Genomic DNA, 144,179 nt, shown 5'->3' on the forward strand with positions numbered 1-144,179 from the left:
AAGATGAGGTGCTGTTCCTCGAGCTTAAGTTGAGCTTCATTGGAACAATGCAATAGCCCGAGGACGGAGAGATCTCAGTGGGAGTGAAGCGGTGAATTAAAGTGACAGGCGACTTATAGATTGGGCTAACTAAATTAGTAACAATACTGTGGAGGAGGAATTCCTGGAGTGTTTATGGGATGGTTTCCTGGACCAATATGTCAAGGAACCAACTAGAGATCAGGCCATCTTAGACTGGGTATTATGTAACGAGAAAGGATTAATTAGCAATCTTGTTGTACGAGGCCCCTTGGGTTGGAGCGATCATAATTTGATCGAATTCTTCAGTTAAATGGGGAATTAAGTAGTTGACTCAGAGACTAGGGTCCGAAATTTAAATAAAGGAAACTATGATGGTCTGAGGCGTGAGTTGGATAGGATTGATTGGGGAATGTCACTCAAAGGGTTGACGGTGGATAGGCAATGACAAACATTCAAAGACCGCATGGATGAACCACAGAATTTCTTCATCCCAGTTTGGCATAAAAATAAAACCAAAAAGGTGACTCAACCGTGGCTAACAAGGGAAATTAGGGATAGCATAAGATCCAAGGAGAGGACATATAAATTGGCCTGAAAAAGCAGTAATCCTGAGGATTGGGAGCAGTTTAGGATTCAACAAAGGAGGACAAAGGAATTAATTAAGAAGGGGAAAATAGAATATGAGAGTAAGCTTGCTGGGAACATAAAAACTGACTGTAAAAGCTTTTATAGATATGTGAAGAGAAAACGATTGGTGAAGTCAAGCATACGTCCCTTGCAGTCAGAATCAGGGGAATTTATAATGGGGAACAAAGAAATGGCTGACCAACTAAATACATATTTTGGTTCTGTCTTCACAAAGGAGGACACAAGTAACCTCCCAGAGATGCTAGGGAACATAGGGTCTGATGAAAGGGAGGAACTGAAAGAAATCAGTATTTGTAGGGAAATGGTGTTAGGGAAATTGATGGGATTGAAGGCCGATAAATCCCCAGGACCTGATAATCTACATCCTAGGGTACTTAAGGAAGTGGCCATAGAAATAGTAGATGCATTGCTGATCATCTTGCAACATTCGATGGAATCTGGAACAGTGCCCATGGATTGGAGGGTAGCTAATGTTACCCCACTATTCAAAAAAGGTGGTAGAGAGAAAATGGGAAATTACAGACCGGTAAGCTTGACATCGGTAGTGGGGAAAATGCTAGAGTCCATTATAAAAGATGCAATAGCAGAGCACTTGGAAAACAGTGACAGGATCGGACAAAGTCAACATGGATTCACAAAAGGTAAATCTACTGGAATTTTTTGAGGATGTAACTGGTAAAATAGATAAGGGAGAACCAGTGGATGTGGTGTATCTGGACTTTCAGAAGGCCTTCGATAAGGTCCCGCATAAGAGATTAGCGTGTAAAGTTAAGGCACATGGGATTGGGGGCAAGGTATTGACTTGGATAGAGAACTGGTTGGCAGACAGAAAGCAAAGAGTTAGAATAAACGGGTCTTTTTCCGAGTGGCAGGCAGTGACTAGTGGGGTACCGCAGGGATCAGTCCTTGGACCCCAGCTATTCACAATATATATTAATGATCTAGACAAGGGAACTAGATGTAATATCTCAAAATTTGCAGACGACACAAAGCTGGGTGAGCGTGTGTGCTGTGAGGAGGATGTCGAGAAACTCCAGGAAGATTTGGACATGTTGGGTGATTGGGCAGAAACATGGCAGATGCAATATAACGTGGATAAATGTGAGGTTATCCAGTTTGGTGGCCAAAACAGGAAGGCAGATTATTATCTAAATGGCAATAGATTGGGAGAAGGGGAAGTGCAACGAGACCTGGGTGTCCTTGTGCACCAGTCGCTGAAGGTAAGCATGCAGGTGCAGCAGGCAGTTAAGAAGGCAAATGGTATGTTGGCCTTCGTAGCAAGAGGGTTTGAGTACAAGGACATGGATGACTTGCTGCAGTTGTACAGGGCCTTGGTGAGACCACATCTTGAGTATTGTGTGCAGTTTTGGTCGCCTTATCTGAGGAAGGATGTTCTTGCCAAGGAAGGAGTTCAGCGAAGATTCACCAGGCTGATACCTGGGATGGCAGGAATGACGTATGAGGAGCGATTGGGTCGATTGAGCTTGTACTCGCTGGAGTTTAGAAGAATGAGAGGGGATCTCATTGAAACTTATAAAATTCTGACAGGACTGGACAGACTGGATGCAGGAAGGATGTTTCCGATGGTCGGGGAGTCCAGAACCAGGGGACACAGTCTAAGGATAAAGGGTAGGCCATTTAGGACAGAAATGAGGAGGAATTTCTTCACCCAGAGAGTGGTGAACCTGTGGAACTTTCTACCACAGAAGGCGGTGGAGGCCAATTCATTAAATATATTCCAGAAGGAGTTGGATATATTTCTTAAGGCTAAAGGGATCAAGGGGTATGGGGAGAAAGCAGGGACCGGGTACTGAATTTTGATGATAAGCCATGATCGCATTGAATGGTGGAGCAGGCTCGAGGGGCCGAATGGCCTACTCCTGCTCCTATCTTCTATGTTTCTATGTTCTCATTAACACCCAGGCTGCATGCCCATTTTGCTAATTCATTATTCACATGTATGTGCAATGCCAAAGGTTGCAGCAGCCATTTCAGTTCTTGAAGGGGTGCTCCGAAAATTCTGGCTGCACTCCTCCCCACGCTCCTCGTTCTTGGTCAACTGGTGTGCAGGGTTGGGGGGGTGGGGGGTGGTGGGAGCGGGGAGGTTGTTGGTTAAGCTGGTCAGAGGATCTCCTGGTGGGTCTGTTCCTCGGCTTAGTAAATGCCTCCATCCACAGGTCTAGAATGCACAGAATCGACAGGAGGGGATTCTATGGCTGCTTAATCCTCTTCCAAGTCCTTGGAGTGGGATTAAGTGTAGAATCATGGAATGGTTACAGCACGGAAGAAGGCTACTCAACCCGTTGAGCCCATGCCGGCTCTCTGCAAGAGCACCTCAGCTAGTCCCACTCCTCCGCCCTTTCCCTGTAGCCCTGCAAATTTTTTTCCTTCAGGTACTTATCCAAGTCTCTTTTCAAAGCCATGACTGAGTCTGCCTCCACCCTTTTAGGCAGTGCATTCCAGCTCATAACCACCAGCTGAGTAAAAAGTTTTTCCTCACGTCGTTTTTGGTTCTTCTGTCAATCACCTTAAATCTGTGTCCTCTAGTCGATCCTTCTGCCAATGGGAACATTTTATCTTTATCTACTCTGCCCAGACCCCTAATGACTTTGAACACCTCTATCAAATCTCTTCTCAACCTTCCCTGCTCTAAGGAGAACAACCCCAGCTTCTCCAGTCTATCCACGTAACTGAAGTTTCTCATTCCTGGAATCATTCTCGTTAATCTTTTTTACACCCTCTCTAAGGCCTTCACATCCTTTCCAAAGTGCGGTGCCCAAAATTGGGCACAATACTCCAGTTGAGGGGGAACCAGTGTTTTATACAGGTTCATCATAATTTCCACGCTTTTGTACTCTATACCTCTATTCATGAAGCCCAGGAACCCGTAAGGTTTTTTAACCACTTTCTCAACCTGCCTTGCCACCTTCAACGGTTTGTGCACATATAACCCTAGGCCTTTCTGTTCATGCACCCCTTTAGGATTGTACCCTTTAGTTTATATTTCCTCTATTCGTTCTGTCTATGAAAATGTATCACTTTGCACTTTTCTGCGTTTATTTCATTTGTCACGTGTCCACCCATTCCACCAGCCTGTCTATGTCTTCTTGAAGTCTATCACTATCCTCCTCACTGTTCACTATACTTCCAAGTTTTGTGTCATCTGCAAATTTTGAAACTGTGCCCTGTACACCCACATCCATGTAATTAATATATATCAAGAAAAGCAGTGGTCCTAGAATGAAACCCTGGGGAATACTACTGTATACCTTCCTCAAGTCTGAAAAACAACCGTTCATCACTACTCTCTGTTTCCTGTCACTTAGCCAATTCCGTATCCATGCTGCCACTGTCTCTTTTATTCCATGGGCTTCAACTTTGCTGGCAAGCCTATTATGTGGCACTTTGTCAAATGCCTTTTGGAAATCCATGTACACCACGTCAAGCGCATTGCCCTCATCAACCCTCCCTGTTAACTCATCAAAAAACTTGATCAAGTTGGTTAAACACAATTTGCCTTTAACAAATCCATGCTGGCTTTTTAAAATTAATCCACACTTGTCCAAGTGACTGTTAATTATGTCCCTGATTATTGTTTCTAAAAGCTTCCCCACTGCCGAGGTTAAACTGACTGGCCTGTAATTATTCGGTTTATCTTTACACCCTATTTTGCAACTCTCCAGTCCTCTGGCACCACCTCCGTATATAAGGAGGATTGAAAGATTATGGCCAGTACCTTCGAGATTTCTTCCTTCACTTCCCTCAGCATCCTAGGATGCATCCCATCTGGTCCTGGTGACTTATCTACTTTAAGTATAGCCAGCCTTTCTAGGACCTCCCCTTTTCAATTTTTATCCCATCCAGTATCTCCTCTACCTCCTCCTTCACTATGTCTATGGCAGCATCTTCTTACTTGGTGAAGACAGATGCAAAGTACTCGTTTAGTACCTCAGCCATATCCTCTGCCTCCATGTGTAGGTCTACTTTTTGGTCCCTAATTGGCCCCACCCCTCCTCTTACTACTGTAAGAAATAGCAGTTAGATTCAAAGATGGGTTTTAATTCTTAGAAAAGAGACTGACAACATGCAACTGGGAACAGATAGCATAAATGCCAGCAAGGTCGAATATCACACATCAAAAGACAAATAGAAGTGATAAGGGAATTATAAACTGCAAGAAGACAGGGAGGATAGCATCTGCTAGATAATAAGGAGCCACGAAGCCATAAAATGCCCTTGAAGAAACTTGACAAAATATTCCTCAGAAAGATAAGAGGGAGGCCTTGTCAGTCATGCAGAAAGGGACGGCGAGGGTTGCCTTCCTGCTTCACAATTAGACAATAGGATGGGGATTACCAGCCTATAGTAATCTGGGATGTAAGGTTTAAGTTATCCACCAGATGGAGCCAAAGAGTAAGGTTTCACATTCACCAGTATTTAAGGTAATGGGTCATGTACTCAATGTCCTGGTACACCAGTTATTAAGGTAATGTGGCATTGCATTATGGGTATGACTCAGAGGTGAATCCTCCATCTTGCCATCGTGCAGTAAGAAATTGGGTGTGCTTTGCTTGCAGCCTGTAAGAGATGTTTCTTTACTACACCGGGTAATTAAACAGTTGGGTTTTGTTCCAAATATCTCGCTTATCTCAGTTTCTGACTGTGGTGATTATTCCTTGTTTAGTAAAAGTATTGTGATTGGTTGTTTGTTAACTGCCTTGGGATATATGTTGTAATCTCATTGGTAGTTGATGTCACATGATGTGTGGTGGCCACCTTAAATTCAGTTCTTTTCCAGCTTTGGTTGGGACTGGATGTGGAAAGATGTGCTGCAGATTTTAAAGTTAATAAAGCCTAGCTTTGGAAGGCAAATCTATTCTTTATTTCAATTTATTAACTTTATGTTAGAATGGAGCAATATCTTCAACCAGAACGGTTCAAGGCTGACCCCAATTCTGCTGGAGTGGATGATAAATGGAAACATTGGTATTGTACATTTAAAAACTTTTTGGGCGTGTTGGATCAAGAGTCTCTAAATAAGCTGAATATGCTGATCAACTACATTGCTCCGGATGTATATAAATATATTTTGGACTGTAAAACTTATGAAGTGGCTATTTCTACATTGGAAAAGATTTTTGTTAAACCAAAGAATGAGGTATTTGCACGTCACCTTCTATCTGCCCGTAGGCAGCAGGTGGGAGAATCTTTGGATACTTATTTACAAGCACTTCGGTGCCTTAGTGTTAACTGTAATTATAAGGCCGTGACGGCTGAAGAATATAAGGAAGAATCGGTACGGGATGCTTTTATTAATGGATTACTGTCTAGATCAATTCGTCAGCGGTTGTTAGAAAATAAGACTTTGGATCTTAAAAGTGCTTGTAAGAGCCATAAAAGCTTAAGAAAATACTTTAAAATATTGGTTAAATAGCATAATACAGTTAATTTACCTGATTGACTTATTGTATTAAGAAACCCCCTATTTTCTTGCTCCAGTAGTATAGTCCGAGACACCCCCTTCATTCTTGCCACAATGGTATAGTCCCTAAGCCACACATGGTATGCAGCCATTTTACAGTTTAAACTCCACGTGGCTGAAGGAGGCAGAAGTTGTGAGGTTTGGAGCAATACAGTTTTTGACCGTGTTCGTTTATATGTGTTTGCTTTGTAATTCCGTTTGTGAAGTGTTATAGTAAACAGTTTAAAAGACAAAGCTACGTTTGGGAACGTTTTATTTCGACACGCGTCTACTTGTTGTTAACAGCCCCACAGCTCAGTGGCTGCCTGTTTGGAAACTAAGAAGCGCCACTACATTAGTCAAAAACTTGCTCCCTAAGAAGGAAAGGACGGAATCGTCGGCGAACGTATACATGAATGGTCACGGAGCCAGACGACAATATAAGAAAGCGAAGGTACAGTGACTGTTACTTGCTTTGTTCATTCTATTGAGAAGCTAAATAAGAGCTGCGGGTAAAATGGCCGAGGCCTTACGGAGCCAGGAGCTTCCCCCAGCCAGAAGGATTGCTGGCCAAAAGAGGGAAATAAAGCTCCCCCCAAAGGCAATGGAAGAGAAGTTACATAGAAGCATAGGTGCAAGGAAGGCTAAATTAGCTCAGATAACTGGAAAAATGAAGATAATTGATCGTCTCATGGAAGATAATACTAATATTAAGAAAGCTGAAGACATAATGTATTACGATTTCTCCAAGCTGCATGAAGAATTTAATTTACTCAATGAAGATGTATTAGCACTTCTGTCTGAAGAAGAGGGAAACGCTGATCAGCACAACTGGTTTGATCTTAAATCAACCAGCATTAAGGACTATATCAAGGCCACAGAACAGTGGATGTTAAAGATTCATCAAGATGCTGATACAGCAGAGAAAGATAAAGTTGACGATGAAGTCAGACCAGACGATAGCATTTCAGAGACTTCCGCCAGACCGAGCAAAAATCGAAAAGAAGGTAGCTCTGTTTCTGGACGCAGGTCAGTCGCTTCTACCACAAGCTCGTCGCGACGCATGAGAGAGGAGGTTGAACGGGCGGCGTTGATGGCGCGCGCAGCATCTTCAGCGGAGAAGCAAGCTCTTGAACGGGAAGAGGCCCAACTGCAGGTCCAAGAGGCCCAACTGCAGGCCCAAGTGCAGGCCCAACAGGCCCAACTGCAGGCCCAACAGGCCCAGGTGCAGGCAAAGAAAGAACAGCTGGAGATAAAAACAGCTATCGCGGTCTCAGGCACCAGGTTGAGTGCGTATGAAGATTATGAAGGCTCACGGGACGGCGGGAGCGAATACTGCCAGTCAATGTTGTCACATAGAGTTGGATCCAGGGCACCTTCAAGAGCTACAAGAGAGTCCAATGGCAATCCCCTGGCATTACAGCGTGGAAGAGTGGCCTCTCCACTAACAGGAGCACGTGATGCTACCCCAGACATCAGACGGTCTAGACTAGACCCTGCTGATGACCACCAGCGGCCTGAAGACACAGGGAGAAGCCTATACCGAGTGATGCAACATCAGAACGAAATTACAGAGATGCTTGTAAAACAACAGAATCTGTTTCGACTCCCTCAAAGAGACATACCAGTGTTCCAAGGCGACCCACTCAAGTATAAGCCCTTCATCAGATCCTTTGAACAAGCCATTGACTCCAAAACAGAGAGCAGCAGTGATAAGTTGTACTACCTGGGACAGTACACCAGTGGTAAACCACAAGACCTGGTCAGAAGCTGTGAACACATGAGACCGGACCGGGGATACATAGAAGCCAGGAAGTTGCTGCAGGAGCACTATGGTAATGAGCTGAAGATAGCCACTGCATATATTGAAAAGGCTACCAAGTGGCCACAGATCAGATCGGAGGACGGAGAGGCATTGAACGCATATGTTCTTTTCCTCATAGGATGTCGCAACACCATGGAGGACGTTGAATTCATGGAAGAGATGGACAATCCTACGACTATGAGAATCATCATCTCTAAGCTTCCTTACAGGATGAGAGAACAATGGAGAAGAACAGCCTTTGAGATAATGGAGAGACGGAAAAGTAGAGCCAGGTTTGCAGACTTAGTGAATTTCATAGACAAACAGGCTAAAATTGCTAGGGACCCATTGTTTGGAAACATCCAGGACACCAGCCCGACCACCGATGGAAGAGTGAAAGCCAAGCCTGTTGAATCAAAGACTCTCAGGAAAGGTGGTTCCAGGGGAAGCAGCTTTGCAACTATCGTCACTCAGGCCGAGGAAGAAAGGCCCCAGAACTCATCTCCCCAAAAGAGCAGCACAGTGACGCCTGCTAATGGCTTTCAGAAGCCATGCTTATTCTGCCAGAAGAATCATACATTGGATTTCTGCAGCGACATCAAAGCACAGCCACATAAGGACAGAATCGAATTCCTGAAGTACAACGGCCTATGTTTTGGATGTCTCTCTCAGGGGCACCTGAGTAGAAACTGTAAGCAAAGAACAACATACAGAGAGTGCACTTGGAAACATCCCAGTCTGCTGCATATCCATAAAGAAGAACAAGTCTCTAAGAAGAGTGAAGAAAACAATACCGACGAGAAGGTTGTTTCAAGTGCTCTGGTGTCGCTAGAACCAGAGACTTGTGGACTCACTGGGGCCGGTGACAGTGATTGTATTCTTGCCATCGTACCAGTAAAGATCAAGTCTAAGAGGAGCGAGAAGCTTGTGGAGACTTACGCCTTCATGGATCCAGGTAGTTCAGCAACATTCTGCACAGAATCACTCATGCGACAGCTGAACGTTAGAGGCAGAAGAACAGAAATCCTATTACGCACCATGGGTCATGAGAAGTCAATGCAAAGTTATATCCTGTCAGACTTAGAAGTGTGTGGACTTGAAGAGAAGGACTTCATAGACCTGCCTAATGTTTTCACACAGAGGGAGATTCCTGTTAGAATAGGGAACTTAGCCCTGCAGAAGGATGTGGATAGATGGCCTTACCTGGAAAAGGTGCGTCTCCCATACATTGAAGCAGAAATTGGCCTATTAATTGGAACCAATGCCTACAAAACTATGGAGCCATGGCAGGTGATAAACAGCAAGGATGACGGACCCTACGCCGTCAGGACAGCCCTTGGATGGGTAGTCAATGGACCGGTAAGGAGAGATGATGGCAACAAGTCGAACAAGGAGGAACGACAAAATGTCACAGTTAATCGCATCTCTATCGCAAGCATTGAAGAGCTGTTGATACAGCAGTTCAACGCAGACTTTTCAGAACGCAGCTGTGAGGAAAAGACAGAGATGTCACAAGAAGACCATCAGTTCATGGATTTGATGACAAGGTCTACACAGTTCATTGATGGCCACTATCACATTGGTTTGCCACTGAGAAGACAGACCGCGAAGATGCCGAACAATCGCTGCATAGCAGAGCAACGCGCCATCAGTCTAAAGAGAAAGCTGAACAAGAACCCTGACTTTCACGAAGACTACAAAGGCTTCATGAGAAACATCATAGCGAAAGGCTATGCTGTAAAAGTGCCCGAGGAACAGTTGAACAGAGACGATGGAAGGGTCTGGTACATTCCTCATCACGGTGTGTATCACCCAAAGAAGAAAAAGATCCGTGTAGTGTTTGACTGCGCCGCCTCATTCAGAGGAACTTCACTGAATGACCAGCTGCTTCAAGGTCCTGATCTTACTAATACCCTCATTGGCGTCTTGACTAGGTTTAGACAAGAGCTCGTTGCCATGATGGCAGACATAGAATCAATGTTCTACCAAGTCAGAATCCCTGATGAAGATGCTGATCTTCTGCATTTCCTTTGGTGGCCAGATGGCGACGTTAGTCAAGCGATGGTGGAATGTAGAATGGCCGTACACTTGTTCAGAGCCACATCATCTCCCAGCTGTGCAAGCTACACTCTCAGAAAAACTGCAGAAGATGGCAAAGGCAAAGCACCATCAGAGGCTGTGGAGACAATCTTCAGAAACTTTTATGTCGATGACTGTCTGAAGTCCGTGTCAACAGAAGACAATGCCACCGCACTGTCAAGAGACTTTAGAACTCTGTGTTCGAATGGAGGATTCCATCTGACTAAGTGGATAAGCAACAGCAGAGCAGTTCTAGCTTCTATCCCAGAAAAGGAAAGAGCCACTGAAGTCAAAGATCTGGACCTGAGCCACGATGTCCTTCCTATCGAGAGAGCTCTTGGTGTACAATGGTGCATTGAGTCAGACACGTTCAACTTCAGGATAATGGTGAACGAAAGACCATCCACAAGACGAGGGATTCTCTCTGTGGTCAGTTCCATCTACGACCCTCTTGGATTCCTGGCACCACTCATTCTGCCGGTGAAGCTGATGCTACGAGAGCTGTGTAGAGACAAGAGAGGATGGGATGAAGATATCCCAGAAGGTCAAGCTCAGAGATGGCACAGATGGTTGACAGATTTGCAACAACTTTCTAGCTTCAACGTCAGTAGATGCATCAAGCCCGTGAGTTTTGGAGTTACAAAGATGGCTCAACTACATCATTTCTCGGACTCCAGTGAGGACGGCTATGGCACGGCTACTTACCTCTTGCTGACAAATCAACAGGGCCAGAAACATTGTGCCTTCCTCATGGGGAAATCCAGGGTGGCTCCGCTGAAGCAGGTCACCATCCCGAGACTGGAGTTGACGGCAGCGGTTGTTGCAGTTAAAGTTGACCAGGCGATGCGGAAAGGGTTACAGCTCCCACTAGAAGAATCTGTCTTCTGGACGGATAGCACGACGGTGCTGAAGTATATAGAGAATGAGAAGATACGCTTCAAGACCTTCGTAGCAAACAGAATCTCATCCAATAGAGAAGCTACACAACCATCTCAATGGAGGTATGTAAACACCTCATTAAACCCAGCAGATCAAGCCTCACGGGGATTGAAGGCTGAAAACTTCATGAGGAGTGAAACTTGGATACAAGGCCCAAGTTATCTGCTGGAAACAGAGAGATCATGGCCAGAAAGACCAGATATGCCAAGTCAGATTGCTGAAGACGACGTCGAAGTCAAGAGATCAGTCACAGTAAATCTCATAACTACGAAAGAGAACTTTGACACAGTGAACAAGCTTGTTAACCATTTCTCAGGATGGCACCAGTTGAGGAAAGCAGTTGCATGGTTTCTAAGGTTGAAAGAGTTGCTGCTACACCTGAGCGGTAAGAGAAAAGAGTACCGAGCCACTATCAGTCAGTCTGAAAGTAACCCCGATAAGCAGAGAATGCTTCTACAGCAGTATATGCATCAGCACAAGACCACATTGGGTAAGAATTCATTGACCGTGGAGGATTTGGCCAAGGCTGAGATGGAGATAGTTCGCTTCAGTCAAAGACAAAGATACCCAGAAGAAATCGAAGCTTTACAGCGAAATACTCCAATCAAGAAAGGTAGTCATATCTACAAGCTGGCTTCTACACTGCAGGATGGAGTACTGAGGGTGGGAGGGAGACTAAACAAATCTGCTATGCCAGAGGAGGCCAAGCAGCCTGCTATCCTTTCTAAGGACCTCCGGGTTGCTACTCTCATTCTTCAGCATATACACCAGAGTATTGGACACAGTGGGAGGAATCACGTGCTTGCGAAGCTAAGACAAAGATACTGGATTCCAGGAGCTAATTCTGTAATAAGAAAAATACTCTCTGAATGCATTGTTTGCAGACGGTTACACGCTAGAGCTGGGGAGCAGAAAATGGCAGACCTGTCTGAAGACCATTTGTTACCAGACAAGCCCCCATTTACAAACGTAGGGGTGGACTATTTCGGGCCTTTCGAGGTAAAGCGAGGACAGAGCCTTGTCAAGAGATATGGTGTGCTTTTCACTTGTTTGACCATCAGAGCAGTTCATATTGAGGTGGCACACACGCTTGACACTGATTCCTGTATTAACGCCTTGCGGCGCTTTGTCTGTAGAAGAGGTCAGGTGTCCATTATGCGTTCTGATAATGGCACTAATTTCGTCGGAGCGGAGAGAGAACTACGGGAAGCTATTGAAGGTTGGAATCGGCTTAAAATACAGGAAGCCATGATGCAAACAGGAATTAAGTGGATCTTCAATCCTCCGGCTGCATCCCACCATGGAGGTGTCTGGGAAAGACAGATACGCACCGTAAGAAAACTACTCAGTTCTGTACTGAAGCAGCAAGCGCTCGACGACGAGGGACTCCAAACCGTTCTGTGCGAGGTCGAAGCCATCATTAATGACCGACCGATAACTAAGACATCAGATGATCCCAATGACCTCGAAGCCCTGACTCCGAACCACCTGTTGTTGTTGAAAACACAGCCAGCCATGCCCCCGGGAGTCTTCAAAAAGGAAGATCTGTATGCCCGTCGGAAGTGGAGGCAAGTTCAGTATATGTCAGACCTTTTCTGGACCAGATGGACAAGGGAATACTTACCTCTGCTACAGGAGCGTCAAAAATGGTCCAAAATAAAGAGGAACTTCATTGTCGGAGACATTGTCTTAATCGTGGATGATTCAGCCCCTAGAAATTCTTGGTTGATGGGAAAAATAATTAAGACCATGCCAGACTCCAGAGGTGTAATTCGTCGCGTTTGTTTGCAAACCAAGACCAGTACCCTGGAAAGACCGATCACAAAGCTCTGCCTGCTACAAGAAGCAGCGTGAAAAGTTCCTGAACGAAAAAAGTGGACACTTATATTGTAAATATGTTGAACTCATTAGTTTATGACTCTTAATGTTTGAGTAATTGATACGCTTCATGTGCCTAGTCAATTAGGGGCCGGAATGTAAGAGCCATAAAAGCTTAAGAAAATACTTTAAAATATTGGTTAAATAGCATAATACAGTTAATTTACCTGATTGACTTATTGTATTAAGAAACTGTGGTGTATGTGCCTTTAAGAGCAATTGTGGTGTATGTGCCTTTAAGAGCCCCAGGTATGCGTAATGCCGGTAATTGCCACTTGGGCTATATAAGCCTGTGTATTGTGTATATCCTTTAGAACCCCCCCCAGACTTGCTTAGTAAATACCTATGAACCAACTCCTGTCTTCAGTGTCTTTATCTACACACGGACACTACAGTGGCGACGAAGTGGAAACGGACTTACCTGCAATTCGGCAGCACCTCAAGGACATCGATTCCTCCAGCGTCCAGAAGACTCAAGGAAGTAATAGAAACTGTGGTTTCACCAGCTGGCCAAGCTGGTGGCAGGTACTGCGCTAATCCTTCCTGGGCGTCAGGCTGGGGCTCCAGCGGCGGGCTCTACAGCTGAGACAGGCAGCGAAATCGGAGGCAAGCAATAACGGACTGGGAGGGTGCACTCGGGAGACGGCCGGCGCGGCAAGCAGGTCAGCGTTTAGACCTCTGTCGGGAACGAGTCTCCAACAGTGAATAAACGGAAACCACAGTAAAACAGCGTTGTTATCGGTAGCAGCGGCGGGAAAGCGCAGGAAGCGCCATATCGTTGCTACAGAAAAAAAAAGCGCGGGAAGCGCCATATCTTTTTTGAAATGCCTAAGTCTGGCAATATTAATGCTTTTGATAACGAAACAGAGCCTAACTTTGGCAATATTGATGTTTTTGATAACAAGATACAGGATTGGACCACATATGTAGAAAGAGTGGAGGTGTTTTGCACCGCAAATGGAATAGAAGATGAAAAAAAAGCTTCAGTGCTTCTGGATCTAATGGGCGCAGAAACATACAAGCTGTAACGCAACTTAATCACTACAGCCGAACCGATGGACAAGAATTTTGAAGAGATTGTTGATACCCTACACTGCCAATTTGAGGCAGGACTGGCAGATTCTCTGCAAGACAAATTCATCTGCGATCCCCTAAGTGTAGAAACACAAAAAAAGGTATCTTCTGGAAAAGATTTAACACTGGACAAGGCTTTCAGTGCAATAGGAGCGGCAAAGATACAGCAAAGGCCACAGGACTTCGGCACCCATGAAATGACACGGGGTTTCGAGAGATGTTATCGCTGCGGCAGATCCAACCATGGCCAGAGGGATTGCTGGTTCAAAGAAAAAGCATGCAGGCGATGCGGAAAGATGGGACACATTCCACGTGTATGCCGATCTGAAAATAAAAAATCCACTAACGGGAAAAGAATCAATAAGGAAAAGCACAGAAAGGTACAAATGATGACGGACAGTAGCTCCAAAGACCAGAAGAGCGATAGCGACTCCGGGAACAAGAGACTAAGCTCTCTGAAATTACATAATGTAATTGCCAATGAAGATTACCAGACCATTTGGGTTACCCTCATAATAGCAGGGTCCCCAGTTAAAATGGAGCTAGATACAGGATCAGCTCTAACCGTAATAAATCGACGAGATTACGAGAGGCTATTTTCGCATATACCTCTAAAAGACACATCCATTATCTTAAAAACATATACGGGGCAGAAAGTATACCCCAAAGGAAAAATAAAGGTGCCTGTGGTATACAACGGCAAAGAAATACAAAAGTTGTATTTATACATTCTACAAGATGGTGGTCCACCGTTGTTGGGACGTGAATGGATAAGGAAGATACGTTTAGACTGGCACTCCATTCAGGCACTGACGGTGACCAGTAAGGAAAAAAACAATGATGACATCATACCTGAACGATTAAAAGACATCTTGGCCAACGCCAAAGAAGTGTTTCAAGAGAAACTAGGAACCTTGAAAGGCATCACCGCCTCAATAAAAGTGGAAGATGCAGCAATTCCAAAATTTTTTAAGGCAAGACCGGTGCCATACGCAATACGTCCGGCAGTCGAGGCAGAGCTGGAGAATTTGGAAAAGGCAGGCGTATTATCCAAAATAGATTGGGGCGAATGGGCAACACCCATCGTTCCAGTCATGAAAAAAGCATTGAAAAATAACTCTGAGGAACAGAGAAAAATTCGCATCTGTGGGGACTTTAAGGTGACTGTAAACCCGGTCCTTCACACGGTACAGTATCCTCTTCCGAGGATAGAAGATATTTTCGCCTCACTATCCGGAGGAAAACGTTTCACAAAAATTGACTTGGCACAGGCATATCTTCAGATGGAGGTTGAGGAGACCTCTAAAAAGTATCTCACAATAAACACACACAAAGGCCTGTACCAGTACAATCGACTGGTTTTTGGAGTAGCATCAGCTCCAGCTATCTGGCAAAGAGCTATGGAGCAAGTCCTGCAAGGGATTCCGGGGACTCAGTGTTACCTAGACGACATCCTTATAACAGGAGAAAACGACAACGAGCACCTTGCCAATTTGGAGCAGGTGCTCACTAGGCTGAAAGAACGGGGCCTACGAGCAAATCGCCCCAAGTGCGAATTTTTCCAAAATCAGATATCATATTGTGGCCACATAATTAATAAGGAAGGGTTGCATAAGTCACCTGAAAAAATTGAAGCAGTTATAAAAGCCCCAGCACCTGAAAATGTTTCACAATTGAGGTCATTCCTGGGATTAATAAATTACTATCATAAATTTTTACCAAACTTATCAACTATTCTACACCCTCTTAATGATCTTCTACACACAGGAGTGATTTGGAAATGGAACGAAGACTGTAAACGTGCCTTCCATAAATGTAAAGACTTAATCACATCCGAGAAAGTTTTGGCTCATTACAACCCATCACTACCAATCAGACTGGCGTGCGATGCATCCCCTTATGGCATAGGAGCGGTATTGTCCCATAGATTCCCTGATGGCTCGGAACGGCCGATAGCTTTTGCGTCACGCTCATTGAACTCAGCTGAGCGTAACTATTCCCAGATAGACAGGGAAGCACTCAGCCTGGTATGGGGAGTGAAGAAATTCAACCATTACCTACACGGACAAAAATTTACCTTGCTGACTGACCATCAACCCCTCATCTCCATATTCAACCCTAAGAAAGGTGTCCCCATTATGACGGCACAAAGACTACAGAGGTGGTCCCTTTTTCTAGGGGCACACCAATACAACATTGAATACAAAGGGTCAAAACAGCATGGGAATGCTGACGGTTTATCACGCCTGCCGTTGCCAACGATAGAAGAGGCACCTACAGTAGACCCAGTAGTGATATTCCACTCTACCATAGTGGAATGTCTACCGGTGACAAATTCTGCCATTGAAAGGGAGACCAGAAATTACCCTACTCTCTCACGGGTCTACGATTTAACAATGAAGGGATGGCCAGCACATGGCGAACCACTGTTGCCAGCATTCTCACAAAGAAGAGAACAGCTGTCAGTGTGCCGAGGAACCTTGATGTGTGGATCCAGAGTGGTGATTCCACCCAAACTCCAGGATAAAGTGCGAAAGGAGCTTCACGAGGGGCATCTGGGTGGAGTGAAAATGAAGAACCTAGCTAGGGCGTTTGTATGGTGGCCAGGTATCGATGGAGACATCGAAGACATGACCAAGAGCTGCCTAGGAAGGTCCAAAATGCTCCGCCACAGGCCCCTCTACATCCATGGGAGTGGCCCTCATCTCCCTGGCAAAGGGTGCACATCGACTTTGCTGGTCCATTTATGGACTCAATGTTCTTAATCGCAGTTGATGCACACTCCAAGTGGCCAGAGGTAATAAAGATGTCCTCCACCACCACGGAAAAAAACATCACAGTATTAAGGACCATATTTGCCAGGAATGGGCTGCCGGAACAGATATGTTCTGATAATGGACTGCAATTTGTGTCCGAAGAATTCAGAAAGTTCTTAAAGAACAATGGGGTAAAGCACTACACGTCCGCCCCATACCATCCCGCCACCAATGGATTGGTTGAAAGGTTTGTCCAGTCCTTTAAGAAGGCCATAAAGGCCATGGGTAATGAAGACATAAAACTTCAGCACAAGGTGGATAACTTCTTATTTGCATATAGGAATGCAACGCATATGGTTACAAACCAAACTCCCGCCATGATGTTCTACAATAGAAACCTAAGATGCCGGCTGGATTTGGTCAAGCCCAACATCCGAAGGGACGTGGAGAACCGGCAGTTTCAGGGCATGAATGAAAGGCCAACTAGGGCCTTCCAGATAGGCCAACCGGTTTTGGCCCGGGACTACCGTACCGAGAAATGGCAGCCTGGAACTATCTGCACACGGCTAGGACCACTGATGTATACCGTGGACATCGGAGAAAGCATAATAAGGCGCCATGCTGACCAAATCATCAAGTCATCCGAAAAGGGACAACCTACACCACAATGCTATACATCTAACGATGACGTAGAGATACCCAAATCTACCTCCGATCCGGTGATACTGGAACCCGATGAACCCGACACTGGCCTTCAAGCCGAATCAGCCTTGCCAGAAGAACCTACTACACCACCAGAAACTACTGCACCCCCGAGGCGTTATCCGGACCGAGTCAGGAAGCCTCCTGAGAGACTAACTTATAATTAATTAATACAGCAATGTATATTATTTTGCATATAACATGTAATTAATAATTACTTAAAATATGATGTACTAGTTAGCTAGAAGGGGAGGAATTGTGGTGTATGTGCCTTTAAGAGCAATTGTGGTGTATTTGCCTTTAAGAGCCCCAGGTGTGCGTAATGCCGGTAATTGCCACTTGGGCTATATAAGCCTGTGTATTGTGTATATCCTTTAGAACCCCCCCCAGACTTGCTTAGTAAATACCTATGAACCAACTCCTTCTTCAGTGTCTTTATCTACACACGGACACTACAGAAACCCCCTATTTTCTTGCTCCAGTAGTATAGTCCGAGACACCCCCTTCATTCTTGCCACAATGGTATAGCCCCTAAGCCACACATGGTATGCAGCCATTTTACAGTTTAAACTCCACGTGGCTGAAGGAGGCAGAAGTTGTGAGGTTTGGAGCAATACAGTTTTTGACCGTGTTCGTTTATACGTGTTTGCTTTGTAATTCCGTTTGTGAAGTGTTATAGTAAACAGTTTAAAAGACAAAGCTACGTTTGGGAACGTTTTATTTCGACACGCGTCTACTCGTTGTTAACAGCCCCACAGCTCAGTGGCTGCCTGTTTGGAAACTAAGAAGCACCACTACAGTGTTTTTGAGCAAGCTTCTACATTGGATGTGGCTCAGAGAAGTTCGGATTCTTATGCTCTTTTTAATCGGCCTGCGACTATGGTTTCGGCAGTTTCGGATGAAAAGGAATTATGTGGACTTAATGGGAGTGGTTTACTAGATTCTGAAACAGTTTCTACTTCGGCAGCTGTTGCCTCTAGGATTCAGAAGTGTTATTTTTGTGGGAATATCCGGCACCCTCGTCTGAAGTGTCCTGCTCTGGAGGCTGTGTGTAGTAAATGCGGCAAGAGAGGTCATTATGCACGCGTGTGCAAATCATCAGGTTCAATTACCTCCTCCTCTCCTGGTGTGGGAGGGCCCTCCTCTACCACCTCCTCCTCTGTGACTATTCAGCCTTTAGATAGGGCATTTATTGCATCAATTTCTGCTGCATTTGCTCATGGCCTAAACAAAGCTATAGTTACGGCTCAAGTTAATGGGTTGGAAGTGAAGGCCCTTATAGATACGGGCAGTACTGAGAGTTTTATAAGTCTTCAGTTTGTGAAGGAGAAGCATTTGAAAATTTCGCCTGTTACGTATCAGGTGTGTATGGCTCAGACGACCCTTACTTCACAAATAGCTGGTTGTTGCTTTGTGAAAATGATTCTTCTAGGTAATACGTATACTGATATACGCCTATCTGTTTTGCCTAATCTCTGTGCGGATATTTTGATTGGACATGATGTGCTTCAGTTACACGAGTCTCTTAGTCTTTCATTTGGAGGGACTAAGCCACCTTTATCTATTTGTGGATTAACCTCTTTATCCATTTCTCCATTATCACTTTTTTCCAATTTGATGCCGGATTGTAAGCCAATTGCTACCAAGTCAAGAAGATATAGTAGTCAGGATAGAGAATTTATTAATTCTGAAGTTCAACGTCTCTTATTGGAAAGAATCATTGAACCTAGTTGTTCGCCTTGGCGAGCACAGGTAGTTGTCACGACTAACGAGAGACACAAGAAATGAATGGTGATAGACTATTCCCAAACTATTAATAGGTATACTCAATTAGATGCGTACCCTTTGCCTAAGATTGATGAGCTTATCAATAAAGTATCTCAGTATAAGGTTTTTAGCACTATTGACTTAAAGAGTGCTTATCATCAGATTCCTATTGTTAAGAAGGATCAACCATATACGGCCTTTGAGGCTGGTGGAAAGCTGTATCAGTTTTGCCGAATACCATTTGGTGTTACTAATGGTGTTGCTTGTTTTCAACGGGCAATGGATGCTTTTATAAGTGATAACTCCCTCTCTGACACCTTTTCATACTTAGATGACATCACAGTGTGTGGTAAATCAAGGGTGGAGCATGATTCTAATTTAAAAAGATTCCTTCAAGCTGCGGAAAAAGTTGGTTTAACTTTTAATAAAGATAAATGAATCTTTTCGACTACTGAGGTAAATCTATTGGGGTATATTATCTCGGGAAACAAGATTAAACCAGATCCAGAACGTCTGCGACCATTGATTGATTTACCTTGTCCTACTAATTCTAAGGCTTTGCAATGAGTTGTTGGACTGTTTTCTTATTATTCTAATTGGATTGCAAATTTTTCACGGAAGATCCGGCCTCTTATTCGGGTTACGACATATCCTCTATCATGGGAGGCCAGGACATGTTTTGAGAATTTTAAAAAGGATATTTTAGGAGCAGTTGTGCATTCTATTGATGAGCAGGTTCCTTTTGTGATCGAGACGGATGCTTCAGATTTTGCAATTGGGGCTACTCTGAACCAAAATGGAAGACCTGTGGCCTTTTTCTCACGTACTTTGAACAATAGTGAAAAAATACATTCTTCAATAGAGAAAGAGGCATACGCAATAGTAGAAGCATTGCGTAAATGGAGACATTATTTATCGGGGTGACATTTCACGTTGGTAACTGATCAAAAATCTGTGTCCTTTATGTTTGATGTTAAACATTTTGGAAAGATCAAAAATGATAAAATAATGAGATGGAGGATTGAGTTGGCATGTTACCATTTTGACATAGTTTATCGTCCGGGGAAGGATAATGTTGCTGCTGATGCACTGTTGAGGGCTTATTGTTCTGTGATTCACGGAGATACGCTTATTAATCTTCACAATGCCTTATGTCATCCTGGGGTTACGAGGATGATACATTTCGTACGCAGTAAGAATTTGCCCTTTTCAGTTGAAGACATCAAGCAGATGACTTCATCATGTTCTATCTGCGCTCGGTGTAAACCGAATTTCTTTAAGCCTCAACGAGCTCATCTTATAAAGGCTACTTCTCCTTTTGAACGTTTGAGCGTCGATTTTAAGGGGCCTCTTCCTTCAACTACTCAAAACCGATATATTTTTACTGTTGTGGATGAGTTTTCAAGGTTCCCTTTTGCTTTTCCTTGTGCAGATGTATCAGCTGCTACAGTTATCAAATGTCTGACTCAACTTTTTGTCATCTTTGGGATGCCTGCGTATATCCATTCGGATCAGGGAAGTTCTTTTATGTCTTCCCAGTTGAAGGAATACCTTCAGAGTCGGGGAATTTCTACTAGTAGAACTACCCCGTATAATCCCCAGGGTAATGGGCAGTGCGAACGATACAATGGGGTGATCTGGAAGGCAGTTATTTTGGCTTTGACATCCCGGAACCTTAAGAATACACAGTGGAAAATGGTACTGCCTGATGCCCTGCATTCCATTAGATCATTGCTTTCAACGGCTACTAATGTGACCCCCCATGAAAGGCTCTTTAACTATCCGCGGAGATCTACTACGGGATATTCGGTACCTTCATGGCTTACTATGCAGGGACCTGTGCTGCTTCGACGCCATGTTAGATTGTCAAAATATGATCCTTTAGTGGAGGAGGTGGAGCTGTTGGAGGCAAATTCCCAATATGCTCATATTCAATTCCAAGATGGGAAAGAAAGTACCGTTTCAATTAAAGACTTGGCTCCTTGTGGTGGCCAGCCCTCTTCTGAGGATATTAACAATAGTCATGATTTAGATAATGTGGATGCTGTTACAGATACTACGAATGTCTCCAATCCGATTGCAGATAATTATACTTCTATTAGTCAGCCCTTGATGGATGTTTATGACCATCCCAGTTTACCTTCCGATGGGATTTCTAATCTGGAAACCGTTGAAAATTGGGATATGGATAGCCTTCCTGCTGAAGATACTTCTGTGCCTTCTGGTGTGGGAGGGCAAGGAATTTCACCAAGGTTAAGAAGGTCGACACGAACAAGATATCCAGTTGACCGATTGAAAATGGACTTTTAAATTGATAGTAATGTTTTAAAATTGTTGAAATATTATATTATATTGTTTTATTTGAGAGATACTTAATACTTATGTGCAATGTTATTATTTGTTGTTGTTCACTTAGTATTATGTCATGTAAACAGTTTTACTCTTGTTGTGCATAGTTTTAGTTGTAAATAATTAAATATAAATTGTAAAGGTTATTTAGGTTGGAGTATATTTTAAAAGGAGGGGTGAATGTGGTGATTATTCCTTGTTTAGTAAAAGTATTGTGATTGGTTGTTTGTTAACTGCCTTGGGATATATGTTGTAATCTCATTGGTAGTTGATGTCACATGATGTGTGGTGGCCACCTTAAATTCAGTTCTTTTCCAGCTTTGGTTGGGACTGGATGTGGAAAGATGTGCTGCAGATTTTAAAGTTAATAAAGCCTAGCTTTGGAAGGCAAATCTATTCTTTATTTCACTGACCTTACCACTCGGATATCACATATTGGCGACGAGGATCAACAGATCACATCATGTCGGAAAAAAATAAAAGAGCACTGAATAGAGGATCATGGCTGCTATGGTAGGAAAGATCTCTGCTTTTGATGTTCAGACGCAGACCTGGGATGAGTACTGCGAGTTGCTGATGTATTTCTTTGAAGCAAATGATATAGATGATGTCGGAAAAAGGAGAGCTATTTTGCTCACTTTCGTGGGAAGTCAGATGTATAGTTTAATGAGAAACTTATGCAGTCCTGAAAAGCCAGGAGACAGCACATTTGCTAACTTAGTGGCCTTGCTGAAGGACCATTTCAATCCCAGACTGAGTGAGATTGTACAGTGTTTCAAATTTAATTCACGGAACAGTAAACTGGGAGAGACTGTATTGGATTATGTAGCGGTGTTGCGAAAATTGGCATACAATTGCAATTACGGGAACAACCTGAAAGACATGCTGAGAGATAGGCTACTTTGTGGGATAATGGATGATCGAATGCAGAGGAGATTATTGTCCGAGACTGGGCTTACGTATGAAAAAGCGTTGGAACTTGCTCAAGCCATAGAGACAGCGAAGCGAGATGTAAAAGAGATTCAAGGTTCCGGCTGGGCTACTACAAAACACGTTGCAAGTCAGGTTGCTGTGCACAAGTTAAACATGCGTCAGAAACCACAACGTGAGCATGTAAAGGCATGTTATAGATGCAATGGCGATCACCTGGCGAGGGAATGCAGGTTTCTGGAGGAAACATGCCACAAGTGTGGGAAAAAAGGGCACATAAAACGTGCATGCAGGGCAAAAGCAACCGTGGAGGAATACAAACCAAAAAGGGGAGGAAAGCAAAACCTAGGAAGAGCAGTGAAAAAACAGGGAGCACATCACATCAGCGAAGAAGCTGAGAAAGAAGACGACATGTTCATAATGCATAGTAGAGAACATTCCAAAAGTGGATCCTATCACTTTGCAACTGACAATAAATGACTCTAAGGTCAACTTTGAAGTGGATACAGGATGCGGCGTAACTATAATGAACAGGGAGGAGTACACAAAATTGTGGAACCGTGCAAAAGTTCCAGAGTTAAAGTCTTGCTCTATGCAGCTTAAAACATATACCGGTGAACGAGTGGCGACATTGCGTACAGCTACTGTAACTGTGCAACACAGGGACACTGTGGAACAGCTACCTGTAGTTGTAGTATCGGGTAGTGGACCAAACTTGTTAGGTCGGGGCTGGATACAAGAACTTAAATTAGATTGGGGAGCAATAAATCAAATAGAGGGAGGCAAACAATTGTCTTTGCAAGAAGTGTTGATTGAACATGAGAACATGCTCAAGGAAGAACTTGGCACATTTAATGGCCCCCCAGCTAAGATTTATGTAGACAAGGAGGCACTGCCAAGGTTTTTAAACAACGACCTGTACCGTATGCCATGAAACCAAAGGTAGAGGCTGAGCTTGACCGTCTTTTGAGAGAGAACATTCTGGAACCCGTGAAATGTTCAGAATGGGCAGCTCCCATTGTACCTGTTTTAAAACCGGACAGTTCGGTAAGACTCTGTGGAGATTATAAATTGACAGTAAACAGGGTGTCTAAACTAGAACAGTATCCTATTCCCAAAACAGAGGATCTCTTTGCAAACCTGGCTGGAGGGAAGAAATTCACGAAGCTGGATATGAGTCATGCATACTTGCAGATTACACTGGATGAGGAATCCAAGAAGTATGTAACCATAAGTACACACAAGGGTTTGTTTACCTAAAACCACTTACCATTCAGTGTCTCATCTAGTCCAGCTATTTTCCAGAGGACTATCGAGGGTGTACTGCAAGGGATTCCACATGTTTCAATATATCTGGATGACATTCTGGTGACGGGAAGAACCGACCAGGAGCATCTGAGCACTCTGACAGAGGTACTACAAAGATTGGATAGGGCTGGGTTACGGCTCAAGAGGAGTAAGTGCACTTTCCTGGGGAATGAGGCTGTGTTCCTGGGACACAGAGTGGAAGCCACTGGGCTCCATCCAATCAAGGAGAAGGTACAAGCGCTGCAAGAGGCCCCAGCTCCTAACAATGTGGCTGAGTTAAAAGCTTACCTGGGACTGCCAAACTATTATAACAGGTTTTTACCAAACTTGTCAACAGTGTTAGCACCTCTTCACAAACTTCTGCGCAAGGAGACACAGTGGCAGTGGAAAGAGGAACAAAGGGTTTCATTTGAACAGTCCAAGAAACTGATGCTGTCCTCGGATGTGCTGGTTCACTACAATGCAGAGAAAGACATCATTCTCTCCTGTGATGCTTCACCTTACGGGGTGGGGGCGGTTCTTTCACACAGCTTGGAAGATGGAACAGAAAGACCAATAGGGTTTATGTCTCGAACTCTGACACCAGCGGAAAAAAACTATTCCCAGTTAGATAAAGAGGGGTTAGCAGTAATGTTTGGGTTACAGAGGTTTCACAAGTACATCTATGGCACGAAATTCACCATATGCACCGCTCATAAACCTCTTCTATCTCTTTTTAATTAAATGAAAGCAGTACCACAGATGGTGTCACCCCGGATCCAGAGGTGGGCAGTGACGTTGAGGGCATATGAGTATGTCATCGTTTACAAGGCAGGCAAGTACCATGGGAATGCAGATGCCTTGAGCTATCTTCCACTGCCAGGTACACCTATCCTTGCACCTCCAGAGGACAGAGTTTTGATGTTGGAGGACACGGACACGGCTATTGTGACCGCAGAACAAGTAAGGACATGGACCGGTAAAGATCCAGTACTGTCTAGAGTCCGAGAATATGTGATGGGGGTTGGCCACAGCATCCGGAAGGGACTGATTTCACACCTTACAGTGTCAGGAAGACAGAGCTGAGTGTGCAGGATGGTTGCGTGTTGTGGGGAGCACGAGTGATTATTCCACAGCCAGCACGACAGTCTATCCTAGGGCAACTACATCAGTGTCATCCTAGAGTTTCGCATATGAAAGCCTTGGCAAGGAGTTACTTGTGGTGGCCAAAGCTAGATGAGGAGATAGAAAATCTAGTCAAGACATGCAGCACTTGTCAAGTACACAGGAAGGCACCAGCAGCAGCTCCTCTCCACCCCTGGGAGTGGCCGGATAAACCATGGAGAAGATTACATGTAGATTATGCGGGTCCATTCATGGGAAAGATGTTCCTCATAATCATTGATGCACATTCCAAATGGATGGATGTGCATCCTGTAAATTCTGCTTCATCTACTGTTACTGTAGACTGCCTGCGTAGGAGTTTTAGTAATCAAGGGCTACCGGAGATCGTAGTAAGTGACAATGCCACGTGTTTTGTGAGTACAGAAACAAAGAGTTCATGAGAAACAATGGCATAGTGCACGTGACCTCCGCTCCATATCATCCATCTTCAAATGGACTTGCGGAGAGAGCCATACAAACATTTAAGGAGATGATGAAAAAAAGTGCGGAAGGGAGTTTGGCAACCAAGTTGTCACAAGTTCTGTTCAGCTACAGAAAGCACCTCAATCTACCACAGGACTCTCTCCTGCTGAGCTGTTGTTAGGACGTCGACTACGCTCCACTCTTGACCTGGTTCACCCAGATCTAAAAAGGAAGGTGGAAAACCGACAAATCAAACAAAAGGAGAACCATGACAGAAGGACAAAGAGCCGCAGTTTTGGAGGAGATGCGGTCCTTACCAGGAATTTCAGTTATGGTCCAAAATGGATTCATGGCGTCATAGACTCAATGACCGGTCCAGTATCATATACGGTCATGGTGGGCACTGGTCAGCTAGTACGCAGACATGTAGATCAGATACTGACCAGACAAGGGGAAATCGAACTGGAGGTTCCAGAGGAGATGTCGGAGGACAAGTTGGCCCCCAGTTATCCAAATGCATCGGTGGTACCACCACCACGAACAGAGCCAGTTCCACCTGGACCCTTTCATCAAGAGGAAACCATCGTAGCAGAGTCAGATACTCTGAGTGCTGCTCAGGAGCAGCAGGTGGCTCTACCACAACCAAGCAGGGACTTGACTGGAAGACGTTCACCAAGGGCTCACAAGCCACCAGAGAGATTGATAATGACCTGCTAGATTTGTTCAGTATGGACTATCCTTAAAGGAGTTTCCTTATGGGACTTTTTAAGAATGTTGTTAAGAAATTAAAGTTCAACTTAAGAGGGGAGGGATATAGTAATCTGGGATGTAATGTTTAAGTTATCTACCAGATGGAGCCAAAGAGTAAGGTTTCACATTCACCAGTATTTAAGGTAATGGGTCATGTACTCAATGTCCTAGTACACCAGTTATTAAGGTAATGTGGTATTGCATTATGGGTATGACTCAGAGGTGAATCCTCCATCTTGCCATCGTGCAGTAAGAAATTGGGTGTGCTTTGCTTGCAGCCTGTAAGAGATGTTTCTCTGCTACACCGGGTAATTAAACAGTTGGGTTTTGTTCCAAATATCTCGCTTATTTCAGTTTCTGACCTTACCCCTCGGATATCACACATCTGTCATACGAGCTCCACTGTACCCGAACTATTTCCTCTTTAAAGGCAACCCATTGTTCCATTACAGTTTTGGGTTGCCTTTAAAGAGGAAATAGCTCGGGTACAGTGGAGGTACATCCCCATGATGGGGGAAAGTAGGGCAACTAAAGTCAGAGCTCCCGAGATGAAGAAAGAGATAAAGAGTAAGATGAAGCAGAATAAGAGCTCGTATGACAGATGTCAGGATGAGAATATATCTGAGAATCAGGCTAAATACAGAAAATTCAAAGGAGAAGTGATAAAGAAAATAAGAGGGGCAAAGAGAGGGTATGAGAATAGAAAGACAGCTAACCAATTGCTCCCTGTCCTTTTCCATGGCTAATATAAACCTTATGATACTATGATCACTGTTCCCTAAATGTTCACCTACTGACACTTGCTCTACTTGACCTACCTCATTCCCCAAAACCAGATCCAGCAACGCCTCCTTCCTCGTTGGGCCAGAAACATACTGATCAAGAAAGTTCTCTGGAACACACTTCAGAAATTCTTACCCCTGTCTGCCCTTTAATGTCTGCCAGTTCTCTTGAGGCGTTTCGTAACTGGTGGTCACCACAAGACATATCGGGGTCACATTTCTGCTTGTTTACATTAGTTATATCAGTGCAATCCGGGTGGAATCGGCTGAACCAGCGCAAAAGATTGAGGGAATTGAAAACGTAGTTGAGTTACGCCCAAAACCACTCACGTTCATGTTTTCTGCGATCTTTTGCGTTGGTTCAAGATTCAATCCATTTGAATCAGGCCCCACCCACAGGACTGGCCACGCCCCCAGGTCGACATTGTGAGATTTCACCGATCGCACTGGTTCAAGCAGGCTCTTCAAATTGCGCTCAGTTTCTTAGGTGCACAGGCACTAGCAGGCGAGTTTTAAAAGTTTCTTCATAACAAAATGTCTTTAATTTCCTAAGAAACTGACTAGTGTACACCAACGAAACTAGTAAATGGTTCAGCATTGTTTTTTCGGTAATTTTCAGTGATTTTAAAACAGGTTACTCACAGGTGGAGGACGGAACACTCTTTTATTAAAAATGCTTATTTTTTGGTGATAACCCCATTTTAGCTGTTTGAATAAAACTGCACCAGGTTACCACACTTAAATACACCAGAGAATACTTTTTAATGGGAAAAAAAGAAATGATCATGTCCATTGCACTGGTTCATGGAGGATTTTACGTTTGTGACTTGGCAAATGAATTTTAGCGGAAACGTGAAGCCTAACCTAACCAACACAATTTCAAGTGCATTTTGAACACAATTTCCCGATTGCGCCCAAAGCTGCACCCCTACCAATCATGTATTATTAATTTTTTTAAAAGGGTCATGAAATTCGGCAACTTTGGCGCTGGCTGTTAAGATGGGTTTCAGCAAACAAATGGTGGCTGCCTCGCTTCTGCCCACTTCTGGTTAGTCCCGTGGCCGCCGCCATTTTGGGCATGTCGGCAGTGCGACAGTTGCCTGCGCTTGCTAAAAAAAATGGTAATGAGGCAGATCGTGACGTCAATCAGCGTGCAACACTGATTTGACGCACAACCTGATATTTTGGACATCGCCCTCTCCAAAGCACGCACGGATGAACATGCATTCAGCTGCATGACTGACCCCCCCCCCCCCCACCAGCGCTACTTAAAGGGACACATGTAACTTTGAGGTAAGTTTTGTTTTTTGCTTGTACTGGTTCCTGTACAGTTTATTTGAATAGTGGCTCGGTGTAAGACATTAAAAAAGTTGTTAAAGTGTGCAGGGTGTGCAGGCAGCGCTGCTGGACATTTGCAAGGCGTGCGTGCTGGACTCCTGGACTTTTGTCTCTTTTTATTTTCTAAAATGCTGTGGCCTAGGAAGAGTTTGAAGAGGGGGTGGGAAGGAATTAACAAAAGTCTGCTTCTTGAGGAAGACACCCACTTGTTAGTGTCTTATTTTGTCCTGTTGGCATTGGTCTCACGCCAACTTGTCTTCTATGCATCACCCAGTTAAACTCTCAACAAATCCCCATTTTAGAAGTTTTTACTCTCACTCCATGAGCACCTCACTCTGTTACCATCTCACTCTGTTACTATGTCACTCCGTTACTATCTCACTCCATTACTATCTCACTCCGTAACCACCTCACTCCGTTGTCACCTCACTCTGTTAACACCTCACTCTGTTATCACCTCACTCTGTTATCACCTCACTCCGTAACCATCTCACTCCGTTACCATAACACTCTGTTATCACCTCACTCAGTAACCACCTCACTCCGTTACCACCTCACTGTTGTCACCTCACTCTGTTATCACCTCACTCCGTAACCACCTCACTCCATTATCACCTCATTCCGTAACCATCACACTCCGTTGCCATCACACTCCATAACCACCTCACTCCGTAACCACCTCACTCCATTACCATCTCACTCTGTTACCATCTCACTCTGTTACCATCCCACTCGTTAACACCTCACTCTGTTATCACCTCACTCTGTTATCACCTCACTCTGTTATCACCTCACTCCGTTACTATCTCACTCCATTATCACCTCACTCTGTTATCACCTCACTCCATCATTACCTCACTCTGTTATCACCTCACTCTGTTATCTCCTCACTCTGTTATCACCTCACTCCATCATTACCTCACTCTGTTATCACCTCACGCTGTTATCACCTCACTCAGAGATGTGTTTTCAGCTCCAGCTTTACTACAGGCCTAAACCGTTGGTTCAGATCACTTCGATTGTCCTTCCAACATTTAATTATTTCGCATTAATGTCATGTGACTCTTTTTCCATGTATCAATCTTCAAATAAAATATTACGTTTCAATTTGTCATGATCCCAAATGTGTGTATGATGGAGAATGGTGCAGCTGAGCTACTGCCAGTAACTCCTCTTCTTAAACTAGTTGACACTATGGGTCAGAAAGATGATGAAGTTTGAGATGCAACCCTTGTCCATCTGATAGGCAACCCTCTTCTCAGCACTACGCTCTAATCTCACTCTCTCTTTTGCAACCTATGGCTTCAAAGTTGCTATAATATCTGATTCACACTATTATCTACAGTGGTCCTCTGAATGTTCCTCTCTTGTTCTACGTAAGCTGCAAATATGCCATTCTAAATCCACTTTCCTCTCACTACATACAGTGTTCAAATAAATTGCATTACATTGTGGGACTCAATGGGCTCGATTTTCATCGGGCCTTTGAGACGGGATTGGAGGCGTGTGGGGGGTTAAAATTGCAAAAAAAACGGCGGGCAGGCCCAACCCCGCCTCCATCCCGCCTCCAAGCAATTTTCATTAAATCGTGTCTATTGGCCCCGTCTCCGTCCTGCCTCCAAGAAGCGGGATAGGCCATTAAGGCCCTTAACAAGCACTAAATTGCCTCTATAATGCCATTTTGATAGGCCATTGTGATTTTAACCCTTTTCCCACTGAAGCCCGCCTGTTCTGACACACAACGGTGAAACCTGGTGGTAGCACAATTGGATTGCTGACTATCAGCTGCAGCGCAACCATTAAATAGGAGATTTGATCAGCCATCATTTGCAGGTGGCAGAACTTCATTGTCTCAGGTCTGGGGGAACTTTTAGAAGGCATAGCCACAGCTGTGGAAGTTTGGAGCCTGACACCCATCTCCAGTGTGACCTTCTGGGAAACCCCTCTCACCACCTTCACTGAGCGCTTCCTCAACTGAGGCATATACCAAGTAATCTTAAGCCCTCAATGTGGAAGTCACATTAGCGAAATGACACACGCCACAACTGCAGCAGTAGCCATCAGATTTTTTATTTACAGTAACCATGTGATGGCTTTTTAATATTAAACATCAAATTTCACCCAAGTGACTACCCTTGTGACTATTTGTGCAGTATCTTTCTCTAATGCGTGCTCCTACGTGGTGCTTCCCCTGTGGCTTAAGCAGATGTGGAGGCCCCTTGCTCACTTTCTTGCTGCTCCTGTCTCGACACCTTTGGCGGGCATCCTCTGGGGTTGCGAACCTGTGAGGGCTCGCCAACAGTCTGCTGCTCCTGCCGTTGAGACGCTGATCTCAGTTGGGTGTGGACTCTGGTGGGACTCTGACCGAGGGCTCTGCAGTGGCATGGAAGTGTGAGCGCTTGGAGAGGAGCCCCCACTTTCTTGATGTCTGCCACCAACTTCCTTCTCATGGGTCAGGTCCCCCTCAGCGCTTGCAAGTGGCTTGAGAGCACCTTTCTGCACACCAGGAGGGCTATGGGGACCCGTATCTGCACTGGCAGTCCTACTCAGAAGGACTTCCATGAAGGTCTGGTTTCTCTGTTCAATAGATGACCATCGCTCCTCCAGAGATGTCATTCTATTCAGAACACTCACCATGTTTTCTGCACTCTGACGACTTATCACCTCCATGGAGGTTGCCATCCTTTCCATGGTGATGCATTCATGCGCCAATGACTCCACAAAGGCTCTGCTCATGTTCGCAATGGACTCCTCCATTCGCTCCACACACGCAGCGACCCTGGAGACAAAACCTGCCAGAGACTCCTGCATCTATTCCTGGAGTTCCAGCACCGCTGATCTTGTGGATGGACCCAGAGGCAGAGGGTCGACATGCAGCTGAGCCGAGCTCGCAGAGTCCTGCGCCCTCCGACTAGGACTCTCCACTGCCGTCCCTGTCTCCACAATCTGCTGATGCTCACTTGTGAGCTGTGATATACCAGGTGACAACACTACTCTATCTCGCGAAGTTCCCACTGAGGTGTGAGTGTCTGCGCTGGTGCTGGGTGCGCTGAATTCTGCTGATGCTGCGCCCTCAGAGGTTGCAGCTTCCTCTGGTGTGTCTGGATGCTCAGGCTCTTCCTCCTGGCTAGTGGGGACGGGTGCTTGCGATGGTCCTGTGGGGGAGTAAAGGAAAGAGTCAGAGATGTGATGCCAAGGTTACATGCACATTGCATATTGCAGATGATCATAAGTCCATCTGTTAGAGCTTCAGAATCATTATCAGTGACTCATGCAATGTCAATGAGAGAGATGGAAAACTATTCTGTCACCAGCTTGCTGTGATGCACCCGTCTGTCCGTCCCCCACTTGCGCATCATCCTCCACTCCCATGATCTCCAGGACTGCATTCTTCCAGGGGGTGAGCTGGGCTACTGAGGGTGGCCCTCCTCCTGTCCTCGCTCTTTCCCTCTTATTGTGAGCTCTCTTTTCCTGCAATGAGGGAGACAAGTGGAGTTTGAGTGAGAATGAAGGAATGAGTGTAGAGAATCTATAGCATAGATGCTTAGAAGGAGACAAAGATGGAGTGAGGTGGCAAGACCAAGGGCCCTCCCTCCCTGTGTGTTGTAAGTTGTAATTGCATCAGAGTGATAGGGAGTGTGAGGGCTGTATAGTTGAATAGTTAGGTGAATGTGACCATAGAGAGAGAGGGAATGGGTAAGTGTGCATGGATGTCAGTGTCAAGTGGGATGTGGAGGAAGAGATTGCTAAAGCTGAGTGCTGGTGAGCAGAGGCAATGGGGATCAGATTGAGGGTGATGGGAAATTCATACTCACTTTTGCAGTGCGCAGAAGGTCATGAAACCTCTTCCTGCACTGAAGCCAGGTTCTGCGGGTTATCGACAAAGAGTTGACCTCCTCTGTCACCTGGATCCACACAGCCTTGGTTTGCTGGGGAGACTTCTTCCTCCCTGAAGGAGGGAAGAGCACCTGTTTATTTGCTCTTGCTCCCTCTACTAAAGCCCGCAGGGCAATGTCATCAAAGCGCGGTGCAGACCTAGATCTCTGGCTGGTTATTCTTCTTGCGGGTACCTCTAACATGCAAGGGCAAAAGCTTGGCAGTCTGTAGAAGAAGCAAGGCTTGTTGCAGACCTTAAATGCAGCAGCAATGATGACGTCATCGGAAGCGACTTTCAGACTGGAAAAAGTAATTGGCCATGGGTTCCCACACGTTGGAACTCAATTGGCCAATTAAGTTAAAATGGCATCATTCTCCCACAGCGATTTAGAATCGGGTGACTAACACGAAGTGTAGATTACACGACCCCAGCCCGCCCCAGTATCAAAAATCCAGCCCATTGCCTCTCTTTCTTTCCTGCCTTCTACAACCTACAAGCCTTTAAAAGCCACATTTTGATAGGTTCCTTCAAAAAAATACTCAGTGTTGCAAGTTGATTCTAACACTAGGCAGCCCTGATGCGGAGAAAGTTTATTTAGAAGTGTTAGTGCTAGGGTGAGCAGTTTGTGGAGACTAGGAGCTGAATTTTGTGAATGGAGGCGAGTTGGAGGCAGGACAGCTGCTTGTCGTGCCAATGTCCCACCTCCATCCTCGCCTGACCAACTAGAGGGATTTTCCCCTGATTGAGCTTGTTAAGCCCGCCCTGTGGGCTCAGCAGGCTAATTAGGGAGGAAGTCACTGACAGAGCATGTCAACGTCTGATGTGCTATCTGTAAAGCTGTCAAACACTGACATTCTCTTTAGTTTGATAAGGCCTTGTGTTCAGGACTCATCAAACCTTTCAAATTTGTAAATTTCACATGGCTGTTGGTACGGGGGTTCCATCAGCCAGCCTGTGAAATTGACAAGGAGGATGTCGGCTCTCCTGATCCACCGCGGCTGAAGGCTGTAGAAAGAAAACAAGGTAAGTGAACACTTTTTAAAACTTATTACTCATCTTGCATAATTACCACTCCACACTTGCACCCATCATTCACCTCTACATCTTACTTCCAGGTGCCTCCGACCGCCGCAGACTTCCTCCACGTCTCCTCCAACCCGGTGGGGTTCCCCGAGGTCGGGAAGCCTTTCCCGCCTCCTGGCAAAAGGGCACGGAGGTGGGATGGAGCGGCTTTGCCATCCACCCCACTTCCTCCGAATTTACCGGCTGGCCCGCCTCGGTCTTGGCCTTGGAAAATCCAGCCCTAGGATTCAGACAACAACAACAACTTACATTTATATAGCACCTTTAATGTAATAAAACGTCCCAAGGCGCTTCACAGAAGCGATATCAACACCAAAATTTGACACCGAAGTAGTTGTTAGGGCAGAAAGAGGTAGATTTTAAGGGGCATCTTAAAGGAGGAAAGAGAAGTAGAGAGGCGGTGAGCTTTAGGGAGGTTTAAATCAAGATCTCAGATAACCTCTATGTGCTGGCTATGTCTGTTAGCAACTGACACATTTTTATTTTCAGTGTGTGAACTGTCTCTTGCAAATTCTAACACAAAATTATCACTCACTTGCTGAATTGCGTTCTTATAACAGACTTTCGTTACCGAATCTCCAGTTCCTCCTGTGCTCTCAGATATCTGCCCTTGTTACAGGTGCACACTGCTGTTATTCCACCCAATATATAGGAAAGCAGAAAATGCACTCGGTCATTCAGTGTTATCAGTTGTCCATCCCAGAACTGTGTAGGACATGCTATTTTAAAATTCAAAGCATGTTTTAATTATGCAGGGTATTAATATAGATTAAAATCCAATCAACAGACAATTAGATTTTTTAATAATGAATCTTCCTAGTGCTGTGACTTGTAATTAGAGCCATTTCTAAATGAATGAAAACAAGCCACACTTGCCTGAATTTTTACCTGCTGATGCACTGACAGCAGGGAAGCCCTGAATCGCGTGGGGAACCCAGAGGTTTCAGTGGTGCATTTGGCAGTGGCTTTTTAACAAAGCCACTCCATTTGCATCCGACTTCCGGGGTTCCTGACCAATTAACGAGAGCGGGCGTGATGAGGTCCCGCATGGGTCCAATCCAGCTCAGGTATTTAAAGGAGCACTGCAAAGATGACAGTTGAAGGTTGGCGAAGGTTGGAGAGACATTGCTTTGCTGGGAGACCAAAAAATGCAGTCCCAATGTACGAAAGCTGCACCTGGCTTCAGTGATGCCTCCCTGGACCTCCTGCTGCAAGGAGGTATCATTCATTGCTGACAGGAGGCAGAAGCCAGCCTCAGAGGCCAAGAAGGCATGACTGGAGATTGCGGCAGAGGTGAGCAGCAGGAGTGTGGTGGCGAGGTCCTGGAGTCAATGCAGGCATAGATTTAATGACCTCATGAGGTCAGGAAAGGTGAGTACAATGCCACATTCAACAACATCCTGATGTGCCTGTCACCCCAACCCCCTCACTCTGCCTTCCCAAGCCTACTCCTGCACATCACTCTGCCCATCAACCTACTTTGTAGGTGCACCCATCCCTCTTTGCCTATGCACGTACTCAAATCCCCATCTGACCATCCACCACTAACAATCACCCTCCTCTTAATGCAATTTCACACCTCTCCCTCATAGTCAGCCTCTACAGATGTTGCCCATCCATCCACTCATTCCATGACTCTCACTCAAAGGCCTCTTGTTTCCCTCCTTGCAGGAGGAGATGAGAGCACAGAATACCTGAGAGAGGCAGAGAACCGGAGGTGGCCCTCCAGTCATCGCCACACTGACTGCTGCAGAGGAGGCGGCACTGGAGCAAAGTGGAATATCGGAGTTGATGGCGGTGGGAGATGGAGAGACGGGGAGCTCCCAGATACCCGGTGATAGAATTAAATATCACACAGCTACATGGCATACAGCATGTTGACTTGATGTCAGCAGCCAGTGAAATATGACCATGTGCATAATGTTCACTTAAAACATTCTTATCATGACAGTTCTAATTCATGTCTTTACTCTCCCACAGGCTCAACAGCCAGTGGAGCCAGAGGAGGAAGAAGACTCCTCAGAGGAGGTCACTAACTCAGAGGGTGCACCATCACAGGACGCATGCACACCATGCAACAGCACAGATACACACACGTTGGTGGGACCAGTAAGTCACTTTGTCGTGTTGTCACCTGGTGCCTCACACATTACAAGTGAGCAAGAGCAGATGGTGGAGACAGCGACAGCAGTGGGGAGTACCCGTCGGAGGGCACAGGAAGCTCCAAGCTCTGCTCAGTTGGATGCAGATGCTGAACCTCGGGAGCCATTGCCAAAGAGGATGATTCTGGAGGAGCAGCAGAAAATGTGAGGGGCTCTGGCAGGATTTCCAGTTGCGATGTGTTCGCTTGCAGAGAGAATGGAGGAGTCCATCTCAAGCATTACATCGCAGGCCATGGCTATGATGTGTTTGTCCATGGAAAGGGTGGCCACCTGCATCGAGCATCAAACACGGCATTCAAACGAGTGCATGCTTGCTTTCACCAACAGCTTGCACATTCTGAATGCCACCTTAACAAGGATGGATAATAACCTAGACTTGGCCCCACTGATATACAGCAAAGTGCTCTCCAGCACAATGGTAGCAGGGAAGTATGGGTGAGCCATGAGAGGGATGATGGCGAAAGGGTACATAGAAGTGGGGACTCTACTCAAAGTGCTTCCGTGTCACACCCATTGTCCCCCCCTCAGTCAGAGCCCCACATGCTGCCTTGTCTCCCGATGGCCAAGTCTGCCCCTGCACAAGTGCAGGAGGAGCAGTCTTTGCTGGGGCCCTCACGGGCTCTAAAACCCAGAGGACGTCGGCCAAGAGCATCTGAGCAGTCAGAGCAGGGAAGTGAGCAGCCTGCCTCTACCCCTGCTGAAACCACAGGGGTTGCACTACGTAGACGTGGTAGGAAGAGGAAGATGAAAGATTTCTAGTTGCACAAGGGTATGAACATGGGTGTGTTAGGCAATATTTCACTGTTAAGTTTACGTTATTTGGAGGCACATAAAATTATTTCTTTGCACCACTTTCCCATTTTGCCCATTTTTTGCCTGCTGTCGGGCAAGTGGCCTTGTCAGTTGTAATGAATGGTGAGACATGACTTAACTGTGAGCAATGGGTGTCTGTGAAAGGAATGGTTTGGTCATTGTAGGACTGCTTTGTGGTTGGGTGGGGGAGAGTGGGTTTAGCATCTGGGTGCCAGATGGATGCATTGGTGCAACCAAACTAAATCGTGCCATTATGAGACCATCCCGGGCAGCAATGTGCGGCACTGCTGGTGTCATGCCATAAAGTTCCTCCTCCTCCACCTCCTGTTCCTCCTACTCCTCAGCAGAGGCTTTGCGCTCTGTGCCTTGCTTATTCTGCAGCTCCAATCCTCACTGCTGTGCTATGTTGTCCAGAGAGCAGCATACCACGATCATTCTGGAAACCCTGGCTGGTGTGTATTGAAGGGCTCCACCAGATCTGCCCAGGCATCTGAAGCACATTTTCAGCATCCTAATTACTTGCTCTATTACACATCTCGTCGTCATTTGGCTTTGATTGTATTGTTTTTCGGGAGATACAGGACGAATGAAGCATGGCAGCTCCCTGGGAATCTAGCACACCTGCACGACGAGCTGCACATTGATGGAGTGGAATCTCTCATGGTTCATGAACACTCCTGGGTGATCGGGGGCGCCTTGATCGCCACATGTGTGCAGTCGATGAAGCCCTGCGCCGGTGGGAAACCAGCCAGAGCCGCAAACCCGAGCATCCGCTCATTCTGACTGGCGTCATCGGTGGCAAAGTGTACATAACTGCCTGTCCTGGCAAACAAGGCATCAGTCACCTGGGTGATTCAGTTAGGGGCGGCCAACTGTGAAATCCTGCAAATATCTCCTGCAGATCCTGAGGCGAAGAAGTCGAGGGTGGTAGTCACTTTGACAACCACTGGTAACGCATGTCCACCAGGTCCACTTGACAGTGGGTCTTTGTCCAGCAGGCCACAAATGTCTGCCACAACCTGACGCGATTCCCTAAGTCTCCTGAGGCACTGGTGTTCAGCCATGTCCAGGAAGCTGATCCTCTGCCAATATACCATGCGTTGGGGGTACTCCTATGAGTTGCACCCCTGTGCTCATCCCCTTTCTCCTGTGGAGCAGCAAGCTGGTGAGGAGAAGGCTGCTGCTACTCTTGCTGGTGCTGCTGGTGTTGTTGTTGGTGCTCATCTTGGTCCTCATCTGAGGTCCAAGGTGAACCACCATAAGCATCACTCATGCTGATCTGATATATGTCGGATGTAAAGTGGAGATCAGATGTGTAGTGTATGTACCTTTAAGGGGAGAACTACTTTTTACAGCTCCTGTATACTGTAGTACCGGCAGTGACCACACCTGTATATAAACCCTGAGTAGGGATCTGGACGTTTAGTTTTAGAGTAACCCTCATCCAGTAAACACCTGTTGATTGTTCCATGCAGTCTCTTGTCAAGTTATTGAAGGACACACAACATCAAGATACACGGATCTTACATTGGCGACGAGAAGATTCAAACCTACCTGCAACTCTGCATCACCTCCCAGGGATTCGCTCCTGGAGAACAGTGAAAGAAGAAGGCCGAGTCCAGAAGTACAGGCGTCGACCATCCAGCAGAGACTTGAGCATCGCAGGGGAGGCTGTTGAGAGCTGGGCTTGGTTCTCCAGTCGGTGGTCCAGCGAAATGGGCTGGCAACAGGTACGGCGCAGACCCTTCCCGGACAGCGGCGGCTAGAGCCAACCGACAGCACAGAAAAAGGCCGAGCAGCATCGACGGGAGAAGAGAGAGGGTAGAGCGCACAGGGCGCAGCCGGTGTTCAGGACCGAGCGGCGTCGACGGGAGAAGAGAGAGGGTAGAGCGCACAGGGCGCAGCCAGTGTTCAGGACCGAGCAGCGTCAACGAGAGAGAGAGGCGCGAAGGAAAACACGCAGAGCGCAGCCGGTGTTCAAGGGGCGAGCAGCGTCAATGAGAGAGAGAGGCGCACAGGAAAACACGCAGAATGCAGCCGGTGTTCAAGGGACGAGCAGCATCAGCGGGGAAGAAAGGAAAATGCGCAGAGCACAGCCGGTGTTCAAGGGCCGAGCAGCGTCAGCGGGGAAGAAAGGAAAGCACGGGAGACGCCATTTTGAGGCGCAGCGGAGAAGAAGAAAGAGCGCGGGAAACGCCATTTTTAGCCACAGCGGAGAAGAAGGGAGAGCGCAGGAAAACGCCATTTTGAGCCGCAGCGGAGAAGAAGGGAGAGCGCGGGAAAATGCCATTTTGAGCCAGTCTAACCACACCCAGGGATGCCGAAAAGTGGCAGTGTCACAGCGTTCGACAATGAAGTCGAAGATTGTGCGACATATGTCGAACGCATAGAAGTGTACTGCAAGGCGAATGAAGTGCCAGATGACAGGAAAGCGCTGGTATTGTTGAATTCAATGGGTGCAAAAACATATGGCTTACTGAGAAACCTAGTAACCCCAGAGAAGCCAGTGGAAAAGGATTTTGGAAACATAGTGTCAATCCTACAGGACCACTTAAACCCCACACCGCTGCTGATAGCAGAAAGATTTAAGTTTCACAAACGGTACCAGCATAAAGATGAAAGTAATGCTGAGTATTTAACAGAACTGTGCAAGCTATCGAAACACTGCCAGTTTGGAACGGGACTAGCAGATAATTTAAGGGACAAGTTTGTGTGTGGGCTTCAAAGTGAAGGAACCCAGAAACGGCTTCTATCAGAAAAGGATCTTACGCTGGACAAGGCTTTCAGCATGGCAGTATCACACGAAGCAGCCGCACGGGGCGCTGCAGAGATACAACAGAGACCGCAAGAATATGGCACAAATGAAATGTCATACGGAACAGTGAAGTGCTATCGCTGCGGCAGAACAACACACGACCATAATGATTGCTGGTTCAAGAACAAAGTGTGCAGACAGTGTGTAAAAGTAGCACAAATAGCAAGAGTCTGCAGGTCAGGAAAGAAAACCAGCAGCAAGAAATCTCCACAGGAGAAGTACAAGAAGGTACATAAGGTGACGGAGAGTAGTTCAGACGAACAGAAAAGTGATACAGACTCCGGAAGCAAGGAGCTGGGTTGTCTGAAACTGCATAATGTGATCAAAACGGAGGATCACCAAACTATCTGGGTCATGCTCGAGATAGCCGGAGTCCAAGTGAAAATGGAATTGGACACAGGATCAGCCCTAACAGTCATAAACCGAAGGGACTACAAGCGGCTATTCTCGCATATACCCTTGAGAGATACAGAGATTGTCTTGAAGACGTACACGGGGCAAAAAGTCTACCCTAAAGGAAAAATAAGGGTGAACGTTATATATAATGGCAAGGAAACACCAAAAATGGACCTATATGTATTGCCAGATGGAGGACCACCACTACTAGGATGTGAATGGATCCAGAAGATACAGCTAGATTGGCATTCCATACAAGCACTGACTGTCGATGCCAAAAAGGATGACGATGTCACACCTGGACTGTTGTGTATGTACCTTTAAGAGAAGAACTGATTCTATACTGCAGTACCAGCAGTGACCACCCCTGTATATAAAGCCATAGCAGGCTTCTGTACTTCAGTCTTGAATTACTCTCTGTTCAGTAAATACCTGTTTTATTGTTCTCCTGCAGTCTGAGTATTATTGATCCTCGGACACTACACTGGCAATGGGCAGGTTTGAACTCACCTGCAGTACTGCATCACCTCATGGGGATCTTTTCCCTGAAGAGAAGCTTCTTGGAGGTCGAAGTCAGAACGGCGGGCGTCGACCACAGGCAACCGCCCAGGGATCCATTGGAGAGTTGCAGGGGAGGCTGTGGAGAGCTGGGCCTGGCTCCCCAGTCGAGGTGTTCCAGCAAGTCGTGCTGGAAGCAGGTAGTGCGCTGACCCTTCCGGAATGCGGTAGGCTCAGGCTCGATCCAGCGGCTCTGCAAAGGGGCCGTGCAGCGTAGTCGGGAGGCAGCGAGAGAGAGAGGGTGGAGCGCACAGTGCGCGGTCGGTGCTCAAGAGCAGGGCAGCGTGGAGAGGATAGAATGCGGGGAAGGAAAAGTGAGATGAGCCGAAGCCGCGGGTCGCCGCCATTACCCTGTAGAACACTAGGAGCAGTGTGGCAGCAAGGGGAAGAAGGAAAAGCGCGGGAGGCGCCATTTTATTACATTGGGGCAGAAGAAAAAGCGCGGGAGGCGCCATTTTAAATCACCCAAGATGCCGAAGAGTGGCAGTATCACTGCTTTCGACAACGAGGTAGAAGACTGGACCACGTATGTGGAAAGAATTGAAGTGTACTGCAATGCCAATGAGGTGGCCAATGGAAAGAAAGCGTCGGTATTATTAAATTTGATGGGCGCGAGAATGTACGGCCTATTGCGGAATTTAATTACCCCAGCTAAACCAATGGAGAAAAGTTTTGAAGAGATTGTTAATATCTTACAGGAACACCTAAACCCTACACCGCTGCTGATAGCAGAAAGATTCAAGTTCCATAAAAGAAACCAGCAGAAAGATGAGAACAATGCTGACTATCTTACGGAACTACGCAAGTTATCGAAGCACTGCCAGTTCGGAGCAGGATTGGCAGACACCTTATGGGATAAGTTTGTCTGAGGGCTCCAGAGTGAAGGAACCCACAAACGACTACTTTCGGAAAAGGACCTGATGCTAGAACAGGCTTTCAGCATGGCAGTATCCTACGAAGCAGCAGCACGGGGAGCTGCGGAAATACAACAGAAACCACAAGAATACAGCGCTAACGAAATGGCGTATGGAGCAGAAAAGTGCTATCGCTGTGGCAGAACAACCCATGATCAGAAGGACTGCTGGTTTAAGGACAAAGTATGCAGGCAATGCGGGAAAATGGGACATATAGCAAGAGTCTGCAGGTCGGGAAAGAAAACCAATACGACAAGAACTATTGAGGAAAAGTACAAGAAAGTAAAAAAAAATGACAGACAGTAGTTCGGAAGATCAGGAGAGTGATAATGACTCCGGGAGCAGGAGACTAAGTTGTCTAAAGTTACACAACGTGATCGCAAAGGAGGATCACTGAACAATTTGGGTCACCCTCATGATAGCAGGGTCCCAAGTAAAGATGGAATTGGATACAGGATCAGCCCTAACTGTCATGAATCGACGAGACTATGAGCGGCTATTCTCACACATACCCTTGAAGGACACGTCCATTGTATTGAAGACATACACAGGGCAAAAAGTCTACCCCAGAGGAAAAATAAGGGTGCCAGTTGAATACAACGGCAAGGAAACACAGAAACTGTATCTATATATACCACCGGATGGAGGACCACCGCTATTGGGACGTGAATGGATCCGAAAAATACAATTGGATTGGCATTCCATTCAGGCGCTAACTGTGACTGATAAAAAGGATGATGACGTCACATCTGGATGACTGTCAAAAATTCTAACTGACGCGAAAGAGGTGTTCCAACAAGGACTTGGGACTCTAAAAGGAGTAACGGCAATGATAAAAATTGAAGATAACGCAAACCCAAAATTTTTTAAGGCCAGACCGATACCTTACGCGATCCGCCCAGCCGTTGAAGCAGAGTTGGAGAGTCTGGAGCATTCGGGTGTGCTGTCCAAGGTGGACTGGAGCGAGTGGGCCACACCCATCATTCCTGTAATGAAGAAATCATTGAGCAGCATGCCTGGGGAACCGAAGAAGGTTCGCATCTGTGGGGACTTCAAGGTAACTGTGAACCCAGTCCTGCACACAGTACAATATCCACTTCCACGGATAGAAGATATTTTTGCCTCACTATACGGAGGGAAAAGCTTTACAAAGATTGATCTGGCTCAAGCGTATCTACAAATGGAGGTGGAAGAAGCATCTAGGAAATACCTCACGATAAACACTCACAAAGGCCTTTACCAGTACAATCGACTGGTATTCGGGGTAGCATCAGCCTCGGCTATTTGGCAGAGGGCGATGGAACAAGTCCTGCAAGGGATCCCGGGGACCCAGTGTTATTTGGACGACATCCTGGTTACGGGCGAAAATGACAGTGAACACCTTGCCAACCTGGAGCAGGTGCTCACGAGATTACAGGAATATGGGCTACGAGCCAACCACCCCAAATGTGAGTTCTTCAGGAGACAAACCTCGTATTGTGGCCACATGATTGATGAGGAAGGGTTGCATAAGTCGCCGGACAAGATTGAAGCTGTAGTCAAGGCTCCAGCACTGGAAAATGTGTCGCAACTGAGGTCGTTCCGTGGGTTGGTGAACTACTACCATAAGTTCTTGCCGAATTTATCTACAATTCTGCACCCACTGAACGCCCTACTGCAAACTGGAGTAACATGGAAATGGAGTGATGAGTGTAAGCGCGCCTTTCAGAAATGTAAATGCCTAATCACTTCAAAAGAAGTATTGGCCCACTACAATCCAACACTACCGATTCGGTTAGCATGTGATGCATCACCCTACGGCATCGGAGCGGTGCTGTCACACAAATTCCTTGACGGTTCAGAGAGGCCAATAGCCTTTGCGTCACGCTCGTTAACCCCAGCCGAGCGTAATTCCGCCCAGATTGACAGGGAGGCCCTCAGCCTGGTGTGGGGGGTGAAGAAGTTCAATCACTATCTGCACGGGCAGAAATTCACCCGACTGACTGATCATCAGCCTCTGGTCTCCATTTTTAACCCAAAGAAGGGCGTTCCGGTGATGACGGCGCAATGGCTGCAAAGATGGTCACTTTTTCTAGGGGCACATCAGTACGACATAGAGTTCAAGGGTACGAAACAGCATAGAAACTCTGATGGGCTGGCGTGCCTACCGTTGCCTATGGTAGAGGAAGCACCTGCAGTGGACCCTGTTGAGATATTCCATGCGACCATAGTCGAATGTCTACCTGTTACAAACTCAAGTATGGAGAAGGAAACCCAAAATGACCCGACACTCTCTCGGGTCTATGATTTGACGGTGAATGGATGGCCAGCACATGGCAACTCACTGTTGTCAGCATTCTCGCCAAGGAGAGAACATCTGCCAGTGTGCCGGGGGACCTTGATGTGTGGATCCCGAGTGGTAATTCCACCCAAGTTGAGAGATCGAGTGCTCAATGAGCTTCATGAGGGTCATCTGGGAGGGTTTAAAATGAAGAGCCTAGCCAGGGCGTTTGTGTGGTGGCCGGGAATCGATAAAGAAATCGAGGATATGACCAAGAGATGCAAAGGATGCCAGAAGGTCCAAAACGCTCCACCACAGGCCCCGCTACATCCATGGGAGTGGCCCTCATCTCCATGGCAACGGAGATTTTGCTGGTCCATTTATTGACTCAATGTTCCTAATCGCTGTGGACACCCATTCAAAATGGCCAGAGGTCATCAAAATGTCCTCCACCACCACGGAGAAAACTATTGAAGTCCTACGGACCATCTTCACCAGGAATGGCTGGCCAGAACAGATTTGCTCCGACAATGGGCCACAGTTTGTGTCCGAGGATTTCTGGAGGTTTCTGAGGAATAATGGGGTGAAACATTACACATCTGCCCCATATCATTGTAGGATTCGCAAAATTGGATTTCATATTAATAAGGATCAATGGGCAGAAGAGGCCATGATTTTAAAGACTGTTTTAAAGAAGCCCAGAAAAGGGGGGCATACAAAATGGCCGCCGTATCATGTGACCAGCTTATTGGGACACTTTAAAATGGTTCCTGCACAACCTCAGACAACTATGTGGATTGAACCCATAGCAAGTTCTGGAAGCTGTTTTCTGAGAGGGAAAAAAAAAGCCAGACCCACAGGCATGCATATGGATTCGATGCTTGGAGACAGAGGCCAGCTAAATGTTGACCCAGACGAAAGAGACAATAACATATTGATGAGGACAACACCAAGGGCTCGGTAACAGGATCAGCACAAAATTAACAACAATGAAAGCCATTTCAAACCAGAGATGGGCCTGTTACCAGCCGCTTAAAATGATTTTAAATATAATAACTGCCCCGCTGTGCTCAAGGCCCACCTAAAGTTAAAACAAAGACTCACCTGATTTTGGGCGGGAAGTTAAGCCTCAGGAAGAAAGGTATAACTGAAGAGACTTTTCAGCAGTTGAGACAAGCAGAAGCACCGGGCTGGAAGCGACACTCGAGGCAAGCTGAACAAGCAGCTTGGAGGACACGGCAGTGGGACACGACTCGACAGGGGCAACGACCCCAGGGACAGCTTGGACGAGTTGAGACACAGGACCAGGACGCAGCACCCCGGAACGCAGCTTGAGGAGGAAGACACAGCTTGGGAGAAGACGTTGGAGGAAGCTTGAATCAACAAGCTCGGACAGTCACAAAGAGAGCGGAGAAAAGGGACAGTTTAAAATCGGACAGTCGTTGCAGCCCCAGCAGCCTCGTTTTCAAAACCTTGCACTTCCTAGTGGGATTGGTGAGCATGTTTCTGGCCCTTCACAATCAGATCTAGTTAGGTTTAATAAGGGGGTGGATTTAAGGGTACAATTAACATGAGTTGTTGTCCCTCGATGTTCCATGTGTTTCTTTATTTCATGATGATCTTTGTAGAGTATAAGATGCCTATATTTGCCTTAGTTAGTATAATGTCGTTATGATTTGTTTGTATTTGTTTTTCCCTCCCATGTACCGTACTCTTGTCTTTGTTGCATTTGATTTGATATTTTTCCATTTGCAATAAAATTTCATTTTTATTCATCAAACTTGGTCTACAAGAGTCTTCTCTGCATTGCAGTTCCTGCACCTAAGTCCAGATTATAGAATCTAAGGGGTGACTGGGTCGAACCACTCAAAGCTTTACTGTGCAAGAGAGAGAGGCCTCTAGAGAGAGAAACCTCAGGGAAACCTTGCGAGGAAAACCCCTCACATCATCCAGCCACAAATGGATTGGCTGAGAGGTTTGTTCAGACCTTTAAAAAGGCAATAAAGGCAATGCATAATGACGACATACCACTACAACACAAGGTGGATAATTTCTTTTTTGCTTACCGGAATGCAACACATGCAGTCACCAACCAAACTCCAGCCATAATGTTCTTCAACCGAAGGCTCAGATGTCGCCTGGATTTGCTCAAACCAAACATAAGACGAGATGTTGAGGATAAGCAATTCCAGCACATAAATGAGAAGCCAACCAGGAGCTTCAAGATAGGGCAACCAGTCTTGGCCCATGACTACCGAACAGAAAAATGGCAGCCAGGAACGATATGCACACAGCAGGGACCACTAATGTACACAGTGGACGTTGGAGAGAGCATCGTGAGATGCCATGCTGACCAGATTCTACAGTCACAGGAACAAGCCAAACCCATACCACGAGCAGGTGCACCTGGTAATCAACCCAAAGTACAGATTGCGTCTACCTCAGAAGCAGTGCTATTGGAAGCTGACGAACCAACCAATGACAATAAGCCAGAATCAACACCGCCGCAAGAACAGGATACTCGAGAAAGGCGTTATCCAGTCAGGATCAGGAAGCCTCCTCAAAGACTGAACTTATAAATGATTATTTCAGTTGATGTATATAGTACAGAGAAAATTGTAATTGTAATTAGTTATTATTTAGTTGTTAAATGAATGTTATGTACTGTTTATCTAAAAGGGGAGGAATTGTTGTGTATGTACCTTTAAGAGAAGAACTGATTCTATACTGCAGCACTGGCAGTGACCACCCCTGTATATAAAGCCATAGCAGGCTTCTATACTTCAGTCTTGAATTACTCTCTGTTCAGTAAATACCTGTTTTACTGTTCTCCTGCAGTCTGAGTATTATTAATCCTCGGACACTACATGGACGACTGTCAAAAATGCTATCTGACGCACAAGAAGTGTTCCAGGAGGGACTCGGAACACTAAAAGGCATAACAGCGATGACCAAAATGGAGGAAAATGCATGGCCAAAATTTTTTAAGGCCTTAAGCGATCCGCCCAGCCGTCGAAGCAGAGCTGGAAGGTTTGGAACGTTCAGGAGTACTGTCCAAAGTGGACTGGAGCGAGTGGGCTACACCCATCATTCCTGTAATGAAGAGGTCGTTGAGTAATACGCCTGGGGAACCAAAGAAGGTTTGCATCTGTGGGGACTTTAAGGTGACAGTGAACCCAATCCTTCACACGGTTCAATATCCACTTCCGCGGATTGAAGATGTTTTCGCCTCGCTATCTGGAGGGAAATGCTTCACTAAGATTGATCTGGCCCAGGCGTACCTGCAAATGGAGGTAGAAGAAGCCTCGAAACAGTACCTCACGATCAACACTCATAAAGGTCTCTACCAATACAACCGGCTGGTGTTCGGGGTAGCATCAGCTCCGGCTATTTGGCAAAGCGCAATGGATCAAGTCCTGCAAGGGATTCCAGGGACCCAGTGTTATTTGGACAACATCCTGGTCACGGGCGGAAATGACAGTGATCACCTTGCCAACCTGGAGCAGGTGCTCACTAGATTGAAGGAATATGGGCTCCGAGCAAATCGCCACAAATGCGAGTTTTTCCAGAAGCAGATCTCGTATTGTGGCCATGTTATTGATGAAGAGGGGTTACATAAGTCCCCTGAAAAGATTGAGGCAGTAGCCAAGGCTCCAGCGCCGGAAAATGTGTCACAACTGAGGTCGTTCCTCGGGCTGGTGAACTACTACCATAAGTTCTTGCCGAATTTGTCTACAGTACTACACCCACTGAACACCCTACTGCAAACGGGGGTACCATGGAAGTGGAATGACGAATGTAAACAAGCTTTCCAGAAGTGCAAAGAATTGATCACATCAAAAGAGGTGTTGGCTCATTTCAACCCAGCACTACCAATTCGGTTGGCGTGTGATGCATCACCCTATGGCATTGGAGCGTTGCTGTCGCACAAGTTCCCGGACGGCTCGGAGAGGCCGGTAGCATTTGCGTCTCGGTCACTGACCTCAGCCAAGCGTAACTACGCCCAGATTGACAGGGAGGCCCTCAGCCTAGTGTGGGGAGTGAAAAAGTTCAACCACTATCTGCACGGGCAGAAGTTCACCTTGCTGACTGACCACCAACCACTTGTCTCCATCTTTAATCCGTGCCGGTAATGACTGCGCAACGGCTACAAAGATGGTACCTTTTTCTAGGGACGAACCTATATGAAGTCGAGTATAAGGGCATGAAACAGCATGGAAACGCTGATGGGCTATCACGCCTGCCACTGCCTACTGCGGAGGAAGCACCAGCAGTGGACCCTGTCGAAATATTTTATTCGACTGTAACTGAACGCTTGCCAGTAACTAACGCTGTTATAGAGAAGGAGACCCGAAATGACCCGACACTGTCTCGGGTATATGACTTGACGGTGAAGGGATGGCCAACACATGGCGACTCACTGTTGCCAGCATTCTCATCCAGAAGAGAACAGCTGTCAGTATGCCAGGGGACCTTGATGTGTGGATCCCGAGTGGTAATTCCACCCAAGTTAAGGAAGAGAGTGCTAAATGAGCTTCACGAAGACCATCTGGGAGGGGTGAAAATGAAATGCCTTGCTAGGGCTTATGTGTGATGGCCGGGGATCGATCAGCAAATCGAGGACCTGACAAAGAGCTGCTCAGGATGCCAGGAGGTCCAAAATGCACCACCACATGCCCCTCTACACCCATGGGAGTGGCCCTCATCTCCATGGCAACGGGTGCATATTGATTTTGCTGGTCCATTCATGGACTCAATGTTTTTAATAGCCGTGGATGCGCACTCGAAATGGCCTGAGGTGATCAAAATGTCGTCCACCACCACGGAGAATACTTGCAGTCCTACAGACCATATTTGCCAGGAACGGCTTGCCAGAGCAGATTTGCTCTGATAACGGACCACAGTTTGTGTCCGAAGAGTTTCAAAGATTCATGAAAAGGAATGGGGTAAGGCATTACACATCCGCCCCGTATCATCCAGCCACAAATGGATTGGCTGAGAGGTTCGTACAAACCTTTAAGAAAGCAGTAAGGGCCATGTGCGATGACGACATTCCACTGCAGCATAAGGTGGACAATTTCCTGTTAGCCTACAGAAATGCAACACATGCAGTCACCAACCAGACCCCGGCCATGATGTTCTTCAACTGAAGGTTGAGATCTCGTCTGGATTTGCTGAGACCAAATCACAGAAATCACAGAAATCACAGAAACCCCACAGTGCAGATAGAGGCCATTTCGGCCCATCGAGCCTGCACCGACACATATCCCACCCAATCCCCGTAGCCCCTACACCAACACATATCCCACCCTATCCCCGTAACCCCACGTATTTAATCCCCCTAACATTAAGGGTCAATTTTTCATAGCCAATCAACCTAACCCGCACATCTTTGAGATGTTGTGAATAAGCAATTCCAGCACATCAATGAGAAGCCGACAAGGAGCTTCAATGTAGGGCAACCAGTCTTGGCCCGCGACTACCGAACAGAGAAATGGCAACCAGGAACGATATGCACACGGCAGGGGCCACTAATGTATACAGTGGATGTTGGGGAGAACATTGTGAGACGCCATGTCGACCAGATCCTAGAGTCACAGGAATGAGTCAACCCCATGTCTCGCGTACCTGGTGATGAACCCGACATACAGGTAGCATCTACCCCAGAAACAGTAGCATCAGAAGCTGATGAACCAACTGATGACAGGGGGCCTCCGCACCAAGAGCAAGACACTCAGGAAAGGTGCTATCCAGAAAGGATCAGGAAGCCGCCCCAAAGACTGAATTTATAAATGGACTATTTTCAGTTAATGTGCATGTTAAAAGTGTTAATTGTTAAATGAATGTTATGGTACTGTTAATCTAAAAAGGGAGGAATTGTAGTGTATGTACCTTTAAGGGGAGAACTACCTTTTACAGCTCCTGTATACTGTAGTACCGGCAGTGACCACACCTGTATATAAACCCTGAGCAGGGATCTGTACGTTTAGTTTTAGAGTAACCCTCATCCAGTAAACACCTGTTGATTGTTCCCTGCAGTCTCTTGTCAAGTTATTGAAGGACACAAACATCAAGATACACGGATCTAACAAGATGCTCAATCACTCAATGTAGTGAGAGTGACTTCCAATGTACTGAGAGTGACCTCCAATGTAGTGAGAGTGACCTCCAAAGTTGTAGAAATCACCTGCAAAATACTGAAAGCAAAGTCTCAGAACAAGCGCTGTGACTTGATTCCCATTGACTTCAGTTTTGCTAGGGCTCCTTGATGCCACACTCGATCAAATGCTGCCTTGATGTCAAGGGCAGTCACTCTCACCTCACCTCTTGAGTTCAGCTCTTTTGTCCATGTTTGGACCAAGGCTGTAATGAGGTCAGGAGCTGAGTGGCCCTGGCGGAACCCAAAAGTATTGACACCAATGCCCCTTTACACGTTGCCTAACTGAATTGATCATGAATTAATTTTTTATGAGCCATTGTACCGTAACATTTTCAAAACTCCATCAAACTTTATATCTATATTAAATGATAGCCAAAGATAATGAAAGTCTGGTGTGTAATCGTCCACTTCACTACATCAATTATTCTTCCTTTCATGTCATCCTTCTAATTAAATGAAGCAGCCGACAATTCAAAGCTTACAGCACCAACAATTTAGATTGACTTGGTGTCGGCAAAATTTGGCTCCGTAGTACCCGTTGTTTGGGCGATACGGGTGCCATTTTGGTTCCAAGATGGCGTCCGTGGTGCGCACATGCACTTCTGTTGTGGGCTGCACCAGATGCCATCTTAGGTAGGGCGTTAGCATGGGTGCAAGGAGCATGCGCCGGAAGTATGCAGATTAGGCAGATCTTGACGTCAGTCAGCATGCAACACTGATCTAACGCCAGCAGTACCATTTTGGAGTTGAATGCTCCAGCTAATGCCCTCTCTTAAGCGTGCACAGTTGAACACGTGTTCAACAGCAGGAATGGCCCCCTACCTGTGCTATTTAAAGGGATCATCAACTACTTGCAGATTAGTTGTTGATTGATTTCTACTGGCTATTGCTGAGTTTGTAGAAGTGTTTGGTGGTTTGTACAGTTATTTCAAGTTGCTAAAGTCTACAGGGAATGGTGTGGCAGGTGCTGAAGGACTTTGTCCCGACTTCAATGATTCTGCACAGACCACTTGCTCCCAGACATAGGTGCACTGGTAGGCATTCCACAGCATTACAGAGAGGATGAGCAGAGGCGACACAGAGCAGGACAAGCTGCGGGAAGAAGGAGGAGGAGGAGCGGGAGAAGGTATCTCAGCAGGAGGCCATATCCACCCAGGGTATTCAGTGAGCAATACACCTAACTGAACCTCAGCGAGGAACAGTGTGTCAGACCTCTGTGCTTCACCAAGGACATCCTCATTGAAATCTGCCATCTGCTGCAGCAACAACTGCAGCCTCAGAGCAGTACAAGGACCACTTTGCCAGGGCTGTGAAGGTGACCATGGCCATGAACTTTTATGTGTCGGGCTCCTTCCAGGCTGGAGCACGAGATATTTGCAACACCTCCCAGTTTGCCGTCCACTGTTGCATAAGGGAGGTAACTGAGTCTCTGTATTCCAAGAGAGCTGAGTACATTTCCTTTTCTCTGGCCAGAGAGCAGCAGACGAAGCGAGCACATGGCTTCACGAGGATTACAAGCTTCCCCATGGTGCAGGGTGCCATTGATTGCATTCATGTCGCTTTGTGGGCGCCGCTTGTAAATTCTGAGATGTGCCGCAACCGAAAGGAATTCCACTCAGTCACTGTCCAGCTGGTGTGCGACCATACGCTCAGTATCGTGGCAGCAGTCATAATGCTTTCACTCTGTGACAGTCTGCTGTTTGAGCCATCACAACAAACCAGAGGGTGGCTACTGAGCAACAAGGGTTATCCATTAACAACTTGACTCATGACTCCAGTGCCCAACCCACGCACACGTGGCCAGCATTAATACAACATAAACCATGCTGCCACACAAAATATCATCGAACAGACCATCGGCGCACTGAAGCAACGTTTCCGCTGCCTGGACCGCTCTGGCGGAGCCCTGCATACCCGGCAGAGCAGATGTCGAGACTCGTGGTGGTCTGCTGCATGCTCCACAACCATCATGAGGGCACAGCCCTTGCCACCAGCTATACGGCGAGCAGCTGAGGAGCAGGAGGAGGAAGAGCAGGAGGAGGAGGAAGAGGAGGAGGAAGAAGAAGCGGAAGGGAGGAGGCAACTGAGACAGCCCCTTTATGGCCGGGCTGTCTGTAACCAATTTATTTTGCTGTGATACCAGTAAACGCAACCCCAATTCCACATTCCCCAAAAGTACCACACCTTACCTTCCCTCTGTCTCTGCCCATCAATGCAAAAAAAAGGCAACACAAAATAAACATTCCAAACCAAATTTATAAATGAAATCAAGACATAATGCATACAAAAATAAACTAATCACCCTTGTGCATTCCCTTAGTGCTTGTCTTCAATTTGCCTTTGCCTGTCCTAGTGCTCCTACGCAGTACTACCCCAGTGGCTGCAGCATGGCTGGTGGAAGGCTGCTGACTTTCAGCGGGGGAGACTGCAGATGGACTTCGAGGACAACCTTAAGCAGCTCTGGGCCTAGAATGCCCGGCTTCAGACTGCACCATCGCAGTCTGGGCTGTCTGGCTGACAAGCAAGGGCAGTGGCGGAGTGGCTTGGGTGGGAAGAAAAATACTGTCAGCCTGAGAGATACAGCAGGTTTGTGCTCCACACAGGGACTGACACTCTCCTGGGGTGGCGCCTCAGCAATTCTAGTCATCTGTTGGAGGACAGATTGCCGAACTGCTGAGACACCCTGCCAGCCCCTTTGAACATTGGTAAGCGGATTCACGATGGCAGCAGTCTGAGCTTGCGTGGCAGTAAGCTGAGCTTACATGACTTCAGTCTGAGCTTCCACTTCAGCACTCAGACGTCGGGTGGCTTCTGCTTGTGCTGCAATGGAAGCTGAGACATCAGCCTCCAGATGCTGCATCCTGGTTGGGTCTGTAAGTGAGCTAATTGAGTTGGCCATCACTTCAATTCTAGAAAGGATGGGCTCCAAGCTCTGCACAAAGCCCTGTGCCAAGTTGGTGCTCGACTCCTCCATGCTCCTTGACATTGCACGCAGGCTTTCTGGTAGGCCTGCCAATGCACCAAGCATTTCATTGTGCACACCCATCAGCCTTCTTCTGTAGACTGCCCCATCGAAGTGCTCATCTGCGTCTTCTGCAGCAGAACTCGTGTGCGACCTCACCCTCCGGGGAGCTGGCACCTGTGCTATCCTTGCCCCCTGCCCTGGATATAGGCCACTCATGCCCAGTGTCTCACCACCCGCGGAGACCTGGGGGTATTTGTGCACAAATCGTTGAAGGTGGCAGGGCAGGTTGAGAAAGTGGTTAAAAAAAATATGGATTCCTGGGCTTTATAACTAGAGGCATAGGGTACAAAAGCATGGAAATTATGGTGAACCTGTATAAAACACTGGTTCGGCCTCAACTGAAGTATTGTGTCCAATTCTGGGCACCGCACTTTAGGAAGGATGTGAAGGCCTTAGAGAAGGTGCAGAAAAGATTTACAAGAATGGTTCCAGGAATGAGGGACTTCAGTTACGTGGATAGACTGGAGAAGCTGGGGTTGTTCTCCTTAGAGCAGAGAAGGTTAAGAGGAGATTTGATAGAGGTGTTCAAAATCATGAGGGGTCTAGACAGGGTAGATAGAGAGAAACTGTTCCCATTGGCAGAAGGGTCGAGAACCAGAGGACACAGATTTAAGGTGATTGACAAAAGAACCAAAGGCGACGCAAGAAAAACATTTTTACCCAGCGAGTGGGTATGATCTGGAATGCACTGCCTGAAAGTGTGGTGGAGGCAAATTCAATCGTGGCTTTCAAAAGGGAGTTGGATAAGTACCTGAAGAAAAACATTTTGCAGAGCTACGGGGAAAGAGCGGGGGAGTGGAACTAGCTGAAATGCTCTGGCAGAGAGCCGGCATGGGCTCGATGGGCTGAATGGTCTCCCTCAGATGCCAGTCTTCAGCCCATTCAATTCACTCCACATGATGTCAAGAAATGGCTGAAGACATTGGATACTGCAAAGGCTGTGGGCCCTGACAACATTCCGGCAATAGTACTGAAGACTTGTGCTCCAGAACTAGCTGCGCCCCTAGCCAAGCTGTTCCAGTACAGCTACAACACTGGCATCTACCCGGCAATGTGGAAAATTGCCCAAGTATGTCCTGTCTACAAAAAGCAGGACAAATCCGACCCGGCCAATTACCGTCCCATCAGTCTACTCTCAATCATCAGCAAAGTGATGGAAGGTGTCGTCGACAGTGCTATCAAGCGGCACTTACTCAGCAATAACCTGCTAACTGACGCCCAGTTTGGGTTCCACCAGGGCCACTCAGCTCCTGACCTCATTACAGCCTTGGTCCAAACATGGACAAAAGAGCTGAATTCAAGAGCTGAGGTGAGAGTGACTGCCCTTGACATCAAGGCAGCATTTGATCGAGTGTGGCATCAAGGAGCCCTAGCAAAACTGAAGTCAATGGGAATCAAGGGGAAAACTCTCCATTGGTTGGAATCATACCTAGCACAAAGGAAGTTGGTTGTGGTTGTTGGAGGTCATTCATCTCAATCACATGACATCACTGCAGGAGTTCCTCAGGGCAGTGTCCTAGGCCCAACCATCTTCAGCTGTTTCATCAATGACCTTCCCTCCATCATAAGGTCAGAAGTGGGGATGTTCGCTGATGATTGCACACTGTTCAGCACCATTTGAGACTCGTCAGATACTGATGCAGTCCGTGTCCATATGCAGCAAGACCTGGACAACATTCAGACTTGGGCTGACAAGTGGCAAGTAACATTCGCACCACACAAGTGCCAGGCAATGACCATCTCCAACAAGCGAGACTCTAACCATCTCCCCTTGACATTCAATGGCATTACCATCGCTGAATCCCCCACTATCAACATCCTGGGGGTTACCATTGATCAGAAACTGAACTGGACCAGCCATATAAATACTGTGGCTACAAGAGCAGGCCAGAGGCTGGGAATTCTGCGGCGAGTGTCTCACCTCCTGACTCCCCAAAGCCCTTCCACCATCTACAAGGCACAACTCAGGAGTGTGATGGAATACTCTCTACTCGCCTGGATGAGTGCAGCTCCAACAACACTCAAGAAGCTCGACACCATTCAGGATAAAGCAGCCCGCTTGACTGGCACTCCATCCACCACCTTCAACATTCACTCCCTCCACCACCGGCGCACTGTGGCTGCAGTGTGTACCATCTACAAGATTCACTGCAGCAACTCGCCAAAGCTCCTTCAACAGCACCTTCCAAACCCGCGACCTCTACCACTTAGAAGGACAAGGGCAGCAGACGCATGGGAACATCACCACCTACAAGTTCCCCTCCAAGCCACACACCATCCTGACTTGGACCTGTATCGCCGTTCCTTCACTGTCGCTGGGCCAAAATCCTGGAACTCCCTTCCTACCTACACCATATGGACTGCAGCGGTTCAAGAAGGCGGCTCACCACCATCTTCTCAAGGGCAATTAGGGATGGGCACTAAATGCAGGCCTAGCCAACGACGCCCACATCCCATCAAGGAATAATTTTTTTTTTTTTTTAAACTTTATGAGGTTCTTAATTCTGGACAGCTTTGTGTAATGATATGCAGTAACATGTCATTCTAGAATGGTACACTAGGTGTAGCTGTATGTTTTAGTAGTGGTCTACATTTTTTTGGGTTGTCTTGTTTAACACGAGGCACTGGTCGAGAGAGTCAACATGGCTACTGTACACAAGTCAACATGGCTGAATAAATGACTAACACAAGCTAGCTGTTCATAATAAAAACGTCTATTTATTTATGAACATAACATGGTACCAGGAGTGGTAATGTGCTTTGTGCTTTGAGTGCTGTTGGAGTTTTGCAAAGTGGGAGAAAAATCATTTAAGTGTATTTTGTGAATTTTAGTGTGTTAAGAAGTCAATTATTTGAAGTAAGTTTAATTTTTTAAGGGTTTTTTAAACTCTTGGGCAGTTTAAACAGGAAGTAGAATTTGGGTATAAAAGGGGAGGGGCTAGTGCGGTGCACGGAGTGCTTTGTGCATTGAGTGCTGTTGGAGTTTTGCTAAGTGGGAGAAAAATCATTTAAGTGTATTTTGTGAATTTTAGTGTGTTAAGAAGTCAATTATTTGAAGTAAGTTTAATTTTTTAAGGGTTTTTTAAACTCTTGGGCAGTTTAAACAGGAAGTAGAATTTGGGTATAAAAGGGGAGGGGCTAGTGCGGTGCACGGAATGCTTTGTGCATTGAGTGCTGTTGGAGTTTTGCTAAGTGGGAGAAAAATCATTTAAGTGTATTTTGTGAATTTTAGTGTGTTAAGAAGTCAATTATTTGAAGTAAGTTTAATTTTTTAAGGGTTTTTTAAACTCTTGGGCAGTTTAAACAGGAAGTAGAATTTGGGTATAAAAGGGGAGGGGCTAGTGCGGTGCACGGAGTGCTTTGTGCATTGAGTGCTGTTGGAGTTTTGCTAAGTGGGAGAGTTCGGATAAGTGGGAGGTGAGGGTGTGTTTTTTGCTCTGTTTTATTCCCCACTCCCAGGCTCAGACAGCACTGCGGAGGTGGAGCAGCGAGACGAGTCAACCAAACAGGCTCCACAGACAGTATTCAAGGAGGAGGTTGGTGATCAGCTGGTTGGTTGGTTTTCTTCCTTCTCTTCTCTTTCATACCTTTAAGTTGGTAAGTCCTATTGAATAGTGGTGTGATATTATCATATATATCTGGGCAGGGTCTTCATAACTAATAATAAGAAATTAAATTAATTATATAGAATGGAGCAGGTGATGTGTTACTGTTGCGAGATGTGGGAGCTGGTGAACCCCATTGAGGCTCACGGTGATTACATCTGCGACAAGTGTTTGCTGCTAGAGGAACTCAAGTTCCATGTTATGGAGCTTGAGACTGAGCTTCGAACACTGCGACACATCAGGGAGGGGGAGAAGTTCCTGGAAACTATGTTTCAGGAGATGGTCACACCTATGAAGTTAATTACTGCAGATGTAGTCCGTGGTCAGGGACAGGACGGTGTGACTACGAGTGAGGAAGGTACAGGGATCCAGGATGTAGTGTTGAAGGAGACGCAGCCCTTGTTCTTGTCCAGCAGGATCGAGGTTCTTACTCCCTGTGAGGGCAGGAGCGGGGACTGCAGGGAGGATGAGCAACCTGGCCACAGCACCGTGGTACAGGGGGCCATTCAAGTGGAGGGAGTAAAACGAAATGTTGTAGTGGTAGGGGATAGTATCATTAGGGGGATAGATAGGGTTCTCTGCAGTCAAGAGCGGGAGTCCCGAAGGCTGTGTTGCCTGCCTGGTGCCAGGGTTAAGGACATCTCTTCTGGGCTGGAAAGAAACTTGGAGTGGGAGGGGGAGGATCCAGTTGTCGTGGTCCATGTTGGTACAAACGACGTAGATAGGACAAGGAAGACGGTTCTGTTAAAGGAGTATGAGCAGCTAGGGGTCAAATTAAAAAACAGAACCTCAAGGGTAATAATCTCTGGGTTATTACCTGAGCCATGAGCGAATTTGGCTAGGATAAATAAAATTAAAGAGTTAAATGCGTGGCTCAAAGACTGGTGTGGGAGAAATGGGTTTTGCTTCTTGGGACACTGGCACCAGTACTGGGACAGGAGGGAGCTGTTCTGTTGGGACGGACTCCACTTGGCCAGTGCTGGGACTAGAGTCCTGGCGAATCATATAACTAGGGCTGTAGAGAGGGCTTTAAACTAATTAGTGGGGGGGAGGTTTCTAGAGAGCAAATAATAGAAATGACAACAGAGAAGGTCATAGACTTAGGTAGCAGTGGGGGAATTGAAAAACAGAATGTGTCAGGGAGGGACAGAAGGTATGGAGTAAAAAGTAAAGTACTAAAAAGGGAAAAAACAGGAACTAAGTGTAACAAAACATATTTGAAAGTTCTTTATCTGAATGCACGTAGCATTCGTAACAAAATGAATGAGTTAATGGCACAAATAATGACATATGGGTATGATCTTGTGGCCATTACAGAAACATGGCTGCAGGGTGACCATGACTGGGAATTAAACATACCAGGTTATTTAACAATCAGGAAGGACAGGCAGGAAGGGAGAGGAGGTGGGGTGGCTATGTTAATAAAGGAAGGAATCACTATAATACAGAGAAATGATATTGGGTCAAAGGAGCAGGATAGTGAAACAGTTTGGGTGGAGATAAGGAATAATAAGGGGAAAAAAACACTAGTGGGTGTAGTCTATAGGCCTCCGAACAGTTGCAACTCTGTTGGACGGAGTATTAATCAGGAAATAGTTGAGGCTTGTAATAAGGGAACAGCTATAATTATGGGGGATTTTAATTATCATATTAACTGGAGAAATCAAATTGGGCGGAGCAGCCTTGAGGAAGAGTTCATTGAGTGTATTAGGGATGGGTTTCTTGAGCAGTATGTAACTGAACCGACCAGGGGGCAAGCAACCTTAGATTTGGTCCTGTGTAATGAGACAGGATTAATTAAAAATGTCCTAGTAAAGGATCCCCTTGGAATGAGTGACCATAACATGGTTGAGTTCCATATTCAATTAGAGGGTGAGAAGGTTGGATCTCAAACAAGCGTGCTGAGCTTGAATAAAGGAGACTATGAAGGTATGAGAGCGGAATTAATTAGAGTGGATTGGGAAAATAGATTAAAGGGTCAGACGGTACATGACCAGTGGTGTACATTTAAGGAGTTATTTTACAACTTCCAAAAAAAATATATTCCACTGAGGAAAAAAGGGTGTAAAAGAAAAGATAGCCATCCATGGCTAAGTAAAGTAATTAAGGATAGTATCCGACTAAAAACAAGGGCATATAAGGTAGCCAAATCTAGTGGGAGGATGGAAGATTGGGAAGTCTTTAAAAGACAGCAAAAAATAACAAAAAGATTGATTAAGAAAGGGAAGATAGATTATGAAAGTAAATTAGCAAAAAATATAAAAACAGACAGTAAAAGTTTCTATATTTATATAAAAAGAAAAAGGGTGGCTAAAGTAAATGTTGGTCCCTTAGAGGATGAGACCGGGAAATTAATGGTGGGAAACATGGAGATGGCAAAAACACTGAACAATTATTTTGTATCAGTCTTTACAGTAGAGGACACTAAGAATATCCCAACACTGGACAAACAGGGGGCTCTGGGGGGGAGGAACTAAATACAATTAAAATCACTAAGGAAGTGGTACTTGGTAAAATAATGGGACTCAAGGCGGATAAATCCCCTGGACCTGATGGCTTGCATCCTAGGGTCTTGAGGGAAGTAGCGGTAGGGATTGTGGATGCATTGGTAATAATTTTCCAAAACTCACTGGACTCAGCAAAGGTCCCGGCAGATTGGAAAACTGCTAATGTAACACCCTTATTTAAAAAGGGTAGTAGGCAGAAGGCTGGAAACTATAGACCTGTTAGCCTAACATCTGTGGTTGGTAAAATGTTAGAGTCCATTATTAAGGAGACAGTAACGGGACATTTGGATAAACATAATTTAATAGGACAAACTCAGCATGGTTTCATGAAGGGGAAGTCATGTTTAACAAATTTGCTTGAGTTTTTTGAGGAAGTAACATACAGGGTGGATAAAGGGGAACCAGTGGACGTAGTGTATTTAGACTTCCAAAAGGCATTTGACAAGGTGCCACACAAAATATTATTGCTCAAGATAAAAAATCACGGGATTGGGGGTAATATTCTGGCGTGGGTGGAGGATTGGCTCTCTAACAGAAAGCAGAGAGTTGGGGTAAATGGTTCGTTCTCAGATTGGCAACCAGTAACTAGTGGTGTTCCGCAGGGGTCAGTGCTGGGTCCCCAACTCTTTACAATCTATATTAACGATTTGGAGGAGGGGACCGAGTGTAACATATCAAAGTTTGCAGATGATACAAAGATGGGACGGAAAGTAGTGAGTGAGGAGGACATAAAAAACCTGCAAAGGGACATAGACAGGCTAAGTAAGTGGGCAGAGATTTGGCAGATGGAATACAATACTGGAAAGTGTGAGGTTATGCACTTTGGCAGGAAAAATCATAGAGCAAGTTATTATCTTAATGGCAAGAAACTGGAAAGTACTGTAGTACAAAGGGATCTGGGGGTCCTGGTGCACGAAACTCAAAAAGTTAGTATGCAGGTGCAGCAAGTGATTAAGAAGGCCAATGGAATGTTGGCTTTTATTGCTAGGGGGTTGGAATATAAAAACAGGGAGGCATTGCTGCAGTTGTACAAGGTATTGGTGAGACCGCACCTGGAATACTGCATACAGTTTTGGTGTCCATACTTAAGAAAAGACATACTTGCTCTCGAGTCAGTACAAAGAAGGTTCACTCGGTTAATCCCGGGGATGAGGGGGTGGTCATATGAGGAGAGGTTGAGTAGATTGGGACTCTACTCATTGGAGTTCAGAAGAATGAGAGGCGATCTTATTGAAACATATAAGATTGTGAAGGGGCTTGATCGGGTGGATGCGGTGAGGATGTTCCCAATGATGGGTGAAACTAGAACTAGGGGGCATAATCTTAAAATAAGGGGCTGCTCATTCAAAACTGAGATGAGGAGAAACTTCTTCACTCAGAGGGTGGTAGGTTTGTGGAATTTGCTGCCCCACAAAGCTGTGGAAGCTACATCATTAAATAAATTTAAAACAGAAATAGATAGTTTCCTAGAAGTAAAGGGAATTAAGGGTTACGGGGAGCGGGCAGGAAATTGGACATGAGTCTAGGTTCGGAATGGTCATGGCCCTGTGGGTAGTGGAGTGGGCCCAGGGGCCGTGTAGCCTTGTTCTGCTCCTACTGTTTTCTAATTCTGTTAGATTTCAGGAGATGGTTTTATTCCTGTTCCTGGCTGGGGTGGAGATCGCCTTTACAGAAGGTAAGTGCTGTAGAAAATATAGGGACAGAGTGATCTCCTGGAAGAATTTCGATCGCCTAGATGGGTCGGAGAGGAATTTCCCAGATTTTTTTCTCCCAAATTGGCCATTGGGTCTTTATCTGGTTTTTTGCCTCTCCCGGGAGATCACATGGGTTAGGTTGGATGCAGAGTGATAGAAGATTTGAGGTTAGGATCAGATCAGCCATGATCTTATTGAATGGTGGAGCAGGCTCGAGGGGCCGATTGGCCTACTCCTGCTCCTATTTCTTATGTTCTTATGTTCTTATGTAATATCTGCTGAATATTGCGAAACATGACATGGAGAATTTGAAGCCTCCGGAGGGTTTGAAACTCACGGGGAATGTCGACTGCAATTGGCGGACTTTCAAACAACAATTCGAACTCGACATTGCTGCCATCGGGTTCGGTACGAAGCCAGACGCAAGGAAAATAGCGTTGCTGCTCACGGTTGCAGGCCTGCAGGTGATAGAGGTATTTAATACGTTTGTATTTGATCAAGAGGAGGACAGAGAAAGAATGGACGATGTGCTAAAGAAGTTTGATACACATTGTTCTCCCAAAAAGAACGAGACCTATGAGAGGTATTTGTTCCGTTCACGGACACAGCAGCAAAATGAGACTTTTCATAGCTTTGTGACCGATCTGAAACTGAAAGCACAGACATGTAATTTCTCTGAACTGAAATCATCCATGATTCGTGACCAGATTATGTTTGGTATTCATGATAAAAAGGCCAGGGAACGTCTGTTGAGAGAAACCGAACTAACATTGGAGGATGTTGTGAAAATATGCCATGCCAGTGAGCTAGCTCAGCAGCACGCAACGACTTTCAGTGAAATTAATAATGGTGCGACTGTAGTGCGTGACAGTGCAGCTGTCGGTGCTGTGTCCTACAAGGGGAAGAAACGTGGGCAGAACACAGGAATGCAAAGCAATCGGAGGATGGAACTTTCAATTGTAAATGCTTTGGTTACCAGCACAAGTCAAGACAATGCCCAGCGTTTGGGAAAATGTGCACAAAATGTAATGGAAAGAATCACTTTGCCAAACAATGTTTTTCAAAAGTAAAAACAAAGAAAGAACATAAAGTTAATGCAGTAAAAGAGGACACTGAATTAAGTGAGACATTTTTTGTAGGAATGGTGTCATGTGACAATATAGAAAAGGATATAGAAAATGTGCAGGCCTGAGGAATGGACAATGCTGAACATAAAGTTAATGCAGTAAAAGAGGACAAATGGATGATGCCACTGCAGGTAAATGGAGCATTAGTTACATTGAAACTAGACACTGGGGCAAAAGCAAACGTAATCAGTATGAGTGACATTAAAAATATGAAAGAAAAGCCCAAAATACAGAAAAAGTCAGTACTACTGAAGAACTATAATGGACAGAAAATAGATAGCTTAGGCGTATGCAGACTTAAAGTGACAGTCAAAGACAAAGTGCATCATCTCATGTTTTCTGCTGTGGCTGAAGGACTTGATTCACTACTAGGTGACAAAGCTTGTGAGGACTTAGAATTGCTCAAGAGAGTCTACCGTATAAACTGTGCCATAAGCAGACCAGATGAGTCAGTGGATTCTGCAGTGAGTAATTTCCAGGATGTGTTCAAAGGATTTGGAGTTTGACCATTCACTTACAAGATCCAGCTAAAGTACGATGCTCAGCCAGTGGTACATGCTCCACGGAGAGTTCCAGCACCCCTGCGTGACCGGCTCAAGAAAGAACTGGACAGAATGACCACACTAGGAGTCATCAGGAAAGTCGAAGAGCCAACAGACTGGGTTAACTCCATGGTATGTGTAAAGAAAAAGAACAATGATCTAAGAGTATGCATGGATCCAAAGGACTTAAATGCAAACATAAAACGTGAACACTACCAGATTCCCAAGCGAGAAGAAATCACCAGTGAAATGTCAGGTGCCAGATACTTCACAAAGCTCGATGCTTCACAAGGATTTTGGCAACTAAAACTGGATGAAGAGAGCACCAAATACTGTACCTTCAACACACCATTTGGCAGGTATTGTTTCCTCAGAATGCCTTTCGGGATAATATCTGCATATGAAATCTTTCATAGAGTGATGGAACACATAATTGAAGGTCTGGAAGGAGTTTGGGTCTATGTTGATGACATCATCATCTGGGGCTCCACACAGAAAGAACACAATGAGAGACTGACTAAAGTGCTACAGAGCATACGCCAGAATGGACTGAAGCTCAACAAAGCCAAGTGTCAATTTGGCATCCAGGAAGTCACTTTCCTAGGAGATAATCTATCTGGTAAAGGAATAAAGCCAGATATGGAAAAAAGTAAATGCCATACTCAACATGCCCCGACCCACTGACAGAAAAGGAGTGCTACGCATCATGGGGATGATAAACTTCATTGGAAAGTTCATTCGTAAGACAGCCTGTCTGCGAGACCTGCTACATAAAACAAATGAGTTCGCATGGACAGAAAGACATGAACAAGAGTGGATGAACCTCAAAACAGTGCTGACAACCACACCTGCACTCACCTTCTTTGACCCAACAAAGAGAATCAAAGTGTCAACGGATGCATCAAAAGATGGCCTAGGCGCGGTCTTGCTACAAGCAGAGGGTGAAGATTGGAAGCCTGTTGCCTATGCCTCCAGGTCTATGACTGATTCTGAGTGTCGATACACCCAGATTGAAAAGGAATGTCTAGGCTTGGTAGTTGGACTAGAAAAGTTCCATGGCTACATATATGGACTTCCCACCTTCACAGTTGAGACAGACCACTGCCCACTGGTTGCCGTCGTAAAAAAAACCTGAATGAGATGTCTCCAAGGATTCAATGACTCGTGATGAAGCTGCAAAGATATGACTTTGAACTGATCTACACACCAAGCAAACACATAGTGTTAGCAGATGCACTATCCCGAGCACCCACAATGAGTCATGTGAGCTCTACTGAGGAAGACGTGGATGTTCATGTGAGTATGGTCACTGCTGCACTGCCTGTGTCAGACACAAAATCAAAGCAAATAGCAGAAGAAACAGTAAAAGATACAGTGTTACAAACAGTAATAGAGAACATGCATCATGGTTGGCCAAAAGGTTCCTGTCCAAAGTACGACCACATCAGGTCAGAGTTGAGTGTCACAAGTGGACTATTACTAAGACAGAACAGAATAGTCATTCCACAGGCTCTACATCGAGACATGCTCAAAAGGATTCATGAGGGACACCTCGGAATTGAAAAATGCAAAAGGAGAGCAAGAGACACTGTTTATTGGCCTGGCATAAATAAGGACATTGAGAACATGATAGGCAAATGTGAGACATGTCAGAAACACCAAAACAAACAAGCAAAGGAACCAATGATAGTAGCTGACTTACCAACAGCACCATGGCAAAAGGTTGGTATGGACCTTTTTCATTTGAATGGTAAAGACTATCTATTAGTGATTGACTACTATTCTAACTATCCTGAGATGGCGCTGCTCTCAAGCACATCAGCAAGCAGTGTCATAATGCATGTTAAATCCATCTTCGCCAGACATGGGATTCCCAGGATTGCCGTTAGCGACAATGGTCCGTGCTTCAACTGTAAGTAGTGGCAACAGTTTGCAGCACATTATGACTTTCAGCACATCACATCCAGTCCTCTGTATGCTCAGTTGAATGGTAAGGCAGAGAAAGGTGTTCAAGTTCTCAAACAGCTACTGAAGAAAGCAACAGAAAGCAAGTCTGATCCTTATCTCGCCCTGCTGAGCTACCGAGCCTCCCCTTTAGACTGTGATTCTTCACCTGTTGAACTCCTAATGGGTCGCAAGTTGTGCACCACGCTACCTTGCTGTGCAAAAGAAAAGCAGAGTAAGGAACTGAGACAGAGACTTCAACTGTTAAAGCTGAAACAGAAACCACACTATGACAAGTCATCCAAAACTATGAAACCATTGACAAGGGCTGATGTTGTCAGGATTGAGGATCCAAATGCATGGAACAGGAAAGCTACAGTTCTTGAGGAAGTAGGACCAAGGTCATACACTGTTAGAACTGAGGAAGGACAGATTCTCAGGAGGAACCGCCGTTCCCTCCTGAAAACACAAGAAACTATCCAAGAGCAAATCGATGACAATGCCGCAACTGAATCTTGTCACTCACCACCAGAACAATCTAACACAAACACACATACAGGCTCTCATGCAAACACATCAGACTTACCTGTGCTGAGAAGATCCACACGTGAAGTAAAAAAGCCTGATAGACTTAATCTTTGAGTACAAAGAAAACTATAATAAAAGAATGAAAAGCTTAGAGTTCATAAAGTAAAGCTTTGAAGATGTGTTGACTGTTGTGAAGATGTTAAAAAAAACTGTTTGTGTCATTATGTAAAAAAAAAACAAGTTCATTCAAAGGTTTATAGAGCACTAACAAAAGTGTTACTGATATCATCTTTATCGTTTTTCTTGAAAGTTGATTGATATTGATTTTGTTTAACCTCAAAGGAAGGGGGATGTAATGATATGCAGTAACATGTCATTCTAGAACGGTACACTAGGTGTAGCTGTATGTTTTAGTAGTGGGCTACATCTATATGGGTTGTCTTGGTTAACACGAGGCACTGGTCGAGAGAGTCAACATGGCTACTGTATACAAGTCAACATGGCTGAATAAATGACTAGCACAAGCTAGCTGTTCATAATAAAAACGTCTATTTATTTATGAACATAACACTTTGTGCCAGGTACTGAGTATCAGGCAAAGGATCATTAGTATTAGGCACACTGTAATGCACATTCATAGTTATTTGCATATACTTTACTGATGAATTTGCGTTATATCTAATTAACTTCCATGATTGTCCTTTAAGTCTGTGCTTTTAGTGGTGCTAATTGTGAGCAGCAATTAACTCAAGCATAATGTTTTAGTTTATATAAGCTATCCTACAACAAAATTATACCCAAATACAAGCACAATGTCGAGTTATTCAGTCCTTCCTGGATGCTTTGAAATGAAAAATCCAATTGACAAATTGGTTGACTGCATTATAAATAAAAATAACTGTTGGTTCATCTTCAGATTTATTTGTCTCATTTATACTTGTGTAAATCCAAAGCCTTCATAATGCATAGATTAAAATAGAGGAGAGTTTTTCATGGAGAATTTAGTCACCTGACAAATTTATGATCAAAAAGGCAATGGATCCAATTTTCCATCTCCCAGTCTCGTAAAACTGGATTATGGGAGCAAGATTATGAGCATATCATTTTGTTTTGTTCGTAGTGTAAATGCCATTCTTCTCCCTTCAAAATGCAGGTGACACAACAATATTTACATTTTCTGAAGTTGCGTTATTGCATCCAAATATAGCAGATCACTTCCTTCCTGCACAGAGGGGCAGGCATCACGGACCATCTTTCCAGAGCATGACATGCACTTACACTATTGGAAGAAATCAGCTCATTTTCTGTCTCATTGGTTCTTTTGCAGAAAGAAAATCACTCCATGCTTTTGGATAGGATAAACGCCAATTTTGTTTACCCCAAGTTCTTAGACAGCGTTGGGCCCACAACCAAATTACAGCACAGAATGATGTATGAGGCAGCTGCTTATTATAACTGGGAGAGGCAGGCACAAGAAACCTGAGAGTTATCTGCCCAGTGCTCACAAGACTTTTTTTTCCTGTAAATTACTGCATTGAAAATCAAAGCAAGATTGATTTTTTTGATATGCTGCTATGTTATTTCATTCCCCAACTGAAGTTTTTCTCCTGTGCCACACACTTCACCTGGCTAGAGATATATTTTTGCGACTTCGCTGAAACATTCTATTGCTGTCTAGAAGGAGGTGAATGGCAGAAACCCAAAATCAATGACTATATGATTCCCCACTCCCCTCCCCCCTCAACCACACTCAGGCAGTGCCTGACCAAAGCTCACCCACTCTCTCTCGATCCAGGGATTTAGCATGCAAATACCTGCAGGTGTCAGCCCCATCTTCCCCATTCATTCTATAGTGTATTGAAGAGCTCGTGCACACATGATTCAAGTAAAGCCACAGCTCCCAGTTCTTCAGCTGCCCATTTGATAGTTTATATTGATGACTATTTTATATTGGCCCGTATTTTCCGATTGCAGGCCTCCCGCGGGCAGAGGCCTGCGAACTGGAAAAATCTGCGCCCTTACCGGAGGGCTCCAGGAAGGCGCACAGTTCCGATGCTGGGCCTCTCCAAACTGCCAGTGCGCAGGGCCCACGTATCCCAGGGGCGCAGGTAGTTGGCAGCGTCCCTGGAATCACATGGGCCATGGGGAGCCAATCAAAGAAGGGAATCTCCCTTCATACACTTGACAGGAAGACCTGTCAAATATATGAATGGAAATCAATGAAAAAACATAATAAAACTTTAAAAAAATAAAAAAAATAAAATCACATTTTTAAAATGTCCTGAAATTACAATAAAGTATTTTAAACAAAAATTTAATTTTGTGAAAAAAATAATTAGTTTTTTACAGGGCTAAAAATAAACTTACCTTTTTTAAAGTATTTTTAAATGATTAAATCAGTAAAAAAAAAAATTATTCTTATCCTGGTAAAAGCAAGCCTTACACCCACTTTTATCAGGCATAAGAATTGTAAGGGTTTTCTGTGGGCAGAGGGTCTCCAAAAAGCAGAACTATCCGCCCGCATCCAGGGCAGGCATCCGATATGTCAAGAGCATTCTTGACAGATCGGAAATGCCGGTTTCCAGCGCATGCGCTGTGCATGCCTGAAACCGGCATTTCTGATATCCCTACGGGTGGGTACACAGGGATCGGAATATCCGGCCCATTATTTATTATTGAGCAGGCCTTACTTATTTAACTTGGGGTGGGTGGTAATGTACAATTCTCTTCAGCCAAAATTCTTCCTGGGTAAACCATCCAATAAATCATGTAATGATCACTGTTGGAATTTATATTTATTGCTGTTTCACACCCACGTAGCATGGCATTAATAGCGCTTATTATGTTAGTTTCAAGAATTCACTTTCGCCACTTGCTGTCAGCAGATAGGTTGAATTATTTATGGCAGCTACCAGCTTTTTGTGTGTGTGTGTGTATATCTGTGTGTGTGTGTGTTGATTTTTGTCCCTGCACAGCTAGAATATAATTAAGTAGTGCATTAGGCTGAAAATGTGTAGACTATTGTGGAATTCAGCTGCATTTGATTCTGTTTAGTGGAGATTTAAAATGAATTAAAGAAAAGCCTCTAGGGTTGAAAGTGACTTAAAAAAAAATGTTGATCTGTATTTACAGCCCAAACTTAATGACTGGGGTGACTAATTAAGGAAATAACTGAACTACTTGTCTGTTTTTAGATTTGCTGCTGGGATGTGACTGAGGGTGGCAATGCTGCTTTAATTGCCCTTTTTATTGCACTGAGAAAATGGTTGGGCCACATCAGAGTCAATCAAATAATGTGGAACTGTAGTCATGTGTAGGCCAGACTGGGTAGGAATGGTAGGTCCTCTTCCCTGGGGGACATTAATGAATTTGTTGGGTTTTTCATGATGATTTCTCTTGTGGTAGCCCACAAATTATACATTATACTTCATATATCGGCCCATATATTGCGGCCAGCAGCAAATGAATGGTGCTCGCCATTCATTATGCTTACAGCTGCCCACAGATTTTTTGTGGGCTTTTGAGCTGCAACTAACGGTCATCAGGAGTCTGAAACAGCACGGCGCCCTCTACAGGGCATCTGGGACCTATGTGAACAGGGTAAGCAACAGCATGCATCTTCAACCAATCAGATTGAGGAATCCTTACTGAGACATACAGGGGATTATTTTGGTGAAAGGGTGGAAACAGGCGGTAAATGGGTGCTGTGCTAATAAGACATGCCCATTGGGAAGTCTGGATTAAGCACGCAATTTTTGTCCTAATTGCTGATTACCATAATTTGAACTTGCCTGGAGGTGCTAAAACAGATACCTGCAGGTTTAGCAGTTAAGCGCTGATTAGAAGCAATTTTCGTGGAGCGGTCAATGTGGGCTCCTCACACCCACTTCTGCTGAAGGTGTGGCGTGCGCTGGATGAAAAATAGCAGCAGGTTTCAGGATGGCTCGTGGACTGATGGAGAGCACGCGCAGGTTCTCGGGTGTAACACTGTCCCTCTTCCCTGCAGTAGCTGGTGCTGCTCTGTCTGGCCTCATGTCCTCCTACCATTCCTCCTGCAGACCAAGGGGGACCCCTAACAAGATGCCCATGTACAAGCACTGTCTTTCTCCTGGTGACTCTTATCAGGTGGAGTAGCAGAGAACTTATTCCTTTCAGGGGGAGCCCTCAGAGAATGTCTGGAATAAACGTTGATAGATTGTTGGTGATGATAGATCCGTGTATTTTGATGTTGGGTGTCCTTCAATAACTAGACACGAGACTGCAGGGAACAATCAACAGGTATTTACTGGATGAGGGTTACTCTAAAACTAAACGTACAGATCCCTACTCAAGGTTTATATACAGGTGTGGTCACTGCTGGTACTACAGTATACAGGAGCTGTAAAAAGTAGTTCTCCCCTTAAAGGTACATACACTACAGGTGAAGTCTTGGCAAAGTGTCCCAGAAAGTCTCCCGATGTGTTTCAAAAGTCCTCTTCAAACCTTCAGCAGCAACTGAACAGTGAAAGGTGAGTGTGTCTTTAAGTAGCACTCAAAATCCTCAGCAATTACTTTTTTACACCTAATCACCTGGTCGCTGTTAGGAGAGGGAGTTTGGTCAAGCGCTCTCCACCAAAATGCAGTGCAACCTCGTTAATCAGCGCTAGCAGGCATTTTAAGTGGCAATCAGCCCCTTAACGATCCTCTGGGCGGCCATTCTTAGCGCAAGCTTCAACTCCTTTACCAAGATGCCGTTTTGCACTAAACGCGACTAAACCGATGTTTCAGCTCAAGACCCCATCTTGGCTCTTTAGCGCCTAAAGGAACTGTTGAAAAAAGCCCCTACAGAATCTAAGCCAGGAAGTGTCAGTTACAACATTTAATTTAATGTAAAAGCACATACAGAAAGCGAAATAAAGAGAGGGAAAGTAAGATTAGATTAAGAGAGAGAGATAAAAGAGACAGAAAGAAAAAGAAAATTTAAAAAATAAATTAGTTTTTTATTTAAAAAACATCTCTAACAATAATTAAAATCTGAAGAAATGAGACTCCACACTTGTAAAAGTAAATTTTCAGTACCAGAGAATTTTTTTGGTAATATTAAAGGCTTATCACGCTGTTAAAAATTCACGTAGCCCTGAATGGACAAGCTCTAACTTTTTCTGTTGTGCTCAGTGGTTATCTAGTGGGTAAGTACCTAAAATTCACACCCTTCATGTGTTTGAATGTCAAATATCTGGTGGGGGTTCTGTTTTAGTGATGTTTCTGGAGGAGCAGGGCAGCAACTTCCTGATTTCTGGGTTTTACTGCACATGTGTGGTCACCGGAAGTCGCTGTCCAATTTAATCTATAATAACGGTGAGCGCTGATAGCCTCACTGTTATTCTTACTGAAAATTCCAGGCCAGTATATATCATATATTATATATACCATCCTGGAGAGGTGCTATGCTTAAGCAGGGGGAAATTGGACAGGAGATTTGATCGCTTTCATGCACCTTCAATGAATGAGCTATAGAATTACTTTGGTGGATCGCAAGCAGCTATTGAACTTGCATTCACCACCACCCTGCACCAATTATTAAACATTCTCTCCTCCTCATCTGAAGGTGTTCAGGCATGATGGGATACACTTCCATAGTGCTGCCCAAATCTTACCCACAAGGACATTTGTTCCACGTGTTGACCCCAGGCAGTGAGAGTCAGCAAGCTATCCAACTGCAGGGCATCATCTGCACTTTTCTGTAAAAATCATTGGAAAATTATCATCAGCAGCCAGATTTAACTCTCTAGCCCAGGGCACTGAGGCCAATTGTTGCACCCTTACTGTGGGCTCAGCTGAGATTACCTATCTAAGTCCAAACCAGGCATTGAACATGGGACCTTCCTGGCCTGAATGGCTGTTTCACACTGGCCAACCAAATTATTAGGGAACATTTGAAAATTGCATTAAAATCAATTGAAGAACTAACTATACACATCCCTTGTCTAAAAATTGTTAACTCAAAAAATACATAGAACTTTGTGGTAAATTATTGGCTTCCCTATATGTCAAAATGTTCCTCACTGTGTTAAAGCCCACAGTGAGCATGAAAGGATAATTACTAGTCCTACCCCCTATAGGGCTACCCTGGACCAGATGTATTCCTCAGACGTTCACTTTCAACTAAAGTTTGATGTAGCCGAATCCTAAAGATGCTTAATTGGGTCTAAAGGTCCGGACTATCTCTCCCTAAAGGAAAAGAACAACCTGAAAATGTTATCATCCTCCAGATAGCACTTTTAATAAGTTTAGCTAGACTGTAACATTCTGGATATTATGAGGGTCTGTAACACTCCCCCAGAATTCTGAAACTCCTCACCAAAGAGCATGCAGAGATTGAGATCACGAGTTTGATACCGAAGTATTATGTGAGACAATTCTAAAAATATATAGATTTATTAAAGAACCAACATATAATTTACAGTTGGTGAGTCAATTGCAACATTAACAGTTCCAAAAAGAGAAAGCTTTACAATTCTATTAGCAGAGAACCTATTCTCAAATCTTAACTTTGCTACAGCTTTACAGTTCTTAAAGTTTATTCAGGATATCCACCAAAATCAAATACAACACCTTGATCCCCGAGGTGCAAAGAGTTGTAGACTTACAGAGCTAGCTCCGAATCCGAGAATCGCTTTGTCCCTTTAAGCGAGTCTATTATGCCATTTGAGAGTTCAATATTTATACCTTTTTACAGTGGTATTTCCTTTAAGGTTTTCTGCTGATGTAAGCTAATTATCTCTAGTCATTTTTCTGCTGACCCCTGCAGTTCTTAGTCACCTCAGCTGGTAGCACTACAGAACCATGTCTCCTCTCTAGGTGTGCTAAGCTTATTATAAAAAATTGTGCAACAGCCAGTATCATCTTTATAAAGGCAGATGTTTGTTACTTTTACGTGCTCCTTTATGAGGTGTAAATTAGAACACCTTGTATCGGGTAACTATTGTCTTGTTCCCAATGATTCAGACTTCAGGAGCCTTTAACCTTCTGTCTCAGTAATGTTATTGCTTCAATGTCAACAACTTATCTTATCTTAATAGCCAGAATGCTATTGTGAGGGAATACGCCATATTTCAAAAAGATACACCATAATATGAAGAGAATACTGATACTATTAATACATGATATACTGGTTTAAAAATCTAAAGCCTCAGAGACACAGTCTGCAAACAGAAATACAGGCTTCTGAGATAAAGATCAGTTGTTTAACAAGTTGTAAAAACCAAACAAGCTTTGAAATGGGAATTAGTTAAATATACTAAAACAATTACCTCATTGAAATGGCAGTTTGGCACTTCCGAAAGGTCTAGAGTTTGGAGGGAACACAATGAAAATGCCCAGATTAAGGTGTTACCAGCTAACACATTGAACAGAAACAGAAACATTAAAAGAGGCATGTGCCTTTGAAAAGATGACAACAAGTAAAAGAAACACCTGCTGATCAAATAGTTTTTATGTTAAACTTGGTAGACAGGAAACACGATTAAATATGCAACCAATTGAGATAGCTAGAAATGCATGAACCACCCCAGTTGAAGTGTCTTTAATATATACATAGTAAATATGATACCAACAAGAACACTTTGAAGATATGACTTCAATCGATACACCAAGCAATTACATTGTGTTTGTATTGAACTTGGAGCAGCTATGAGACTTGACGTCTGCTAAAACCAGTAAAGCCAATATTAAGAATTGAATGAAAGCATTTTGTAATAATGGCATCAAACAGAAACCATAGCTGTCATATAGCTTTTATGATGGTTTTTGAAACACCTAAAGGTAGAGACATAATTATGCATGCAATAGTTGAATTGACAGTAAGATAGAAAGCATTCAACAGAGGTATCAATAAAGACAATTACCTGACATCAGCAGAGAACTTCAAAGAATAAACCACTGCAAAAAGGGTATAAAAATAAGGGGCTAGATTTTCAGTCGCTTGCGCCAGCAGTTAGCGCCTTAAGAGAAGTGATTTTCGGGCGCTATGCGTGTAGCGCCCGTGCGCAGCGCAGTTTGCGCCCCGCCCCAAATTAAGTTGCCCGTTAGCGCCGGCGCAAAGTTTAGCGCCCGCCCGGATGCGCGCGCAGAAAATGACGTCACATCCTCGTGCAACGCGCTTTGTGCGCCCCGATTCCAAACTTCAGTCGGACCGCCCCATTGTGCGGCTGGCGGCCGGAGCGTTTGGAAAAAGGAACGCAACACAACCAGCGCGGGCCCCGGGGGGCGCAAATTAAAGGGGACGTACTCTCCAGTATAAAGGCCAGCCTTTTTTCAGAAAACACTCTTGTGCAACGCATTTCTGGAGACACAACAAGGAGGATAGCTAACTGGTTTCAAGCAGCAAGAGCCAGGTATTTTTGGACTCAGGCCAGAGCGCTGCAAGTGGCCTTTTGGAAATTAGAGTGTTTGCCAGGATTTGATGGGGGTTGCATGGGGTGCCAACGCGGAGCTGCAGCTCTATGTCCATAGGGCTCGCAGATGCATTGTGAGAGGGGCAGCCCTGGCTAGAGGCAGAGGGGGCTACAGGCGTCGGCCACGTAGGCCTTACCCAGTCAGGCTATACCGCCAGCAGCGCTCCTACCTAAACATGAGTGCCGCGCGATGTGTTAAAAGGCTCCGATTCCGAAAGGAGGTGATTGCAGAGATCTGCCACCTGCTTCGCCGAGATCTGCGGCCAAAGCTCAGGTGCAGGATGTCTCTGTCGGTGGAAGTGAAGGTGACGGTGGCATTGAACTTCTATGCCACCGGCTCCTTCCAATACGCTGCTGGGGACATAGCAAACATCTCCCAGTACGGCGCGCATCGCTGCATCCGCCAGGTGACCGAAGCACTGTTCAGAAGGAGAAGCCAATTCATCTCCTTCCCCATGGCCCTGGAGAGCCAGCATCAGCGCGCATTGGGATTTTCCAGACTCGGGGAATTCCCCTTGGTGCAGGGCGCCATTGACTGTACGCATGTGGCTTTGCGGGCCCCTCTGGAGCATGGCGAGCAGTATCGCAACAGGAAGGGCTACCATTCTCTGAATGTGCAGCTGGTCTGTGACCACAAGCAGCGTATCATGGCAGTCAATGCCAGCTTCCCAGGCAGCAGCCACGATGCCTTTATCCTGCGGCAGAGTACTGTGCATGACATGTTCCAGGCACAGCCTCCCCCAAGAGGATGGCTACTCGGGGCAAAGGCTATCCTTTGTGCACCTGGCTCATGACCCCGCTCCGCGCGCCCAGGACCGCTGCTGAAGAGGCCTACAACGAGAGCCATCAAACCACCCGCAACATCATCGAGCTAACTATTGGGGTCCTCAAGCAGCGGTTCCGCTGCCTTGATCGCTCCGGAGGAGCTCTCCAGTATTCGCCGGACCGGGTCTCCCAATTTGTGGTGGTTTGCTGCATGCTACACAACCTGGCTATCCGCAGGACTCAGGCACTGCCACCTGACGTTGGACCAGCACCTCAGGAGGAGGAGCAGGAGGAGCATGAGGAGGAGGAGGAGGAGGAGCAGGAGTACGTTCCCAGGAGGGAGCGACCAGGGCCAAGGGCCGCACGACACCACCTTATTACACGGTACTTCTAAGCCCCCTGTCAGGGAATGGCCAGGGGCCATGAGGGAAGATGAATGCAGCCGCTCCGCAAGCCCTCAGCCGGCGAAGCCAACAAACACTAAGAAGAACAACCATGGAGACTGCATGAATAAAGATAATTTTTTATTACACAAAAATGAAAAGCCCTTCCCACATGAATCCCCAAAAACAATAAACGGGCCCCACAAAAAGCCCAACAAACGACTCACTCCCACAAACTGGGGAGGAGTCACTCCACCTTTCTTCAAACCGGGCCTCAACGTCGGCCTAACGCAAAAAATAAGCCCTCCAACAACACAACCATGGGCAAAATAAAGATGGCCACCGCCATATAAAAGGAAAGCTGCCCACACCCTCTACTGAGTGGCCCGCGAGGGCGAGACCTTGGCCAGCCTTTTGCCTCCCCTGCCCGGCCTGCTGCTCCTTCGCAAGCTCTGCCCAGTGGCTGCTGCGAGGCTGGGGGAAGGTGCCTGAGGCTCAGATGCCCTTCCGCCAGATGCCGCTGGGGGGCGGCCTACACGGCGTTTGGGCCTCGAGGGGCTGTCTGCTGAGTGGCGCACCTGAGCCTGGCCACCATCAGCTGCAGCCGCTTGCCCTTGACGCCCCAGTGGGGGAATGGCGGCGACGGATGGCGCAATGTGGGCCAGCTGGCATCTGGGATGCGCTGGCTGGTGCTGTGGCGCGGTGGTACTCGGCCAGGCCCGCACTGCAGGATCCGCAACAATCAGCCGAGGGGCGGCTTGCTGGGATGGTGCAGCGCGGCGGCTGCCCTGGCGATGCCTGCCTGAGACAGCGCGTGTGGCAGCAGTGAGTGCCCCTGTGGTCCTGGTGTGCGCGCGCATCACAGCCGCCAGGGTCTTGACGGCATCAGTCAGCATGCGGCCACTCGCGGCAGTTGCTGCCCCGAACTCGCGCACACTGGTCGCCAGCGACTCGATGGCCTCAGGCATGCGCCCCACCACGCTCATGAGCTCCGTGTGGCGCCGGTCCGAATCCTCGGCCATCTTATCCAGCTTCCGCACCTCCTCCGAGGTGAAGGTGTCCGGACTGGAGTCGCGACTCTCCCGCTGGGGAGGAGGGGGCTGAACTAGGGGACCCTTGCCGCGTTGGTGGCGGCGAGTGTGCCGATCAGCAGCACTCCCCTCTGATCCTTCCCCCCTTTGGGGGGAAGGCCGCGGGCCACGCGCACGGCTCCTGGGTGGCTGGACGCCACTGGTCCCAGAAGCTGCATTGCCCTGCGACAGTTCCTCCAGGCACTCGTCCAGTGAGGAGGTGTCAAGCATTTCCTCCTCTCCTGCGGGACGTGACTGTTCCCCCGAAGGTCCGGCTTGCTCCTCCTCCTCCTCCTGGTCGGAGGTGCTGTCACTGGCAGCTTCAGGGTCCTGGTTGTCACCAGCTGAAAGCAGGAATGCACAAGAGTAGCTTCAGAGTGAGGAGACGGCGTCAGTGAGGGAGTTAGGACTGGTGGCATTCAGCGCATTGGTGGGTCAGTGGCAAAGGAGGTAGCTCGGATGGGCCAGTGCGACGCGAGAGGGCCAAAAGGCGGGGTCCTTACCATTGCCGGGCAGTGGAGGGTCGGATACTCCGCACGCTGTGGGGACAATCACACGGGCTCCCATGAGCACACACATGCGCTCCTCCAGCCGAGTGAGCTTCTGCAGCTTGGCGCGGCCACCCCTGGCACGCGCCTGGTGATTAAACGCTACTTTAGCCTGCAAGAGAAAGGACGGGCTGTAAGTGCGCAGTGAAGCCCTGATGTAGTGTGCACTGCCTCCCATGGTGGAATAGCTTGGACAGAGTGAAGCCCTGATGTAGTGTGCACTGCCTCTCATGGTGGAATAGCGTGGACAGAGTGAAGCCCTGATGTAGTGTGCACTGCCTCCCATGGTGGAATAGCTTGGACAAAGTGTAGAGTGCCGAATGGCCATGTGATGCTCATGACTGTCCCAATGCTGCTGGCTGAGGGCTGGCCAATAGGACTTTCAGCTCCCTTTGCCCATCATGTCAGGTGTACATGCAAGAATGAGGAGGAGACTGGAAAGGCTACTCACCTTCACAATCCTGGTCAGATCGTTGTATTTTTTACGACATTGTTTGTGGGTCCTGGGGGCATCGCCGGTGAACGTCACCCTCTGGGCGATCTGCTTCCAGGCTTTGGTGTAGTCATGGTGGGTTGGTTTCCTCCCACTCTCTGGGAACAAGATCTTGCGCCTCACCTCCAGAGCTGTGACCATGATGTCCAGATCACCCTCTGAGAAGCGCAGGGCACGCTGACGGGCCTTCTCTGGTGTTGCCATGACTCCCTGGGGCTGAGCAGCAGTGTTGAGGCCTCTTTGCAAGGCTGCAGTGTGCAGGGCGTGGCAGCAGACCAATTCGTCCCTTCCCCCTTTAAGAGCTGGTCGGCGCCACGGGGTCTGCTGTCAGTCCAAAAATATCCGCACCCGCGCTGCGCCCCGCCTGGGCGCTATCCCTCTGGACCGCCGGCTTAGCGCCTAAAGATAGGAGTGGAATGCCTCTTTTAGCGCTCCACCAATCTCTTAGGGCGAAGCCACTGAATTTCCGGCAACGGGGCGCTACTTTGGGGTGGGCGCTAACTTCGGGCGGGCGCTAAGGTTAGCGCCCCAAAACTGTCTATAGTGAAAATCTAGCCCAAGAGCTTTTCAAACAGAAAGTCAGAACTCGCTGAACAGGCCAAGCATTTCTCAACTTCACAGGCATGCTCTGTAAGTTTTTAACCATGAGTATCGGGTAATCAAAGTAGTTGATTTTGGTGGATAATCTGGATTTAGAAATAAGTAAGAAATGTAGAAATGTAACAAAGTAAAGATTTGAGAATAAGGATCTCTGAGAAATAAGAAATGTAAGCTATCTGTATTTTGAATTGTTAATGTTGTGACAGAATCAACAGCTGTTAAATGAATGTCGGCTCTAAATTAAAACTATATATTTTTAGAATTGTCTCAAAGAGTAATTCTGTATAAACTCGCAAACCCAATTTCTGTACACTCTTTTGTAAGGAGTTGCAGAATTCTGGGGGGGTATTCCGGACCCTCCTAATATCCAGAAGGTTACAGTCTAGTTAAACTTATTAAAAATGCTATCGGGAGGATGGTAACATCTTCAGTTATTCCTTTCCTTTAGAGAAAGATAGCCTGAACCTTTAGACCCATTTAAGCGTCTTATGGAATTCGGCTATCTCTAACTTAAGTTGAAGGTGAATGTCTGGGGAATACACCTGATCTGGGGTAGGACAAAAGGGCTAGGACTGTAATTATCCCTTCACTATCACAGATTTTCATCGTTCGGTTTCCAGATTTCCAGACCCAGTTTGTCATGTTTTAATAAGGCTAGAATTTGTTCATAGAATGGTGTCTTGTTCTGAAGAGGTTTTATGGCTCATTCCTTCAAAAGCACATATTTTTATTATTGCCTAATCATACCACTCTCATTTTTTTTCCTCAGCTGGAAACAGGCCGAATATTTGAGATAATAACGTATTGCTATGGTTGCGCAGAGGATGCCTCTCATTGTGAAAGACCTCAGGGACTATCTAATCCAGAAGGTGTTCAGAACCATCAGCCACACACGTAGAAAATGGGGAGCTCTCCTACACTGTTGTTCTCACAGCAGGTTCATTTCAATTATATTGAGAGGTATTTTTTTACTTCTGATGAAACATGTTAGCAGCGTATAACTTAATGATAGGAGTAATGGAACTCTATGTGAAAAAGATCTGAGGATGCCGAGACAGTATCATCTGTGTTCAGTACAGAATGTGATGACCTGGATAATGTATTCAACACCTAAACACTAAGCATTCTAATTATGCCAAACATGTGATGTCAAATGATCTTAAAATACATGGGGCTAAAAAATTCAATTGCATAGCACCTGTTATTTGAGCGCTACGGGTACCATTTTGGGTCAAAAATGGCATCCGAGCTGCGGAAGCACAATTCTGGTGCATGCCGTGCTGGACGCCATCTTGGGCATTAGCATCAGCGCTGGGAACACGTGCCTGAAGTATGCAGAGTAGGCAGATCGTGATGTCAATCAGCGTGCAATGCTGATTTAACGCCAGTGCTGCCATTTTTGTCCTCAACACTGGAAGTAATGCCCTGTGTTAACCTCACACAGCTGAACATGTGTTCAGAAGCTGCAAGGACCCCCTACCAACGCTTTTAAAAGGGATCAGCCACCACTCTCAGGTGAGTTGCTGATTAATTTCTACTGGTTCTGTGCAAGTTTGTGGACGTGTTTGATGCTTTCCAGAGTTGTTTAAAGTTGGTGAGGTGACAGGGAGTGGTGCTGCGAGTGGAGAAGGCCTTGGTTCTGACTTCAAGGGTTCCAGTCAGACTACTTGCTCCCAGTCATGGGTGCTCGAGTTGTCATCCCACTTGGCCTGCAGCATGACAGGGGGATGGAGCAGAAGCAATGAAGAAGATGACACGCTGTTTACAGAGGGGGGAGGATGAGGGGGAGAAGGGGGTCTCAGCAGGAGGCTTTACCCACCTAGGATCTTCCGAGAACAATTATCTTGCCTCAACCTGAACCAGGAGTAGCGTCTAAGGCATCTGCGCTTTACGTAAGAGGTACTCAGAGAACTGTGCCACCTCTTGCAACCAGACCTGCAGCCTTGCCCTCCTGTCCCTCCTGTCCCTCTCCCCTGCAGCAGCTGGTGCTGCTCTGCCTGGGCTCATGTCCTCCTACCTTCCCTCCTCTAGACCAAAGGGGACCCCTAGCAAGATGCCGATGAGCAAGCACTCCCTTTCTGCTGGTGACTCTTATAAGGTGGAGTAGCAGAGAACATACTCCTTTCAGGGGAAGTCCTCAGAGAATGTCTGGAATAAACGTTGTTAGATTGTTGGTGAAGTCTTGGCAAAGTGTCCCAGAAAGTCCCCCGATGTGTTTCAAAAGTCCTCGTGAAACCTTCAGCAGCAACTGAACAGTGAAAGGTGAGTTGCGCTCAGTGGTTATCTAGTGGATAAGTACCTAAAATTCACACCCTTCATGTGTTTGAATGCCAAATATCTGGCTGGGGTTCTGTTTTAGTGAAGCTTCTAGAGGAGCAGGGCAGCAACTTCCTGATAGCCGGGTTTAACTGCACATGTGTGGTCACCGGAAGTCGCTGTCCAATTTCCTCTTTAATGGTCCAGATATTCCGATCCCTACGGGTGTGTTTGCGCTGTGTACAAGCTTGACAGATCAGACTCCTTCCCGAGAGAAGGGCCGCTTCGGGCGGATTGTTTCGCTTTCTGGAGACCCTCCTCCCGCAGAAAATGTTTAGAATTCTTACGCCTGGTAAAAGCAGGTGTACCAGGATAAGAGTTGAAAAAAGTTTTTTTAAAAATTCTGTCATTTTTCATTTAAAAATACTTTAAAAAAGGATAAGTTTATTTTAGCCCTGTAAAAAACTTTAATCATATTTTTCAAAAAATTTAATTGTTGTTTAATATATGTAATGTATTATAATTTCAACGAATTAAAAAAATGTAATGTTTCTTTAAAAATGTATTTACTGTTTTACAGTGTTTTTGGGGTGATCTCTATTCATATATTTGACAGGTCTATCTGTCAAGTGTGTGAATGGAGATTTCGTTCTTTGATTGGCTCCCCATGGCCCACGTGATCCCAGGAATGCCTGCGAACTGCCTGCGCCCCTGGGATACGTGGGCCCTGCACACTTGGAGGTGGAGAGGCCCAGCATCAGAACTATATGCACCTCGGGAGCCCTCAGGTAAGTGCTTAGATTTTTTCCAGATCAGAGGCTTCCGCACGCGGGAAGTGTCCTATCGGAAAATACGGCCCAATAACAGTGAGCGCTGATAGCCTCACCATTATTCCCACTGAAAATTCTGGGCCAGTATATATTATATATTATGGAGAGGTGCTAGACTTAGGCAGGGGGAAATTGGACAGGAGATTTGATCGCTTCCATGCATCTTCAATGGACGAGCAATAGAATTACATTGGTGAATCACAAGCAGCTATTGAACTTGCATTCACCACCACCCTGCACCAATTATTATACATTCTCTACTCCTCATCTGAAGGTGTTCAGGCATGATGGCATACAATCTTGCCCACATGAACATTTGTTCCACGTGTTGACCCCGGGCAGTGAGAGTCAGCAAGCTATCCAACTGCAGGGCATCATCTGCACTTTTCTGTAAAAATCATTGGAAAATAATCATCAGCAGCCAGATTTAACTTCTCTAGCCCAGGGCACTGAGGGCAATTGTTGCACCCTTACTGTGGGCTCAGCTGAGATTACCTATCTAAGTCCAAACCAGGCATTGAATATGGGACCTTCCTGGCCTGAATGGCTGTTTCACACTTGCCAACCAAACTATTAGGGTGTAAGGCTCGCAAAATTATACAAATTCCCCCATAGTAAGAAAGAAGAGATATTGGACTGTTTGAATTAATATTGGGCCAAAGGGGCTTAAAATCAAAACCCCAGGAAGGTTTGACTAGTTTAAAAGGCATGTTCAGGCCTGCGAAAAACTGTGACAAAGGGGAGGTGGGATGGGCCCCCGAAACACAGACAGTTTGAGTATTGGGCCGTCTGAGAATGTTCTGGGCCACCCCAACCTTTACATAGAGACAATAAAAACTGTTCCCGCCGAAACTCACAGAGCCACCAAGAACATGAATAAAACATTACATGCCAACAGTCAACAAAAGAAAACATGGCCCCAGCAGGAAAAGACAATCAAACGGCAGTTTAAAACCAATCAGAAAGATTTCCAAAATGCTTTACACATTTTAAACTAGTTTCAAGGCAATCCCGAAACCAGTTAAAAGCCAATTAAAAATAGATGGACCATCCCCAAAGCACGTTAAAGATTTAAAACATATTAAGAATAACGAGCCCGCCAAATTTAACAAAGGAACCAGAGAGTTGGTGGTCAGATAAGCCAGGCCTCAAACCAATATAATTGAGGCCTGCTTGTTCAGTGAAACAGTTCAGTTCAGTTCAGCAGAGATCAGAACACACAGTCAGCACGTCAATTTCAGTACAGGAGAGAAAGTATGGTTCAGAAAAAGATATCATCATTACCGTACTTAGTCGGAGAATCGGAGACTTGAAGAAAGAAGAATGAAACAGAAGGAAAAGGAAATCGCAGCAACCAAAGACCTTAAGAAACCAACAACTACCAATATTACCACCAACCAGATAATAGTGGGCCACCGTGACCAACAAGAAACCGACCACCGAGAATTCAAAAATCACGAACTTGTTTCCACTCTACAGGCTAGTCTGACTTACCCCTGGGTAAGATTTGACAAAAAGAACCTAAAAACTTTACCTGACCAAAGAAAATTGGGTACATACCCGATAAATCCAATTACGCAGCTAACCGCATCAGCGAACAAACTAAGACTGAAGACCCAACGCAGGTGCAGTCTTCTACCACGTAGGGGTACAGCAGGCCCCAACCGCCACAACTAAAGAGAACCCCGAAATCGCGAACCTCTACAATCTTTCAAGAAAGTCGTTTGGTGAGCATTTCCTGGTTCTCTGGATTTCAACCTAGTTAGTTTAGTGGGGTTGAGAGGGTAAGGGATTTTTGTCTGTTGTAATTCTCCCTCGCATATTCTGAGTGTTCCCCCTTTTTAGAGTATAAGATTTATTGTATTGTATATTTTCCTGTCTCCAAATAAAAATCTCAATTCGTTTGACCAACTCAGGTGTCTGTTGCAATTTCATTACAACCCCCAAATAAGTCCAAAGTCTAGAACCAAAGGAGTGGGAGCGATTCAAACCACTCAGGAAGTCAGAGGTAAAGCTGACCACACACACACCACCCCTTACAAGGGAACATTTGAAAATTGCATTAAAATCAATTGAAGAGCTGACTATACACATCCCTTGTCGAAAAACAATTGTTAACTCAAAAATACATAGAACTTTGTGGTACATTATTGGCTTCACTATATGTCAAAATGTTCCTCACTATGTTAAAGCCCACTGTGAGCACATATTTTTATTATTGCCTAATCATACCACTCTCATTTTTTTTCCTCAGCTGGGAACAGGCCGAATGTTTGAGATGATATCGTATTGCTATGGTTGCGCAGGGGATGCCTCTCATTGTCAAAGACCTCAGGGACTATCTAATCCATTAGGTGTTCAGAACAATCAGCCACGCACATAGCAAATGGGGAGCTCTCCTACACTGTTGTTCTCACAGCAGGTTCATTTCAATTATATTGAGAGGTATTTTTTACTTCGGATGAAACATGTTGGCAGCGTATAAGTTAGTGGTAGGAGTAATGGAAATCAATGTGAAAAAGATCTGAAGATGCCGAGAAAGTATCATTTGTGTTCAGTACAGAATGTGATGACCTGGATAATGTATTCAACACCTAAACACTAAGCATTCTAATTGTGCCAAACATGTGATATCAAATGATCTTAAAATACATGGGGCTAAAAAATTCAATTGCATAGCACCTGTTATTTGAGCGCTACGGGTACCATTTTGGGTCAAAAATGGCATCCGAGATACAGGCGCACAATTCTGGTGCATGCCGCACCAGACGCCATCTTGGTGAGGGCATTATCGTCAGCGCTGGCAGCACGCTCCAGAAGCATGTAGAGTAGGCAGATCGTGACGTCAATCAGCGTGCAATGCTGATTTGATGCCAGTGCTGCCATTTTTGACCTCAACACTGGAAGTAACGCCCCGTGTTAACCTCACACAGCTGAGCATGCGTTCAGTAGCTGCAAGGGCCCCCTACCAGCGATATTTAAAGGGATCAGCAACCACTCTCAGGTAAGTTGCTGAATAATTTCTACTGGCTCTGTGTAAGTTTGTAGAAGTGTTTGGTGCTTTCCAGAGTTGTTTAAAGTTGGTGAGGTGACAGGGAGTGGTGCTGCAAGTGGAGAAGGCCTTGGTTCTTACTTCAAGGGTTCTGGTCAGATTACTTGCTCCCAATCATGAGTGCTCGAGTTGACATCCTACTTGGCTTGTAACATGACATGGAGATGGAGCACAGGCAAGGAACAAGATGGCAAGCTGCTTGCAGAGGGAGGAGGAGGAGGGGGAGAAAGGCTCTCAGCAGGAGGCTTTACCAACTAGGGTCTTCCGAGAGCAATTATCTTGCCTCAAACTGAACCAGGAGTAGTGTCTAATGCATTTGCGCTTTACGAAGGAGGTACTCAGAGAACTGTGCCAACTCTTGCAACCAGACCTGCAGCCTTGCCCTCCTGTCCCTCCTGCCCCTCTCCCCTGCAGTAGCTGGTGTTGCTCTGCCTAGCCTCATGTCCTCCTACCATTCCTCCTCCAGTCTAAAGGGGACCCCTAGCATGATGCTGATGACCAAGCACTCCCTTTCTCTTGGTGACTCTTATAAGGTGGAGTAGCAGAGAACTTACTCCTTTCAGGGGAAGTCCTCAGAGAATGTCTGGAATAAACGTTCATAGATTATTGGTGAAGTCTTGGCAAAGTGTCCCAGAAAGTCTCCCGATGTGTTTCAAAAGTCCTCTTCAAACATTCAGCAGCAACTGAACAGTGAAAGGTGAGTATGTCTTTAAGTAGCACTCGAAATCCTCAGCAATGACTTCTTTACACCCAATCACCCGGTCGCTGTTAGGAGAGGGCGTTCGGTCAAGCGCTATCCACCAAAATGCCGTGCAACCTCGTTAATCAGCGCTAGCAGGCAATTTAAGTGGCAATCAGCCACTTAACTTTCCTCTGGGCGGCCATTCTTAGCACAAGCTTCAACTCCTTTACCAAGATGCCGTTTTGCACTAAACGCGGCTAAACCGATGTTTCAGCTCAAGACCCCATCTTGGCTCTTTAGCGCCCAAAGGAACTGTTGAAAAAAGCCCCCACAGAATCTAAGCCAGGAAGTGTCAGTTACAACATTTAATTCAATGTAAAATCACATACAGAAAGCGAAATAAAGAAAGGGAAAGTAAGGTGAGATTAAGAGAGAGAGATAAAAGAGACAGAAAGAAAAAGAAAATTTTAAAAATAAATTAATTTTTTATTTAAAAAACATCTCTAACAACAATTAAAATCTGAAGAAATGAGACTCCACACTTGTAAAAGTAAATTTTCAGTGCCAGAGAATGTTTTTGTTAATATTAAAGGCTTATCACGCTGTTAAAAATTCACTTAGCCCTGAATGGACAAGCTCTAACTTTTTCCTGTTGTGCCCAGTGGTTTTCTAGTGGGTAAGTACCTAAAATTCACACCCTTCATGTGTTTGAATGTCAAATATCTGGCTGGGGTTCTGTTTTAGCGAAGTTTCTGGAGCAGCAGGGCAGCAACTTCCTGACTTCCGGGCTTAACTGCACATGTGTGGTCACCGTAAGTCGCTGTCCAATTTACTCTTTAATGGCCTGGATATTCCGATCCATCCTTCTTCTTTTAGGCTGTTCCTCGGAACCAAGGATGACTTGCTTCCACATTAAAAATGAGTTCGCAGGTGACTGATGAGTCCAATGCGGGACGCACAGACTCTGTCACAGCTGAGCCAGACGGTGTTTGAAGGGACGGGTGGGTGCAGTGATTGGGTTGACGTGCGCTCCTTGCGCTGCCTGCGCTTGGCTTCCACTTGCTCCCAGCGAAGAGACTCGAGGTGTTCGGCACCTTCCTGGATGCTTCTCCTCCACTTTGTGCGGCCTTGGGCCAGGGATTCCCAGGTGTCGATGGGGGATGTTACACTTTTTCAAGGCGGCTTTGCGGGTGTCCTTGAAGCGTTTCCTCTGCCCTCCTGTGGCTCTCTTGCCGTGCCAGAGCTCCGATTAGAGCATTTGTTTTGGGAGCCTCATATCGGGCATGCAGACAATGTGACCCGTCCATCGGAGCTGATTGAGCGTGGTCAAAGTTTCGTTGCTGGGGATGTTGGCTTGAGCAAGAACACTGATGTTGGTGCGCCTATCTTGCCAATGGATTTGCAGGATCTTGCGAAGGCAGCATTTGTGGTAGCTTTACAGTGCTTTGAGTTGCCTGCTGTAGATGGTCCATGTCTCTGAGGCATACAGCACGGCAGGTATCACTGCTGCTCTGTAGACCATGAGCTTAGTGCCGGGTTTGAGGTCCTGGTCTTCAAACACTCTCTTCCTCAGGCGAACGAAGGCTGCACTGGCACACTGAAGGCGGTGTTGGACTTCGTCGTCGACATCTGCCCTTGTTGACAGTAGGCTCCTGAGGTATGGAAAGTGGTCCACGTTGTCCAAGGCCCTGTCGTGGAATTTGATAATCAAGGGGCAGTACTGTGTGGCGGGGGCAGGTTGTTAGAGGACCTTTGTCTTACGGATGTATAGTGTAAGGCCCATGCTCTCGTACGCTTCGGTGAAGGTGTTGACGAAGGTTTGGAGTTCGATCTCCGAGTGAGCATAGATGCAAGCGTCGTCTGCATACTGTAATTCGACGACAGAGGATGGTACGACCTTGGATCTGGACTGGAGGCGATGGAGGTTGAACAGTTTCCTGTTTGTTCTGTAAATTAGCTCCACTCCAGTGGGGAGCTTACTGAGGGTGAGATGGAGCATTGCAGCAAGGAAGATCGAGAAGAGCGTTGGTGCAATGACACAGACTTGTTTGACCCCGGTTCGTACGTGAATTGGGTCTGTGGTGGAACCGTTGGTCAGGATCACGGCTTGCATGTCGTCATGAAGCAGGCAGAGGATGGTGACAAACTTTTGAGGGCAGCCGAATTTGAGGAGGACATTCCATAATCCCTCACGGTTGACAGTGTCGATGGCCTTTGTGAGATCAAAGAAGGCCATGTACAGCGGTTGGCGCTGTTCCCTGCATTTCTCTTGTAATTGCCGTGCAATGAAGATCATGTCCATTGTGCCCCTTAGTGGGCGGAATCCGCATTGCAACTCTGGGAGGAGCTCTTCAGCCACTGGGAGAAGGCGATTGAGGAGGATTTTTGCGATTACTTTCCCTGTGGCAGACAGCAGGGAAACTCCTTTGTAATTACTGCAATCAGACTTGTCATCTTTCTTGAAGATGGTCACAATTACGGCATTTCTAAGATCCCCTGGCATGCTCTCCTCATTCCAGATAAGAGAAATGAGTTCATGAATTCACGCCAGAAGTGCTTCTCCACCATGCTTTTGTGCCGCGGCGGGTAACATAGAAGATAGGAGCAGGAGTAGGCCATTCGGCCCTTCGAGCCTGCTCCGCCATTCAATGAGATCATGGCTGATCATCCAAATTCAGTACCCTGTCCCTGCCTTCTCCCCATATCCCTTGATCCCTTTAGCCTCAAGAAATATATCCAACTCTTTCTTGAATATATTTAATGAACTGGCCTCCACCGCCCTCTGTGGCAGAGAATTCCACAGGTTCACCACTCTCTGGGTGAAGAAATTCCTCCTCATTTCAGTCCTAAATGGCTTACCCCTTATCCTTAGACTATGACCCCTGGTTCTGGACTCCCCAGCCATCAGAAACATCCTTTCTGCATCTAGTCTGTCCAGACCTGACAGAATTTTATACGTTTCGATGAGATCCCCTCTCAATCTTCTAAACTCCAGTGAGTATAAGCCCAATTGACACAATCTCTCCTCGTACGTCATTCCTGCCATCCCAGCTATCAGCCTGGTGAATCTTCGCTGCACTCCCTCCATGGCAAGAATGTCCTTCCCCAGGTAAGGTGACCAAAACTGCACACAATACTCAAGGTGCGGTCTCACCAAGGCCCTGTACAACTGCAGCAAGACATCCTTGTTCTTGTACTCGAACCCTCTTGCTACGAAGGCCAACATACCATTTGCCTTCTTAACCGCCTGCTGCACCTGCATGCTTACCTTCAGCGACTGGTGCACAAGAACACCCAGGTCTCTTTGCACTTCCCCTTCTCCCAATCTATTGCCATTCAAATAATAATCTGCCTTCCTGTTTTTGCCACCAAAGTGGATAACCTCACATTTGTCCACATTATAGTGCATTTGCCATGTTTCTGCCCAATCATCCAACCTGTCCAAATCGTACTGGAGTTTCATGACATTCTCCTCACAGCATACCCTCCCACCCAGCTTTGTGTCATCTGCAAATATGGAGATATTGATGCGCTATCAATTACTCATAAAAGACTGAGAGTTAAGAGAGTAACTAAAGGCTTTTATTAACAAAAGAATGAAGGTCTGCCTCGAGTGGTCGACCAGTCCAGAATACAAAGGGGCTGGGGAGCAGTCACCTTTATACTAGGACTTGTGGGAGGAGTCAGCCGAGGCATGTCCAGGCATGTACACAGTGGAATACAAACAGTGGTTTACCACATTCACCCCTTGTTTAAAATTGAGTCCGGCGGGGTGAATTGTATTAAAAGTTAGTGTATTGGAGTCTCTCCGGAGGTCTTGTCTGCCGCTGTGATCGGCGTGGCGACGGCAGGGGTAGTGGAGCTTCCGGCGTCGAGTCCCGCATAGGCTGTGGCACAGGCGTGTCATCCTCGTAGATGTCGAGCAGGTCGCTGGGCCCAGGCCTGCCGTCTGCTGGGGCTGGATATCGGATCGTGGGGGGTGGTGGTAGTGAGTAGTGGGTTACTGTGGCCCCCGAGGGTGCAAGGTCTCTTATGGAGACTGTGTCCTCCCGCCCGTCCGGGTATGCAATGTAAGCATACTGGGGGTTGGCGTGGAGGAGGTCGACCCCCTCGACCAGGGGGTCCGTTTTATGGGTCCTCACGTGCCTTCTCAGTAGGACCGGCCCTGGGGACGTCAGCCATGGCGGTAGCAATGTCCCCAATGTGGACTTCCTTGGGAAGACAAACATTTTCTCATGAGGGGTGGCGTTAGTGGCAGTGCAGAGCAGTGACCGAATAGTGTGGAGCGCATCGGGGAGCACATCCTGCCAGCGGGAGGTTGGAAGGCCCCTAGACTTTAAGGCTAGCAGGGCGGCCTTCCAAACTGTCGCATTTTCTCTTTCCACCTGTCCGTTCCCCCGGGGGTTGTAACTGGTGGTCCTGCTTGTGGCAATACCCCTAGTTAGCAGGTACTGATGGAGTTCATCGCTCATAAACGATGAGCCCCGGTCGCTATGGATATAGCTGGGGAAACCGAACAGGGTGAAGAGGTCGTTCAGACATTTAATGACCGTGGCACTGGTCATGTCCGGGCAGGGGATGGCGAACGGGAAACGGGAGTACTCATCAATAATATTGAGGAAGTACACATTGCGGTCGGAGGAGGGGAGAGGCCCTTTAAAATCAACGCTCAGGCGCTCGAAGGGGCGAGTGGCTTTTATCAGGTGGGCCCTGTCTGGTCTATAAAAGTGCGGTTTGCACTCAGCGCAGACTTGGCAGTTCCTGGTCATGGTCCTGACCTCCTCAATAGAGTAAGGCAGGTTGCGGGCCTTGATGAAGTGGAAGAACCTGGTGACCCCCGGGTGGCAGAGGTCATTGTGGAGGGCCCGCAGTCTATCGATCTGCGCGCTGGCGCAGGTGCCACGCGATAGCGCATCCGGGGGTTCATTGAGCTTCCCAGGCCGGTACAAGATCTCGTAATTGTAGGTGGAAAGTTCAATTCTCCACCTCAAGATCTTGTCATTTTTGATTTTGCCCCTCTGCTTGTTGTTAAACATGAAAGCAACTGAACGTTGGTCAGTGAGCAGGGTAAATCGTTTTCCGGCCAGGTAGTGCCTCCAATGACGCACAGCCTCCACAATCGCCTGGGCCTCCTTCTCAACAGCGGAGTGTCTGGTCTCCGGGCCTTGGAGGGTTCGTGAAAAGAAGGCCACGGGTCTCCCCGCCTGATTGAGGGTAGCGGCCAGGGCAAAGTCGGACGCATCGCTTTCCACCTGGAAGGGGATGGATTCGTCCACTGCGTGCATGGTGGCTTTGGCAATGTCTTCCTTGATACGGTGGAAGGCTAAGCGGGCCTCTGCCGTCAAGGGAAAAGAGGTGGACTTGATCAGCGGATGGGCCTTGTCCGCATAGTAGGGGACCCACTGGGCATAATAGGAGAAAAACCCTAGGCACCTCTTCAGGGCCTTGAGGCAGTGGGGCAGTGGGAGTTCCATAAGGGGACGCATCCGGTCGGGGTCGGGGCCGATGACTCCGTGTTCCACAACACAGCCAAGGATGGCGAGGCGGTTTGTGCGGAATATGCAATTCTCCTTGTTATATGCCAGGTTCAGGAGTTGGGCGGTGCGGAGGAATTTTTCGAGGTTTGCGTCATGGTCCTGCAAGTCACGGCCGCAGATGGTCACATTGTCCAGATATGGGAAAGTGGCCTGCAACGCATTTTGATCTACCATCCGGTCCATCTCCCTTTGGAAGACGGAGACCCCGTTGGTGACGCCAAAGAGAACCCTAACGAAGTGATAGAGGCGGCCGTTTGCCTCAAAGGCAGTATACTGGCGGTCCTCAGGGTGGATAGGAAGCTGGTGGTACGCTGATTTCAGGTCAATGGTCGAGAAGATGCGGTACTGCGCGATCTGGTTGACCATATCAGCTATGCGGGGGAGTGGGTAGGCGTCCAGCAGGGTGTAGCGATTTATTGTCTGGCTGTAGTCGATGACCAGGCGCTGCTTCTCGCCGGTCTTAACGACCACAACCTGGGCTCGCCAGGGGCTGGTGCTGCCCTCAATAATCCCTTCCTTCAGGAGCCGCTCCACTTCGGTTTTAATGAAAACCCTGTCCCCGGCACTGTATCGCCTGCTCTTTGTGGCGATGGGCTTACAGTCGGGGGTGAGGTTAGCAAACAGTGGGGGGGGGTGACTCTGAGTGTGGAGAGGTTGCACCTGGTGCGCGGCGGGCAATTTGGGAGCTGCTGGCTGCGGACTGTGAGTGGGGCTAGGGGTCCACCGTACGCCATCGTAACACTTTTAAGGTGGCACTGAAAATCTAACCCCAGCAGGACGGCAGCGCAGAGGTCGGGCAGGACCAGAAGTTTAAAATGATCGTACACGGTCCCGTCTACTACGAGTGTCACTACGCAGTAGCCGCCGATGTCCGCCGACTGGGACTCGGAGGCCATAGAAATCCGCTGGTGCGCAGGCAGGACTGGGAGAGAGCAACGCCGCACCGTGTCGGGGTGGATGAAGCTCTCCGTGCTCCCAGAGTCAAAAAGGCAGATTGTATCGTGGCCATTTACTTTAATGTCCATTGTGGAACTGGCCAGCTGGTGCGGTCTCGCTTGGTCCAGTGTAATGGACGCCAGCGTAGGGGTCGGTGTGTCGCTGCGGGTATCAGATGAGGCAGTTTTGGGGGCCTGCTGCATTCCTGCTGTCGTCCAAGATGGCGGCGTCCATGATCCCCATGTGACTGGAGGCGTCCAAAGTGGCTGCTGTACCGGTGGTTCACACATGGCCGGGGAGGCCCAAGATGGCGGCCCGCATGGCCCACACGCGGCGCTGCTGGGGTTCGGGGTGGCTTTGGCCCTGCAGACGTTAGCGTAGTGTCCCTTCTTCCCGCAGCCCGAGCAGATCGCGTTTTTCGCCGGGCAGCGCGCTCTGGGGTGTTTTGCCTGGCCACAGAAGTAGCATTTCTGGCCTTGGGGCACTATGTCTGGCCTTGGGACACTGCTGCGGTAGTTGGGCCGTTGCTGGGGTGTGGCTGGGGTGGCACGGCGCTATGAGGCGGTCCTACCGTGTCCCAGGCTGTCATTCCCCGCGGCGTCCACGGTGCAGAGGAGTAGGCATCCATGCCCCGGTAGGCTGCATCCAATGATAGTGCGAGTTCAGAGGCCTTGTTGAGGTCGAGGTCACTCTGCTCCAACAGTCGCTGTCGGGTGTAATTGGATCTGTGGCCCGCTACAAAAGCGTCCCGGATAAGTTCCTCTGTGTACACGGCGGCCTTTACATCCTTACAACCACAGGCCCGGCCAAGCACAGACAGTGCCTGAAGGTATTCCACGGTCGATTCCCCAGGTTGTTGTTTACGACTCCCCAGAAGGTGCCTGGCGTACACTTCGTTCACTGGGCGTGTGTACTGGTCCTTGAGGAGCTTGATAGCGTCCGCGTACGAGGTCGCGCCTTGGATGACCGAGTACACTCGGTGGTTCACTTTGGAGGTCAGGACATCCAGTTTGTCCTCGTCCGATTTGATTGCTGCGGAGGCGGTCAGGAATTTTTCGAAACACTTAAGCCAGTGAGTAAACTTGGTGGATGAGTCCGCCTCCCGATGATCTAAGTCCAGGCATGCTGGTGTGAGGATCTTCTCCATTATAAAAATTTTGTTAATAAAATTGATGCGCTATCAATTACTCATAAAAGACTGAGAGTTAAGAGAGTAACTAAAGGCTTTTATTAACAAAAGAATGAAGGTCTGCCTCGAGTGGTCGACCGGTCCAGAATACAAAGGGGCTGGGGAGCAGTCACCTTTATACTAGGACTTGTGGGAGGAGTCAGCCGAGGCATGTCCAGGCATGTACACAGTGGAATACAAACAGTGGTTTACCACAGATATTACACCCAATTCCCTCGTCCAGATCATTAATATATATTGTGAACAGCTGGGGTCCTAGGACCGATCCTTGCGGTACCCCACTAGTCACTGCCTGCCACTCGGAAAATGACCCGTTTATTCCAACTCTTTGCTTTCTGTCCACCAACCAGTTCTCTATCCAAGTCAATACCTTGCCCCCAATCCCATGTGCATTAATTTTGCACGCTAACCTCTTATGCGGGACCTTATCGAAAGCCTTCTGAAAGTCCAAATACACCACATCCACTGGTTCTCCCTTATCTATTTTACCAGTTGCATCCTCAAAAAATTCCAGTAGATTAGTCAAGCATGATTTACCTTTTGTAAATCCATGTTGACTTTGTCCGATCCTGTCACTGCTTTCCAAGTGCTCTGCTATTACATCTTTTATAATGGACTCTAGCATTTTCCCCACTACCGATGTCAGGCTATAATTCCCCGCTTTTTCTCTGCCACCTTTTTTGAATAGTGGTGTAACATTAGCTACCCTCCAGTCCATGGTTACTGTTCCAGAGTCTATCGAGTTCTGGAAGATGACCAGCAATGCATCTACTATTTCCAGGGCCACTTCCTTAAGTACCCTGGGATGTAGATTATCAGGCCCTGGGGATTTATCGGCCTTCAGTCCCATCAATTTTCCTAACACCATTTCCATACAAATACTGATTTCTTTCAGCTCCACCCTTTCATCAGACCCTATGTTCCGCGGTATTTCTGGGAGGTTATTTGTGTCCTCCTTTTTGAAGACAGAACCAAAATATGTATTTCGTTGGTCTGCCATTTCTTTGCTCCCCATTATAAATTCCCCCGATTCTGACTGCAAGGGACCTATGCTTGACTTCACCAATCTTTTTCTCTTTACATATCTATAAAAGCTTTTACAGTCAGTTTTTATGTTCCCTGAAAGCTTACTCTCATATTCTATTTTCCCTTTCTTAATTAATCCCTTTGTCCCCCTTTGTTGAATCCTAAACTGCTCCCAATCCTCAGGATTATTGCTTTTTCTGGCCAATTTGTATGTGCTCTTATTGGATCTTATGCTATCCCTAATTTTCCTTGTTAGCCATGGTTGAGTCACCTTTTTTGTTTTATTTTTATGCCAACCTGGGATGAACAACTTCTGTAGTTCATCCATGTGGTCTTTGAATGTTTGCCATTGCCTATCCACCGTCAACCCTTTGAGTGCCATTCCCCAATCAATCCTACCCAACTCGCTCCTCAGACCATCATAGTTTCCTTTATTTAAATTGAGGACCCTAGTTTCTGAGTCAACTACTTCATTCTCCATCTTAATGAAGTACTCGATCACAGTATTCCACCTGCTCCTGAGGCCTTGTTGTTCTTCAGTTGTCGGATGGCTTTTCAACCTCATGCCGGGCTGGGGTTGTGCTGAGATGGCGGCGGGTAGCATGCTGTGAGATGGAGTTGAGGACACTCGCGTCAAAGACAGAGTCGCGGTTATGGAGATATTCGAATTGCTCCTTCCAGCGGGCGCTGACTGCCTCTCTGTCCTTCATGAGTACCTCTCCATTCTTGGCCCACAGTGAGGTAGGACCTTGGGTGCTTGGGCCGTAGATGGTCTTGACTGCGCTAAACAATCCACGCACGTCGTGGTTGTCGGCTAGCTGCTGGATCTCCTGCGCTTTCTCCACCCACCATTTGTTCTTTAGGTCTTGTGTTTTTTGTTGTACCTCGGCCTTCAGGCTTCTGTAGAGCTGCTTTCTTGCTCTCGAGTTTTGTTGCTAATTCCAGAACAGGAATGCCTTGCACTTGTGGCTTATTAGCTCCTGGGTCTCCTGGTCGTTCTCGTCGAACCAGTCTTGGTGTTTCCTGGTCGAGTGACCGAGCGTCTCTTCACAGGTGCTGATTATGGAGGCTTTGAGTGCAGACCAGACGCTGTGGGCACTCTGTGTCTCTGCATCACCGGGAGTTGTCAGGTTGTTTGTGAGGTGCAGGCTGAATAGGGCTTTCTTAACGGGGTCTTTGAGTGCTCCAGCGTTAATTTTCCTGCGGCATTGTTTCTGTTGCTGCCGCTGTTTTGGGGCTACATTGATGCAGATGACCGAGTGGATTAGGCGGTGGTCTATCCAGCAGTCATCAGCTCCTGACATGGCGTGGGTGATGCGGATGCCCTTGTGGTCCCTCGATTGGATGATGACGTTGTCCAGCAGATGCTAGTGCTTGGAGCAAGGGTGTTGCCATGAAGCCTTGTACTTGTCTCTCTGACGGAACAAGGTGTTGGTTATGATAAGTGTTGAATCCGTGATTCTTAAAGTGTGATGTTTTCCAATAACTAGACGGAGGCTGTAAATTAACAATCAACAGGTGTTTACTGGAGGAGGGTAGTCTAAAGACTAACAGTACAGAGGCATGCTCAAGGCTTATATGCAGGTGTGGTCACTGCTGGTACTACAGTATACAGGAGTTGTAAAAGTAGTTCTCTCTTAAAGGTACATACACTACAATTCCTCCCCTTTTAGATTAACAGTACCCATAACATTCAAATAACAGTTAACACTTTAACATGCACATTAAACTGAAATAGTCCATTTATAGATTCAGTCTTTGGGGCGGCTTCCTGATCCTTTCTGGATAGCGCCTTTCCTGAGGTTCTTGTTCTTGGTGCGGAGGCAATTCTGGCCCCCTTTCATCGGTTAGTTCATCAGTTTCTGCTGCTACTGTTTCTGGGGTAGATGCTACCGGTATGTCAGGTTCATCCCCAGGTACACGAGACATGGGGTTGACTCGTTCCTGTGACGCTAGGATCTGGTCGACGTGGCGTCTCACAATGTTCTCCCCGACATCCACTGTGTACATTAGTGGCCCCTGCCGTGTGCATATTGTTCCGGGTTGCCATTTCTCTGTTCGGTAGTCGCGGGCCAAGACTGGTTGTCCTACATTGAAGCTCCTTGTCGGCTTCTCATTGATGTGCTGGAATTGCTTATCCTCAACATTTCTTCGCACATTTGGTCTTAGCAAATCCAGACGAGATCTCAACCTTCGGTTAAAGAACATCATGGCCGGGGTCTGGTTGGTAACTGCATGTGGCGCATTTCTGTAGGCTAACAGGAAATTGTCCATCTTATGCTGCAGTAGAATTTTATCATCGCACATGGCCCTTATCACCTTTTTAAAGGTTTGTACGAACCTCTCAGCCAATCCATTTGTGGCTGGATGATACGGGGCGGATGTGTAATGCTTTACCCCATTCATTCTCATAAATTTCCGAAACTCTTCGGACGCAAACTGCGGTCCGTTATCAGAGCAAATCTGCTCTGGCAAGCCGTTCCTGGTAAATATGGTCCGTAGGACTGCAATCGTTTTCTCTGCAGTGGTGGAGGACATTTTGATCATTTCAGGCGATTTCGAGTGCGCATCCACTGCTATTAAGAACATTGAGTCCATGAATGGACCAGCAAAATCAATATGCACCCGTTGCCATGGAGAGGAGGGCCACTCCCATGGGTGTAGAGGGGCATGTGGTGGTGCATTTTGGACCTCCTGGCATCCTGAGCAGCTCTTTGTTAGGTCCTCGATTTGTTGATCAATCCCCGGCCACCACACATAAGCCCTAGCAAGGCTTTTCATTTTCACCCCTCCTAGATGGCCTTCGTGAAGCTCATTGAGCACTCTCTCCCTTAACTTGGGTGGAATTACCACTCGGGATCCACACATCACTGTACCCTGGCATACTGACAGCTGTTCTCTTCTGGATGAGAATGCTGGCAACAGTGAGTCACCATGTGTTGGCCATCCCTTCACGGTCAAATCATATACCCGAGACAGTGTCGGATCATTGCGGGTCTCCTTCTCTATATCCACGTTAGTTGCTGGCAATCGTTCAATTATCGACGAATAAAATATTTCGATAGGGTCCACTGCTGGTGCTTCCTCCACAGTAGGCAGTGGCAGGCGTGATAGCCCATCAGCGTTTCCATGCTGTTTCGTGCCCTTTTACTCGATTTCATATTGGTTCGCCCCTAGTAAAAGGGACCATCTTTGTAGCCGTTGTGCAGTCATCACCGGAATGCCCTCCTTTGGATTAAAGATGCAGACAAGTGGTTGGTGGTCAGTTAGCAAGGTGAACTTCTGCCCATGCAGATAGTGGTTGAATTTTTTTACTCCCCATACTAGGCTGAGGGCCTCCCTGTCAATCTGGGCGTAGTTGCGCTCGGCTGAGGTTAGTGACCGAGACGCAAAAGCTACTGGCCTCTCCAACCCGTCTGGGAATTTGTGCAACAGCACCGCTCCAATACCATAGGGTGTTGCATCACACGCCAACCGAATTGGTAGTGCTGGGTTGAAATGGGCCAACACCTCTTTTGATGTGATCAATTCTTTGCACTTCTGGAAAGCTCGTTTACATTTGTCATTCCACTTCCATGGTACCCCCGTTTGCAGTAGGGTGTTCAGTGGGTGTAATACTGTAGACAAATTTGGTAAGAACTTATGGTAGTAGTTCACCAGCCCGAGGAACGACCTCAGTTCTGACACATTTTCCGGTGCTGGAGCCTTGACTACTGCTTCAATCTCTTCAGGGGACTTATGTAACCCCTCTTCATCAATAACGTGGCCACAATACGAGATCTGCTTCTGGAAAAACTCGCACTTGTGGCGATTAGTTCGTAGCCCATATTCCTTTAATCTAGTGAGCACCTTCTCCAGGTTGGCGAGGTGATCACTGTCATTTTCGCCCGTGACCAGGATATCGTCCAAATAACACTGGGTCCCTGGAATCCCTTGCAGGACTTGATCCATTGCCCTTTGCCAAATAGCCAGAGCTGATGCTGCCCCGAACACCAGCCGGTTGTATTGGTAGAGACCTTTATGAGTGTTGATCGTGAGGTATTGTTTCGAGGCTTCTTCTACCTCCATTTGCAGGTATGCCTGGGCCAGATCAATCTTGGTGAAGCGTTTCCCTCCAGATAGCGAGGCGAAAATATCCTCAATCCGTGGAAGTGGATATTGTACCGTGTGAAGGACTGCGTTCACTGTCACCTTAAAATCCCCACAGATGCGGACCTTCTTTGGTTCCCCAGGCGTATTACTCAACGACCTCTTCATTACAGGAACGATGGGTGTAGCCCACTCGCTCCAGTCCACTTTGGACAGTACTCCTCAACGTTCCAACCCTTCCAGCTCTGCTTCGACGGCTGGTCGGATCGCATAAGGCACCGGTCTGGCCTTAAAAAACTTTGGGCTTGCATTTTCCTCTATTTTAATCATCGCTGTTATGCCTTTTAGTGTTCCGAGTCCCTCTTGGAACACTTCTTGTGCGTCAGTTAGCATTTTTGACAGTCGTCCAGGTGTGACGTCGTCATTCTTTTGGCCTCAACCTTCAGTGCCTGTATGGAATGCCAATCTAATTGTATCTTCCGGATCCATTCACGTCCTAATAGTGGTGGTCCTCCATCTGGCAATACATATAGGTCCATTTTGGGTATTTCCTGGCCTTTGTATATCACGTTCACCCTTATTTTTCCTTTGGGGTAGACTTTTTGCCCCGTGTACGTCTTCAAGACAATTTCTGTAGCTTTCAAGGGTATATGTGAGAATAGCCGCTTGTATTCCCTTCGGTTTATGACTGTTAGGGCTGATCCTGTGTCCAATACCATTTTCACTTGGACTCCGTCTATCTTGAGCGTGACCCAGATAGTCTGGTGATCCTCCATTTTGATTAGCTTATGTAGTTTCAGACAACCCAGCTCCTTGCTTCCGGAGTCTGTATCACTTTTCTGTTCGTCTGAACTACTGTCCATCACATTATGTACCTTTTTGTACTTCTCCTGTGAAGATTTCTTGCTGCTGGTTTTCTTCCCTGACCTGCAGACTCTTGCTATGTGTCCTGCTTTTCCACACTGTCTGCACACTTGCTCCTTGAACCAACAATCCTTCTGGTCGTGTGTTGTTCTGCCGCAGCGATAACACTTCCCTGCTCCATATGACATTTCATTGGTGCCATATACTTGCGGCCTCTGTTGTAGCTCTGCAGCGCCCCGTGCGGCTGCTTCGTGTGATACTGCCATGCTGAAAGCCTTGTCCAGCGTAAGATCCTTTTCTGACAGAAGCCGTTTCTGGGTTCCTTCACTTTGAAGCCCACACACAAACTTATCTCTTAACGTATCTGCTAGTCCCATTCCAAACTGGCAGTGTTTCGATAGCTTGCGCAGTTCCGTTAAATACACAGCATTACTTTCGTCTTCATGCTGGTTCCTTTTGTGGAACTTAAATCTTTCTGCTACCAGCAGCGGTGTGGGGTTTAAGTGGTCCTGTAGGATTTCCACTATGCTTTCGAAATCCTTATCCACTGGCTTCTCTGGGGTTATTAGGTTTTGCAGTAACCCATAAGTTTTTGCACCCATGGAATTCAACAAAACCAGTGCTTTCCTAGCATCTGGCACTTCATTCGCCTTGCAGTACACCTCAATGCATTCCGCATATGTTGCCCAATCATCGACTTCATTGTCGAACGCAGTGACACTGCCACTCTTCGGCATCCCTGGGTGTGGTTAAACTGTCTAAAATGGCGTCTCGCGCGCTCTCCCTTCTTCTCCGCTGGCACAAAATGGCGTCTCCCGCACTTTCCTTTCTTCCCGCGCTCGCCCTTCTTCTCCACTGCGGCTTCTAAAATGGCATCTCCCGCGCTCTCCCTTCTCCGCGGCTCAATGGCGTCTCCGCGCTTCCTTTCTTTCCCCGCGGACGCTGCTCAGCCCTTGAGCCCTGGCTGTGCTCTGCGCATTCTCCTGTGTGCCTCTCTCATTGCCGCTGCACGGTCCTGAACCCCGGCTGCTGCTTTACCCTCTCTCTCTTTTTGTTTTCCATCGACGCCGCTCGGTTGTCAACCCCTGGCTGCGCCCTGTGCGCTTCACCCTCTCTCTTACCCCATCGAGGCTGCTTGGCCTTTTCTGTGCAGTCGGTGGGCTCCAGCCGCCACTGTCCGGGAAGGGTCTGCGCTGTACCTGTTGCCAGTCTGTTGCTGGATCGTCGTGGCTGGAGAACCAAACCCAGCTCTCAACAGCCTCCCCTGCGATGTTCACTCCCTGCCGGATGACTGGGCGGTTGCTCGTGGTCGACGCCCGTGCTTCTGGCCTCGACTTTCTTCCACCGTCCTCCCGGAGCAAATCCTTGAAAGGAAATGCAGAGTTGTAGGTAGATTCGAATCGAACTCGTCGCCACTGTTGAATCCGTGATTCTTAAAGTATGATGTTTTCGAATAACTAGACGGAGGCTGTAAATTAACAATCAACAGGTGTTTACTGGAGGAGGGTAGTCTAAAGACTAACAGTACAGAGGCATGCTCAAGGCTTATATACAGGGGTGGTCACTGCCGGTACTACAGTATACAGGAGCTGTAAAAATAGTTCTCTCTTAAAGGTACATACACTACAATAAGGTCATGTTCTAAGCATTTCGACAGGAGGAGGGTACCATTGGAGTTGGATTTCCCTACCCCCTCTCTGCCCATCACACCTCCCCAGAGGTCTGTGTCCTTTCCAACTCTTGCATTAAAGTCGCTAAGGAGGATCAGCTTGTCGCCCGTTGGGACTCGGGACAGGGATTTTTCGAGACTGGAGTAGAATGCCTCTTTGGTCTCGTCTGTCGCTTCCAGTGTTGGGGCGTACGGACTGATGACCATAGCGCACTTGGTTCCGGGCTAGGGTGAACTGAAGAGTCATGAGGCACTCATTTATACCGCTTGGAGAGTCACTGAGACGCCCAACAAGTTCATTTTTTAAGCCGAAGCCTACCCCATGGAGGCGGCGTTCTTCTTCAATTTTGCCTTTCCAGAAGAAGGTGTAGCCACCACCTTGCTCCTTAAGCTGGCCTTCCCCTGCCCGCCGGGTCTCACTTAGGGCAGCGATGTCAATGTCGAAATGTCTGAGCTCCCGGGCAACGATAGCAGTACAGCGTTCCGGTCTGTCACTGTTGGGGTTCTCCATGAGGATCCTGACGTTCCAGGTCCCGAACTTCACTTTAAAAGGTGGAAGATGCCTGTGCGTGAAATCTTTTAATGTGGGGTGGCCATTGCACTGCAGCTACCACACGGGCTTGACAGAGCAAGGTCTTGGTCCAATGGCAAGGGGATCCAAGATGATTGGAGACCAGGCTCTGCGACAATGGCCTAGCACACACACACACAAACATACTGCTACTGTCCTCCTCCCTCCTTCCCGCAGGTCCTCTCAGCCAGGGTTTCGTAGGATGCATTGCGACCTCCCGACCTCGCTGTTGGCCTGTGCCGCACCTTCCCTGGGCCCCGACCCCATTGCTGGTCCACGCTGCGCCACTCCTGGGCCTTGACCTCGCTGCTGGGCTCGTCCTCGCTCCTGGGTCCCAGCCTCGGACATGAATGATGTTGTCTCTCACAGGATCAAATTAGCACTGATATTCCCGCGATCCCTGGCCCCTAGCTCCACTAGTCACTAGATCACTAGTCTCGTGGAGAAGCGTAGTCTTGATGGCAGAGAGATCTGGGAATTTGGGAGCTAAGTTTAAGATGGCTCCTGTGCTGGCAACTCCCTAGGGAGCTCCGATCCCTACGGGTGGGTTCGCACTGTGTACCCACCTGTAGGGACATCGGAAATACCATTTTCAGGCTGAAAACCGGCATTTCCGATCTGTCAAGAATGCTCTTGACAGATCAGACTCCTTCCTCAGAGAAGGGCCTCCAGGGGTTGAGAGTTCCGCTTTCTGGAGAACCTCCGCCTGCAGAAAACGTTAGGAATTCTTACGCCTGGTAAAATGCGTACCAAGATAAGAGTTGAAAAATGTAAAAAAAACAAAAAACATTTCAGTCATTTATCATTTAATAATACTTTAAAAAAGGTAAATTTATTTTTAGCCCTGTAAAAAACTTTAATAATATTTTTCAAAAAATTATATTTTTGTTTAAAATATGTACAGGAAACTTCCGATTAACCGGCCCCTAAATAACCGGAAATGTCGGTTAACCGGCAAAATTCAGGAGTAGGTTCAGGTAACTTTTATTACTTTTTTTACTCCACTTGTTGCTGTGCAAGGGTGTAGCTGCAGCTGTTGCTAAGCTACAGAGACGCTTGCAACTTGTGCCGATTGTTCTGAAGCTGGGTTTGTTGCTTTATATGGAGCTCTCAGCTCCGTATCTTTTACTATAGCGTTCGGTTGTGGGAATTTTTGATGAACCGGCACCACGTCGGCCCCGTCCGTGCTGGATAAAAGAAAGTTTCCTGTAATTTCAACTAATTTTAAAAATGTGATGGTTTTAAAAAAATGTATTGAATGTTTTACTATGTTTTTGGGGTGATCTCCATTCATATATTTGACAGGTCTATCTGTCAAGTTTATGAAGGGAGATTTCATTCTTTGATTGGCTCCCCATGGCACTCGTGATCCCATAGAAACAGAATCACAGAAGATAGGAGCAGGAGTAGGCCATTCGGCCCCTCGAGCCTGCATTGCCATTCAATGAGATCATGGCTGATCATCCTAATTCAGTATCCTGTCCCTGCCTTCTCCCCATATCCCTTGATCCCTTTAGCCTTACGAAATATATCCAACTCCTTCTTGAATATATTAAATGAATTGGCCTCTACTGCCTTCTGTGGTAGAGAATTCCACAGTTACACCACTCTCTGGGTAAAGAAATCCCTCCTCATCTCTGTCCTAAATTGCTTACCCCATATCCTTAAACTGTGACCCCTGGTTCTGGACTCCCCTGCCATCGGGAACATCCTTCCTGCATCTAATCTGTCTAGTCCTGTTAGAATTTTATGAGTTTCAATGAGATCCCCTCTCATTCTTCTAAACTCCAGCGAGTATAAGCTCAATCGACCCAATCTCTCCTCATACGTCATTCCTGCCATCCCAGGTATCAGCCTGGTGAATCTTCGCTGCACTCCCTCCATGGCAAGAACATCCTTCCTCAGATAAGGTGACCAAAACTGCACACAATACTCAAGATGTGGTCTCACCAAGGCCCTGTACAACTGCAGCAAGACATCCTTATTCCTGTACTCAAACCCTCTCGCTACGAAGGCCAACATACCATTTGCCTGCTTAACCACCTGCTGCACCTGCATGCTTACCTTCAGCGACTGGACACAAGGTCACCCAGCTCTCGTTGCACTTCCCATTCTCCCAATCTATTGCCATTCAGATAATAATCTGCCTTCCTGTTTTTGACGCCAAAGTGGATAAACTCGCATTTATCCATGTTATATTGCATCTGCCATGCTTCTGCCCAATCACCCAACCTGTCCAAATCATCCTGGAGTTTCTCGGCATCCTCCTCACAGCACACATGCCCACCCAGCTTTGTGTCATCTGCAAACTTGGAGATATTACATCTAGTTCCCTCATCTAGATCATTAATATATATTGTGAATAGCTGGGGTGCAAGGACCAATCTCTGCGGTACCCCACTAGTCACTGTCTGCCACTCGGAAAAAGACCTGTTTATTCCAACTCTTTGCTTTCTGTCTGCCAACCAGTTCTCTATCCAAGTCAATACCTTGCCCCCAATTCCATGTGCTTTAACTTTACATGCTAATCTCTCATGCGGGACCTTATCGAAAGCCTTTTGAAAGTCCAAATACACCACATCCACTGGTTCTCCCTTATCTATTTTACCAGTTACATCCTCAAAAAACTCCAGTAGATTAGTCAAGCACGATTTACCTTTTGTAAATCCATGTTGACTTTGTCCGATCCTGTCACTGCTTTCCAAGTGCTCTGGTATTACATCTTTTATAATGGACTCTAGCATTTTCCCCACTACCGATGTCAGGATAACCGGTCTGTCATTCCCCGTTTTCTCTCTACCACCTTTTTTGAATAGTGGGGTAACATTAGCTGCCCTCCAATCCATGGGTGCTGTACCAGATTCTATCGAATGTTGGAAGATGACCAGCAATGCATGTACTATTTCTCGGGCCACTTCCTTAAGTACCCTAGGATGCAGATTATCAGGCCCTGGGGATTTATCGGCCTTCAATCCCGTCAATTTCCCTAACATCATTTCCTGACAAATACTGATTTCTTTCAGTTCCTCCCTTTCATCAGACCCTATGTTTCCCGACATCTCTGGGAGGTTATTTGTGTCCTCCTTTGTGAAGACAGAACTAAAATATGTAATTAATTGGTCTGTCATTTCTTTGTTCCCCATTATAAATTCCCCTGATTCTGACTGCAAGGGACCTACGCTTGACTTCACCAATCTTTTTCTCTTCACATATCTATAAAAGCTTTTACAGCCAGTTTTTATGTTCCCTGCAAGTTTACTCTCATACTAGTTTTCCCTTCTTAATTAATCTCTTTGTCCTCCTTTGCTGAATCCTAAACTGTTCCCAATCCTCAGGTTTACTGCTTTTTCTAGCCAATTTATATGTCCTCTCCTTGGATGTTATGCTATCCCTAATTTCCGCTGTTAGCCATGGTTGAGTCACATTTTTTGTTTTATTTTTATGCCAAACTGGGATGAACAACTTCTGTAGTTCATCCATGCAGTCTTTGAATGTTTGCCATTGCCTATCCACCGTCAACCCTTTGAGTGACATTCCCCAATCAATCCTACCCAACTCGCGCCTCATACCATCGTAGTTTCCTTTATTTAAATTTAGGACCCTAGTCTCTGAGTCAGCTACTTCACTCTCCATCTTAATGAAGAATTCTATCATATTATGATCGCTCTGACCCAAGGGGCCTCGTACAACAAGATTGCTAATTAATCCTTTCTCATTACATAATACCCAGTCTAAGATGGCCTGATCTCTAGCTGGTTCCTCGACATATTGGTCCAGGAAACCATCCCGTATACACTCCAGGAATTCCTCCTCCACAGTATTGTTACTAATTTGGTTAGCCCAATCTATATGTAGATTAAAGTCACCCATGATAACTGCTGTGCCCTTATTGCACGCTTCTCTAATTTCCCTTTTAATGCCATCCCCAACCTCCGCATTACTGTTTGGATGTCTATATACCACTCCCACTAACATTTTCTGCCCCTTGGTATTTCTCAGTTCTACCCATACAGATTCCACATCATCAGAGCTACTATCCTTCCTTACAATTGTGTTAATCCCCTCTTTAACCAGCAATGCTACCCCACCTCTTTTTCCTTTTTGCCTATCTTTCCTGAACATTGAATACCCCTGAATGTTGAGTTCCGAGCCTTGGCCACCCTGGAGCCATGTGTCCGTAATCCCAATCAAATCATATTCGTTTACCTCTATTTGCGCAGCTAATTCATCCACTTTATTATGAATGCTCCTCGCATTAAGACACAGAGCCTTCAGGCGTGTTTTTTTAACGCTCTTAGACCTTTTTGAATTATTATTTACTGTGGCCATGTTTGATTTAAACCAGTGATTCCCCTGACTGCCACTTTTGTTTTTCTCCTTCCTATCTTTTGCGTGTATCCTTGTATCCCTTTCCTCTGTCTCCCTGCTCAGGTTCCCAACCCCTTGCCATTTTAGTTCACACCCTCCCCCAGAGCACTAGCAAACACTCCCCCTAGGACATCGGTCCCGGCCCTGCCCAGGTGCAAACCATCCGGTTTGTATTGGTCCCACCTCCTTCAGAACTGGTTCCAATGTCCCAGGAATTTGAATCCCTCCCCTTTGCACCATTCCTCTAGCCACATATTCAGCTGAAATATCCTTCCATTTCTACTCTGACTAGCATGTGGCACTGGTAGCAATCCTGAGATTACTACCTTTGAGGTCCTATTTTTTAATTTACCTCCTAACTCCCTGTATTCAGCTTTTAGGAACTCATCCTGTTTTTTACCTATATCGTTGGTACCTATATGCACCACGACAACTGGCTGTTCACCCTCCCCTTCCAAAATGTTCTGCAGCCGCTCTGAGACATCCTTGACCCTTGCACCAGGGAGGCAATCCACCATCCTGGAGTCTCATTTGCGGCCGCAGAAACGCCTATCTATTCCCCTTACAATAGAATCCCCTATTACTATAGCTCCAACCCTCTTTTTCCTCCCGTCCTGTGCAGCAGAACCACCCCTGGTGCCAGGAAGTTGGCTGCTGCTGCTTTCCCCTGATAAGCCATCCCCCACAACAGTATTCAAAGTGGTATATCTGTTTGAGAGGGGGAATGTCCACAGGGGACTCCTGCACTACCTGCCTGTGCCTACTACTCTGCCTATTGGTCACCCATTCCCTTTCTGCCTGAGCAACCTTTACCTGCGGTGTGACCAACTGATTAAACGTGATAGCCACGATGTCCTCAGCATCGCCAATGGTCCAGTATGTATCCAATCGCAGCTCCAGTGGTCTGTCAGTAGCTGCAGCTGGACACACTTCCTGCACACATGATCGTCAGGGACACAGGAAGTGTCCCTGAGTTCCCACGTAGCGCAGGAGGAGCATACCACGGGGCCGAGCTCTCCTGCCATGACTTACCCTTTAATTAATTCAAATGAAATTAAATCAAATCAATCCCACCAATTACACTACAGTTAAATGATATACTTAAGGGCCCTGGTTTACCAACAGTGCCCGCTACACCACAGAGAGCTTAGAAAATATAAACCACAGAGTTTAAGTTTAAAAAAGAGAGAAATACTCACCAACCAATCAATTACCTGCTTTCTGGTGACGTCACACTTCGATTACTTTTTACTTCTCTCCCTCCCTCTGAGCTCGGAGATTGGTGATTGGTAAACCTACCTGAGCCTCGCCGCTGCTTTCATCACGGTCGCCGCCGCCTCGCTCCTCGCGGGTCCGCCGCCGCTCTGAGGCCTACCTGAGCCTTGCTGCTGCTTTCATCACTGCCGCCGCCGCCTCACTCCTCGCAGGTCCGCCGTTGCTCTGAGGCCTACCTGAGCCTTGCCGCTGCTTTCATCACTGCGCCATGACTTCGCTCCTCGCAGGTCTGCCGCCGCTCTGAGGCCTACCTGAGCCTCGCTGCTGCTTTTATCACCGTTGCCGCCGCCTCACTCCTCGCAGGTCCACCGCTGCTCTGAGGCCTACCTGAGCCTCGCCGCTGCTTTTGTCACCGCCGCTGCCGCCTCGCTCCTTGCAGGTCCGCCGCCGCATTGAGGCCTTCCTGAGCCTCGCCGCTGCTTTTATCACTGCCGCCGCCGCCTCATTCCTTGCAGATCCTCCACCGCTCTGAGGCCTACATGAGCCTCGCTGCTGCTTATATCACCGCTGCCGCCGCCTTGCTCCTCGCAACTCCGCCGCTGCTCTGAAGCCTACCTGAGCCTGGCCATTGCTTGTATCACCGGCGCCGCTGCCTTGCTCCTCGCAGGTCCGCCGCCGCTCTCAGGCTTACCTGAGCTTCGCCGCTGTTTTTATGACCGCCGCCGCCACCTCACTCCTCGCAGGTCCGCCACCGCTCTGAGGCCTACCTGAGCCTTGCCGCTGCTTTCATCACTGCCGCCGCTGCCTCACTCATCCACCTCTCTGAGGCCTACCTGAGCCTCGCCGCTTCTTGTATCACCGTTGCTGCCGCCTCGCTTCTCGCATGCGCCCCTGGGATACGTGGGCCCTGCACAATTGGAGTTGGAGAGGTCTAGAAATGGAATTATACGCACCTCAGGAGCCCTTAAGTAAGTGCGTAGATTTTTCCAGATCAGAGGCTTCCGCACACAGGAAGCGTCCGATCGGAAAATACGGCCCAATAACGGTGAACGCTGATAGCCTCACCATTATTCTCACTGAAAATTCCGTGGAGAGGTGCTAGGCTTAGGCAGGGGGAAATTGGACAGGAGATTTGATCGCTTCCATGCACCTTCAATGGACGAGCTATAGAATTACGTTGGTGGATCACAAACAGCTATTGAACTTGCATTCACCACCACCCTGCACCAATTATTAAACATTCTCTCCTCCTCATCTGAAGGTGTTCAGGCATGATGGGATACAGCTCCATAGTGCTGCCCGAATCTTACCCATATGGACATTTGTTCTATGTGTTGACCCTAGGCAGTGACAGTCAGCAAGCTATCCAATTGCATGGCATCATCTGCACTTTTCTGTAAAAATCATTTGAAAATAATCATCAGCAGCCAGATTTAACTTCTCTAGCCCAGGGCACTGAGGCCAATTGTTGCACCTTTACTGTGGTCTCAGTTGAGATTACCTATCTAAGTCCAAACCAGGCATTGAATATGGGACCTTCCTGGCCTGAATGGCTGTTTCACACTTACCAACCGAACATAAGAACATAGGAACATAAGAAATAGGAGCAGGAGTAGGCCAATCGGCCCCTCGAGCCTGCTCCGCCATTCAATAAGATCATGGCTGATCTGATCCTAACCACCAATCTACTATCACAGAACCATCTCCTGAATCTACCAGAATTAGACACACGAAATAGCAGCAGGATCAGGCTACACGGCCCCTGGGCCCGCTCCGCTACCCACAGGGCCATGTCCGATCCGAACCTGGACTCATGTCCAAATACCCGCCCGCTCCCTGTAACCCTTAATTCCCTTTACTTCTAGGAAACTGTCTATTTCTGTTTTAAATTTATGTAATGATGTAGCTTCTACAGCTTTTTGGGGCAGCATATTCCATGGACCTACCACCCTCTGAGTGAAGTAGCTCCTCCTCATCTCAGTTTTGAAAGAGCAGCCCCTTATTCTAAGACTATGCCCCCTAGTTCTAGTTTCACCCATCATCGGGAACATCCTCCCCGCATCCACCCGATCCAAACCCTTCACAATCTTATATGTTTCAATAAGATCGCTTCTCATTCTTCTGAACTCCAATGAGTAGAGTCCCAATCTACTCAACCTCTCCTCATATGTCCATCCCCTCATCCCCGGGATTAACCGAGTGAACCTTCTTTGTACTGACTCGAGAGCAAGTATGTCTTTTCTTAAGTATGGACACCAAAACTGTATGCAGTATTCCAGGTGCGGTCTCACCAATACCTTGTACAACTGAAGCAATACCTCCCTATTTTTATATTCTATCCCCCTAGCAATGAAAGCCAACATTCCATTGGCCTTCTTAATCACTTGCTGCACCTGCATACTAACCTTTTGAGTTTCGTGCACCAGGACCCCCAGATCCCTTTGTACTTCAGTACTTTCAAGTTTCTTGCCATTAAGATAATAACTTGCTCTACGATTTTTCCTGCCAAAGTGCATAACCTCACACTTTCCAGTATTGTATTCCATCTGCCAAATCTCTGCCCACTTACTTAGCCTGTCTATGTCCCCTTGCAGGTTTTTTATGTCCTCCTCACTCACTACTTTCCCTCCCATCTTAGTATCATCTGCAAACTTTGATATGTTACACTCGGTCCCCTCCTCCAAATCGTTAATATAGATTGTAAAGAGTTGGGGACCCAGCACTGACCCCTGCGGAACACCATTAGTTACTGATTGCCAGTCTGAGAATGAACCATTTATCCCAACTCTCTGCCTTCTGTTAGATAGCCAATCCTCTATCCATGTCAGAATATTACCCCCAATCCCGTGATTTTTTATCTTAAGCAATAATCTTTAGTGTGGCACCTTGTCAAATGCCTTTTGGAAGTCTAAATACACTACGTCCACTGGTTCCCCTTTATCCACCCTATATGTTATTTCCTCAAAGAACTCCAGCAAATTTGTCAAACATGACTTCCCCTTCAGAAAACCATGCTGACTTTGTCCTATTAAATTATGATTATCCAAATGTCCTGTTACTGTCTCCTTAATAATGGACTCCAAAATTTTACCTACCACAGATTTTAGGCTAACCGGTCTATAGTTTCCAGCCTTCTGTCTACTGCCCTTTTTAAATAACGGTGTTACATTAGCAGTTTTCCAGTCTGCCGGGACCTTTGCTGAGTCCAGGGAGTTTTGGAAAATTATTACCAATGCATCCACAATCCCTACCGCCACCTCCCTCAAGACCCTAGGATGTAAGCCATCAGGTCCAGGTGATTTATCCGCCTTGATTCCCATTATTTTACCGAGTACCACTTCCTTAGTGATTTTGATCGTGTTTAGCTCCTCCCCCCCTATAGCCCCCTGTTTGTCCAGTGTTGGCATATTCTTAGTGTCCTCTACTGTAAAGACTGATACAAAATATTCATTCAGTGTTTTTGCCATCTCCATATTTCCCACCATTAATTTCCCGGTCCCATCCTCTAAGGGACCAACATTAACTTTAGCCACCCTTTTTCTTTTTATATAACTATAAAAACTCTTACGATCTGTTTTTATATTTTTTGCTAATTTACTTTCATAATCTATCTTCCCTTTCTTAATCAATCTTTTTGTTATTTTTTGCTGTCTTTTAAAAAGTTTTCCCAATCCTCTATCCTCCCACTAGATTTGGCTACCTTATATGCCCTTGTTTTTAGTCGAATACTATCCTTAATTTCTTTACTTAGCCATGGATGGCAGTCTTTTCTTTTACACCCTTTTCTTCTCAGTGGAATATATATTTTTTGGAAGTTGTAAAATAACTCCTTAAATGTACACCACTGATCATGTATCGTCTTACCCTTTAATCTATTTTCCCAATCCACTCTACTCAATTCCGCTCTCATACCTTCATAGTCTCCTTTATTCAAGCTTAGCACGCTTGTTTGAGATCCAACCTTCTCACCCTCTAATTGAATATGGAATTCAACCATGTTATGGTCACTCATTCCAAGGGGATCCTTTACTAGGACATTTTTAATTAATCCCGTCTCGTTACACAGGACCAGATCTAAGGTTGCTTGCCCCCTGGTCGGTTGAGTTACATACTGCTCAAGAAACCCATCCCTAATACACTCAATGAACTCATCCACAAGGCAGCCCTGCCCAATTTGATTTGTCCAATTAATATGATAGTTAAAATCCCCCATAATTATAGATGTTCCCTTATTACAAGCCTCAACTATTTCCTGATTGATACTCCGTCCAACAGAGTTGCAACTGTTTGGAGGCCTATAGACTACGCCCACTAGTGTTTTTTATCCCCTTATTATTCTTTACCTCCACCCAAACTGTTTCATTATCCCGATCTTTTGACCCAATATCATTTCTCTGTATTACAGTGATTCCTTCCTTTATAAACATAGCCACCCCACCTCCCTTTCCTTCCTGCCTGTCCTTCCTGATCGTTAAATAACCTGGTATGTTTAATTCCCAGGCATTGTCACCCTGCAGCCATGTTTCTGTAATGGCCACAAGATCATACCCATATGTAGTTATTTGTGCCATTAACTCGTCTATTTTGTTACGAATGCTACGTGCATTCAGATAGAGAACTTTCAAATATGTTTTGTGACACTTAGTTCCTGCTTTTGCCTTTTTTATTACTTTACCTTTTACTCCATACCTTCTGTCCCTTCCTGACATGCTCTGGTTTTTAATTTCCCCACTGCTACCTAAGTCTATGACCTTCTCTGTTGTCATTTTTATTATTTGCTCTCTAGAAACCTCCCCCCGACTAGTTAGTTTAAAACCCTCTCTACAGCCCTAGTTATATGATCCGCCAGGACTCTAGTCCCAGCACTGGCCAAGCGAAGCCCGTCCCAACGGAACAGCTCCCTCCTGCCCCAGTACTGGTGCCAGTGTCCCAGGAAGCAAAATCCATTTCTCCCACACCAGTCTTTGAGCCACGCATTTAACTCTCTAATTTTATTTGTCCTAGCCAAATTCGCGCGTGGCTCAGGTAATAATCCAGAGATTATTGCCCTTGAGGTTCTGTTTTATAATTTGACCCCTAGCTGCTCATACTCCTTTAAAAGAACCGGCTTCCTAGTCCTATCTACTTCATTTGTAGCAACAAGGACCACGACAACTGGATCCACCCCCTCCCACTGCAAGTTTCTTTCCAGCCCAGAGGAGATGTCCTCAACCCTGGCACCGGGTAGGCAACACAGCCTTCGGGACTCTCGCTCTCGGCTGCAGACAACTCTATCTATCCCCCTAATAATACTATCCCCTACCACTGCAACATTTCTATTTACTCCCCCCTCTTGAATGGCCCCCCGTTCCACGGTGCTGTGGCCAGGTTGCTCATCCTCCCTGCAGTCCCTGCTCCTGTCCCCACAGGGAGTAAGAACCTCGAACCTGTTGGACAAGAACAAGGGCTGCGGCTCCTCCAGCTCTACCTCCTGGATCCCCGTACCTGCCTCACTCGTAGTCACACTGTCCTGTCCCTGACCATGGGCTACATCTGAATTAATTAACTTCATAGGTGTGACCACCTCCTGATACACAGAGTCCAGGTACTTCTCCCCCTCCCTGATGTGTCGCAGTGTCTGAAGCTCAGACTCCAGCTCATCAACACGGAGCTGGAGTTCCTGTAGCAGCAGACACTTGTCACAGACGTAATCACCATGAGCCTCAATGGGGTTCACCAGCTCCAACATCTCGCAACAGTAACACATCACCTGCTCCATTCTATGTAATTAATTACATTTTTTATTGCCCCATTTTAGATGCTAGTATCCCCTTTAATTAATTGGATTTAAATTAAATCAATCCCTCTAGTTACACCAGTTAAATGGTTTACCAACAGTCACTCTGCACCAGAAAGGCCTTATTAACTGCAACCCACAGAGTTAAAGTTTGAAAAGAGCACCTAACACCCCACTTACCCTAACTCACACTTCCCCAAACTCACAGAACTATTAGGGAACCTCTGAAAATTGCATTAAAGTCAATTGAAGAGCTAACTTTACACATCCCTTTTCTAAAAACAATTGTTAACTCAAAAAATACATAGAACTTTGTGGTACATTATTGGCTTCACTATATGTCAAAATATTCCTCACTGTGTTAAAGGTCACAGTGAGCACATATTTTTATTATTGCCTAATCATACCACTCTCATTTTTTTCCCTCGGCTGGAAACAGGCCGAATGTTTGAGATGATATCGTATTGCTATGGTTGCACAGAGGATGCCTCTCATTGTCAAAGACCTTAGGGACTATCTAATCCAGACGGTGTTCAGAACCATCAGCCACGCACATAGAAAATGGAGAGTTCTCCTACACCATTATTCTCACAGTAGGTTAATTTCAATTATATAAAGAGGTATTTTTTACTTCTAATGAAACATGTTGGCAGCGTATAAGTTAATGGTAATAATAAGTAATGGAAATCTATGTGAAAAAGATCTGAAGATGCCTAGAAAGTATCATCTGTGTTCAGTACAGAATGTGATGACCTGGATAATGTATTCAACACCAAAAACTAAGCATTCTAATTATGCCAAACATGTGATATCAAATGATCTTAAAATACATGGGGCTAAAAAATTCAATTGCGTAGCACTCGTTGTTTGAGCACTACGGGTACCGTTTTGGGTCGAAAATGGCATCTGAGCTGCGGATGCACAATTCTGGTACATGCCGCACCAGACGCCATCATGGTGAGGGCATTAGCGTCAGCGCTGGGAGCAAGCTCCAGAAGTATGTAGATTAGGCAGATCGTGACTTCAATCAGTGTGCAATGCTTGCAACCAGGCCTGCAGTCTCACCCTCCTGTCCCTCCTGTCCCTCCCCCCTGCAGTAGCTGGTGCTGCTCTGCCTGGCCTCATGTTCTCCTACCTTTCCTCCTCCAGACTAAAGGGGACCCCCAGCAAGATGCTGATGACCAAGCACTCCCTTTCTCCTGGTGACTCTTATAAGGTGGAGTAGCAGAGTATTTACTCCTTTCAGGGGAAGTCCTCAGAATGTCTGTAATAAACGTTGATAGATTGTTGGTGAAGTCTTGAAAAGTGTCCCAGAAAGTCTCCCAATGTGTTTCAAAAGTCCTCTTCAAACCTTCAGCAGCAACTGAACAGTGAAAGGTGAGTATGTCTTTAAGTAGCACTCAAAATCCTCAGCAATGACTTTTTTGCACCCAATCACCTGGTCACTGTTAGGAGAGGGCATTCGGTCAAGCGCTATCCAACAAAATGCCGTGCAACCTCATTAATCAGCTCTAGGAGGCAATTTAAGTGGCAATCAGCCCCTTAACATTCCTCTGGGTGGTCATTCTTAGCGCGAGCTTCAAATCCTTTACCAAGATGCTGTTTTGCACTAACCGCGGGCTAAACCGATGTTTCATCTCAAGACCTCATCTTGGCTCTTTAGCACCTAAAGGAACTGTTGATAAAAGCCCCCACAGAATCTAAGCCAGGAAATGTCAGTTACAACATTTAATTCAATGTAAAATCACATACAGAAAGCGAAATAAAGAGAGGGAAAGGTGAGATTAAGAGAGAGAGATAAAAGAGACAAAGTAAAAGAAAATTTAAAAACGAAATTAATTTTTAAGTAACAAAAATCTCTAACAATAATTAAAATCTGAAGGAATGTGACTCCACACTTCTAAAAGTAAATTTTCAGTGCCAGAGAGGTTTTTTGGTAGCAATAAAGGCTTATCATGCTGTTAAAAATTCACTTACCCCTGAATGGACATGTTCTAACTTTTTCTGTTGTGCTCAGTGGTTTTCTCGTGGGTAAGTACCTAAAATTCACACCCTTCATGTGTTTGAATGTCAAAATTCTGGCTGGGGTTCTGTAATAGCAAAGCTTCTGGGGGAGCAGGGCAGCAACGTCCTGATTTCCGTGTTTAACTGCACATGTGTGGTCACCGGAAGTCGCTGTCCAATTTACACTTTAATGGCACGGATATTCCGATCCCTACGGGTTGGTTCGCACTGTGTACCCACCCGTAGGGACTTTGGAAATGCTGGTTTCAGGCATGCAAAGCGCACGTGCTGGAAACCAGCATTTCCGATCTGTCAAGAATGCGCTTGACAGATCAGACTCCTTCCTGAGAGAAGGGCCTCTGTGGGCGGATAGTTCCGCTTTCTGGAGACCCACCGTCCACAGAAAATGTTTAGAATTCTTAGGCCTGGTAAAAGCAGGTGTACCAGGATAAGAGTTGAAAAAAGTAAAGAAAAAAAAAATTCAGTCATTTTTCATTTAAAAATACTTTAAAAAATGATAAGTTTATTTTTAGCTCTGTAAAAAACTTTAATTATATTTTACAATAAAATAAATTTTTGTTTAAAATATGTAAATTTTTATAATTTCAACTAATTTAAAAAATGTGATTTAAAAAAAAAATGTATTTAATGTTTTACAGTGTTTTTGGGGTGATCTCCATTCATATATTTGACAGGTCTATCTGTCAAATGTGTGAAGGGAGATTGTAGTGTATGTACCTTTAAGAGGAGAACTACTTTTACAGCTCCTGTATACTGTAGTACCAGCAGTGACCACACCTGTATATAAACCCTGAGTAGGGATCTGTACTGTTAGTTTTTAGGCTACCCTCATCCAGAAAAAACCTGTTGATTGTTAATCTGCAGTCTCCGTCTATTTATTGAAGAACACCATACCTTAAGATTCACGGATTTAACAGTGGCGACGAGGTCGATTCGAATCTACCTGCAACTCTGCATTTCCTCCCAGGGATTCGCTCCTGGAAGACAGTGGAAGAAAGTCGAGGCCAGAAGCACGGGCGTCGACCACGAGCAACCGCCCAGTCATCCGGCAGAGAGTGAGCATCGCAGGGGAGGCTGTTGAGAGCTGGGCTTGGTTCTCCAGCCACGACGATCCAGCAACAGGCTGGCAACAGGTACAGCGCAGACCCTTCCCGGACAGCGGTGGCTGGAGCCAACCGACGGCACAGAAAAGGCGAGCAGCGTCGACGGGGTAAGAGAGAGGGTAAAGCGCACAGGGCGCAGCCGGGGGTTGAAGACCGAGCGGCGTCGACGGAAAACAAAAAGAGAGAGAGGGTAAAGCACAGCCGGGGTTCAGGACCGAGCGGCGGCAACGAGAGAGGCGCACAGGAGAACGCGCAGAGCGCAGCCAGGGCTCAAGGGCTGAGCAGCGTCCGCGGGGAAAGAAAGAAAGAGCGGGAGATGCCATTTGAGCCGTGGAGAAGAAGGGAGAGCGCGGGAGACACCATTTTTGAAGCCGCAGCGGAGAAGAAGGGTGAGCGCGGGAAGAAAGGGAAGCGCGCGTGACGCCATTTTGAGCCAGCGGAGAAGAAGGGAGAGCGCGGGAGACGCCATTTTAGCCAGTTTAACCACACACAGGGATGGCGAAGAGTGTCAGTGTCAGAAGAACATAAGAACATAAGAAATAGGAGCAGGAGTAGGCCAATCGGCCCCTCGACCCTGCTCCGCCATTCAATAAGATCATGGCTGATCTGATCCTAACCGCCAATCTACTATCACAGAACCATCTCCTGAATCTAACAGAATTAGACACACAAAATAGCAGCATGATCAGGCTACACGGCCCCTGGGCCCACTCCGCTACCCACAGGGCCATGACCGATCCGAACCTAGACTCATGTCCAAATTCCTGCCCGCTCCCCATAACCCTTTATTCCCTTTACTTCTAGGAAACTGTCTATTTCTGTTTTTTTTATGTAATGATGTAGCTTCTACAGCTTTTTGGGGCAGCATATTCCATGGACCTACCACCCTCTGAGTGAAGTAGCTCCTCCTCATCTCAGTTTTCAAAGAGCAGCCCCTTATTCTAAGACTATGCCCCCTAGTTCTAGTTTCACCCATCATCGGGAACATCCTCCCCGCATCCACCCGATCCAACCCCTTCACAATCTTATATGTTTCAATAAGATCGCCTCTCATTCTTCTGAACTCCAATGAGTAGAGTCCCAATCTACTCAACCTCTCCTCACATGTCCATCCCCTCATCCCCGGGATTAACCGAGTGAACCTTCTTTGTACTGACTCGAGAGCAAGTATGTCTTTTCTTAAGTATGGACACCGAAACTGTATGCAGTATTCCAGGTGCGGTCTCACCAATACCTTGTACAACTGAAGCAATACCACCCTATTTTTATATTCTATCCCCCTAGCAATGAAAGCCAACATTCCATTGGCCTTCTTAATCACTTGCTGCACCTGCATACTAACCTTTTGAGTTTCGTGCACCAGGACCCCCAGATCCCTTTGTACTTCAGTACTTTCCAGTTTCTTGCCATTAAGATAATAACTTGCTCTACGATTTTTCCTGCCAAAGTGCATAACCTCACACTTTCCAGTATTGTATTCCATCTGCCAAATCTGTGCCCACTTACTTAGCCTGTCTATGTCCCCTTGCAGGTTTTTTATGTCCTCCTCACTCACTACTTTCCCTCCCATCTTAGTATCATCTGCAAACTTTGATATGTTACACTCGGTCCCCTCCTCCAAATCGTTAATATAGATTGTAAAGAGTTGGGGACCCAGCACTGACCCCTGTGGAACACCACTAGTTACTGATTGCCAGTCCGAGAATGAACCATTTATCCCAACTCTCTGCCTTTTTAGATAGCCAATCCTCTATCCATGCCAGAATATTACCACCAATCCCATGATTTTTTATCTTAAGCAATAATCTTTTGTGTGGCACCTTGTCAAATGCCTTTTGGAAGTCTAAATACACTACGTCCACTGGTTCCCCTTTATCCACCCTATATGTTACTTCCTCAAAGAACTCCAGCAAATTTGTCAAACATGACTTCCCCTTCATAAAACCATGCTGACTTTGTCCTATTAAATTATGATTATCCAAATGTCCTGTTACCGTCTCCTTAATAATGGACTCCAATATTTTACCTACCACAGATGTTAGGCTAACCGGTCTATAGTTTCCAGCCTTCTGTCTACTGCCCTTTTTAAATAAGGGCGTTACATTAGCAGTTTTCCAGTCTGCCGGGACTTTTGCTGAGTCCAGGGAGTTTTGGAAAATTATTACCAATGCATCCACAATCCCTACCGACACTTCCCTCAAGACCCTAGGATGTAAGCCATCAGGTCCAGGTGATTTATCTGCCTTGAGTCCCATTATTTTACCGAGTACCACTTCCTTAGTGATTTTGATCGTGTTTAGCTCCTCCCCCCCATAGCCCCCTGTTTGTCCAGTGTTGGGATATTCTTAGTGTCTTCTACTGTAAAGACTGATACAAAATATTCATTCAGTGTTTTTGCCATCTCCATATTTCCCACCATTACTTTCCCGGTCTCATCCTCTAAGGGACCAACATTTACTTTAGCCACCCTTTTTCTTTTTATATAACTATAAAAACTCTTACTATCTGTTTTTATATTTTTTGCTAATTTACTTTCATAATCTATCTTCCCTTTCTTAATCAATCTTTTTGTTATTTTTTGCTGTCTTATAAAGTTTTCCCAATCATCTATCCTCCCACTAGATTTGGCTACTGTGGTAAACCACTGTTTGTATTCCACTGTGTACATGTCTGTACATGCCTCGGCTGAGATTTTCAGTGCCACCTTAAAAGTGTTACGATGGCGTACGGTGGACCCCTCCCCCCACTCACAGTCCGCAGCCAGCAGCTTCCAAATCGCCCGCCGCGCACCAGGTGCAACCTCTCCACACTCAGAGTCACCCCCCCCCCCACTGTTTGCTAACCTCACCCCCGACTGTAAGCCCATCGCCACAAAGAGCAGGCGATACAGTGCCGGGGACAGGGTTTTCATTAAAACCGAAGTGGAGCGGCTCCTGAAGGAGGGGATTATTGAGGGCAGCACCAGCCCCTGGCGAGCCCAGGTTGTGGTCGTTAAGACCGGCGAGAAGCAGCGCCTGGTCATCGACTACAGCCAGACAATAAATCGCTACACCCTGCTGGACGCTTACCCACTCCCCCGCATAGCTGATATGGTCAACCAGATCGCGCAGTACCGCGTCTTCTCGACCATTGACCTGAAATCAGCGTACCACCAGCTCCCTATCCGCCCTGAGGACCGCCAGTATACTGCCTTTGAGGCAAACGGCCGCCTCTATCACTTACTTAGGGTTCCCTTTGGCGTCACCAACGGGGTCTCCGTCTTCCAAAGGGAGATGGATCGGATGGTCGATCAAAATGCGTTGCAGGCCACTTTCCCATATCTGGACAATGTGACCATCTGTGGCCATGACTTGCAGGACCATGACGCAAACCTCGAAAAATTCCTCTGCACCGCCCAACCCCTGAACCTGACGTATAACAAGGAGAAGTGCATATTCCGCACAACCCGCCTCGCCATCCTTGGCTGTGTTGTGGAACATGGAGTCATCAGTCCCGACCCCGACCGGATGCGTCCCCTTATGGAACTCCCACTGCCCCACTGCCTCAAGGCCCTGAAGAGGTGCCTACGGTTTTTCTCCTATTACGCCCAGTGGGTCCCCTACTATGCGGACAAGGCCCGTCCGCTGATCAAGTCCACCTCTTTTCCCTTGACGGCAGAGGCCCGCTTAGCCTTCCACCGTATCAAGGAAGACATTGCCAAAGCCGCCATGCACGCAGTGGACGAATCCATCCCCTTCCAGGTGGAAAGCGACGTGTCCGACTTTGCCCTGGCCGCTACCCTTAATCAGGCGGGGAGACCCGTGGCCTTCTTTTCACGAACCCTCCAGGGCCCGGAGACCAGACACTCCACTGTTGAGAAGGAGGCCCAGGCTATTGTGGAGGCTGTGCGTCATTGGAGGCACTACCTGGCCGGAAAACGATTTACCCTGCTCACTGACCAGCGTTCAGTTGCTTTTATGTTTAACAACAAGCAGAGGGGCAAAATCAAAAATGACAAGATCTTGAGGTGGAGAATCGAACTTTCCACCTACAATTACGAGATCTTGTACCGGCCCGGGAAGCTCAATGAACCCCCGGATGCTCTATCGCGTGGCACCTGCGCCAGCGCGCAGATCGATAGACTGCGGGCCCTCCACAATGACCTCTGCCACCCGGGGGTCACCAGGTTCTTCCACTTCATCAAGGCCCGCAACCTGCCTTACTCCATTGAGGAGGTCAGGACCATGACCAGGAACTGCCAAGTCTGCGCTGAGTGCAAACCGCACTTTTATAGACCAGACAGGGCTCACCTGATAAAAGCCACTCGCCCCTTCGAGCGCCTGAGCGTTGATTTTAAAGGGCCTCTCCCCTCCTCCGACCGCAATGTGTACTTCCTCAACATTATTGATGAGTACTCCCGTTTCCCGTTCGCCATCCCCTGCCCGGACATGACCAGTGCCACGGTCATTAAATGTCTGAACGACCTCTTCACCCTGTTCAGTTTCCCCAGCTATATCCATAGCGACCGGGGCTCATCATTTATGAGCGACGAACTCCGCCAGTGCCTGCTCGCTAGGGGTATTGCCACAAGCAGGACCACCAGTTACAACCCCCGGGGGAACGGACAGGTGGAAAGAGAGAATGCGATAGTTTGGAAGGCCGCCCTGCTAGCCTTAAAGTCTAGGGGCCTTCCGACCTCCCGCTGGCAGGATGTGCTCCCCGATGCGCTCCACTCTATTCGGTCACTGCTCTGCACTGCCACTAACGCCACCCCTCATGAGAAAATGTTTGTCTTCCCAAGGAAGTCCACATCGGGGACATCGCTACCGCCATGGCTGATGTCCCCAGGGCCGGTCCTACTGAGAAGACACGTGAGGACCCATAAAACGGACCCCCTGGTCGAGAGGGTCGACCTCCTCCACGCCAACCCCCAGTATGCTTACATTGCGTACCCGGACGGGCGGGAGGACACAGTCTCCATATGAGACCTCGCACCCTCGGGGGCCCCAGTAACCCACTACCCACTACCACCCCCCCACGATCAAATATCCAACCCCAGCAGACGGCACGCCTGGGCCCCGCGACCCGCTCAACACCCATGAGGACTACACACCAGTGCCCCAGCCTACGCGGGACTCGACGCCGGAAGCTTCACTACCCCTGCCGTTGCCACATCGATCACAGCGGCAGACAAGACCTCCGGAGAGACTCCAATACACAAACTTTTAATACACTTCACCCCGCCGGACTCATTTTTAAACAAGGGGTGAATGTGGTAAACCACTGTTTGTATTCCACTGTGTACATGTCTGTACATGCCTCGGCTGACTCCTCCCACGAGTCCAGGTATAAAGGTGACTGCTCCACAGTCCCTCTGTATTCTGGACTGGTCAACCACTCGAGGCACACCTTCATTCTCTTGTTAATAAAAGCCTGTTAGTTACTCGCTTAACCTCAGTCTTTTGAGTGATTGATAGCGCATCAGCTACCTTATATGCCCTTGTTTTTAGTCGAATACTATCCTTAATTTCTTTACCTAGCCATGGATGGCTGTATTTTCTTTTACACCCTTTTGTTCTCAGTGGATAATATTTTTTTTGGAAGTTGTAAAATAAATCCTTAAATGTACACCACTGATCATGTATCGTCTTACCCTTTAATCTATTTTCCCAATCCACTCTACTCAATTCCGCTCTCATACCTTCATAGTCTCCTTTATTCAAGCTTAGCATGCTTGTTTGAGATCCAACCTTCTCACCCTCTAATTGAATATGGAATTCAACCATGTTATGGTCACTCATTCCAAGGGGATCCTTTACTAGGACATTTTTAATTAATCTTGTCTCGTTACACAGGACCAGATCTAAGGTTGCTTGCCCCCTGGTCGGTTGAGTTACATACTGCTCAAGAAACCCATCCCTAATACACTCAATGAACTCATCCTCAAGGCAGCCCTGCCCAATTTGATTTGTCCAATTAATATGATAGTTAAAATCCCCCATAATTATAGATGTTCCCTTATTACAAGCCTCAACTATTTACTGATTGATACTCCGTCCAACAGAGTTGCAACTGTTCGGAGGCCTATAGACTACGCCCACTAGTGTTTTTTTCCCCTTATTATTCCTTACCTCCACTCAAACTGTTTCATTATCCTGATCTTTTGACCCAATATCATTTCTCTGTATTACAGTGATTCCTTCCTTTATTAACATAGCCACCCCACCGCCCCTTCCTTCCTGCCTGTCCTTCCTGATCGTTAAATAACCTGGTATGTTTAATTCCCAGGCATTCGACAATGAAGTCGAAGATTGGGCAACATATGTGGAACGCATTGAGGTGTACTGCAAGGCGAATGAAGTGCCAGATGCCAGGAAAGCACTGGTTTTGTTGAATTCCATGGGTGCAAAAACGTATGGCTTACTGCGAAACCTAGTAACCCCAGAGAAGCCAGTGGATAAGGATTTCGAAAGCATAGTGGAAATCCTACAGGACCACTTAAACCCCACACCGCTGCTGATAGCAGAAAGATTTAAGTTTCACAAAATGAACCAGCATAAAGACGAATGTAATGCTGAGTATTTAACGGAACTGTGCAAGCTATCGAAACATCGCCAGTTTGGAATGGGACTAGCAGATACGTTAAGGGACAAGTTTGTGTGTGGGCTTCAAAGTGAAGGAACCCAGAATCCGCTTCTATCAGAAAAGGATCTTACGCTGGACAAGGCTTTCAGCATGGCAGTATCACACGAAGCAGCCACACGGGGCGCTGCAGAGATAAAACGGAGACCGCAAGAATATGGCACAAATGAAATGTCATATGGAGCAGGGAAGTGTTATCGCTGCGGCAGAACAACACATGACCAGAAGGATTGTTGGTTCAAGGACCAAGTGTGCAGACAGTGTGGAAAAGCAGGACACATAGCAAGATCTGCAGGTCAGGGAAGAAAACCAGCAGCAAGAAATCTCCACAGGAGAAGTACAGAAAGGTACATAAGGTGACGGAGAGTAGTTCAGCCGAACAGAAAAGTGATACAGACTCTGGAAGCAAGGAGCTGGGTTGTCTGACACTACATAATGTAATCAAAATGGAGGATCACCAAACTATCTGTGTCATGCTCAAGATAGACGGAGTCCAAGTGAAAATGGAATTGGACACAGGATCAGCCCTAACAGTCATAAACCGAAGGGACTACAAGCGACTATTCTCAAATATACCCTTGAGAGATACAGAGATTGTCTTGAAGACGTACACGGGGCAAAAAAGTCTACCCCAAAGGAAAAATAAGGGTGAACGTGATATACAACAGCCAGGAAACACCAAAAATGGACCTATATGTATTGCCAGATGGAGGACCACCACTACTAGGACGTGAATGGATCCGGAAGATACAGTTAGATTGGCATTCCATACAGGCACTGATGGTGGAGACCAAAAAGGATGACGACGTCACACCTGGACGACTGTCAAAATGCTAACTGATGCACACGAAGTGTTCCAGGAGGGACTCGGAACACTAGAAGGCATAACAGCGATGATTAAAATAGAGGAAAATGCAAGCCCAAAGTTTTTTAAGGCCAGACCCGTGCCTTATGCGATCCGCCCAGCTGTCGAAGCAGAGCTGGAAGGTTTGGAACGTTCAGGAGTACTGTCCAAAGTGGACTGGAGTGAGTGGGCTACACCCATCGTTCCTGTAATGAAGAGGTCGTTGAGTAATACGCCTGGGGAACCTAAGAAGGTTCGCATCTGTGGGGACTTTAAGGTGACAGTGCACCCAGTCTTTCACACAGTTCAATATCCGCTTCCGCGGATTGAAGATATTTTTAACTCGCTATCTGGAGGAAAACGCTTCACTAAGATTGATCTGGCCCAGGCGTACCTGCAAATGGAGATAGAAGAATCCTCGAAACAATACCTCACGATCAACACTCACAAAGGTCTCTACCAATACAACCGGCTAGTGTTCGGGGTAGCATCAGCTCCGGCTATTTGGCAAAGGGCAATGGATCAAGTCCTGCAAGGGATTCCAGGGACCCAGTGTTATTTGGACAACATCCTGGTCACGGGCGGAAATGACAGTGATCACCTCGCCAATCTGGAGCAGGTGCTCACTAGATTGAAGGAATATGGGCTATGAGCTAATCGCCACAAATGCGAGTTTTTCCAGAAGCAGATTTCGTATTGTGGCCACGTTATTGATGAAGAGGGGTTACATAAGTCCCCTGAAAAGATTGAGGCAGTAGTCAAGGCTCCAGCACCGGAAAATGTGTCACAACTGAGGTCGTTCCTCGGGCTGGTGAACTACTACCATAAGTTCGTACCAAATTTGTCTACAGTATTACACCCACTGAACATCCTACTGCAAACGGGGGTACCATGGATGTGGAATGACGAATGTAAACGAGCTTTCCAGAAGTGCAAAGAATTGATCACATCAAAAGAGGTGTTTGCTCATTTCAACCCAGCACTACCAATTTGGTTGGCGTGTGATGCATCACCCTATGGTATTGGAGCGGTGCTGTCGCACAAATTCCCAGACGGGTTGGAGAGGCCAGTAGCCTTTGCGTCTCGGTCACTAACCTCAGCCGAGCGCAACTACGCCCAGATTGACAGGAAGGCCCTCAGCCTAGTATGGGGAGTGAAAAAGTTCAACCACTATCTGCATGGGCAGAAATTCACCTTGCTGACTGACCACCAACCACTTGTCTTTAATCCAAAGAAGGGCGTTCCGGTGATGACTGCGCAACGGCTACAAAGATGGTCCCTTTTTCTAGGGGCGAACCAATATGAAATAGATTATAAGGGCACGAAACAGCATGGAAATGCTGATGGGCTATCACGCCTGCCACTGCCTACTGCGGAAGAAGTACCAGCAGTGGACACTGTCGAAATATTTTATTCAACCATAATTGAACGCTTGCCAGTAACTAACGCGGATATAGAGAAGGAGACCCGAAATGATCCGGCACTGTCTCGGGTATATGATTTGACGGTGAAGGGATGGCCAACACATGGCGACTCACTGTTGCCAGCATTCTCATCCAGAAGAGAACAGCTGTTAGTATGCCAGGGGACAGTGATGTGTGGATCCCGAGTGGTAATTCCACCCAAGTTAAGGGAGAGAGTGCTCAATGAGCTATCTGGGAGGGGTGAAAATGAAAAGCCTTGCTAGGGCTTATGTGTGGTGGCCGGGGATCAATCAACAAATCGAGGACCTAACAAAGAGCTGCTCAGGATGCCAGAAGGTCCAAAATGCACCACCACATGCCCCTCTACACCCATGGGAGTGGCCCTCCTCTCCATGGCAACGGGTGCATATTGATTTTGCTGGTCCATTCATGGACTCAATGTTCTTAATAGCAGTGGATGCGCACTCGAAATGGCCTGAGGTGATCAAAATGTCCCCCACCACTACGGATAAAATGATTGCAGTCCTACGGACCATATTTGCCAGGAACGGCTTGCCAGAGCAGATTTGCTCTGATAACAGACCACAGTTTGTGTCCGAAGAGTTTCGGAAATTTATGAGAAGGAATGGGGTAAGGCATTACACATCCGCCCCGTATCATCCAGCCACAAATGGATTGGCTGAGAGGTTCGTACAAACCTTTAAAAAGGCAGTAAGGGCCATGTGCGATGATGACATTCCACTGTAGCATAAGGTGGACAATTTCCTGTTAGCCTACAGAAATGCGACACATGCAGTCACCAACCAGACCCCGGCCATGGTGTTCTTTAACCGAAGGTTGAGATCTCGTCTGGATTTGCTCAGACCAAATGTGCGAAGAAATGTTGAGAATAAGCAATTCCAGCACATCAATGAGAAGCCAACAAGGAGCTTCAATGTCGGGCAACCAGTCTTGGCCCACGACTACCGGACAGAGAAATGGCAACCCGGAACGATATGCACACGGCAGGGGCCGCTAATGTACACAGTGGATGTTGGGGAGAACATTTTGAGACGCCATGTTGACCAGATCCTAGCATCACATGAACGAGTCAACCCCATGTCTTGCGTACCTGGTGATGAACCCAACATACCGGTAGCATCTACCCCAGAAACAGTAGCATCGGATGCTGATGAACTAACCGACGACAGGGGGCCAGAATCACCTCCACACCAAGAGCAAGACACTCAGGAAAGGCGCTATCCAGAAAGGATCAGGAAGCCGCCCCAAAGACTGAATTTATAAATGGACTATTTCAGATAATGTGCATGTTAAAAGTGTTAACTGTTAAATGAATGTTATGGTACTGCTAATCTAAAAGGGGAGGAATTGTAGTGTATGTACCTTTAAGAGGAGAACTACTTTTACAGCTCCTGTATACTATAGTACCGGCAGTGACCACACCTGTATATAAACCCTGTGTAGGGATCTGTACTGTTAGTTTTTAGACTCCCCTCATCCAGTAAACACCTGTTGATTGTTAATCTGCAGTCTCCGTCTATTTATTGAAGAACACCATACCTTAAGATTCATGGATTTAACAGAGATTTCGTTCTTTGATTGGCTCCCCATGGCCCATATGATCCCAGGGATGCTAGCGAACCACCTGCCCCCCCGGGATACGTGGGCCCTGCACACTTGGAGTTGGAGAGGCCCAGCATCGGAACTATATGCAGCTCAGGAGCCCTCAGGTAAGTGCTTAGATTTTTTCCAGATCACGCGGGAAGTATCCGATTGGAAAATACGGCCCAAAAGTGGTGAGCGCTGATAGCCTAACCATTATTCTCACTGAAAATTCTGGGCCAGTATATATATTATATTGTAGGAACGGAGCATCCTATCGAAAAGACTGAGTTCGACTCAGGCAATTAAAACAATGAACTTTAATGGAACAAAACAGGTTTTAACTAGAAACTGCTGGAATATATCAACTACAGGTCTGCTCTCCTTAAGGGCTCCACGAGGACTGATCCCCTGGTCAGAAGACTGACATCATGACGTCATCACGTTCTTCCCGCCATTGGCGAATCACGTGACTAACGGCATGACGTCATCACGCTGAAACCACGCTGTGAAGGTAACTAGATATTGTACAGTCAAACAGTGTAATTAAAGGTACAGGCACAGACAGTAACTACATTGCTGTTAAAGGAATTATGTACAACTGCTCTGAGTCCTTTGGTGGCTTCGCCACATGTGCCCCCCCCCCCAGAATTGTCTTTAACAGAAAAAGTAAGATGAGGAGGAGGTCTGACAAGTCTGTCCAATCGACTTCGATACCCTGGTAGAGGAAGTTGATGACCGGTGGTCGAGTTGGCAGTCGGTTGTGGTTGAGCAGGCGCGGCGAGCGTGGTCGAGTTGGCGGGCGGCTTTGGTTGATCTGGTGCGGCGGCTGCGGGCGGTCGGCCACGTTTGGGTGGTTGAGCGACTACGACAGGGTGGTCCAGGTCCAGGTGAGCCGGCTTCAATCGGTCCACCGAGATGTGATCCGTCTTTCCTCCGACGTCGAACGAAAAGGATTTGTCGCCTGGTTCGATGACGCGGAAAGGACCAGTGTAAGGGGACTTGAGGGGATCCCGGCGAGCGTCGTGGCGGATGAATACATACTCCACATTCTTCAGTCCCGGTGGCACGTGGGAGTTCTGCAAGCCGTGATTTGATGTAGGCACCGGAGCGAAGCATCTAGCCGCTTCCTGGTGCCTAACGAGTTGCTGGGGGGCGGACCATGGCTCTGTGGGAGAAGGGAGGAAATCTCCTGGTACTCGGAGAGGCTGGTCATAGACGAGTTCAGCTGAGGACGATTGCAGGTCTTCTTTGGGCGCCGTACGAAAACCCAAAAGGACCCATGGAAGTCTGTCCACCCATCCTGCACCTTGAAGACTGGCCCGAAGAGCAGCTTTAAGTGACCTGTGGAATCGCTCGCAAAGGCCGTTCGCCTGTGGATGATAGGCGGTGGTGCGATGAAGTTTGGTGCCGAGCCCCTGAGCTACAGCGTTCCAAAGCTCCGAGGAAAATTGTGGCCCACGGTCAGAAGAGATGTCCGCCAGTACCCCGAGACGGGCAACCCAACAGGAGATGAAAGCTCTAGCGACGTCTGCCGAAGTGGTGGAAACCAAAGGAATTGCCTCTGGCCACCTAGTGGTGCAGTCCACCATGGTGAGGAGATGAGTATAACCCTGAGAAGGCAGAAGCGGCCCCACAAGGTCCACATGCACGTGGTCGAAACGACACTCCGGAACAGCGAACGTAGCCACTGGAGCTTTAACATGACGCTGGACTTTGGCCTTTTGGCAGACGACGCAGGTATTAGCCCAGTCACGGACATCGAGGTGCATTCCTTTCCAGACGAACTTTGCCGACATAAGCCATTGTGAAGCCTTCATCCCAGCGTGCGACAACCCGTGTATGGCATCAAACACCTTCCGGCGCCATGCAACTGGCACGATAGGTTGGGGAAAGCCCATGGAGACGTCGCAAAGGAGCGTGGCGCCTGTGGCCTGGAAAGTGATGTCGGTCGCTTGGAAGCTAGAGGGAACGGTTCTATATGATTGGACCTCAGAGTCCGAGGCCTGATCTGCAGCCATGAGGGCGTAGTCGATCCCCAGGTGCACCGCGTGGACCGTCGCACGGGAGAGGCAATCCGCCACCAGGTTGTCCTTACCAGACACATGTTGAATGTCCGTGGTAAATTCAGAAATAAACATAAAGTGACGTTGTTGACGAGCGGACCACGGTTCGGCGGTCTTGTCCATGGCGAACGTAAGAGGTTTGTGGCCGACAAAAGCCGTGAAGGGACGTCCTTGCAATAAGAACCGGAAATGGCGAATGGCGAGGAAAAGGGCCAGTAGCTCCCGATCGAAGGTGCTGTATTTTTTTTCATTTTTCCGCAGTTTACTGCTGAAAAACGCCAGCGGTTGCCACGTGCTGTTGACCCATTGATCTTGCACTGCACCGATGGCGTAGTCTGACGCGTCCGTGGTATGGGCGATGGTGGCACCTGGAAGTGGGTGAGCTAGCATGGTTGCGTTGGCCAAAGCGCTCTTGGTGTTGACGAACGCCTGGTCCATCTCGGCTGTCCAGCTGATTGGATCCTTACCGGACTTGCCCTTGAGGGCCTCGAACAAGGGTTGCATAAGCTGAGCCGCCTTAGGGACAAAACGGTGGTAGAAGTTGACCATCCCCAGGAACTCTTGCAAGGCCTTGACTGTCGGCGGCTGCGGGAAAGAGGTAACTGCTTCCACCTTCGTCATTAAGCGAACGGCGCCATCCGATGTTATGCGGTGTCCCAAGAAATCGATCTGCTGCAGGCCGAACTGGCACTTGGCTGGGTTGATGATTAAACTGTGCTGGCTGAGGCGCGTAAAGAGGGAACACAAATGGGAGATGTGCTCCTCCTTGCTGGCACTGGCGATGAGAATGTCGTCAAGGTAGATGAAGATGAAGCGTAGGTCTCGAAGAACGGAGTCTATTAAACGCTGGAACACCTGTGCTGCGTTCTTCAAGCCAAATGGCATCTGCAGGAACTCAAAGAGGCCAAAAGGGGTGATGACTGCAGTTTTCGGGACGTCTTGCGGGTGCGCGGGCACCTGGTGATATCCACGGACGAGGTCGACTTTAGAGAAGATAGAATTTCCCAACAAATGGGCCGAGAAATCCTGAATATGCGGAATCGGGTACCGACCTAGAGTGGTGGCGTCGTTCAGGCGTCGGTAGTCACTGCATGGCCGCCAGCCGCCGCCCGGTTTTGGAACAATGTGGAGAGGCGAGGACCAGGGACTATTGGATCATCAAATGATCCCGAGCCGCTCCATCGTGTTGAACTCCGCCTTCGCAGCCGCAAGCTTGCCGGGTTCGAGCATTCTAGCCCGCGCATAAACCGGGTGGCCAGTAGTGGTGATATGATGTTCAACACCATGCTTCGTTGCCGAAGAGGAGAAAGTGGGCCTTGTCAGCTCCGGAAACTCTCCGAGGAGCCGAGTGAAGTCATCCAGAGGAGGGAAGGCGCAGGCAATAGAGCGCGACACGGAGGTACCGTGGTAGCACGGAATCGAGTGGAAGGTGGCCGCGTTGATCAGCCGGCGGTGCCGGACATCGATGAGGAGGCTGTTGGCACACAGAAAATCCACCCCTAGGATGGCCTGTGAGACTGTGGCTGTGACGAATTCCCAAAAGAAGCGCTGACCACCGAAACAGTCTTCGACCCGCCGCTTTCTGAAAGTTCGAATTGCTGCGCCATTAGCCTCTACGAGGGAAAAAACGAGGTTCCCAGTCTGCATGTCGAGCTTCGACGCAGGTAGAATGCTACACTGCGCCACGTTTTCACACAGAAAACGTCGGTCCAATAGGGAATCGGTGATATAAAGGAGTTTGCCCGTAGATCCGACTGCCATCGCCACCGCGGAGTGCCCGTTAGACCCGGTCCTCCTTCGCCAGGGACGCTGCAGGAGCTTTTTTGTTTTTTTGGGTGAAAAACTGCAGGGGGAGCAGCAGCATCGTGCTTGCACGTCAAAACGGGTGTGGTAGGAGCACCAGCCCGCTGTAGGAGGAGCTGGAACCGCGTCTGTGGGGGATGGGCGCCTCGTGGCCGCGCAGCACTGCTGGGTTACCGTGAAAATCTTATCGGCTTCGGCAGCAAGCTCGGCGCAGTCTGTAATGCCGGATCTGGCTAGGGCAGCCTATACCTGTTCAGGCATTTGATAGAGGAAAAGCTCCTGGAAGAGGAAGCATTCCGGTTCGGCACCCAAGAGCGTGAGCATTTGGCTCATGAGCTCGGACGGTTTGGAGTCCCCGAGGCTGGGCAGCGTGATGAGCCGGCGAGCGCGCTCCGACTTTGAGAGCCCGAAAACCTGAAGCAACCACGCCTTAATCGCATCATACTTGCTGTCAGTAGGAGGACTACCGAAGAGGCTGATGATCTGTGAGGCAGTTGCGTTGTCGAGGGCGGAGACCACGTAATAATAACGGGTCTGATCCGCGACGATGTTCCTAATGGCGAATTGGGCTTCAGCCTGGATAAGCCAAGCATCTGGTTGTTGCTCCCAGAACTGTGGCAGTTTCAGCGTGCCGGCATTCGTGTCCATGATGAATCTTCCACGAAAATTGTTCGTAGAATTTGGGGTCACCAATGTAGGAACAGAGGTTCCTATCGAAAAGACCGAGTTCTACTCAGGCAATTAAAACAATGAACTTAGTGAAGTTAGTATGCAGGTGCAGCAGGTGATCAGGAAGGCCAATGGAATCTTGGCTTTTATTGCAAGGGGGATGGAGTATAAAAACAGGGAAGTCTTGCTGCAGTTATACAGGGTATTGGTGAGGCCACACCTGGAATACTGCGTGCAGTTTTGGTTTCCATATTTAAGAAAAGATATACTTGCTCTCGAGGCGGTTCAGAGAAGGTTCACTTGGTTGATTCCGGAGATGAGGGGGTTGACGTATGAGGAAAGGTTGAGTGGGTTGGGACTCTACTCATTGGAGTTCAGAAGAATGAGAGGCGATCTTATCGAAACATATAAGACTGTGAGGGGGCTTGATCAGGTGGATGCGGGGAGGATGTTTCCACTGATGGGTGAGACTAGAACTAGGGGGCATAATCTAAGAATAAGGGGCTGCCCTTTAAAAACTGAGATGAGGAGAAACTTCTTCACTCAGAGGGTAGTAAATCTATGGAATTTGCTACCCCAGAGAGCTGTGGAAGCTGCAACATTAAATAAATTTAAAATGGAGATAGACAGTTTCCTAGCAGATAAGAGAATTAGGGGTTACGGGGAGAGGGCAGGGAAGTGGACGTGAGTCTAGATTCGGATCAGCCATGATTCTTTTGAATGGTGGAGCAGGCCCGAGTGGCCGTATGGCCTACTCCTGCTCCTACTTCTTATGTTCTTATGTTAACTTTAATGGAACCAAACAGGTTTTAACTGGAAACTGCTGGAATATATCAACTACTGGTCTGCTCTCCTTAAGGGCTCCATGAGGACTGATCCCCTGGTCAGAAGACTGACGTCATGACGTCATCATGTTCTTCCCGCCATTGGGGAATCACGTGACTAACGGCATGACGTCATCACATTGAAACCGCGCTGTAAAGGTAACTGGACATTGTACAGTCAAACAGTGTAATTAAAGGTACAGGCACAGACAGTAACTACATTGCTGTTAAAGGAATTATGTACAACCGCTCTGAGTCCTTTGGTGGCTCCGCCACAATATATCATATATTATATATACCATCTTGGTGAGGTGCTAGGCTTAGGCAGGGGGAAATTGGGCAGGAGATTTGATCGCCTCCATGTAGCTTCAATGGACGAGCCATAGAATTACATTGGTGGATCACAAGCAGCTATTGAACTTGCATTCACCACCACCCTGCACCAATTATTATACATTCTCTCCTCCTCATCTGAAGGTGTTCAGGCATGATGGGATACACTTCCATAGTGCTGCCCGAATCTTACCCACATGAACATTTGTTCCACGTGTTGACCCCAGGCAGTGAGAGTCAGCAAGCTATCCAAATGCAGGGCATCATCCGCACTTTTCTGTAAAAATCATTGGAAAATAATCATCAGCAGCCAGATTTAACTTCTCTAGCCCAGGGCACTGAGGCCAATTGTTGCACCCTTACTGTGGTCTCAGCTGAGACTACCTATCTAAGTCCAAACCAAGCATTGAACATGGGACCTTCCTGGCCTGAATGGCTGTTTCACACTTGCCAACCAAACTATTAGGGAACATTTGAAAATTGCATTACAATCAATTGAAGAACTGACTATACACATCCCTTGTCTAAATTGTTAACTCAAAAAACACATAGAACTTTGTGGTACATTATTGGCTTCACCAATTGTCAAAATGTTCCTCACTGTGTTAAAGCCCACAGTGAGCACATATTTTTATTACTGCCTATTCATACCACTCTCATTTTTTTCCTCAGCTCGATACAGGATGAATGTTTGAGATAATAACGTATTGCTAGGGTTGCGCAGAGGATGCCTCTCATTGTCAAAGAGCTCAGGGACTATCTAATCCAGAAGGTGTTCAGAACCATCAGCCACACACATAGCATATGGGGAGCTCTCCTACACTTTTGTTCTCACAGCAGGTTCATTTCAATTATATTGAGAGGTATTTTTTTAGTTCTGATGAAAATTGTTTTCAGCGTATAAGTTAGTGTCGGAGTAATGGAAATCTATGTGAAAAAGATCTGAAGATGCCTAGAAAGTATCATCTGTGTTCATTATTCATTCTGTGATGACCTGGATAATGTATTCAACACCTAAACACTAAGCATTCTAATTATGCCAAATATATGATATCAAATGATCTTAAAATGCATGGGGCTAAAATATTCAATTGCGTAGCGCCCGTTGTTTGAGCACCAGAGGTACCATTTTGGGTCGAAATGGCGTCCGAGCTGCAGGCACACAATTCTGGTGCATGCCGTGCCAGACGCTATCTTGGTGAGGGCAATAGCGTCAACGCTGGGAGCATGCTCCAGAAGTATGTAGAGTAGGCAGATCGTGACGTCAATCAGTGTGCAATGCTGATTTGATGCCAGTGCTGCCATTTTTGACTTCAACACTGGAAGTAACGCCCTGTGTTAACCTCACACAGCTGAACATGCGTTTAGCAGCTGCAAGGGCCCCCTACCAGCGATATTTAAAGGGATCAGCAACCTCTCTCAGGTGAGTTGCTGATTAATTTCTATTGGCTCTGTGTAAGTTTGTAGAAGTGTTTGGTGCTTTCCAGAGTTGTTTAAAGTTGGTGAGGTGACAGGGAGTGGTGCTGCAAGTGGAGAAGGCCTTGGTTCTTACTTCAAGGGTTTTGGTCAGACTACTTGCTCCCAGTCATGGGTGCTCGAGTTGTCAGCCCACTTGGCCTGCAGCATGATGGAGCAGAGGCAATGAACAAGATGACAAGCTGCTTGCAGAGGGAGGAGGAGGAGGGGAATAAGGGCTCTCAGCAGGAGGCTTTACCCAACTAGGGTCTTCCGAGAGCAATTATCATGCCTCAACCTGAACCAACAGTAGTGTCTAAGGCATCTGCGCTTTACAAAGGAGGTACTCAGAGAACTGTGCCACCTGTTGCAACCAGACCTGCAGCCTTGCCCTCCTGCCCCTCCTGTCCCTCTCCCCTGTAGCAGCTGGTGCTGCTCTGCCTGGGCTCATGTCCTCCTACCATTCCTCCTCCAGACAAAAGGGGACCCCTAGCAAAATGCTGATGACCAAGCACTCCATTTCTCCTGGTGACTCTTATTAGGTGGAGTAGCAGAGAACTTACTCCTTTCAGGGGAAGACCTCAGAGAATGTCTGGAATAAACGTTGATAGTTTATTGGTGAAGTCTTGGCAAAGTGTCCCAGAAAGTCTCCCGATGTGTTTCAAAAGTCCTCTTCAAACCTTCAGCAGCAACTGAACAGTGAAAGGTGAGTATGTCTTTAAGTAGCACTCGAAATCCTCAGCAATGACTTCTTTACACCCAATCACCTGGTCGCTGTTAGCAGAGGGCGTTATCTCAAGCGTTATCCACCAAAATGCCATACAACCTTGTTAATCAGTGCTAGCAGGCAATTTAAGTGGCAATCAGCCCCTTAGCGTTCCTCTGGGTGGCCATTCTTAGCACAAGCTTCAACTCCTTTACCAAGATGCCGTTTTGCACCAAACGCGGCTAAACCGATGTTTCAGCTCAAGACCCCATCTTGGCTCTTTAGAGCCTCAAGGAACTGTTGAAAAAAGCCCCCACAGAATCTAAGCCAGGAACTGTCAGTTACAACATTTAATTCAATGTAAAATGACATACAGAAAGCGAAGTAAAGAGAGGGAAAGAAAGATGAGATTAAGAGAGAGAGATAAAAGAGACAGAAAGAAAAATAAGTACCTAAAATTCACACCCTTCCTGTGTTTGAATGCCAAATGTCTGGCTGGGGTTCTGTTTTAGCGAAGCTTCTGGAGGAGCAGGGCAGCACCTTCCTGATTTTCAGGTTTAACTGCACATGTGTGGTCACCGGAAGTCGCTGTCCAATTTACTCTTAATGGCCCGGATATTCCGATCCCTCCTTCTTCTTCTTAGGCAGTCCCTCGGAACCGAGGATGACTTGCTTCCACATTAAAAATGAGTTTGCAGGTGACTGATGAGTCCAATGCGGGACCTACAGACTCTGTCACAGATGGGGCAGACGGTGGTTGAAGGGGGGGGTGGGTGGGTGGGGTGCTTGGGTTGTCGTGCGCTCCTTGCGCTGCCTGCACTTGGCTTCCGCTTGCACCCAGCGAAGAGACTCGAGGTGTTCGGCGCCTTCCTGGATGCTTCTCCTCCAATTTGTGCGGTCTTGGGCCAGGGATTCCCAGGTGCCGATGGGGATGTTACACTTTTTCAAGGAGGCTTTGAGGGTGTCCTTGAATCGTTTCCTCTGCCCTCCTGTGGCTCTCTTGCCGTGCCGGAGCTCCGAGTAGAGTACTTGTTTTGGGAGCCTCGTATCGGGCAAGCGGACAATGTGACCCGTCCATCGGAGCTGATTGAGCGTGGTCAAAGCTTCGATGCTGGGGACGTAGGTCTGAGCAAGAACACTGATGTTGGTGTGCCTATCTTGCCAATGGATTTGCAGGATCTTGTGGAGGCAGCCTTGGTGGTAGCTTTCCAGTGCTTTGTGGTGCCTGCTGTACATGGTCCATGTCTCTGAGGCATACAGCAGGGCAGGTATCACTGCTGCTCTGTAGTCCATGAGCTTAGTGCCGGGTTTGAGGTCCTGGTCTTCAAACACTCTCTTCCTCAGGCGACCGAAGGCTGCACTGGCACACTGAAGGCGGTGTTGGACTTCATCGTCGACATCTGCCCTTGTTGACAGTAGGCTCCCGAGGTATGGAAAGTGGTCCACGTTGTCCAAGAACTTGTCGTCGATTTTGATAATTGGGGGGAGTGCTGTGTGGCGGGAGCAGGTTGGTAGAGGACCTTTGTCTTACGGATGTTTAGTGTAAGGCCCATGCTCTTGTATGCTTCGGTGAAGGTGTTGACGATGGTTTGGTGTTCGATCTCCGAGTAAGCGCAGATGCATGCATCGCCTGCATATTTTAATTTGACGACAGAGGATGGGACGACCTTGGATCTGGACTGGAGGCGATGTAGGTTGAACAGTTTCCTGTTTGTTCTGTAAATTTGCTCCACTCCAGTGTGGAGCTTACTGAGGTTGAGATGGAGCATTGCGGCAAGGAAGATCGAGAAGAGCATTGGTACGATGACACAGCCTTGTTTGACCCCGGTTCGTACGTGAATTGGGTCTGTGGTGGAACCGTTGGTCAGGATCACGGCTTGCATGTCGTCGTGAAGCAGGCGGATGATGGTGACAAACTTTTGAGGGCAGCCGAATCTGAGGAGGACACTCCATAATCCGTCATGGTTGACAGTGTCGAAGGCCTTTGTGAAATCAAAGAAGGCCATGTACAGCGGTTGGCGCTCTTCCCTGCAATTCTCTTGTAATTGACGTGCAGTGAAGATCATGTCCATTGTGCCCCTTAGTGGGCGGAATCCGCATTGTGACTCTGGGAGGAGCTCTTCGGTCACTGGGAGAAGGCGATTGAGGAGGATTCTTGCGATGACTTTCCCTGTGGCAGACAGCAGGGAAACTCCTCTGCAATTACCGCAATCAGGCTTGTCACCTTTCTTGAAGACGGCCACAATTACTGCATCTCTGAGATCCCCTGGCACGCTCTTCTCCTTCCAGATAAGAGAAATGAGTTCATGAATTTGTGCCAGAAGTGCTTCTCCACCATGCTTTAGTGCCTCGGCGGGAATTCTATCTGCTCCTGAGGCCTTGTTGTTCTTCAGTTGTTGGATGGCCTTTTCAACCTCATGCCGGGCTGGGGTTGTGCTGAGATAGCGGCAGGCAGCATGCTGTGGGATGGAGTTGAGGACACTCGTGTCGAAGACAAAGTCGCGGTTAGGGAGATCTTCGAAGTGCTTCTTCCAGCAGGCACTGACTGCCTCTCTGTCCTTGATGAGTACTTCTCCGTTCTTGGCCCGCAGTGGGGTAGGGCCTTGTGTGCTTGGGCCGTAGATGATCTTGACTGCGGTAAAGAATCCACGCACGTCATGGTTGTCGGCTAGCTTCTGGATCTCCTGCACTTTCTCCACCCCACTGTTCATTAGGTCGTGAGTTTTTTGTTGGACCTTGGCCTTCAGGCTTCTGTAGAGCTGCTTTCTTGCTCTCGAGTTCTGTTGCTATTTCCAAATCAGCAATGCCTTGCACTTGCAGCTTATTAGCTCCTGGATCTCCTGGTCGTTCTTGTCGAACCAGTCTTGGTGTTTCCTGGTCAAGTGACCGAGCGTCTCTTCACAGGTGCTGATTATGAAGGCTTTGAGTGCAGGCCAGGCACTGTGGGCACACTGTGTCTCTGCATCACTGGGAGTCGTCAGGTGGTTTGTGAGCCGGAGGCTGAATAGGGCTTTCTTAGGGGGGTCTTTGAGTGCTCCATCGTTAATTTTCCTGTGGCATTATTTCTGTTGCCGCCGCTGTTTTGGGGCTACATTGATGGAGATGACAGAGCAGATTAGGCAGTGGTCTGTCCAGCAGTCATCAGCTCCTGTCATGGCGCGGGTGATGCGGGTGCCCTTTGCGGTCCCTCGATCGGACGATGATGTTGTCCAGCAGATGCCAGTGCTTGGAGCGAGGGTGCTGCCATGAAGCCTTGTACTTGTCTCTCTGACGGAACAAGGTGTTGGTTGCGACAAGGCCATGTTCTAAGCATTTCGACAGGAGGAGGGTACTGTTAGAGTTGGCTTTCGCTACCCACTCTCTGCTAATCACACCTCCCCAGAGGTCTGTGTCCTTTCCATCTCTGGCGTTAAATTCGCCAAGGAGGATCAGCTTGTCGCCCGTTGGGACTCGGGACAGGGATTGTTCGAGGCTGGAGTGAATGCCTCTTTGGTCTCATCTGTGGCTTCCAGTGTTCGGGCGTACGAACTGATGACCATAGCGCACTGGTTTCGGGCTAGGGTGAGCTGAAGAGTCATGAGGCGCTCGCTTATACTGCTAGGAGAGTCACCGAGACGCCCAACAGGTTCATTTTTTATGGCGAAGCCTACCTCATAGAGATGCTGTTCTTCTTCAGGTTTGCCTTTCCAGAAGAAGGAGCAGAAACCACCTTGCTCCTTAAGCTTGCCTTCCCCTGCCCGCCTGGTCTCACTTTGGCGGCGATGTCAATGTTGAAACATCTGAGCTCCCGGGCAACGATAGCAGCACGGTGATCCGGTCTGTCACTGTTGGGGTTGTCCATGAGGGTCCTGACATTCCAGGTCCAGAACTTAATTTGAAAAGGTGGAGGATGCCTGTGCGTGAAATCTTTTAATGTGGTGTGGCCATTGCACAGCAGCTACCACACGGGCTTGACAGAGTAAGGTCTTGGTCCAATGGCAAGGGGATCCAAGATGATTGGAGACCAGGCTCTGCTACAATGGCCTAGCACACACACACAAACATACTGCTACTGTCCCCCTCCCTCCTTCCCGCAGGTCCTCTCAGCCAGGGTTTCGTAGGATGCATTGTGGTCCTCCCGACCTCGCTGTTGGCCCGTGCCGCACCTTCCCTGGGCCCCGACCCCATTGCTGGTCCACGCTGCACCGCACCTGGGCCTTGACCTCGCTGCTGGGCTCGTTCTCGCTCCTGGGCCCCGGCCTCGGACATGTATGATGTTGCCTCTCACAAGATCAAATTAGCACTGATATTCTTGCGATCCCTGGCCACGAGCTCCACTCGCGATCCACTAGTCACTAGTCTCGTGGAGAAGCGTAGTCTTGATGGCAGAGAGATCTGGGAATTTGGGAGCTAAATTTAAGATGGCTCCTGTGCTGGCAGCTCCCTAGGGAGCTCTGATCCCTACGGGTGTGTTTGCACGGTGTACCCACCCATAGGGACATTGGAAATGCCGGTTTCAGGCATGCACAGCGCACGCGCTGAAAACCAGCATTTCCGACCTGTCAAGAATGCTCTTGACAGATCAGACTCCTTCCAGAGAGAAGGGCCTCTGCGGGTGGAGAGTTCCGCTTTTTGGAGACCCTCCGCCCGCAGAAAACATTTAGAATTCTTACGCCTGGTAAAAGCAGGTGTAAGGCCTGCTTTTACCAGGATAAGAGTTGAAAAAAGTAAAAAAAAATAAAAACATTTCAGTCATTTATCATTTAAAAATACTTCAAAAAATGTAAGTTTATTTTTAGCCCTGTAAAAAACTTTAATAATATGTTTCAAAAAATTACATTTTTGTTTAAAATATGTCATTTCAACTAATTTAAAAAATGTGATGGTTTTTTAAAATGTATTTAATATTTTGCTATGTTTTTAGGGTGATCTCCATTCATATATTTGACAGGTCTATCTGTCAAGTGTATGAAGGGAGATTTTGTACTTTGATTGGCTCCCCATGGTCCACGGGATCCCAGGGACGCTGCGAGACCGCCTGTGCCCCTGGGATATGTGGGCCCTGCACACTTGGAGTTGGAGAGGCCCAGCATCAGAACTATATGCACCTCAGGAGCCCTCAAGTAAGTGCGTAGATTTTTTACAGATCAGAGGCTTCTGCACGCAGGAAGCGTCTGATCGGAAAATACTGCCCAATAATGGTGAACGCTGATAGCCTCACCATTATTCTCACTGAAAATTCCAGGCCAGTATATATTATACTAGCTGGGGAGCCCGGCTTTGCCAGGGCTGTTTTGGGCTGGGCGGTTTAAATGGAGTCCCAGGCTTTCGGGCCTGTCTCTGTGTCCCTCTGTGAATCTGCTGCTGGGCAACATTTTAAATCGAGTCCCAGGCTTTAGGGCCTGTCTCTGTGTGAATCTGCTGCCGGGCAACATTTTAAATCGAGTCCCAGGCTTTCGGGCCTGTCTGTCTGTCCCTCTGAATGTGCTGCCGGGCAACATTACTACCTTTTAATACCTTGAAAGATGAAAGTTAAAGTACTTATAAAACGTTTTTGGTAAATCTTACGTTATTTTTAAAAGAGATACTAACATTTTCGAAGCTGGATTAGCAGAGTTTGAGCTGGAAGCAGCTGAAGCAATGGCTGCCCGATGACTGAGTTCAAAATCATTAGTCCCGCCCACAGACGCAACGATTGGCCAACCATCAGGCGACTGAACTGCAGGATTGGTCAATCATGACGGCACAGGATTGGTCAAACCTTGACGTCAGTCAATCAATGCTAATTAGCTGATAATGAGCGTAATTTTGAAGGTTTTTCGTATAACGCGCGAACAATTTTTGTCCGACCGAAAAGTAAATATGCTTACGACCGTCCCGGAAGCGTAAGCTTTCTTTGGACGTAACGCGCGGGCAGGTACGCCCTATAACTTTCGAGCGTATAGCCGGACAGACAAAACGTAAGGAACCGCTTTATATATATAGACTAGCTGAAGTGTCCGGCGGTGCCGAGGCTTTTTCAAGGGAATGTTGTTGTTGGAAGAGAGAGAGAGAGCGACTGGGGGGAAGAGAGAGAGCGACTGGGGGGAAGAGAGAGAGCGACTGGGGGAAGAGAGAGAGTGACTGGGGGGAAGAGAGGGAGGGGAGGGGAGGGGGTAGGGGAGGGGAGGGGAGGGGAGGGGGAGGGGAGGGGAGGGGGGAGGGGAGGGGAGGGAGGGGAGGGGTGGAGGGGAGGGGGAGGGGAGGGGAGGGGGAGGGGAGGGGAGGGGGAGGGGGGAGGGGGGGAGGGGAGGGGGGGAGGGGAGAAGAGAGAGAGAGCGTGACTGGGGGGGAAGAGAGAGAGCGACTGGGGGGTAGAGAGAGAGCGACTGGGGGGAAGAGAGAGAGCGACTGGGGGGAAGAGAGAGAGCGACTGGGGGGAAGAGAGAGAGCGACCTGGGGGGAAGAGAGGGAGGGGAGGGGGAGGGGAGGGGGAGGGGAGGGGAGGGGGAGGGGAATGGAGGGGGAGGGGAGGGGTGGGGGGGGAGGGGAGGGGGGAGGGGAGGGGGGAGGAGGGGGGGGAGGGGGGGGAGGGGAGGGAGGGTGGGGGCTCCCCCACAAGGGTCGCGGTCCCCCCCAGAGGGTCGCTCCCCCCCCGAGGGTCGCGCCCCCCCCCCGAGGATCGCGCCCACACCCCCACTGAGGGTCGCGCCTCCCCCGAGGGTCGCGGCCCCCCCCCCGAGGTGAAGATCCCCCCTGCCCCCGATCTCCCGAGGTTCACCCCCCCGATCTCCCGAGGCTCGCCCCCCGATCTCCCGAGGATCGCCCCCCCGATTTCCCGAAGCTCGCCCCCCCGATCTCCCGAGCCCCACCCCCCCCGATCTCCTGAGCCCCGCCCCCCGATCTCCCGAGCCCCGCCCCCGATCTCCCGAGCCTCGCCCCCCCGATCTCCCGAGCCCCGCCCCCCTGATCTCCCGAGCCCCGCCCCCCGATCTCCCGAGCTCCCCCCCGATCTCCCGAGGCTCCCCCCGATCTCCCGAGCCCCACCCCCCGATCTCCCGAGCCCTGCCCCCCCGATCTCCTGAGCCCCGACCCCCCTGATCTCCCGAGCCCCGCCCCCCCGATCTCCTGAGCCCCGCCCACCCCGATCTCCCGAGACTCACCCCCCCGCCCCCGATCTCCCGAGGCTCGCCCCCCCCGATCTCCCGAGGTTCGCCCCCCCAAGCTCCGAGGCTCCCCCCGTGCCCGATCTCCGGAGGCCCGATCTCCCGAGCCCCGCCTGAGCCAGCTTCAAGAGCAGAGAGAGAGACCCCGCCCCCCGCCCGAGCCTGCTTCAAGAGCAGAGAGACAGACGCCGCCGCGCAACCTACCACGTAAGGTCCGGCCGGACTCAAGTCACGCGCGCTGACTTCTGCCCCACCGGCCTTTACTAAGATGGCGGCGGTAGCGACGCTCGGCTGAGGCCCGCCCCTCCAGCCTTCACAAAGATGACGGCGATCGGGGGCCGCTTGTTGACTGGGGCCGGGAGGTGCCTAGCTCGGGCGTGGGTGTGGAGCAGAGGCCGAGGCTTTGAGGCCTACAAAAACGGTGAAAGGTAAGAAAATTATAGAGGTTAGAGAAAAGATGTACAAATTAATTAACTTTTTTTAAAAACAATTTGTGTTTTAGAAGCAACATTTTTTTTTGCTGGAAATGTATATTTGAAAAGAAAGACACAGAAAGCGGGAAAAAGAATGGAAGCAAGATGGCAGCTACTCACCTCGGTTCAGAACGATAAGGCCCGCCCGCACACGCACCGATTGGTCGACCGTCAGGTCACCAAAGCGTAGGATTCGTCAATCGTCCCGTCACTCGACTGTAGGAGGGCCCGCCCGCACGTGCCAGGAACCCGGCGTATGATTGGTCGACCTCGACGTCACTCTATCGCTAATGAGCGGATAATGAGATGCTAATGAGCGGAATTTTGAACGTTTTTTGGATACCGCGGGCGCAATTTTTGTCCGACCGAAACGTAAATACGCTTACGACTGTTTTGGAATGGTAAGCTTTCTTTTGATGTAACGCACGCATAGGTACGCTCTATAACTTTCGAGTGTATAGCCGGACAGACGCACACTGAAGGACAGACAGACAGATAGGCAGACAGACAGACAGACAGACAGATGTATCCGTTTATATATATAGACTAGCTGGGGGAGCCCGGCTTTGCCAGGGCTTTTTTGGGCCGGGCGGTTTAAATCGAGTCCCAGGCTTTGGGGCCTCTCTGTGTCCCTCTGTAAATCTGCTGCCGGGCAACATTTTAAATTGAGTCCCAGGCTTTGGGGCCTCTCTGTGTCTGTCTCTCAATCTGCTGCTGGGCAACATTTCTACCTTTTAATACCTTGAAAGATGAAAGTGAAAGTACTTATAAAATGTTTTTGGTAAATCTTATGTTATTGTTAAAAGAGATACTAACTTTTTCGAAGCTGGATTAGCAGATTTTGAGCTGGAAGTAAATGGGGTTTTTAGCTTGAGGCAATGGCTGCCAGATCCCTGAGATGACAACGTCCTCCGGGTGCTCCGGTTTCCTCCCACAGTCCAAAGATGTGCGGGTTAGGTTGATTGGCTATGATAAATTGACCCTTAGTGTTAGGGGGATTAAATACGTGGGGTTACGGGGATAGGGTGGGATATGTGTTGGTGTAGGGGTTACGGGGATCGGGTGGGATATGTGTCGGTGCAGGCTCGATGGGCCGAAATGGCCTCTATCTGCATTGTGGGGTTTCTGTGTTCTGTGTTCTGTGATTAGTCCCGCCCACAGACGCAGCGATTGGCCAACCATCAGGCGACTGAACTGTAGGATTGGTCAATCGTGACGGCACAGGATTGGTCGAACCTTGACATCAGTCAATCAATGCTAATTAGCAGATAATGAGTTTAATTTTGAAGGTTTTTTGCATAAGGCGCGAACAATTTTCGTCCGACCGAAAAGTAAATACGCTTACGACCATCCTGGAACCGTAAGCTTTCTTTGGAGGTAACGCACGCGTAGGTACGCTCTATAACTTTTGAGTGCATAGCCGGACAGACGCACACCGAAGGACATACAGACAGACAGATAGACAGACAGACAGATCAATCCTTTTATCCATTTATATGTATAGATATATGATACGCTTATCAATTAATCCATAAAAAGCGATGAATTAGGATAGTAATGAAAAGGTTTTTATTAACTAAAGAACAGAGCATGCCTCTCGTGGATGACTGGTTCCAAGAAGGAAGTGGGTTGCCGAGCAGCCACCTTTATACCAGGTCATGTAGGCGGAGCCATGGGTGGAGCCAGCTGAGGCATGCATTGGTACACAGTGGTAACAAGAGGTAACAATGTGTAATAATGATAACAGTAGTGAACAACAGTGAACAACAATGAAAACGATAACAGTGGTTTACCACATTCACCCCTTGTTTAAAATTGAGTCCGGCGGGGTGAAGTGTACTAAAAGTTCGTGTAGGTAAGTCTATCAGGAGGCCTTGTATGCCGTCCTGATCGTCGTAGCAGCGGCGGCGGTGGTGCAGTATCCAACGTCGAATCTGGTGTCTGAGTGGTCAACGAAGGGTCCTGGGGCTCCGGCATGCCGTCTACAGGGGTTGGGTTGGGAGTAGTGGTGGAGAATAACGGTGGTGATTCAGGGGCGCCCGAGGGTGCGAGGTCTCGTATGGAGACCGTGTCCTCCCGCCCGTCTGGGTATGCCACGTAGGCATACTGGGGGTTGGCGTGTAGGAGGTTCACCCTCTTGACCAGGGGGACCATTTTATGGGTCCCCACGTGCCTCCGCAGTAGGACGGGCCCAGGAGAAGTCAGCCATGTCGGTAGCGAGGTTCCCGATGTGGACTTCCTGGGGAAAATGAACATTTGCTCATGAGGGGTGGCATTAGTGGCAGTACAAAGCAGTGACCGGATGGAGTGGAGCGCCGCAGGGAGGACCTCCTGCCAGCGAGAGGTCGGAAGGCCCTTAGATTTTAAGGCTAAGAGGACGGCCTTCCAAACCGTCGCGTTCTCTCTTTCCACCTGGCCGTTCCCCCGGGGGTTGTAGCTGGTGGTCCTGCTCATAGCAATACCTCTCGCGAGCAGGTACTGACAAAGTTCGTCGCTCATGAAAGATGAGCCCTGGTCGCTATGTATATAGCTAGGGAACCCGAACAAGGCGAGGAGGTCATTCAGACATTTGATGACCGTGGTACTGGTCATGTCTGGGCAAGGGATGGCAAAAGGGAAATGGGAGTACTCATCAACTATGTTGAGGAAGTACACGTTGCAGTCAGAGGAAGGGAGAGGCCCCTTAAAGTCGATGCTGAAGCGCTCGAAGGGGCGAGTGGCCTTGATCAGGCGTGCTCTGTCTGGCCTATAAAAATGCGGTTTGCATTCGGCACAGATTTGGCAGTTCCTGGTCATAGTCCTGACCTCCTCGATGGAGTAGGGCAGGTTGCGGGCCTTAATGAAGTGGCAGAATCTGGTGACCCCGGGGTGGCAGAGGTCATTGTGGAGGGTCCGCAGTCTATCAACTTGCGCGTTGGCGCATGTACCTCGTGATAGAGCATCTGGGGGCTCATTGAGTTTCCCGGGCTGGTACAAGATATCGTACTTGTAGGTGGAGAGTTCAATTCTCCACCTCAAGATCTTGTCGTTCTTGATTTTGCCCCTCTGCTTATTATTGAACATAAAAGCAACTGAACGCTGGTCAGTGAGAAGGGTAAATCGTTTTCCGGCCAGGTAATGCCTCCAGTGTCGCACCGCTTCCACAATAGCCTGGGCCTCCTTTTCGACAGAGGAGTGTCGAATCTCGGGGCCCTGGAGGGTCCTTGAGAAAAAGGCCACAGGTCTCCCCGCCTGGTTAAGGGTTGCAGCTAGGGCGAAGTCAGATGCATCGCTCTCCACTTGGAAAGGGATGGACTCATCCACTGCGTGCATTGTGGCCTTCGCAATATCACTCTTAATAAGAGTGAAGGCTGCACACGCCTCTGATGTCAGGGGGAAGGAGGTGGACTTGATGAGAGGTCTGGCTTTGTCTGCATAGTTGGGCACCCACTGAGCATAGTAAGAGAAAAACCCCAGGCATCTCTTCAGTGCTTTTTGGCAGTGGGAGCTCCATAAGGGGGCGCATTCTGTCGGGGTCAGGGCCGATGACTCCGTTCTCCACTACGCAGCCGAGAATGGCAGGGCGCGTGGTGCGAAACATACATTTCTCCTTATTGTATGTTAAATTCAGCCGTTGGGCCGTACGGAGGAATTTCTCTAGATTAACGTCATGGTCCTGCTGGTCGTGGCCGCAGATGGTGACGTTATCCAGATAGGGAAAGGTGGCCTGCAGCGCGTTCTGGTCAACCATCCGGTCCATCTCCCTTTGGAAGACCGAGACCCCGTTGGTGACGCCGAAGGGAACCCTAAGGAAGTGGTAGAGGCGGCCGTTTGCCTCGAAGGCAGTATACTGGCGGTCCTCAGGGCGGATAGGGAGTTGGTGGTATGCTGACTTAAGGTCAATGGTGGAGAATACCCTTTATTGCGCAATCTGATTGACCATATCAGATATGCGGGGAAGGGGGTACGCGTCCAGCTGAGTGTACCGGTTTATGGTTTGGCTGTAGTCAATGACCAGGCGGTTTTTATTGCCGGTCTTAACGACTACAACCTGGGCTCGCCAGGGGCTGGTGCTCCCTTCGATAATGCCCTCCTTCAGGAGCCGCGCCACCTCAGAGCTAATAAAAGCTCTGTCCCCGGCGCTGTACCGCCTGCTCTTGGTAGCGATGGGTTTACAGTCGCGGGTGAGGTTAGCAAACAAGGGAGGTGGGGAGACTTTGAGTGTGGAAAGACTGCAAATGGTGCGCAGCGGGCGATTTAAAAGCTGTTGGTTGCAGACTGTGAGTGGGGGGAGGGGTCCACCGTATGCCAATGTGACACTTTTAAGGTGGCACTGAAAATCCAACCCTAGCAGAACGGCAGCGCAAAGACGGGGCAGGACAAGAAGTTTAAAATTTTTATATTCTGTGCCCCTAACCGAAAGGGTCACCACACAGTAGCCGCCGACGTCCGTTGAATGGGACTTGGACGCCATAGAAATCTGATGGCGCATTGGCAGGACCGTGAGGGAGTGGCTACGCACCGTGTCGGGGTGAATAAAACTCTCCGTGCTCCGCTGTCAAACAGGCAAGTAGTGCGCGGCCGTTTACCGTAATGTCCATCATGGACCTGG

This window comes from Somniosus microcephalus, chromosome 11, assembly GCF_052327205.1.
Source record: "Somniosus microcephalus isolate GS21.2 chromosome 11, FLI_Smic_1.0, whole genome shotgun sequence".
Lineage (NCBI taxonomy): Eukaryota > Metazoa > Chordata > Chondrichthyes > Squaliformes > Somniosidae > Somniosus > Somniosus microcephalus.